Source organism: Mobula birostris, chromosome 1 (genome assembly GCF_030028105.1).
Source record: "Mobula birostris isolate sMobBir1 chromosome 1, sMobBir1.hap1, whole genome shotgun sequence".
Classification (NCBI taxonomy): Eukaryota; Metazoa; Chordata; class Chondrichthyes; order Myliobatiformes; family Myliobatidae; genus Mobula; species Mobula birostris.
The window spans coordinates 45,703,921-45,848,099 of record NC_092370.1 but is presented as its reverse complement, the minus strand read 5'-3'; the positions used below and the strand labels follow the sequence as shown (position 1 = coordinate 45,848,099).

General features: G+C 40.8%; 2 protein-coding genes and 1 long non-coding RNA gene across 3 annotated transcripts; 1 reads left to right on the top strand and 2 right to left on the bottom strand.

The window, feature by feature from the left end:
* Positions 1 to 43,991: 43,991 nt before the first annotated feature.
* Positions 43,992 to 78,019, bottom strand: sdr16c5b (short chain dehydrogenase/reductase family 16C, member 5b). The gene is made up of 6 exons (XM_072254731.1): positions 77,468 to 78,019; positions 61,351 to 61,482; positions 52,139 to 52,238; positions 48,140 to 48,284; positions 46,238 to 46,363; positions 43,992 to 44,650 (listed from the first exon to the last, which is right to left on the bottom strand). Exons 1-6 carry the CDS (start codon positions 77,786 to 77,788, stop codon positions 44,557 to 44,559), a joined length of 918 nt encoding a protein of 305 aa, XP_072110832.1. The 5' UTR covers positions 77,789 to 78,019; the 3' UTR covers positions 43,992 to 44,556.
* On the top strand, positions 77,483 to 141,715 carry LOC140196044 (uncharacterized). The gene is made up of 5 exons (XR_011885603.1): positions 77,483 to 77,892; positions 93,410 to 93,473; positions 103,977 to 104,058; positions 136,402 to 137,015; positions 141,019 to 141,715. It is a non-coding gene; the product is annotated as an uncharacterized lncRNA (long non-coding RNA).
* Positions 97,086 to 110,072, bottom strand: penkb (proenkephalin b). The gene is made up of 3 exons (XM_072254742.1): positions 110,037 to 110,072; positions 109,261 to 109,401; positions 97,086 to 97,932 (listed from the first exon to the last, which is right to left on the bottom strand). Exons 2-3 carry the CDS (start codon positions 109,396 to 109,398, stop codon positions 97,273 to 97,275), a joined length of 798 nt encoding a protein of 265 aa, XP_072110843.1. The 5' UTR covers positions 109,399 to 109,401; positions 110,037 to 110,072; the 3' UTR covers positions 97,086 to 97,272.
* Positions 141,716 to 144,179: the final 2,464 nt, after the last annotated feature.

Below are 144,179 nucleotides of genomic sequence, written 5' to 3'. Positions count from 1 at the left end.
ATTTGTAGGAACAAATGTATGCAGGTCAGACATTTGAATATAAATATATTATAGGAACTCAGTCTCAATCCTGCTCACCCAATCTGAAACATGTAGCGGTCAAATGTCATCCATTCCGCCAAGGGAGTTTTCCACCACCATTCTGGTAGTGGTGTACATTCTCCCAATAGCCAATGTCAGGCAGGCGCTGAAAGAACTGAGCACCATGATCAGCACTCACAAAACAGTGCACCTTGATGCCTTCCCTACCATTATAGGAGATTTCAAACAGGCCAGCTTGAAGAACTCTCTGAACAACTATCACCAAGATATCACCTGTGTAACCAGAGAAACTAACACATCTGTGCACTGTTATAGCACTATTAAGAACACTTACAGTGTCATCCCATGCCCGCACTTCGGAAAGTCCAACCACCTGGCTTTACTTCTGCTCCCAGTATACAGGCAGAGGAATTATAGGCCAGTTAGACTGACTTCAGTGATTGAGAAGATGTTGCAGTCCATTATTAAGAAAGGGAGTTTGTGATATTTGGAGACACATGACAAAAATAGGCCAACATCAGCATAGCTTCCTTAAACAGAGATCTTCCTTGATAAATCTATTGCAATTCTTTGAAGAAATAACAGGCAGGATAAACAAAGGAGAGTCAGTGGCTGATGTTTACTTGGATTCTCAGAAAGCCATTGAGGAGGTGCCTCACATGAGGCTGCTTTACAAGATAAGAGTCCATGGTATTGCAGGAAATACACTAGCATGGATAGAAGGTTAGCAGACTGGCTGGAGGCAAAGAGTGGGAATAAAAGGGGGCTTTTCTGGTTGGCTGTAGGTGCCTAGCAGTGATCCTCAGGGGTCATTACTGGTAAGTGCTATATGCCAAAATGATTTGAACGAAAGAATTGGTGGCTTTCTGGCCAAGTTTGCAGATGATATGAAGATGGGTTCAGGACCAAGTAGCGTTGAGCAAGCAGGGAGTCTGCAAAATTACTTTGATAGATTGGGAGAATAGGCAAAGAAGTAGCAGATGGAGTATACTGTAAGGAAGTGTATGGTCATTCACTTTGGTAGAAGGAATAAAAGTATAGACTATTTTCTAAATGAGGAGAAAATTTATAAAACAAAGGAGCAAAGGGACTTGGGAGTCATTGTGCAGGAATTCCCTAAGATTTAACTTGCAGATTGAGAGAGTGGTAAAGAAGGTAAATGGCATTCATTTTGAGAGGACTAGAATATAAGATTATAAGATCATAAGATAGAAGAGCAGAGTTATCCCATTTAGCCAATCGAGTCTGCTCTGCCATTCCATCATGTCTGATTTATTGTCCCTCCCTACCCCTTTCTCCTGCTTTCTCCCTGTAAAATTTGATTAATCAACAACCTATGAATCTCTGTCCTAAGTACACCCGATAACTGGGCCTGCAGAGTGGTCTGTGGCAATGAATTCCACTGATTCACTACCCACTGCCTAAAGAAAATTTTCCTTATCTCTTTTCTAAATGGATGTCACTCTATTCCAAGGCTATACCCATTAAGTCTGCTCCACCATTTCATCATGGCTGATCCAATTTTCCTCTCAGACTCAATCTCCTGCCTTCTCCCTGTATCCCGTCATGCCCTGACCAATCAAGGCTCTATCAATCTCTGCCTTAACTATACATAAAGACTTAGCCTCCTCGGCTGCCTCTGGCAAAGAATTCCACAGATTTGCCACTCTCTGGCTAAAGAAATTCCTCCTCATCTCCATTCTAAAAGGACACCCGTCTATTCTGAGACTGTGTCCTCTGGTTTTATATTTTCTCACCATAGGAAACATCCTCACCACATCCACTCTATCTAGGCCTTTCACCATCCAATAGGTTTTAATGAAGTCACCCCTTATTCTTCTGAGTTCTAGTAAATAGTCATCAGACACTCTTCAAATGACAAGCCATTCAATCCTGGAATCACTTTCATGAGCTTCCTTTGAACCCTCTCCAGTTTCAGCATATCCTTTCTAAGATAAGGGGCTCAAACCTGCTCATGGTACTCCAAGTGAGGCCTCACCGGTGCTTTATAAAGTCTCAACATTACATCTTGCTTTTATATTTTAGTCCTCTTGAAATGAATGCTAAAATTGGATTTGCCTTCCTCACCATAGACTCAACCTGCAAATTAACTTTTAGGAAATCCTGCACAAGGACTCCCAAATCACGTTGCACCTCAGTACTCTGTATTTTCTCTACGTTTAGAAAATAGTCAAATGTTTCATTTCTTCTCCCGAAGTGCATGACCATACACTTCCCAACACTGTATTCCATTTGCCATTTCTGTGTTATTCTCCTAATCTGTCATAGCCCTTCTGTGGCCTCTCTACTTTCTCAAAACTACCTGCCCCTCCACCTAGCTTCATATCGCCTTCAAACTTTTCGACAAAGCCATCAATTTTATCATCCAAGTCATTGACAGATAATGTAAGAAGAATTGGTTCCAACACAGACACCTACGGGACACTAATCACCAGCAGCCAGTCAGAAAAGCCTCCTTTACTTCCACTCTTTGCCTCCCAGTAGTCAGCCACTGCTCTGTCTATGCTAGAATCTTTCCTGTAATATCATGGGCTAGTAGCTTGTTAAGCAGCCTCATGTGTGGCACCTTGTCAAAGGCCTTCTAAAAATCCAAGTACACAACACCAGCCAGGTCTCTCTTGCCTGTTATTTCTTCAAGAATTCTAACAGATTTGTCAGGCAAGTGTGAAGTGGCATTTGTAATTGTCCAGTCTTCCAGAACCATTATAGAATCTAGTGATTCTTGAAAGATGATTACTAATGCATCCACAATCTCTTCAGCCACTTCTTTCAAAACTCTGGGATGTGTACACCATCCAGTCCAGGTGACTTATCTACCTTCAGACCTTTCAGTTTCCAAAAAACCTTCTCCCTAGTTATGGTAACTTCAAACATTTCATGTCCTCTGACACCTGGAATTTCCATCACACCACTAGTGTTCTCCACATCCTCTTTAATATTATTGGCTAGTTTACTTTCATGTTCCATTTTTACCTTCTTAATGACTTATTAGTTGGCTTCTGTTGGTATTTGAAAGCTTCCCAATCCTCTAACTTCCTACTAATTTTTGCCCTATTATATGCCCTCTCTTTGGCTTTCATGTTGGCATTAATCTCTCTTGTCAGCCACGGTTGTGTCATCCGGCCTTTAGAATACTTCTTCCTCTTTGGAATGTATATATCCTATGCCTTCTGAAATGCTTCCAGAAATTCCAGCCATTGCTGCTCTGCAGTTATCCCTGCTGGTGTTCTTTTCCAATCTATTCTGGCCATCTCCTTTCTCATGCCTCTGTAATTCCCTTTACTCCACTCTAATGCTGATGTATCTGACTTTAGCTTCTCCTTCTCAAATTTCAGGGTGAATTTGATCACATTATGATCACTTGCCCCTACATTCCTTCATCTTAAGGTCTCTAATCAATTCTGGTTCATTACACAACACCCAATCTAGAATAGCCGATCCTGTAGTAGGCTCAACCACGAGCTGCTCAAAAAAACCCATCTCGTAGGCACGCTAGACATTCCCCCTCCTGTAATCCAGCAATCATTTGGTTTTCCCAATCTACCTGCATATTGAAGTCCCCCATGACTATTGTAACATTGCCCTTTTGGCATGCATTTTCTGTCTCCCATTGTAATTTGTAGGCCACATCCTTACTACTGTTTGGAGTCTGTTTACAACTCCCATCAGGGTCTTTTTACCCTTGCAGTTCCTTAGCTCTATCCACAACACCTTCTGACCCTATGTCTCTTCTTTCTAATGATTTGATTTCATTTTTTACCAACATAACAATGCTGCCCCTCTGCCTTCCTGCCTGTCCTTTTGATACAATGTGTATCATTGGACTTTAAGCTCTCAGCTATAATCTTCCAGCCATGAATCAGTGATGCCTACAACATCATACCTGCCATTCTGCAGCTGTCCTGCATGTTTATCTACCTAATTCTGTATACTGCACACATTCAGATACAACACCTTCAGTCCCTTATTCACCCTTCTTGCATAGAAATTTTGGCAGCTTGGGACAGTAGTCACACCATGCTCAACCTTTTGATTCAGAACTTTGTCTGAGGTCTTACCAACATCTACCTCTACAACCTATCCACAAACTGTTCTGGCACTCTGGTTCCCATCCCCCTGCACTCTAGTTTAAACTCCACCATGCAGCTTTAACAAACTTTCCCACTAGGATAGTAGTCCCCCTCCAGTTCAGGTGCAAACCATCCCTTCTGTACAAGTCCCACCTTCGCTGGAAGGGAGCCTAATGATCCAAAAATCGTATGCCCTCCCTCCTACACCAACTCCTTAATCATGTATTAAACTGTATAATTTTCCTAGTTCTAGCCTCACTAGCACATGGCTCCTGAGATCACAACCCTGGAGGTCCTGCCCTTTAACTTAGCACCTAACTCCTTGAACTAATTGAATTAGTAACTGGGGAGTTTGGACTGCTTGAACAGTAAGCAGTGATCACTACCCAGTTTTGTGTGCAGTGGGTGAAAGAGTTGAAGTAAGACCAGGTGGCGGAACCCCAAAGTGGGTGTTTGAAAAAGCTGATTGGGGTAAGTTCCAGAAATTGAGTGAAGGGTTGACAAAGATTGATATTTCTGGAAATGTAGATGAATTAAACAGTCAGGTGACTTCAGCAATTATCATGGCAGCAGAAGGATCTATACCTAGGAGTAAAAATAGGATGAATAGAAAACTGGTACCATGGTGGACAGAGGAATGTTGTCAGGCTGTAAAAAACAGAAATAGAGCATTCAGGCTAGTTAAAAGAACCCATAATATGCAGCATTTGGTTCAATATAAGAAAGCACAGGCAGTGGTGAGAAGAACTATACATCAAGCTAAAAGGGCAAGTTGGAGGAGTTTTTGCAACAAGGTAGGAAGAACAACACCTGTGGGAGAGATATGGGGAATGATTAAGAGGATGGGAGGAGATAGAATGGAATGGGAATATCCAGTAATGATATCTGAGGAGGAAACTGCAGTCTCCAGTAGGGATAAGGCTGAGGTCATGGCCAAGTCATTTGTACTGATACACAGTTCAGAAAATTTGTCTGAAGAAGGGAGAAGAAGAAGGGAAAGAATAATGAGCCAACACCCAGGTGTGTTAAGCAGGAGGGAAGGAACAGATGATATAATTGATGATCCATTTACATTAGCAGAAATGGTGAGAGCAATAAAGAGATTGAGACCAACCTCCCCAGGGAAAGATCTGATATGCTCTGTGATGCTAAAAAATCTAGGAGAAGGAGCGCTCTTGAAGTTGCTGCATTTTTATAACAGAGTGTGGGAGGAGGGAAGATTACCAAGTGCATGGAAAGAAGCAGTAGTAATTCCAATAAGGAAGCCTGGCAAGGATCTGTCAAAACCCACTAGCTACAGACCAATTGCATTAACATCAAGTATATGTAAGATAATAGAAAGGATGATAACAGAAAGGTTATCATATGAGCTTGAGAAAAGGGGAATGCTGGCAAGTTATCAGAGTGATTTTAGAAAGGGAAGGAATTCCATGGACTCAGTGATTATGTTAGAGACTGAAATAAGGAAGGTCCAGGCAAATAGAGAGTCAGTAGTGGCCGTGTTCTTTGACATTGAAAAAGCCTATGATATGATGTGGAAGGAAGGATTATTAATTAAACTGCACAAGATGGGGGTTGGTGGGAGAGTTTTTAATTGGATTAAAGATTTTTTGTTTGGTGGAAAAATTCAAGTTCGGATTGGATCAGAATTATCAAAACAGTACATAGTGGAAAATGGCACACCTCAAGGTAGTGTGATTAGCCCGTTACTTTTCATCATTATGATCAATGATGTCTTCACAAAGGTACCAGTGGATATAGGTAGGTCACTGTTTGTGGATGATGGGGCCTGGTGGAAAAGAGGCAGGAACATGGACCATATAATCAGGAAACTACAAGAAGCAAGTGATGACGTGGTGGAGTGGGGTTATGATTGGGGATGTAGATTTTCAGTAGATAAAACTCAAACTGTATTTTTCACCAGGAAAAGGGTTGAGGTAGGGAAGAAGTTAAGGATGTATGGAGTTGAATTAGAAAGGGTTGCATCATTTAAATTTCTGGGAGTTATATTTGATTCACGATTAACATGGGCAGACCATATCAGGAAAGTTGAGGAGAAATGTAAAAAAGTAATAAATGTGATGAGATGTTTGACTGGTAGGGAATGGGGAGCAAGTTGTTCAGCTTTGAAGAGAATGTATTTGGCTTTAGTAAGATCTGTATTGGATTATGGAAATATAGTATATGGATCAGCAGCTAGGTCTCTCATAAGGAAACTGGATGTGATTCAGGCTCAGGCCTTGAGAGTGTGCAGTGGGGCTTTTAAAATGTCACCAGCGTCAGCCCTACAGGTAGAAATGGGAATAATACCTTTGGAACTAAGAAGGATGCAACTGATGGCAAACTACTGGGCTAACTTGCAGGGGCACAATGATTCTCACCCTACTAAAGGAGTGTTGCAGGAGTGCTGGGAAAATGGGAGGTTTCAGAGGGATACCTTTAGTCGGGTAGGGAATGATATTGCGAAAGAATGTGGAGTATTTGATCTGAGGATAAGTCCTTCAGTAGTTTATCCGGTTGTAGCTCCATGGAAGCTTGTATGGCCTGACATAGACTGGCATTTGTTAGAGGTAAAAAGGAAAGAAAGATATAAAACACATTTGGTAAATGCATTTAACTGTCATGTGATGGAAAAGTATAGTGATCATACTCACATTTATACGGATGGTGCGAAGGAACCTGAAACAGGAGTGACAGGGTTTGGGGTGGTAATACCAGCAAAAGAAATTGGAATCAGCAGAAGAACATCTAATAAGTTAGGGGTGTTTACAGTGGAGATGCTGGCAGTGTTGGTTGCGTTGCAATGGGTGCAGAAAGCCAGATAAGCCAAAGCATTGATATGTTCAGATTCATCCTCAGTTCTAGCAAGTTTAAGGTCTTTTCACACAAACAGTTGGCAAGATGTACTTTATGAAGTCCTTCAGTTAGTTACAAGAATTGCAAATCAGGGAGGTCAGGTAAAATTTCTATGGGTTCCAGCACATGTAGGGGTGAAGGGGAATGAGAGGGTGGATGAGTTGGCAAAGAGGGCGTTAAAGAAAGAAAATGTGGAAATGCACATTAGTATCAGTAAAGCAGAGGTTAAGTGTGTAATCTGGGAAAAAGTCAACCGAATATGGCAAGAAAGATGGGACAGGGAGGGGAAAGGAAGGCATTTATATCAAATACAAAAGAGTGTTGCAGTTACTAGGGTAGATAATGGAAACAGAAGAGAGGAAATTGTGTGGAATAGGTTAAGGCTGGGGCATTGTGCATTAAACAAAACATTGAAAATGATAGGGAAACACCAGACAGGATTGTGTGAGGAATGTCAGGAAGAGGAGTCAGTAGAACATGTAGTTTTGTGTTGCAGGAAGTATGGGATACAGAGAGAGATGATGAGAAATAAATTAAGGGAGTTGGGGATGCAGGAATTCACATTAAAAGGGTTGCTGGGCATGGGTGAGAGAGCATGTCCGGGTATTTTTAGCGTTTTTAAGGGTTTTTTATAGAATATGACGAATAAACAAGAATAGGATACTAGGATGGTCAAAGATGGGAGGGTGAAGTGTAGGTTTGTATATATATGTGTGTGTGTGTGTGTGTGTGTGTGTGCGCGCGCACGATTGGGTGAAGGGATTTAGAACGTTTGTCTAGTGCACATTCCGGAGCAGAGGGTGGCGGTAATGCACCATTAAGCTGGATGCCAACCGCCGTAAAACAAGATACAGACAGACAGATAGCTTTCAAAGCTAATTATAAAACTGTAATACAGTTCTAATGAAAGGTCATTAACTGGAAATATTAACAAAAAGTGGCTAACAGTTGAGTATTTTGATTAATCTCTGTTGTTTTTTTTTCAGATTTTCAATATCTAATCTGCTTTGTCTTTGATGTGTTAGTTTAGATTCTGAACTTTGGTGTGACCAGTTCTTCTTCTGAACTACTGGGGAGTTAAGCCTAAGCATGAAGTATTGTTTCATAGACTAATGATAATGCAACATCAAAGTCTCAAAGTACATTTCAATGTATATATGCAGTATACAACCAGGACATTCATCTTTCTGCAGGCAGCTATGAAGTACCATAGAACCTGTTCAAAGAAAACATGAAACACCCAACGTGCAAAAAAGAGAACAAATTGTGCAAGTGAAAAAAAGTGAGTGACTAGCACACAGAATATTAAACATCAAACCACAGTGTCCTTGAAACAGTCTAGGATTGTTCACTTTCGTTCAGTTAAGCTCAGTTTTGTGCCGTGTCATTCATTAGTTGCAGGCCACAAAACCAGTCCATGTCAAAATGCCCCAATCAAAATTGTGCAAAATAGCAATAAAAAAGAGTAACTTGAAATCAGAAATGTATTTGTAACATGAACCACAAAGTCCTTTAAAAAGCAGTCCAATCCACAAGTGACACTGATCAAACCTTGCCCAAGATCCAAGACTGCTGCACTTCCTTCTGGCAGTGGCAAGCGAGAAGGAGAGGGAGGGAGACCGGTCAAACGCAGGCAGACAACGCTGAATGCTCACTTACCTTTTGCTCTTGTCCTTGTCGATTTCAATCTTGCTTGATGCTTTAATCAGCGAGAAATGTGTTTGCGCTCCGACATGAGATTGCACACTTCATTCTCAACCGCACTGCACACCCCCGGAGACAGCAAAAACCCTAGACCACTCAGTTGGCTCAAAAACACATTTTCAAAATGTAAATTACAGCCTCCAATCAATGCAGATTAGTAGTAAAAGTCAGAATCAGGTTTAATATCACTGGCATATGTTGTGAAATTTGTTAACTTAACAGCAGCTGTACAATGAAATACTAAAAATATATCGATAGAGGAGTGGAGTTAATGACATTAATGATTGTATCCAATGTAATATGTTAGCCCGACTTTGTTTTAGTTTTGTTTAGTTTAGTCTAGTTTTGCTTAGCTTAATTTAGTATGGTTTTTTTCTTTCCTAGTTTAGGTTTTTTTTAATAAAATTTTTATTGAGTTTTCAAAAAGATTACATAGAAAGATAATATCTACCCTCCCCCCTCCCCTTAACCCTTCCCCCCGATATATACCCCTACCTGAAAAAAAAAGAAAAAAACAGAGAAGAAAAAGAAAGAAGAAAGAAGAACTGCCTGGATATTGGAAAGTTTCCACATGCTCCATGGGATTCAAAATAAATTTAGTATATTTATTTATTACTCTCCCCAAGGGACTAACATCTTTATCATCGGAGCAACTAAATATGCCATCCTATCTTTCGTAAATATGGGTGCCAAATATTCAAAAATGTATCATATTTATCACTTAAATTATAAGTAATTTTTTCGTGTGGAATACAACTAGAAATTTCATTATTCCAACGATCCATGCTTAAATACGAATCCGATTTCCAAGTAACTGCTATAGCCTTCTTTGCTACTGCCAATGCAATTTTTATAAGTTCTTTCTGATATTTATTCAGTTTAAGTTTCGGTTTTATCCCTTCAATATCACCTATTAGAAATAATATAGGGTTATGTGGAAGTTGAGTTCCAGTAATTTGTTTCAATAAAACTCTTAAATTTATCCAAAAAGGTTGAATTTTGGAGCAAGACCAAATAGAATGCAAGAAAGTACCAATTTCTTGATTACATCGAAAGCATTGATCAGTTAAGTTTGAACTTAATCTATTTATTTTTTGCCGTGTAATATATAATTGGTGTAAAAAATTATATTGTACTAATCTAAGTCGTACGTTTATTGCATTTATCATACTGTCAAGACATAGTCTTGACCAATTTGTTTCATCAATATTAATATTCAGATCTGTTTCCCATTTTTGTTTTGATTTGTGGATTCCTTGTTTAATTATCTGTTTTTGAATCAAATTATACATAAAAGAAATAAATTTTTAAATTTTTCCTTTTTGAATTAAAATTTCAATTTCATTGGGTTTTGGCAAAAACATTGTTTGACCCAGTTTGTCTTTTAAATAAGCCCTTAATTGAAGGTAACAAAAGAAAGTGTTATTTGATATTTTATATTTATTCATTAATTGTTCAAATGACATCAATATACCTCGTTCATAACAGTCTCCTATAGATCTAATCCCTTTTTGATACCAATTATGTAAAAGTTGATTATCTATTGTAAAAGGAATGTCTGTTTTGAATCAAAGGTCTCCTTGCTAATAAAGATTTCTTTATTTCATTATCAACGTTTATCTTATTCCATAGATCAATCAAATGTTTTAATATAGGAGATTCTTTCTTTTCCCGTATCCATTTAGATTCCCATTTATATATGACATCTTCAGGTCTATTTTCTCCTATCTTATCTAATTCTATTCTAATCCATGCCGGTTTTTGTTCGTCAAAGAAAGATGCAATAAATCTAAGTTGATTTGCTTTATAATAATTCTTAAAGTTTGGAAGTTGTAACCCTCCTAACTCAAATTTCCATGTCAATTTTTCCAATGATATTCTTGACATCTTACCTTTCCAAAGAAATTTTCTCACATATTTATTTAATTCTTGAAAAAATTTCTGTGGCACTTGTATTGGTAATGTTTGAAACAAATACTGTAACCTAGGAAATATATTCAGTTTTACAACATTGACTCTACCCACTAATGTTATTGGTAGTATCATCCATTTGTCAAGATCTTGAATTTTTTTCAATAGTGGTAAATAATTAAATTTATATAAATTCTTTACATCATTATCAAGTCTTATACCTAAATACTTAATACCATTTACCGGCCATCTAAATTGTGTTACTAGTCGACATTGGCTATAATCTCCTTTAGTAAGAGGTAAAATTTCACTTTTATCCCAATTTATTTTATACCCTGATACTTTCCCATATTCATCCAGTCTAGAAGATAATTTACGTAACAAGTGCTGTGGGTTTGTTAAATAAATCCAAACATCATCAGCAAATAGATTAATTTTATATTCCTCCTGATTAACTCTAAAACCCTTAATATCTGAATCAATTCTAATTAGTTCTGCTAATAGTTCTATCGCCAATACAAATAAAGCAGGTGATAATGGACAACCTTGTCTAGTTGACCTTTTTAACTGGAATGGTGTTGAAATTTGACCATTTGTCACTACTTTAGCATTAGGGTTAGTATTTAAAGTTTTAATCCAGTTTATAAACCCATATTTTTCTAATACTTTAAATAAAAAATCCCATTCCAATCTATCAAATGCTTTTTCTGCATCCAAGGCTACTACTATACTCATCTCCTTCCTTTTTTGTGCCAAATGAATTATACTGAGTAGCCCAGTTACATTATCTACCAATTGTCTATTTTTAATAAATCCTGTTTGATCCATATGTATTAATTTTGGTAAATATTTAGATAATGTATTTGATAAAATTTTTGTTATTATTTTATAATCCGTGTTCAACAAAGAAATAGGCCTATATGATGCTGGTTTTAAAGGATCTCATTTTTTTTGGCAATACTATTACAATCGCTGTTGAGAAAGATTCTGGGAGTTTATGTGTTTTTTCCGCTTGACGTATTAACTCCATAAAAGGAAGAAATAATAAATCTCTAAACTTTTTATAAAATTCAGCTGGAAAACCATCCTCTCCTGGAGATTTATTACTTTGAAGTGATCCTAAAGCTTCTTCAACCTCTTTTAATGTAAAAGGCATATCTAATCCCTTCTGTTCTTCCGAATTCAATTTTGGAAGAGTTACTTGTGATAAAAATCTTTTTCTCTCATTAACATCATTTTGTGATTCGGATTGATATAATTCAGAATAGAAACTTTTGAAGGTTTCATTAATTTCTAAAGGTTTGTAAGTAATTTTATTTGCACTTGTTCTAATTGCATTTATTGTTTTGGAAGCCTGTTCTATTTTCAACTGCCAAGCAAGAATCTTGTGTGCTCTCTCACCTAACTCATAATACCTTTGCTTAGTTCTCATGATTGCTTTTTCCATTCTATATGTCTGAAGCGTATTATATTGTAACCTCTTATTGACAAGTTGTCTTCGTTTTTCTTCTGTTGTATGTCTTTGAGGTTCTTTCTCTAATTTTGTAATTTCTTTTTCCAATTGATCTAGTTCTGCCATATATTCTTTCTTAATTTTAGACGTATAACTTATTATCTGACCCCTCAAATATGCTTTCATCGCATCCCATAGTATAAATTTATCATCCACTGAATGAGAGTTTGTATCCAAAAAAAATTGGATCTGATTTTTCATAAAATCACAAAAATCTTGATGTTTTAATAATGTTGAATTAAATCTCCATCTATAAGTCACTTCTTCCTTGTCAGTCATTATTATTGTCATTAATAAAGGAGAGTGATCTGACAATATTCTTGCTTTATATTCCATATTTTTCATTCTGTGTTGAATATTGATTGATAATAGGAAGAAATCTATCCTTGAGTAAGCTTTGTGTCTATTAGAATAGAACAAATAAACTCCTTCTTCTCCATATCAATCAAATTTAAATCTTTCATCAATGATAAAGTTAGTTTTACTACCTTTGATTTTGTAACAGCCTTAGTTGATCTATCTAAGACTGGGTCTAGGCAAAAATTAAAATCTCCTCCTATTAATATTTTTTCATGTGCATCCGCCAAATTCAAAAAAGCTTCTTGTATAAATTTTGCATCATTTTCATTTGGTGCATAAATATTCATGAGAGTCCATAATTCGGAAAAAAGTTGACAGTGTATAATCACATATTTCCCCGCAGAATCGATTATTACATTTTGTATTCTAATTGGTAACGTTTTAGTGATCAAAATTGCTACTCCCCTCGCTTTTGAATTAAATGAAGCTGCAACAACACTACCCACCCAATCTCTCTTTAATTTCTGATGTTCTGTTTCTGTTAAATGCATTTCCTGTAAGAAGGCTAAATCTACCTTCATTTTCTTAATACATGTTAAGATTCTTTTTCTTTTCACCAGTCCATTAAGCTCATTAACATTAGTTTGGGTTTTTTAAAAAGTTTTTTTTAAATTATATTTAGAGTTGGGGAGATCTAACATACTTGTACTATTAGCAATTTTATATTTGCAAATGTTAGCTATCAATAATGTAATCCCATTCTCTATTTATCATTATTATTGTTTTGTTTAAAATTTTGAAAATTAATAAAAAGACTGGAAAAGAAATACATGATAATATAGAAAATAAAGTAAGTCCATTACAGTAAGTATATTAAATAGTTAAATTAAAAATAATGCAAAAACAGAAGTAATAAAAGTGAGGTAGTGTTCATGGATTCAATGTCCATTTAGGTACTGTATGGCAGAGTTCCTGAATCACTGAGCTGTCCTTCCTTCCTGATGCTTACAATGAAGCAAGGGCCTGCCCTGGATGATGGAGGTCCTCAATGATTGATGCCACCTTTCTGAGGCACCGCTCCTTGAAGATGTCTTGGATACTGTGGAGGCTAGTACACAAGATGGAGCTGAATAATTTTCGACTTTCTGTAGTTTTTCTCGATCCTGTGCTATAGCACCCCCCCCCATACCAGACAGTGATGCACCTTGTCAGAATGCTCTCCACAGTACATCCATAGAAGTTTTATCATGTTTTAGTGACAAGCTAAATCTCTTCAAACTTCTAATACAATATAGCCACTGTCCTGCCTTCTTTATTGCTGCATCAATATGTTGGGTCCAGGTTAGATTCTCAGAGATCTTGACACCCAGGCATTTAAAATTGCTCACTCTCTCCACTTTTGATCCCTTTATGAAGAACGGTTCATGTTCCCTTGTCCTATACTTAAAAGAAAATGGAGAAGGAGAACTAGTTTTTGAACTGTCTGAGAGACGTTGCCATTCGTCGGTGGCACCATCTTGCTGTCATACATCCCGACGTAATCATTATCACAGAATTATATATATTTGTTAATGTTCCATATGTCATCAGCATAATCCTTGAGTGTGTTTTATTTTAGCAGCATTGTTGGCCTTTTATATTAACGGTGACAAGGAAAATATGTAGTGAAATCCAAAAGGTCTATACTGAGCAAGTTGTGGGGAGAAGATTCTGAGAGGCAGGATTTATGAGCATTTGGAGAGACCTAATCTGATTAGGGATAGTCACTATGGCTTTGTCAAGGGCAGGTCGTGCCTTACGAGCCTGATTGAATTCTTTGAGGATGTAACAAAGCACACGGATGAAGTAGAGCAGTGGATGTAGTGTATCTGGATTTCCGTAAGGCATTTGATTAGTTTCACCATGCAAGGCTCCTTCAGAAAGTAAGGAGGCATGGGATCCAAGGAGACTTTGCTTTGTGGATCCAGAATTGGCTTGCCCACTTAAAGCAAAGGGTGGTTGTAGATGGTTTGTATTCTGCATGGAGTGGACTGAAACACTTGAGCATAGAGACATTAAGAGAGATGGAACTTTTGAAAAGCATTAAGTTAGATAAGTCACTGGGACCCGAAGAGATATACTCCAGGCTACTGTGCAAAGCGAGGAAGGAGATTGCTGAGTCTCTTACAATGACCTTTGCATCATCAATATGGACCGGAGAAGTACCAAAGGACTGGAGGGTTGTAAATATTGTTCCCTTGTTCAAAAAAGGGAGTAGAGATAACCCAGGAAATTATAGGCCATTGACTCTTCAGTGATAGGCAAATTGTTGGAGAAGATCCTGAGAGGCAGGATTTATGAGCACTTGGAGAGACATAATCTTATTAGGGATAGTCCGCATAGCTTTGTCAAGTGCAAGTCTTGCCTTACAAGCCTGATTGAATTCTTTGAGGATGTAACAAAACACATTGTCGAAACTAGAGCAGTGGATGTAGTGTATATGGATTTCAGTAAGGCTCCCCATGCAAGGCTCCTTCAGAAAGTAAGGAGACATGGGATCCAAGGAGACCTTGTTTTGTGGATCCAGAATTGACTTGCCCACTTAAGGCAAAGGATGGTTGTAGATGGTTCGTATTCTGCATGGAGTTTGGTGACCAGTGGTGTTCTGCAGGTGTCTGTTCTGGGACCCCTCCTCTTTGTGATTTTTATAAATGACCTGGATGAAGAAGTAGAAGGATGGGTTAGTAAGTTTGCTGATGACTCAAAGGTTGGGGGTGTTGTAAATAGTCTGGAGGGTTGTCAGAGGTTACAGCAGGACATCGATAGGACGCAGAACTGGGCTGAGAAATGGCAGATGGAGTTCAAGCCAGATAATTTTGAAGTGGTTGATTTTGGTAGATCAAATTTGAACTCTTAGCAGTGTGAAGGATATGAGAGATCTTGGGGTCCATGTCCATCAGACACTCAAAGCTGCTGCGCAGGTTGTAAGTGTTGTTAAGAAGGCATATGGTGTGTTGGCATTCATCAACCGTGGGATTGAGTTCAAGAGCCGTGAGGTAATGTTATGGCTATATAAGACCTCGGTCAGACCCAACTTGTGTACTGTGTTCTGTTCTGGTCACTTCACTACAGGAAAGATATGGATACTATAGAGAGAGTGCAGAGGAGCTTTTCAAGGAATTTGCCTGGATTGGAGGGTGTACCTTATGAGAATAGGTTGAATGAACCTTGCCTTTTCTCCTTGGAGCGACGAAGGATGAGAGATGACCTGACAGCAGTGTATAAGATGATGAGAGGCATTGATAGTGTGGATAGCCAGAGGCTTTTTCCCAGGGCTGAAATGGCTAACACGAGGAGGCATAGTTTTAAGGTGCTTGGAAATAGGTATTGAGGGGATGTCAGAGGTATGTGGAGAGTGCATGGAATACACTGCCAGTGAAGGCGGAAGAGGCAGATATGAAAGGGTCTTTTAAGAGTCTCTTAGATAAGTACATGGAGCTTAGAAAAATAGAGGGCTATGCACTAGGCAGTTTCTAGAGTAGGTTACATGGTTGGCACAACATTGTGGGCCAAAGGGCCTATAATTTGCTGTAGATTTCTATGTTCTATGTTCTATGAAAACAGCTTATACTGAGATCAGTGACAAGTAAGGAAAGAATAAATTATTGACCTGTTGTGAGCGGCAATAATTGAGCAGCACAGAAGCTGGAACTAAGAATTATAGAAGTGTTTATTCGCACAATAAACCGCCAGGAGAATCCAGGGGAATATCACTGTCCTGAAATGATGGTTTATAGTTCTTCAACACAAAGATAACAATAAATGATTAGCTACAATTTCAATTGCCATAATTACTAACAAATTTTAACATTTGGAATATAGTCGGGCAAATTTACAGAGTTACATATTTACAATGGCGGCACATCCCAACTAGCAGAACCCCTTTGACTGTTCACTACTGGTGTCTGTTCTAAAAGCCAGGCAAATAGTATGAAATATTTACAACTGTCAAACTAGATTTTACTACTAAATGTAAATGCGTAACTGCCTAATTAATCCATAGGTAGCATGATTAAAATAACCTATAATGAAAGTGACAACATACATAATTACAAGGTACAGTGGAAAACTAAACTGGGTTATGGTGACTGAATATGTTTTATTTATTTATATTTATTTATTTTTTTGAGATGCAGAACAGAATTAACCCTTCCAGCCCTTCAAGCCGCACCGCCCAGCAATCCCCTATTCAACCCTCACCTAATCACGGGACGATTTACAATGGCCAATAAACCTAAAAAATGATTATGTGTTTGGACTGTGAGAGGAAACCAGAACACCTGAAGGAAACCCAGGCAGTCACGGGGAGAACGTACAAACTCCTTACAGACAGCGGGAGGTGTTGAACCCCGGTCGCTGGTACTGTAAAGTGTTGTGCTAACAACTAGGGTACCGTTTATTTACATTGTTTTATAATTCATAATTCAGTTGATGTTTTGCAGTTATGTTCTAAAATGTATTTAATCTTCTTGCAGTAAATGAAACCCCATGGTTTTACATAGGACAAAACAAAAAATAATATAGATATAAGGGAAAAGCCATGGACATGAACTAGTTATGACCAAATCTGCAACTGTACTCAATATACCATACTTCAATTATGAGAGTTGTTTTCAGTAATTGAGATACTTCTGCAGCACATGGTATGACTTTTGAAATATTGCTGTACTAGTGGCTACTTTTCAAGAACATAACATATAGGAATAGGAATAGTCCATCTGGCCCGTTGAGCCTGCTCTGCCATTCAATAAGATCATGACTGATCTGGCCATGGACTCATCTCTACCTCCCTGCCTTTTCCCCATAACCCTTAATTCCCCTACTATGCAAAAATTGATCCACCCTTGTCTTAAATATATTTACTAAGGTAGCCTCCACTGCTTCATTGGGCAGAAGATTCCACAGATTCACCACTCTCTGGGAAAAGCAATTTCTGTTCATCTGAATCCTAAATTTACTCCCCTGAATCTTGAGGCTATGTCCCCAAGATTCGGTGATATTTTGTGTTGGAAGTTGCATTTTTGTTACTTTCTTCAGTGAACATAAATTACATAAATGCTATGGTGTGTCTGGGATGTTGCTGCTTAAGGAAGCAACATGATCCTAATCAAACGTGAGGTCTCTAAATACTGAATTCACTGGACTTGATGGTTGTGTTGGTAATCAAGCACATGAAAAGATTCAGCTATTTATCCTGTACCCAGAGCAAGTGGAGAAGTTCTTGGGAGTGAGCAATATCATCAACAACCCAGGAGAACAGAACAATGTGGCAATGTGACAATACATGAAATGAGAAAGGCAGAGTGTTGGCTGGAGGTAGGTTTGATACTTATGAGAAGCCGGTCAGTTTACTTACAAATCATGGATGGGGTCTAATTCACGGACGTTGTAAAAAACTGGTAAGGGGATGTTAAATGAGTGCTTTCTGATATGTTTGAGACTTACAAGTTTGGAATGTGTAATGGAGACTGTAACAGAAGGTTAGTGAATACATGCAACACACACACAAAATGCTGGAGGAACTCAGCAGACCAGGCAGCATCTATGGAAAAGAGTAAGCAGTTGACGTTTCAGGCTGAAACTCTTCAGCAGGATTGGATAAAAACGATGAGAAATCAGAGTAAGAAGGTGGGGGGTAGGCAAGGATGAAATACAAGGTAACAGGTGATAGGTGAAACTGGGAGAGGGGGAGGGGTGAAGTAAAGAGCTAGGAAGTTGATTCGTGAAAGAGATAAAGGACCAATTCTGTATGGTTCAACTGACTTAACTATCTTCAGAGCTTTCAGTTTCCCAATCATCTTCCCCCTATTAATGGCAACTTCACTCTCTTCTGTCCCCTGACACTCTCAAACCAGGTGTAACCTGTCCTTTTTGCACAGGTTGTAACTTCCCCAGAAGAGATCCCGATGATCCAGATATCTGAACCCCTGTCCCCTGCACCAGTTCCTCAGCCACGCATTCATCTGCCAGATCATCCTATTCTTATTCTCACTGGTGTGTGGCACAGGCAACAATCCAGTGATTACTACCCTGGAGGCCTAGCTTTTCAGCTTTCTACCTAGCTCCCTAAATTCTCTCTCTGGGATCTTCTCACCCTGTCTACGTATGTTGTTGGTGCCAATATATACCAAGACTTCTGGCTGCTCACCCACCTCTTTTAGATCTTGTGAAGTCCCAGTGCAGCGACATCTGAAGGCATGAATCAGAGAAGGTCATAGGATACATCATCAGACAAACCAGAAATTCAGATCTCAATGAGATGTCCCAAACTGAAGGGCAGTCCTCTTTGAATCACCTGTACTTTGAGTATCCTTTGGAGAGTAATTTATTTTCTGAGTGACAAAAATGTGTCTGTTGAACGATGTTCCTGTACAATTGAAAGGTTAATACAGCTACTTTTTCATTTCAGAACACCATAACCAGCATGTGTATCAATAGTACAGCACAGTCTGTTGTGAAAAGCATCATCAATGTCAAATTCCTGGGTGTCAGTATCCCCGAGGGTCTATTCTGAATCCAACATATTGATGAAATGACAAGGACGGCATGACAACGGCTAAACTTCATTAGGAGTTTGAGGATAATTGGTGTGTCTACAGATTTCTATGGATGTACTGTGGAGAGCATTCTAACTGGTAGCATCACCATCTGGTATAGAGGTGCCACCTCCCAGGCTTGGAAAACGTGACAGAAAGTTGTAAACTCAGCCAGCTCCATCATGGATACTAGCCTCCCCAAAAAGTGATGTCTCAAAAAGGTGGCTTCCATCATTAAGGACCCTCATGCCCTTTTCTCATAGCTACAATCAAGGAAGAGATACAGGATCCTGAAGACACACAGTCAGGAGCACCTTCTGCCCCTCTGCCATCAGATTTCTGAATGGACAATAAACCCATGAACACTACCTCAGTTTTCCCCCTCTTTCTGCAGTACATCTACTTTAGTCATATACTTCTTGTTGTAATTTATAGTTTTTATTATTATTATGTATTGCAGTGTGCTGCTGCTGCAGAACAACAAATTGCACAACACATGCCAGCGATATTACCTGATTCTAATTCTGAAATACCTTAGTCTTTTGAGGCAAAGTGAAATGACTTTAGGCACCAATGTAGGAAGGCCTCTCCTATTTATTTGGAAATACATCTTCAAGGAGCAGTGCCTCAGGAAGGTGGCAGACATCATTAAGGACTCTCACCACTCAGGACATGCCCTCTTCTCAATGATACCATCAAGAAGGAGGTACAGAAGCCTGAAGGCACACAATCAGTGATTCAGGAACAGCTTTTTCCCCTCTGCAACCTGATTTCAAATTGGACATTGAACCCATGAACATTACCTCATTACTTTCTTGTTACTTATTTCTGTTTTCACACTATTTATTTTATCTTAACTATCTAATATACATATACGCATATACTTACTGCAATTCAGTAATTTTCTATATTTATCATGTATTGCATTGTATTGCTGCCGCAAAGTTTACAAATGTCACAACATATGCCAGTAATATTAAACCTGTTTAATAGCTGTATACATGTCTCTTGCCCTAGTAAATAGTAATAGAGAAGAACCACGGGAGTGATAGATAGAAGAGATTTTAAATTACGAAAAGTTGTGCTGATATTTGTACATTAGCCCATTGGATGGTAAGGTGGGTTCAGTCGAGCTGCTCATAGCATCTTCACTTCTGGATACTGGGTATTTTCTAATACTTTGAAGTTTATAAGGTTCATTTGTATTTTTTTCTGCTATGCTTTCTCCTACATTTGTTGGAAATAGTTCTGATCTGTACCTTTACCATCTTCTGGATATGTTTTTATGAGGTTCTGTTCATTCAGCCTGTGAGCAATGCCATGGAATTTGAACTAGACTAATTCAAAAGAGCAACGAGAATTTATATGCAACTGATAGTTATAATAAAATGTTTCATTGTCTTAACTTCAAAACACCATTCAACAAGGCTTTTGGTAGCATCTCAGACACTCCTATACATGGAATGCTTATGAGTTAGGGATTCCCAAAGTCAATGGGGATGTTGATTTCATTCATGGAGGTTTTCAGGACATTATTGACTCTTCTGTCGACCAGCTTCATCGTCTCCCATGACAGAGCTCCAAGATAGAGTCGCGAGAGTCTTGCAGATCAAAAACCTAAATACAGTTTAGTTGAGGAACCAATGGGTCAAGAAGCATCTGTAGAGGAAAAGGGGATGGTCAATATTCAGGATGAGACTTTGCATCAGGTCTTGACCTAAAATGTTGATTTTCCCTCATCCCGCACAGATCTACTTGACCTGTAGAGTTCCTCCAGCAGTTTGATATAGAGTGTTTTAGTGTTTGATGGTGGATCTCCATACAACATGACTTGGCTAAAGGAGTGGACTGAATGTTATTCATACCTCAGTGCCTGGGAAAGGTCTCTTATGTAGATTCAGTTATCCTTAAGTGAATTTACGATTTTTCACAATGCAGCATTGGTGTTATCTTTTCAGTGTCCTGTGGTGCCTGGTCTAGGTAGTATAAGTCTCAGGAACACACAGAAGAGTGTACAAAAGTGGTTAACCAAGAGTTGTATGCCATTTTTGAGTTCTTGATCTTCAAATACACTTTTCCTCAATAGACCAAAATACCTGTTGATGCACTGAAGAAATGGTGAATTTCAGTATTGAAATCTGCCTTCACTGAATGGTGTTTTTCAAGATATCAGAAATGGTTTAAATATTCCAGGAATTTACTACTTTATACTTTATACGTTATTGTCGCCAAACAATTGATACTAGAACGTACAATCATCACAGCGGTATTTAAGTCTGCGCTTCCCGCTCCCTGGAGTACAAATCGATAGTAAATATTACAATTTTAAATTATAAATCATAAATGGGAAATAGAAAATGGAAAGTAAGGTAGTGCAAAAAAGCCAAGAGGCAGGTCCAGATATTTGGAGGGTACAGCCCAGATCCGGGTCAGGATCCGCTCAGCAGTCTTATCACAGTTGGAAAGAAGCTGTTCCTAAATCTGGCTGTACGAGTCTTCAAGCTCATGAGCCTTCTCCCGGAGGGAAGAGGGACGAAAAGTGTGTTGGCTGGGTGGGTCGTGTCCTTGATTATCCTGGCAGCACTGCTCTGACAGCATGCGGTGTAAAGTGAGTCCAAGGACGGAAGATTAGTTTGTGTGATGTGTTGCACCGTGTTCACGATCTCCTGCAGCTTCTTCCGCTCTTGGACAGGACAACTTCCATACCAGGTTGTGATGCACCCTAGAAGAATGCTTTCTACGGTGCATCTATAAAAATTAGTGAGTGTTTTAGGGGACAGGCCAAATTTCTTTAGTTTTCTCAGGAAGGTGCTGGTGGGCCTTCTTGGCAGTGGACTCTGCTTGGTTGGTCCAAGTCAGAAACACAAAATAATCTGCAGATGCTGTTGTCAAAGGAACACTCACAATGCGCTGGAGGAACTCAGCAGGTCAGTCAGCATCAGTTGAAAAGATTAGTCAACGTTTCGGGCTGAAACCCTTTGTCAGGACTGAAGGAAGAACTTTGGGGAGGGTTTGAAGAATGCTGGTAGTTGAAAAAAACAGTAATTTGAAAGACAAAGGGGTGGGGGAGGGGAAGCAGGGAGGTGATTGGCAGGAGAACAATGCGCAGTAGTAGAACGAGGCAGAACTATGAGGGAGGTGATGTGAAATAGGGATAGAGGAAGGGAGGGGGAGGGAATTATCGGAAGTTGGAGAATTCTATGTTCATACCAAGGGGCTGGAGACTACCTAGACGGTATATGAGGTGTTGCTCCTCCAACTTGAGTTTAGCCTCATCATGGCAGTAGAGGAGGCCATGTATGGACATATCTGAATGGGAATGGGAAGCAGAGTTGAAGTAGGTGGCTACCGGGAGATCCTGTCTGTTGTGGCGGACAGAGCGGAGGTGTTCGACGAAGTGGTCCCCCATTCTGCGTCGGGTTTCACCAATGTAGAGGAGGCCGCACCGGATGCAATAGATGACCCCAACAGACTCACAAGTGAAGTTTTACCTCACCTGGAAGGACTGTTTGGGGCCCTGAATGGTGGCAAGAGAGGAGGTGTAGGGACAGGTGTAGCACTTATGCTTACAGGGATAAGTGCCAGGTGGGAGATCCGTGGGGATGGATGTGCGGATAAGTGAGTCGTGGAGGGATCGATCCCTGCGGAAAGCGGAGAGGGGTGGAGAGGGAAAGAGGTGCTTAGTGGTGGGGTCCTGTTGAAGGTGGCGGAAGTTGTGGAGGATAATGTACTGGATCCGGAGGCTGGTGGGGTGGAAGGTGAGGACAAGGGGAACTCTGTCCCTGTTGTAGTGGCGGGAAGATGGGGTGAGGGCCGTAGTGCGGGAAATGGAGGAGATGCGGGTGAGGGCATCATTGATCACCATAGAAGGGAAACCACTATCCTTAAAGAAAGAGGACATTTGAGATGTCCTGGAATGGAAAGCCTCATCCTGGGAGCAGATGCGGCGGAGACGGAGGAACTGGGAATAGGGAATGGCATTTTTGCATGTGGCGGGGTGGGAAGAGGTATAGTCGAGGTAGTTATGAGAGTCAGTGGGCTTGTAGAAGATGTCAGTGAACAGTCTGTCTCCAGAAATGGCGACTGAGACATCGAGAAAGGGGAGAGAAGTGTCAGAGATAGATCAAGTGAATTTGAGGGCTGGGTGGAAGTTTGAAGTAAAGTCGATGAAATTGACGAGCTCAGCATGGGCGCAGGAAGCAGCACCAATGTAGTCGTCAATGTAGCGAAGGAAAAGTTGGGGAGCAGTACCAGAATAGGTTTGGAGCACAGACTGTTCCACATAACCAACGAAGAGGCAGGCATAGCTGGGTCCCATGCAAGTTCTCATAGCTACACCCTTAGTCTGAAGAAAGTGGGAAGAGCCAAAAGAGAAGTTAGTAAGTGTGAGAACCAGTTCCGCCAATCGGAGGAGGGTAGTGGTGGTGGGGAACTGGTGAGGTCTATTATCCAGGAAGTAGCGGAGGGCTTTGAGATCTCCTTGATGGGGAATGGAGGTGTATAATGATTAGACATCCATAGTCAAAATGAAGCGGTTGGGACCGGGGAACTGGAAGTTATTGAAGAGGTGGTGGGCATGGGATGTATCCGGATGTAGGTGGGGAGAGACTGAACTATGGGTGACAAAATGGAGTCCAGGTAGGCAGATACAAGTTTGGTTGGACAGGAGCAGGCAGAAACTATGGGTCTACCGGGACAGTCAGGCTTGTGTAACTTTGGGATGAGGTAAAACCGAGCGGTATGGGGTGTGGGAATAATGAGTTTAGCGGCTGAGGATGGAAGGTCTCCGGAGTTGATAAAGGCGGTGATTGTGCGGGAGACAATGGTTTGATGTTTTTTGGTGGGGTCCTGTTCCAGGGGTAAGTAAGAGGAGGTGTCAGAGAGCTGCCGTTTGGCCTCAGTGAGGTAGAGGTCCGCCGCCAGACTACTACGGCACCACCTTTGTCAGCGGGTTTGATGGTGAGGATTGGATTAGTGCGGAGAGAGTGGAGGGCAGTGCATTCAGAGGGAGTGAGGTTGGAACAAGAGAGAGGAGTGGTGAAGTTGAGACGGTTGATGTCTTGGCAACAGTTGGAGATGAAGAGATCGAGTGCAGGTAGAAGGCCCGGGCGAGGTGTCCAGGAGGAGGATGAGGGTTGAAGACAGGAGAAGGGGTCATCAGTAGGGGGAGGGGAATCCTTGCCAAAGAAGTAGGCTCGGAGACATAGGCGACGGAAGAAGAGTTCAACATCATGGCGGGCACGGAACTCACTGACGTGTGGACGGAGGGGGACAAAAGTGAGGCCCTTGCTAAGGACAGAACGTTCTACCTCAGAGAGGGGAAGGTCAGAGGGGATGGTGAAGACACGGCAAGGTTTGGGGCTGGGGTTGGAGGAGGGTGAAGAGTGGGAGGTCTCAGGAGGGACAGGAGGGTTGGGATGTTCAGGGAGAGCCGGGTTAGGGGAGGATGAGGAATCGGAGGAATGGATGGACGATGAGGGGTAGAGGGATGTTTGGGAGTCGATGGGAGGAAAGAGGGTAGTGGAGGAATAGGATAGGCGGTGGGACCCAGCGGCAGTAAGAGCGGTTCCGGTTTGGAGAGTTTCGGGACCTCCGTAGCAGCTGGATCCTAAACTTGGCGTGGCGGAGACTGTATCCTGCAGGGCCCCAGAACTGAGGTCGGAGTCGGAAGCTAGTGAGTTCATGGCTTGCCGGGGGCTAGTTCCCCTTTTCAGGAGGCGGTGGTGAGTGTTCCTTTGACAACAGCATCTGCAGATTATTTTGTGTTTATGATTTGGTACTCCGCTGCGAAGTCTCTTCAAGGTATGCCTACCCTGAAGAAGTTTAAATCCTCTCTTCGACGGGAGTTCAGTGAGACCCTCTCTCACTGCTCCCCCTCTGTGATCTCTGCCTCTCTCTGACTCTTCGACCACATCCTGACTCAGACCCGCTACCACAGCCACGTCTCCTTCCTGGGAACGTGTCTCCGCCGCCATCTGTTACCGCAGGGATTCCAGCTCCGATTCCAGGCCTCCCAGTTTGGGCCCAGCGAGGATCCTAGGTACCTCCGTTTCATTGACCGCTGCTCACTCCGCTGCTCCCGTCAGATTCTCCGCGCCACGCTTGCTGCCATGCGAAGATACCTAAGAGCCCTGTCCCTCTCTCTGCCACCACTCCGGGCCTCGCTCTCCACTGTCTGCCATGGACCTCTCCTACATTTCATTCTCCGCCAGATTCACACCTCTAACCGCCGTTTCTTCTCCTTCCTCGCGTCCAAGGAGGACAACAAGCTCTCCCGCCTGGAACACACGACGACGACTGGCTCCAGCCTGGACCGATACCCCTCGGACCTCGACTTCTCAGGTCTTCAGCAGACCGGAGACCCATCCGCCTCTGATTCTGACCCCAACTGGAACCACCGCCTCCTGAAAAGGGGAACTAGCCCCCGGCAAGCCATGAACTCACCCGCTTCCGACTCCAACCTCAGTTCTGGTGCCCTGCAGGATACAGTCTCCGCCACGCCAAGTTTAGGATCCAGCTGCTACGGAGGTCCCGAAACTCTCCAAACTGGAACTGCTCTTACTGCCGCTGGGTCCCACCGCCTATCCTATTCCCCCACTACCCTCTTTCCTCCCATCGACTCTCAAACATCCCTCTACCCCTCATCGTCCATCCATTCCTCTGATCCCTCATCGTCCCCTAACCCCACTGTCCCTGACATCCCAACCCCCCTGTCCCTCCTGAGACCTCCCACTCTTCACCCTCCTCCGACCCCAGCCCCAACCCTTGCCGTGTCTTCATCATCCCCTCTGACCTTCCCCTCTCTGAGGCAGAACGTTCTGTCCTTAGCAAGGGCCTCTCTTTTGTCCCCTTCCGTCCACACCTCAGTGAATTCCGTGCCCGCCATGATGTTGAACTCTTCTTCTGTCGCCTATGTCTCCGAGCCTACTTCTTTAGCAAGGATTCTCCTCCCCCTACCGATGACCCCTTCTCCTGTCTTCAACCCTCCTCCTCCTCCTGGACACCTCGCCCGGGCCTTCTACCTGCACTCGATCTCTTCATCTCCAACTGTCGCCGAGACATCAACCGTCTCAACTTCACCACTCCTCTCTCTTGTTCCAACCTCACTCCCTCTGAACGCACTGCCCTCCACTCTCTCCGCACTAATCCCAACCTCACCATCAAACCTGCTGACAAAGGTGGTGCCGTAGTAGTCTGGCAGATGGACCTCTACCCCACTGAGGCCAAACAGCAGCTCTCTGACACCTCCCCTGGAACAGGACCCCACCAAAAAACATCAAACCATTGTCTCCCATACCATCACTGCCCTTATCAACTCCGGAGACCTTCCATCCTCAGCTGCTAAACTCATAATTCCCACACCCCGTACTGCTCGGTTTTACCTCCTCCCAAAGATACACAAGCCTGACTGTCCCGGTAGACCCATAGTTTCTGCCTGCTCCTGTCCAACCAAACTTGTATCTGCCTACCTGGACTCCATTTTGTCACCCATAGTTCAGTCCCTCCCCACCTATATCCGCAATACATCCCATGCCCTCCACCTCTTCAATAACTTCCAGTTCCTCGGTCCCAACTACTTCATTTTCACTATGGATGTCCAATCCTTATACACCTCCATTCCCCATCAAGAAGGCCTCAAAGCCTCCCGCTACTTCCTGGATAATAGACCTCACCACCACCACTACCCTCCTCTGGTTGGCGGAACTGGTTCTCACACTTACTAACTTCTCTTTTGGCTCTTCCCACTTTCTTCAGACTAAGGGTGTAGCTATGGGAACTTGCATGGGACCCAGCTACGCCTGCCTCCTCGTTGGTTATGTGGAACGGTCTGTGCTCCAAACCTATTCTGGTACTGCTCCCCAACTTTTCCTTCAGTACATTGACGACTACACTGGTGCTGCTTCCTGCATCCATGCTGAGCTCATCAATTTCATCAACTTTACTTCAAACTTCCACCCAGCCCTCAAATTCACTTGGTCTATCTCGGACACTTCTCTCCCCTTTCTCGATGTCTCAGTCTCCATCTCTGGAGACAGACTGTCCACTGACATCTTCTACAAGCCCACTGACTCTCATAATTACCTCTGTCACAAAGGCGGGGGCATTGGGAGCAAGGGTGGACCCAAATGCAAGACTCATCTTGTGAGGTTACTTCGATTTAGTTTATTGTTCGATACCAGGAGAGCAAGGCAGGAGCAGGAATAGCAAACTGGACAAGGACTCAGGACTACGACTAGGCTGGGATCAAAGTTCTGGGCTTAGGCTTGGAACCGGCTCCCAGAACTAGAGGAGATATGAAGAGGCTAGGGTATGGACTCCGAGCCTGAGACTGGGCAAGGACCCAGTACCTGGGTCTTGCCTCGGGCTCGGACCCCAGAACCAGGCAAGGACATGACATGGGCTAGGGAGAGGAGGAACATGGAAAACAGAGCCTCGGTCTCGGGGAGCAGGTACATGGAACCATGGACACATACACAGAGCACAGAGTTGGGACGCCTCCTTGGGTACAGGACATAGGGCTGGGACTCACACACAGAACAGAGAGCCGGGACCCCTCCTTTGCATACAGGACATAGGGCTGGGACTCACACACAGAACAGAGAGCCGGGACCCCTCCTTGCGTACAGGACATAGGGCCGGGACTCATGACCCTCCGCGGGGCAACGGCAAGATGGCCTGACTTACCCCATAGAGGCGAGGACAAGACAAGACAGAACATGACCCCTCAAGGGGCAGTGGCAAAATGGCCTGACGTACCCCACGGAGGTGAGGACAAGACACGATGAGACATGACCCCCTGCGGGGCAACGGCAAGACGGCCTGACTTACCCCACGGAGGCAAGGACAAGACCATAAGACAAAGGAGTAGAAGTCGGCCATTCGGCCCATTGAGTCTGCTCCGCCATTTTATCATGAGCTGATCCATTCTCCCATTTAGTCCCACTCCCCTGCCTTCTCACCATAACCTTTGATGCCCTGGCTACTCAGATATCTATCAATCTCTGCCTTAAATTCACCCAATGACTTGGCCTCCACTGCTGCCCATGGCAAAAAAATCCATAGATTCATCACCCTCTGACTAAAAAAATTTCTTCGCATTTCTGTTCTGAATGGGCGCCCTTCAATCCTTAAGTTATACCCTCTTGTACTGGACTCCCCCATCATGGAAAACAACTTTGCCACATCCACTCTGTCCATGCCTTTCAACATTAAAAGTCATCTAAGGTACGGTGAGAGACAAGACAAGACCAACACGAATGAACAGCAGACAGTACCTATCTAGCTCTGGCGATGGAACTAGACCGAAGTGCAGGCAGGGACTGCAGACGAGGGCTAGAGGTGAGAGGGGCAGAGAAGGGATTCAGACAAGGGGGTAGGAAAGGAATCACAGACCGCCAGGGCCAGGACGTGACTCAGAACTGGGAAGCCGCCAGGGCCAGGACTTGACTGGGTACTCGGATGTCGCCAGGGCGAGGACTTGACTCAGAACTGGGAAGCCGCCAGGACCAGGACTTGACTTGGTGCTAGAATGCTGCCAGAACCAGGACTTGACTTGGAGCCTCCGGGTAGTGGCGAGCTCTCGACTCGGCCCGGGAACAGTAGACAGCGTTTCTTGATTCCCTCCAGCGGGTTAACTGATGGACCCACCTCGGTGAGGAAACTTTGCAGGCTCGCTTTGGCGAGGTAACTGGACAGGGTTGCTCCGGTGAGGAAAAGGTGAATTACCGGCACTCGCTTCGGCAGAGACTAGGCTTGCTCCAGCCAGATGACATCGGCACACTGTACCTTAGATAACTTTGCAGATGCTCCCCGCCCCGAACGGCTGAAAGCCGGACACTATAAACTACCGGTTCAGCCGAGCATTAATTGCCTCTAATCACCAAAGTCGAGGGACACGGGAAAACAGGGAATCAACGGTCCGGATCGTAACATAAACAAGGTAAATTTAAAGGGACCCCAATCCGGACCATGACAACCTCGACTATACCTCTTCCCACCCCGCCACATGCAAAAATGCCATTCCCTATTCCCAGTTCCTCCGTCTCCGCCGCATCTGCTCCCAGGATGAGGCTTTCCGTTCCAGGACATCTCAAATGTCCTCTTTCTTTAAGGATAGTGGTTTCCCTTCTACGGTGATCAATGATGCCCTCACCTGCATCTCCTCCATTTCCCGCACTTCGGCCCTCACCCGATCTTCCCGCCACCACAACAGGGACAGAGGACATTTGTCCTCACCTACCACCCCACCAGCCTCTGGATCCAGCACATTATCCTCCACAACTTCCGCCACCTTCAACAGGAGCCCACCACTAAGCACATCTTTCCCTCTCAACCCCTCTCCGCTTTCTGCAGGGATTGATCCCTCCGCGACTCACTTATCCGCACGTCCATCCCCACGGATCTCTCACCCAGCACTTATCCCTGTAAGTGTAAGTGCTACACCTGTCCCTACACCTCCTCTCTTGCCACCATTCGGGGCCCCAAACAGTCCTTCCAGGTGAGGCAACACATCACTTGTGAGTCTGTTGGGGTCATCTATTGCATCCGGTGCTCCCAGTGCGGCCCCCTCTACATCGGTGAAACCCAACACAGTTTGGGAGACCTCTTCGTTGAGCACCTCCACTCCATCTGCCACAACAGACAGGATCTCCCGGTAGCCACCCACTTCAACTCTGCTTCCCATTCCCATTCAGATATGTCCATACATGGCCTCCTCTACTGCCATGATGAGGCTAAACTCAGGTTGGAGGAGCAACACCTCATATACTGTCTAGGTAGTCTCCAGCCTCTTGGTATGAACATAGAATTCTCCAACTTCCAGTAATTCCCTCCCCCTCCCTCCTCTATCCCTATTTCACATCACCTCCCTCATAGTTCTGCCTCGTTCTACTACTGCGCATTGTTCTCCTGCCAATCACCTCCCTACTTCCCCTCCCCCACCCCTTTGTCTTTCAAATTACTGTTTTTTTCAACTACCAGCATTCTTCAAACCCTCCCCAAAGTTCTTCCTTCAGTCCTGACGAAGGGTTTCGGCCCGAAACGTCAACTAATCTTTTCAACTGATGCTGACTGACCTGCTGAGTTTCTCCAGCATATTGTGAGTGTTTCTGGTCCAAGTCAGGTCATTTGTGATATTGACCCCGAGGAACTTAAAGCTTTTGACCTGTTCCACTTGCGCACCACCGATGTAAATTGGGTCGTGCGGTCTGCTGCTCCTTCTGAAGTCAACAACCAATTCCTTCATCTTGCTGACATTGAGGGATAGGTTATTGTCTTTGCACCATGCCACCGGGTTCTTAATTCCCTCTTTGTACTCAAACTCATCATTACCCGCGATATGGCCTTCAATTGTTGTGTCATCAGCAAACTTATATATGGAGTTCGATGGAAACTTGGCTACACAATCATGGGTGTACAGTGAGTACAGTAGTGAGCTGAGTACACAGCGCTGTGGGGCACCGGTGCTCAGAGTGATTGTAGAGGAGAACTTGTCCCCTATTTTTACAGCCTGGGTCCTGTCTGTGAGGAAGTTGAAGATCCAGCTGCAGATCTGAGTGCTAAGGCCCAGGTTCCGCAGCTTAGGAATCAGTTTATTTGGCATGATGGTATTAAAGGCAGAGCTGTAGTCAATGAAAAGGAGCCTTACGTATGCGTCTTTTTTCTCCAGGTGTTCTAAGGAGGAATGTAGGGCTATAATCTTTTATTGTCAGGTAACAGTGTTGTTTACTAGGGGAAAATTGTCAGAGAACCTTGGTCTAGTTATCATCATGGCTTGGCTTTGTGAACAAAGATTTAGGAAAGGGGCTGCCCACGTCTGCTGCAGGCTCACTGGTGGTTGACGAAGCCAATATGGGATAGGCAGGTCCAGCCACAGCGGCTGTAAGGGAAATTCTGTTCTAGTAGGTGTTAAATTAAGCTCCAGTTAAGGGTGGATTATGTCTTATTTGACACAGATCTTCACTGAAGTTAGATCTGTTATGGAGGCATGGGTTATATCCATGCTAAAGTATCATAGGGCCCAAGAACAGACAGCACCTGCAGCAGAGTTCTAAATCAAAGTTCTAAAACACTGATGTGTGGATCTCATGTGGTTCCCTCTAAACTGTGCACCAGAGTGTTAGAAAGTCTGCATGAAGGACATCTGGGGTCTCGCCCAGAACTATGTGTCATGCCAGGAATAGATAAACAGATGGAAAACTTGTCCAAAAGATGTTCGGGATACTAAAAAGTTCAAAATGCACCCCCAGAGGCACCGCTGCACCCATGGGGGGGACCATCTTAAGCTTGGCAAAGAGTACCTATTGACTTTGCCAAGCTATTCATGTTTCTGATTGCTGTGGACGCTCTTTCAAAGTGGCCGGAGTACATACCAATGAAGTCAACCACATCAGCAAAGACTGTCTCTGCTCTGAGGACAATCTTTGTCAGAAACGGCTAACGCGAACAAATTGTGAGCGACAACGGACTGCAGTACATGTCAGAATTCCGACCGTTCATGAAGAAAAATGGCATCAGACGCTTCAAGTCAGTTCCTCACCACCCAGCAATGAATGGGTAGCTGAAGGGTTTATCCAAACCTTTAAGAAGTCCATTAAAGTGATGGACAAGGAGGACTTTTTTCTACAGCACAAGGTGGACAATTTCCTTTTTGTGAATTGGAACTTTGTTCATGTGATGACAAAGCAAACACCTGCAATGCTGTTCATGAACACGAATCTGAGATCTTGCATAGACGTCCTGAAACCAGACCTCTAGAGGGAAGTGCAGAATAAACAGTTCAGCCAGTTGCCCAGTGATGCAGCAAAGGGCTTCAAGATTGGAAGTCCTAGGGCACGGTTACCGAGAAGACAAGTGGACACCCGGTAAGATAGCTCCAAGCACTGGACTGCTGATGTACACAGTGAATGTTGGAGATCAGACATGGAGACGCCATGTGGACCAGATACCGGATGCTCAACTGAAGAACTCACCTGAGTCGACTGCATCCCTCCAACAAGACGGACACATTCCAGTCACTGGATTTACCTCTCAATGATGAAGCTGGTTGAGTTTATAACTCTCTGCAGCTTTTACTGATCCTGTGCATTGGTGCTTCCATAGCAGACAGAATATATCTATAGAAATTTGCTAGTCTTTGGTGACAACCAAATCTCCTCACACTTACAGTGAAGTATAGCTGCTGGTGTGCCTTCTTCATAATTGCATCAATATGTTAGTCCCAGATAAATACTCTGAGATGTCGACAGAAGGCATTAAGTGACCATCTTCTGTATTAGCACAATGGTAAAATAGCAGTTGGCAGTTAAATTAAGAATAAGTTTTATTTCCTGAAAGTTGTACTTCTGCCACTTACTGTGCAAGTCAGGCCTATTTGGTCACTTAATTTTCTGGCTAGTTGTATATTCAGGGAGTCATCATTAACATTTAATAAAAGGGGTTACTTGGAGTTAGTACTTAGAACCTTTAAGAACAGACACCAGTATTGAATATTCAAAGGAGTTCTGCGAGTTAGGATATACAACTATAGTAAATATTCTATAGTGTTACCTGTCTATATTCTAAATGGTAAAGTGTTTATAGCTTTGAAACTGTAATATAACTGTTTTCTTTGTGTCTAAAAGATATGAAATATCATGTCGGGAGAGAGTGATTCTCTTGGATCCTCTTCTGCTCTCTCTTCAGAAGATCTGCTGTGTGAATATTTCTCAGTTTCAACTTCCATGTGGCTCAGTTTTAGTCAGTAATAACATACTTATCTCTCTGAGGAAGTGAGAACACTGCTTGTAATTGGCAAATACATTCCAAGAAGTTACAGTGAATTGTTCATGCCAGAATTTCAATCTTTGGTGGGAAACAGACACAGTCAATGTTCTAACCCAGGCTGGTGCAATGGTGTAGCACTGTCCTGGCACAGTTGCATCTTGTGGAATGACGTCTGCTCTGTAGCTGCATCTACTTTCAGTCAGGTGAAAGTAAACATTTCTTTCTTTTATTTAGTTATATTGAGATACAGCTTAGATTAGACCCTTCCAACCCTTCAAGCCATGCAATCCCCAGATTTAATCTGAGCCTAATCACAAGAATAATTTACAACGATCAATTAACCTACCAACTCGTGTATCTTTGGACTGTGGGAGTAAACTGGAGCACCCGGACAAAACCCACGTAGTCACGGGGAGACCGTACAATCTCCTTACAGGCAGTGGTGGGAAATGAACATGTAACTGTACCGTACTGTAAAACATTATGCTAACCAACCCACTACTATCTAGTCTTGTATGGAGGTGGCAGGTCAATTTGAAAACTGTGGCACTTAAATCGAAAAAATGCTGGAATAATTATTTCATAATCAACATGCCTTAAAATGGATAATTTAGATGGAATTTATTTTCCTGCTTTATGGCATCTTGCTATACACACATTTACAGCTACATTTCTTACAGAATGATACAGCTGAACAACATAGCAATGGGCCATTTCACCCTCAGCCGTGCTGGCTGTTACATTTACCTACACTAATTCCATTTGCGGTATCATGCCCATATCTCCCTGTACTATTCCTGTTGAGATACCTGTCCAAATGTTTTCAAGCAGTATAATTGTGTCTCTTCTAGCAGCTCATTCAAGATAATTACCTCCCCTCATGAGGAAACCCTATTCCTCAGATCTTCTTTAAGTTTCTCCCCCTCACCATAAATTTATGCCCTCCAGTTCCAGACTTCACTGCCCTGGGGAATAGACTCTAACGATATCTTGGCGCAGCATCCAGGTTTCAAAAATACAATTGACTAAAAAGTACTTTTGGGTATATACAGTAATTTATAGGATTGTACGCGAGTTTCAGGGGACTTATGCCAAATTAAAAGGGAAGAATTTGCACTTACTCCATAAGTTTCATTTATCTCAGCAAGTTTTTTATTGTAAATAAGTTACAGTACTTGGTAGTTTTGAATTACGGAACTGCTCTTTACATAGACTGTTGGTGTAGAGAGCTTAGCAGCCTGTAGGCGGGGCATTTGAGCTGCAAGGAACAAGCTTTATTTTCACTTCTGATATTCATTGCTGTGAGTTTGAATATATGGTGCAGCTTTGTAGAGAAATGGAATATAAAGCAAGGTGCATAAATTGACAAAGGTATGTACTTGGAATTATGCAGGTTTTGACCTGAAAAGTCAGTTGTCCATTTCCCACAGATTCTACCTGACCTACTAAATTCCTCCGACATTTTGTGTGCTGCAATCAGATCAAGGTCTGCCTTCATCTGAAGGAGACCAAGTGGTCCACAATTTCCAGTGGCTTTTGGAAGGCAGTCTTTTATGGAGGTGGCAGGTTAGGACATTTTTCATATGGATATTGAACGTTAGTTCAATCCCCTTGCATGCTTCAGTAAACAATCTGCACAATGACCCAGAGCTCAGACTCCAAACCTGTGCAGATTCAAGCTTGACTACCGAGGCTTCACTGACCTTGGTTCTATACTGTAGTTGCTTGGATTGAATAGTTCTCCATTAGTTCTACTCTTGAGGGAAATTTGTTGAAAGTGAATTGAAGCATTGAGAAAAGAAAGTCTGAGGAATTAACACAACTTTTTTGAGGTGGATCTTCACTTATATTGGCTCAGTTGCAGACCTGATAGTTAAGATCATGCTTTCTATGCTCAAATGTATCATAGAGACTGGTTTCTAAGGGCAGCCAAATTTGACATTCCCTTGCAGTTGATAGAGGTAAAGGCTTATGAGAGATTGATAAAGGCCATTTCTAGAGGCTGTTGCTGCTCCTTTAATTTTCCATGAGGTCAAGATTCAGTGAAGATCATGCCTAATGTGTATCTATTTGAAACTAACTCATATTGCCATTCTGGAAGAGACTCCAGTCACTGGAAGGAAGCAATTGAGGAGGGGCCTGCAGATAATTTCTTTTCTTGAAGGTGGTCATGTTTATGACATATTTGAGGTCCCTGATGTCCCTTTCTCCTCCCAGATATGGATGATGAAATTTTGGATTTTGACTGAAGCTCCTTGTCAGGGAGTATTCTGGAGTTTTGCAAATATAGCAGATATTTATTTATTCAAGCAAGAACCAGTCTTCAGTTTTTGTTGGAAATGACAAGCAGTAAACAGAACAGCCCACAGACTAACAGATATGGTTTGCAAAATGGTGATCATGAGATCTATGTATATGCATCAGCCAAAGGTTAAGACAATGGGATTCTGTTAGTTGAGTATGCATCAAAGCAGGCAACATGAGCTATGTTATTTGCACCATTGTGACTTGAGTTCAAACTGGCCAAACAGACTGACATAACTTAGCAATCAGTAGTTTTCTGTATACTTACGATATTTGTGCACTCAGAGATGGCCATGACAACATTAATTATGGATGTCTGCAATTTCTGGTCCCAGAAGTTTTTAGACTATTTGTGTGAATCACTTTATGATAAAGGTGTCTGAACATTCAGAGGTGTCTCCCACTGTAGAAATGTAATTCAAAGGAAGCATTGCCAAACCAAATTATTAAAGTAAACAATGGCAAAATTAAACTCCTCCAAGATGGTGCCAACCACCAATGTGACTAATTGCAAAGTCCTGCAGGCAGTTCACAAAACTATTTCTTCTCCTTCCTCTTTTAAGTATACCTTGACTATTAATCCGTGTGAAATTCAGTCCTGTAATTTATATCCTGATAATGTGTTTTGGGGCCAGCTGAGAGATCGGGGGCTTTTGCTGTGTCCGAAGGAAGTCAGCGTGGCTGAGAGTGAGGTTGCCAATGGAGTGTACCGAATGGTGGAGCATGAACCCATAATCAGATCCAGTTCTTGAGCAGAAGGCGAGCAGATGTTCAGCACCATCTGCCTGTGTTTGACCGGTCTCCCTCTCCCTTTCGCTTGCTTTGCTGCTATCGGAGGGAAGGTGCATGAGTCTTGGGACTTGGGCAAGGTTTGAGGATTGGACTCATTTTTAGAGGACTCTGCAATCCATATCATATGTGGCTCTGGTTTTCTGGTTACTTGTTTTTTTAATTGCTATTTTGAGTGATTTTGATCGGAGCGGATTGCCTCTGTGATCTACAAGTGACAAAGTGCTAAATTTAACTGAACTGAATTGAACAGCACATTCCTAGACTGTGTCAAGGAGTCTGTGATTTGATGTTTAATATTCTATGTGTTATTGCTCAGCTTTTGTTGTTTACACAATTTGTTCATTTTTTTGCATGTTGGGTGTTTAATGTTTTCTTTGAATGGGTTCCATGATGAATCTCAGGGTTAATAATAATAATAATAATAACTTTATTAATCCTGAATGGTAAATTATTTAATTACAGCAGCAACATTTAAAAACACACTTAGCAATAATAAATAATAATACATATGCTACTGCTAATAATATTCAAAGTACAGAATAATGTACACAATAATAATTTACAAATCTGCAATAATGTACAATACTGTGCAATAATGTACAAAATAATAAAACAGAAACTATTGTACTATGATGTGTTTTCTCCGGTCGCATAGAGATGAACTGTTGCATATGCTTATTGCGTTTGGTAGGAAAGATTTTCTGTAACGATCCTTATGACAATGGAGCTCAATGAGTGCGTTCGAAAGGGTGATCCACTGCTTATTCAGTAGATCATGGAGAGGATGTGCCAGGTTGTCCAAAATGGATAACAGTTTGCTTAGTGACCTCTCCACCAGAAACTCAAAAGAACCGAGGTTGTAGCCAAGGACGGATTGAGCCTTTTTGATGAGCTTATGTAGTCTTTTTGCATCACTAACACCGATGCTGCTGCCCCAACATAAAGCAGCAAAGAAGGCTGCACTTGCTACAGTAGACTGGTAAAAGATCTCCAGCATCTTGCTGCACACATTGAAGGATCTGTATACTGCATACATACTTTGATAATGAATGTACTTTGAATCATTGTAACAATTCAAATTGTATTGATTCACCTTTGATCTTAAGAATATAAAAATGTGATGCATTTTGGAGTTTGTGAGCCTCTACCGAGCGTGTCTCCTCGAGAATGTCTGCCAGTTGTGATGAATAAAGACATCTATATCATGAGACTCCATGTCTCTCCTGTGACTTTGATCAGTCACAACACTCTTCAGTCTGAATTTTAACTTTGGCTGGGATGCTCTCTGCTTCTGAAGCCTTTTATTTTCAGTTAAGATATTGCTTCATCAACTTCAGTGAGGTGTGACAGCAAGAGGACAGAGGCCAGGGAGCTCACATCAGAGACAGAATTACCAATAAGGTCTTTGAAGTCATCCTTTCCAATGATTATTGACTCCTTTTCTATCCTTGATAAGTTCTCCTGTGTTCTTGGCTGATAGACAAGGATTCCGGATGTTTGGGCTATAAAAAGCCAGGACAACACTGAAGAACCCACAAATGTAAATGAATTACTTGGCCTCCCGCTCTTTTAAACCATAATGTAAAGAGCTGAATAAGAACACCCAGAACAGATACATGGAAGACCTCAGTGGAAACCTAAGGGTTTCAAGAATGGAATTGTGGAAAAGGTTACACAGATCTGGACAGTGCTAACTTACTTAACACTATCAAAAAGAAAAGGGAAGTTGAGGATGGTATGATAATTTATAGTGACATCAGAGTAATGGTTGTATTTCTGATGGGGAGAGTACTACTTTACAATATCAGCTATAGGAATCCAAGAAATTGTCAATAATATTAGCATGTGTATTCCAACAATCCATCAGCATTGTGGTCTATTTAACACATTCTTGTTTCTAAATTATCAGTCTATTTGTCCAACATAGATTATTAGCAAAGCAGAAATTGTCCTCTAATTAATACTTTTTCAGAAGTGAAATCGGTGTTATTCATCACCTCTGTTCTCTAACCTGTGAGTATAACCCTCTCCTGGCATCTGTGTGAAAAGGACTGACGGATGAAAGATTAGTATTATATCTGATTTTTGACAACAGCTGTTGATTATAAGCAAGTGTCATCATTAAGAATACTTCCTTTTTTATTCCTATATCAACCTAGCTCAAATGTTGTTGAAACTTGTGCCCATATGTTTATTTTTCTAGACAAATCCCTGCTTGCCTCCCTCATTCCACCTTCTGTAAACTTGAGATCATATCAAGATCTTTTGTCTGTGTCTCAGTATTCACCCCATTACCCTTCAGTGACTTATATTGGCAAACCCTGTTTTAAAATCCCTAGGGTTACCCTCAGACTACACCATTATTTTGCCCCTCTCTATTTCCGTACTTTTTCCCAGTCAATAACCTTCTTAGGTATCTTACATTTCTAGTGTTTCAATTCAGCGACTACATCATTGTATTTTCAAGGCACTGAGCTCTGGAATATGCCCCACAGCCTGTTCATTTTATTTCTTGCCTGACATTTTGCAAAAATTCTCACAAAAAAGTACCTCTGCTCAAGCTTTTGGTTGTCTGGTCTAATATCTTCACACAAATGGCTTGATGTCAGAATTTATTTTGAAAATGTTTTTGTAATGTGCCTTGGGATGATGTACTATATCAAGAGTGCTGCATAAATAAAAATTGTAATAATCAGATGACATTTGATAGTGAATATGAACATTAGAGGGTTTTTTTGACATTTTTAAGAATTGAAAGAGTATAACAAAGTAGAGAGAAACACTTTTGTGGTGCAATGGGAATTGTGATAAGGTTGAAAGGTTCATTTTATTATCAAATTACTGTCTACAACTCAGAAATTCTTCAATTCTCTGGGTAGCCATGAAACCAGGAAAGAAAAGAAAAGCAGCATGATCATCACCCCCCAAATCCTCCTCCCCATAAAAAAAAACACAACCAAAAAATGGAGGCACAACAGCCCCCAAATCCCTCCTCCCACACAAAAAAGAAAAGTGAACTTGCAATCCACATCAGACTGCTTGGGAGAGAAACTTAATCTGGACAGACAGCAAAATATGTTGGACTAGCAGAGAAATTTTTTTTATAACGTACGTCAGTAAAGTTAGATCAATTAATGGTTTGAAACATAAAACCAATTAAACTCATGTTAGACTCTAGGCATAAGAGAATGGAAATGCTAGAAGATGGAGCAAAATAACGCTGCTGGTGGAATACAGCAGTATGAGCCGCATCGGAAACAGTGACCATCCCAATGAACACACACAAAAAGTGCTGGTGAACGCAGCAGGCCAGGCAGCATCTATAGGAAGAGGTACAGTCGACGTTGCGGGCTGAGACCCAATGTCATCCCAATGAGTTAGCTTGTTGTTCATATTGGACTGAGTTTGATATTGCCTTTCCTCTTAATACTTTAAAAGATATGGAACCATGGCAGGAAACTGAACCTGAGACACGTTCCTCTTGGGCATTAAAGTATAAATTAAAGTTAATAGAACATTGAACTTAAGATGTACAGTATAACAGAGGAACAGGTCCTTTGCCCACAATATTGTGCCTAATGAATTAAGCCAATGACATCAAATCCTTTCTCCCTGCATTTGGTCTATATCCCTCCATTCGTTGCATATTCATCTGCCTATCTATGATCCTTTGTTATAGCTGCTTTTACCATCACTAACCCTGGCAGCACATTTCAGGGACCCATCACTGTGCAGAAAATTTGCCCCCACAGTTCCTTTGAACTTTCCACCTCACCTTAAATACATGCCCTCTAGCATTAGATATTTCAACCCAAGTGAAAAAAACCTCACACACACACATACAGAGGCTATCTAGTCTATAACTCTCATAACTTTATAAATTTCTATCAAGGCTCCCTTCAGCTCCAACCAGTCCAGAGAAAACAACTCTTTGTTAATCTAAACTCTTTTTATATCAAATGCTCTCTATTCCAGACAGCATCCTGGTAAACCTCTTCTGAACCCTCGCCAGAACCTCCACATTCTCTGGGAAGTTGATTGGTGAAAGGGATACAGGGCTGGAGAAGGGGAAATCTGATATGAGAGGACAGAAGAGCACAGAAGAAAGAAAAGCAGGAGGAGCACCAGAGGGAGGAGATGATAGGCACGCGAGGAGATAAGATGACAGGAAAATGGTGAAGGAGGGCGAGGGGACACATTACTGAAGTTGCTGTTTTATAAGCTGCAACATAATTGTCTGATTCTTGGACTCAGTGCCTTGACTAACACAGCATGTCATACACCTTCCCTATCCCCACATCAACTTGTACAGTCACTTTTAGGGAGCTATGGAATTGCATAGCAAAATCACAAATGATCTCATCTTCTTCCCATTAGTACTGAAAAATATTCATTCATTGCATTTCAACTTGTACAGAGCCATTACAAGTAATGACCACCCTTCTAAAGGAATTGTGGAAGAACTGTAAAATATAAACACAGTGTGCAAATTATGTTTTTTTTTAAAATGATAGCTTTTGGGTTTGAAAGACAAGTTTAGGAGTCAATGGCATCAACAAAATATTTTTTTCATGTTCTTTGGAAGATGAATCAGGGTGTTCTGCAAGATCTGCAAGGTCACATTGTGAATCACAAATACAGTAAAATCAACTGCAAATAGTGGAAAGTTATTTCAGTTGCAAGGAGACATTGGGCCCTTAGGTGGGTGAGTGAGGAAAAGGTATGGGTGTTGGAACTCCTATGCAAATTACAGTGGAAAAAATATTACAATTCCAGGGTGCTGAGGAGCAAATTGCCTCTTTCAAATGTTGTAAAAGGGAAGGGATCAGGGAATAGGATTCACACTAGCATTATCAAGTCAAGTGACATTTATTGTCATTTAACTACATACATGTATATAGCATATATAATGTATATAGAAATGAGACGGTTCTTTGAACCAGGGTGTAAAATACTAACACTAACACATGATAACTTAAGGAGGTAAGGATAAAATCTACAGATGAATCATACATAAATAATAAACTAAAGTGCATTAATATTAAATATTGTAAGGTACAGAACAGATTAACCAGTGACACTTTCAATACGATGCAGCCAAGAGTTTAGAAACATAATGGCATGGGGAAAAGAACCTGTTTCTCATCCTGACCATTCTTGCTTTTATGCATCGTAGTCTCCTGCCTGACGGTAGAAACTCAGAGGTTGATGGATATGTGGGTAGGATCCTTAATAATACTAAGGGCCCAGCATATGCAGTTCTCCTGATAAATGTCCCCATTGGATATAGGGAGACCCCTATGATCTTCTCAGCTGCTCTCACAGTCCTCTGTAGGGATTCCAGTCCAATGTTTGACTGCTCCCATACCAGATGGAGAGGCAACTTATCAGATGCTCTTAATGGTGCTCCTGTAAAACGCAGTTAAGACCAAAAGCTATAGGAGCAGAATTAAGCTGTTTAGCCCATCAAGTCTGTTCATCATGGCTGATCCCGGATTCCACTCAACCCCATACGCCTGCCTTCTCACCATATCCTTTGGTGCCCCCAGCGATCAGGAAACAATCAACTTCCGGCTTAGATATAGCCACGGACTTGGCCTCCACCGCATTCCACAGATTCACTATTCTCTGGCTAAAAAAAAAAATCCCTCCTTACCTCCATTCTAAAAGATCGCCTCTCAGTTTTGAGGTTGTGCCCTCTGGTTCTGGATAACTCCATCATAGGAAACATCCTCTCCACATCCACCCTATCTAGTCCTTTCAACTTTCAGTAGGTTTCAATGCGAACTTCACACATTCTTCTAATGGTCAGCCATTCCCTTATCCATGCCAGTATCTTTCCGGTAACGCCATAGGATTTTATCTTGTTTAGCAGCCTCATGTGTGGCACCTTATCGGAAAATTCAAGTAAATGAATCCACTGCCTCTCCTCTGTCCACCCTGCTTGTTACTTCCTCAAAGAATTCCAACAGATTTCCCAGGCAAGATTTCCCTTTACAGAAACCATGCTGACTTTGACTTATTTTATCATTAATCTCCAAATACCCCCCAACCTCATCTTTAGCAATACTCTGACACTTTCCTAACCACTGAGGTTAGAATAACCAGCCTACAATTTCCCTTCTTTTGCCTTCCTCACTTCTTAAAGAGTGGAGTGACACTTGCAATCTTCCAGTCCTTTGGGACCATGCCAGAATCAAGTGATTCTTGAAAGATCATGACCAATATATCCATTATCTCCTAAGCAATCTCTCTCAGGACTCTGGGATGTAGTCCATCTGGTCCAGGTGACTTATCCACCTTAAATCCTTTCAGTTTGCTTAGCACTTTTTCCTTTGTAATAGCAATGGCATTCACTCCTGCTTCCTGACACTCATGGAGCTCTGGCACACTGCTAGTAGACTGATGCAAAGTACCTATTAAGTTCATCTGCCATTTCTTTGTCCCCCATTACTACCTCACCAGCATCATTTTTCGGTGGTCCAATATCAACTCTCACCTCTCTTTTTATATAGCTGAAAAAACCTTTAGTATCCTGCTTTATATTATTGGCTCATACTTCATATTTTCCCTTATAGCTTTTTTAGTTGCCTTTTGTTGGATTTTAAAAGTTTCCCAATCATCCAACTTCCCACTCACTTTTGCTACCTTATATGCCCTTTCCTTGGCTTTTATGCAGCCGTTAACTTCCCTTGTCAGCCATGGTTGCCTACCCCTGTGATTTGAGAACTTCTTCCTCTATGGCACATCTATCCTGTGCCTTGTGAACTATTCCCAGAAACTTCAGCCATCTCTGCTCTGCCGTCATCCCCTCCAGTATCCTCCTCCAGTCTCATTTCTCTGTAATTCCCTTTATTCCAATGCGATACTGATACATTTGACTTGTGCTTGTCCCAAGACTCCCAAAATGGGGGTTGGGAGCCTTGCTTGCCTCAATTCTCTTAGGAAGTGGAGGCGCTGCTGTGTCTTCCTTGTTCAGGGAGATAATATTAAGTGACCAGGTGAGGTCATCCGTGATGTGAACTCCTAGGAACTTGGTGCACTTAACTCACTAGTCAGAGCAGCCATGTATTCGCAGAGGGGACGGTTTGCACCTTCCTGAAAGCCACAATGATTTCCTTTGCCTTCTCCAGGGATGAGAGAAGTTACTGCTCACAGACTGACTGTGGCCTTACTGTTAAGAAGTCCAGCATCCAATTGCAGAGGGAGGTGTTGAGACCCAGTGAGGACAGTTTCCCCACTAGTTTGTGGGGTATGATGGTGTTGAACTAACTGAAGTCTATAAACAGCAGTCTGGCATATGAGACCCCATTTTCCAGGAGGGACAGGATAGAGTGGATGGCAGAGGCTATTGCATCGTTAGTGAATTGATTTGAGCGATAAGTGAACTGGGAAAGGTCAGGATGGTGTGATATTCAAAATGCAGAGATGGACCACAGAAAGCAACAGAACAGTGACAATAAGAAGCAAAATTGATGAAATTTTCCTGTAGGGTAGGTAACATGATTAACATAGTCATCGATGTACAAGAGATGAAGGAGAGAGACTGGGGATCAAAGAAGAAATTGTGTACTGAAAACACTTCACTGTCAAAACATTCATTTCCAGATTTTTTCATTATCACTTCTGGAAAGTACCTGTCTTCAATATTACGCATATGCTCACCTGCATTCTGCAAAACTCTATGCCATTCCTCCAGTTTCTATCTCTATTGGATACATTCCAATAATGGCCCATTCAATAACTGCTTGTCCTTTTTTTCCTTCAATCCCTTGTCCAAGTCAGAATTCTGTTTACTTGATCACATCATTCTTGCATCTATTAAAAGGAGTATCACTGCACTAGTGTTCGGATCTGGGAATTATAGAGAATTGGTGCATCCTAAAGCCAATCATACATTTGTTTCAATGTAAGCACTTGCACAAGCATTCAACTTCAATTAATTTACATCTCTCAAGAGAAATGTTTCCACAATCTTTGTGCGGTACAAGAGTTTACATATAAAATGCTCCTAAACATAAATTTACTGCTCTGATTAAAATTCCAGTGAGCACAGCAAATTTGACAATGAGTTTTTCTATCATGACTGCAGCCTTGGTATTCATGGATTGCCTGATATGCTGTGCTGACATCAACAATCAGACATTGCATTCACGAATTTTTATTCAAAATACATGTTTTTTTGGCCAGCCATTTTAACTACTGGGGCAAAATAGTTTTATACAATAGAACGTCATGCCTTTTGAAGGAAAGGGAGTTCAATCTCAAATTCCCTTCCTCTGCATAGTAATTAACAAGTAACTCCATCTGAATTTTTCATTCATTTAACATTTTATTATTTTGTGCTTATATTCCAGTTTTCTGCTGATTTTAAACTGTTATCATTGTTAAAATGAAACTATTTCAGCTTAACAAAGCACAAAAAGCTACAGAAATACAGCCAAGTTACAGATTTTCTCAATGTGTTACTTCTTTAAGATTTACTTATAAAATGAGACTTCATTGCCTAATATTCTGTAATAAGATTATTGTTTTCCCACAAACTTGAAATTATCTGTAAACATTGATTTTGAATTGCAATTAATATTTTAAGCTGGAATTACATTAAAATAGCATGGAAAAATTTATATTGCAATGATATTTTACTGCACAATTTCCTTCCAAACATAAAGCAGTTACTTTTAGCTTACTGCTGACGATCACATCAATCTTTCTTAACGCGTCCCTTAAAATCATCCATGACTTCAAAAATGCCAAAGTACCGTCCAAAAAGAGTTCCAACTTTCATTGGAAGAAGGCTATTTAAAAAAAAAAGCAAAGAAAAAAGTTAACTTTTCTTCTCACAACGTTAAAGCAGTCATGAACTTGAAATAAAAACTATATGCTGGAAATACATCACAGGCCAGAAAACATCTGAGTAGAGAGAAGAGTTGATTTTCAAGCTGAAGACTTCTCAGAGTTTGGAACAGTTCGAGATGACACAAGTTTTAAGCCAAAATGTAGAGGAGAGAAGAAAATGGAAAATCTGTGATAGGATGGAGGCAAGGAAGAAAAGAACTGACAAAAATGATATTGCAACTGGCTGTGTTAAAGACCTTAAATAACAGAAGGTACTTTCAGGGGTGGTGCAAGTAGGCAATGAATGAAATCTGGAATTTCAAGAGAGGAATAGTTGAATGTTTACAAATGTCTCCAACATTCAAAATCAATTAAAATCTCCTATAAAATGTTTTAAAAAACTTGTAACAGCAATACTGAACTTTAGAAAACACATTTTGTAAACTTGATTAACTCAAAACAGGACCTGAAATTACTTCTCTCTCTTGTAGCTGTTCCTTTCCATTCTAACAAATTGCAGACTCATATGTCCTAATATAGCAAATTAGAAAAAGTTAACACTCTGTCATTAAGGGTCGGTCCAATGATTGAGCACACTTGAAAATCTTCTGGTTAACAACTTTGAAGTTTAGGACTTCCTAATGGCTATGATTGTCTTGATTTTCTTAGTTTTATTGTCAGTGAAATTGTCTTGATGTGCCAGTTGAAATAAATGTAACTTCATTCACTTTGCAATCAAATACACATTAAAACTCATTTTGAGACACAAACTTACAGGGTAAAACCCCAGTCAGAAATGAAGGGATATTTAGAATGCTATCCTCACATAAACTACTGATCTACTTTAAGTGGATGCTGAACCTCAGGTCAATTTGTATTTTATAGAATGTATATTTATTTGTAGTGTTTGACAAATATACTAAATTCAATGCAAGTTTTACTTATTTTCTTTCTAAATGGAAATTGGGCATTCTTGGTGAGCTTGTATGCGTTGTTCATGGTTGTTAAGCGTCATTTGCTCAAGATCTTAAATGTTAAACTGGCTTCTGCAAAAGAATAAGTTTAATGACAGCAAAATTCTTTCTTTGATTCTGCTTTAAATCTTGTAATTAATCTGATAGCATTAATTTTGTAATTTGCTGACTTTGCATGTCAGGCATATTAAACAAATGTTTTTTCATCTGTGCCAACAAGGTTTAACAATTACGGGGCAACATTATATGGTGCTATAGTTTGCATTATAGTAATAAGCCAATTAACTAACTTTCTCCAACTGCACAGATGCATTTAGCTTCACAGCAAATGATGTAATTACATAGTTTAACTATTTAATTATGCACAAACTCCATATACAGGGATTACATCAGCTACTCAAAATTTTGGAATTTGTTACACATTGACTGAGTGCTGTATTCATATACTACTATGCAACAGATATTACTTGAAATCTTTATCCAAAATGAAAAGAATTCAGTACATAAAAATATTCACATTCAAGAGTTAAGACTATTTGCATTAAAAAAGTGCTGAGATAAAATTATATTTACTTTTTAATAGCAAGCATGAAAACCAGGCTCCGTGGCATCACAAGGTATACTTGTTCCCGTAAAATAGCATCTGTAATCCTCTTGGCAACATAGTTTTCATTCAAAACAGGAATAAAATTTGGCCACCTTTACAGAAAGAGGGATGTAAATTTAAATTAGAATTCAAAGGCACTACTTAATTGTTCAAAATTAACTGTAATAAAAAATTGTCAAGTAACCAATCAAAATAATTCATCATAAATTCTTCAAGCATGTATTAAAATGCATTTTTGTCTAAGATCTACTTGCAGAAAACTAATTATTTTCCTGCCTGTGGTATATATATGTGAGTATAGTAATATATCTGTGATATTAATGGAAGGTGTGCAAAAAGGACTTGAGGATTTGGTTCGAATAAGCAGATGAACAAATGGGCAATATTAAAGTGTCATCACCGCAAAAAATGTAAAGCCTCTCAGAAAGTCATCAACAGACAACATTTCTTATTGGCTGAGATAAGTAATCATTCAAATCTAGGCATAAAGCTAGATGATATCCTAAATTTGACATGATTATTATTCAGAAAAAATTCTCCTTATTGGGATTTCCTGGTTTTCAATTTTTCTGCCTCTTCAGGTATTACATAGTCAAGAAGGACGGGAGGTACAGACTAAGAATGATGTTCTCACCATCATCAGCAGGATTGATACCCAGCTGTGCTTTTCCTGCCCCAAGAACAAGACATTTAATATTTTTATATGTTAACAGTCTAGTCACCTTTCCAGCTCCAAGCTTTGTCACAGAATCATAGAGCACTACAACATAGCAACAGGAGGTTCAGTCCACCTACTCTCTGCCAACCTATTAATCTAGTTCCATCTACCTTCAACCTTGGACAGAGCCCTCCACACCCATCTCCTCCAACTGCAATCGAACCCGGATCCAGCAGCTCCTTCCACACTTGCACCACCCTGAGAGTGAAATTCCCTCTCAGGTTCCCCTTAAATATTCCATCTTTCATCCTGAACCCTATGACCTCATTTAGTCTCATCCAACCTCAGGGCGGAAATTCAGCTTGTATGTGACCTTCAATTATATATACCTCTATCAAATCTCCCCCCCGTTCTCCTATGTGCTAGGGAATGAAGTTCTAACCTATTCAACCTTTCCCTGAGTCCTGAATGCTCAAAATGTGACAATTTCTCTGCGTAAGTAGAGGGAGTATGTACTGTGTATATTTTCTTTAGGATACTTCATAAACAGTAGCCTGATCTAGCATGCTGCTTGAGTATCCCAACAGTGCATGATAAAGACTGTCCTCAGGTTTATTTATTTATTTATTTAGTTTAAAAACACAAATAAAAATGTCATCAAGGACACCTGTAATACCTTGGTTGTCTTGAAAGAGACCATAAACCCATTAAAAAAAAACAAATTTTAACAATTCCTTTTGAGTTTCTTTTTCCCCCCATAGAAAAAAAATTGACATAGTGAATTGTCAAATTTTATCACTGAAATCCAACTCTCATTCTCCTATCTTCCATAGTTTATTCTCATCCTTAATTAAACCAGCAATTGCCAACAATCCAATCATTTTTTTAAAAAAAAAATCACTCATTGATACTACTTTATCTTTGCTTTGCATTCCTGCCTTTTCTTCTACCTAACGGAAAACTCTGTTTGCATCTATCAGTTTAAAACTCTAACATGTAAAATTATCCTTTGAATTTTGTGTCTCAGCACTTTTATTTGAGATAATTCAAATTTAGTATGCGTGAAATATTTATTAGAAATTACAAAGTTAATTTTCAATGTTTCAGGACTGTATAATTTGAATAACTCATTCCATAATTTAGATACACTCTACATACTTAGCTTGGCCCCATATTTAATGAATAAACATAGTTACTTAAATAAACCTACTTGGTTTTACATCCATCAAACATGCCAGTGTTTATGAAGAATGGACAAACAATGGTCGTTTTGATTCCATTTTTTCCTGAAGCAAGCAATTCTAGTGCAATAGATTCAGCAAAACCAATTGCTGCAAACTTGCTTGAACAATAATCTGCAAGAGAAGAAAGGAACAGTTTACTAACACTACTGAATACTTTCCAATGTTTAATAACTTTGAAGTCAATATTACGATTCTAGTAACTTCATATTGAGGAGATGTATTTAGGAATTCTTCAAAGTTTATTTTATACCTTCAAGATAAAAAAAAGTACAAGAGTTTACAACAGCAGGGGTGATTGATAAGTTCGTGACCTAAGGTAGAAGGAGATGAATTATTAACTTCAAACTTTCTTCATAATCACTCAAAGAGTTGACCTGCACGTGCATGTAACGAGAGCTGAATAGCTCATCTCCTTCTACCCTAGGCCACGAACTTACCAATCACCCATCTGTGGACACTTTCAGGAGGTCCAAGATCCATATGCTCCACGACCGCTGGACTAAGTGTGTAAATGTAGGAGGGGACTATGTTGAAAAATAAATGTGCTAGGTTTTCTAAAATTGACTCCTTCTACCTTAGGCCACAAACCTATCAATCACGCCTCGTAAAACTTTGAGAAACCTCCATCATTACATCCTGGTGAGTAAATTGACTGGTTGCATCACTTGGAAACATCAATATCCTTGAATGAAAAAGCCACAAAAAGTGGTGGATACTACCCAGTCCATCTCAGGTAAAGTCCTCCTCACCATTGAGCACATTTATAAGGAACACTGTCACAGGAAAGAAGCACCATCCTTGCTTGCTCTCTTCTCGCTGCTGCCATCAGGAAGGCACTGGAGGAGCCTCAGGTCCCACACCATCAGGTTGAGGCACAGTTATTACTACCCAACCATCAGGCTCTTGCACCGGAGAGGATAACTTCACTCGTCCCATCACTCCACTGTACCCACAACCTATGGACTCACCTGCAAGGACTCTTCATTTCATGTTCTTGATATTTATTTTTTATTTCCTTTTTGTATTTGCGCAATTTATTGGCTTTTGCACACTGGTTGTTTGTCCATCTTTGTTGTGCTTTTTATTGATTCTATTTATTTCTTTGTATTTACTGCAAATGCCCACAAGAAAATAAATCTCAAGGTAGTATATGATGACATACATGTAATTTGACAATAAATTTACTTTGAACATATATACATGTTGCAATAGGTATTTTGCAGCATATATTTTTAATAAGAGTTTATATATACACTCAACTGCACATTTTGTATCCAGGTGGTGTACCTCATGAACAGCCATTTTTTAATGATGTTATGGATCATTTTGTGTTGAAATTTCTAGGAAATTAAATCATTAGCAAAAAGATCAAACATGCAGGTGAAGAATTGTAAACTGAAATCTGGGATGAATGCTGCATTGTCTCTCTTGTGGGGGCTTTTCTATCGCTTGCTTAGTGGGTCATAGTTGCTGATGTGGGGAAGGGGGACGGGGCAGGTTGATGCTTGTGTGTGGGAAGGGGGCTTTGGGGTTCTAATGTTCTAAAGTCATTCATTCTTTGAGGAACTCTTCTGTTTTCACAGATGTCTGCAAGGAGCACGTAGTATATTGTGTACAATCTCTGATATTACATTGAACTATTGTCCAATAGCCGAAAGGATCTTCACCTCAATGCTCTGCTGCATTTGTGTGATAAGCTTATGCAATACTTGGATTTGTTACAGCATACAAACATACAAAGTCAGATTTAGCCACTAAAAGCTGTGGCATTGCGAGTAAGTATTCTTTAATGATTGCTTACGAGCAGGATGAAATGCAAGTGCCGTCTCTCCTTTAATTTGGAGTACAAATACAATCTGGTTTGAAAATAAAAAGGTATTCCCTGCTTAAATATCATGCTTCCTTTTCCACTAAAATCAGCAAGAGCAGATGGAGATGGATGGAGGTGCCCATGATATTCTGTTCTGAGACTACTTCTATTCACCATCTACATCAACATTCAGAACTACCGGTCAGCGGGACAGTGGGATTGACATTTAAGGGAAAAAATGTCCTCATGTAAGGGTGCTCACCAGCAAGACTGTCATTTACTTGTCAAACCTAGCTAGGAAGCTGTGATGAACTGCACTATTAAAACACTGCAGCTCGTGTAGAGAAGATACTTCCAAAAATGCAGATAAGAAATTCCATTATTTTCAACAAGCACAAGGAAAGAACATCAGTCCCATGTCAGTAGGTTTTATGACTTAGAGGGTTTTTTTTTTTCCAGGGGGACTTGTATATGATGTTTTCATGCACATACTATTTCTGCTTTTTGGTGGCATTCTCACAACTATGGAATATGCTACTAAAGTCTTGGCATGTTGCTGCAGTGGATTCTATAGACGATTCAGACTCCACTAAATGTCCACCAGAAATTGAAGGACTTGATATTTAAACCAGTGATGGTGTGTCAACTGCTTTGTAGATTTAGGTACCGAGACCAGTTTAGTTTCTGAAAAAATAATGACAATGGTAATATCACTATATATAGTTGAGATTCTCTTCTATTGGAGGAGCTCACCAGCTTCTGCATGGTGTAAGGGTACTTCCAACCCAAACCTGTATGTTACTTACACCGTGCTGCATGCAGGCACAAACTGCCTTATTCCTGAGGAACTGCGTATGGAAATGTAGCTCGTAGTAGTGGGAAGCACGCCATAGGATGCAGTGCTGAGAAGTTACTCTCTGCAATCCTAGGTTGAGTTAATTGGTGTTCAAGATTCTTTTATATTATCAAAGAAAGTATAAATTATATGACCATAAGATTTGCTTGCTCACAGGCAGCCACAAAGCATGGAACACAAAAGAATCCAGTTAAAGAAAAAGAAAGAATAAAAATTAAAGCAAAAGACAAACATTCGATACACAAGAAAAAAAAATCATGCAAACAATTGCAGCGAACAAAGAACCCCAGTTACTTATTTTGGTGCCAGGCATAATTTCAGCTACTGCAAATTAAACCCACTCCTCTTACAATGGTTTTAGAACTGAGAAAAAAGATCCAGATATAATATTTATAAATTAATTATTTTTATAGTTGGGTTTGGTAACTTTGCCCATCTGGAAACAAATTCCCTTTGTCTCAGGCTTCAATTGTCTAGAACACAGATCATTTCAACCCAATTCCTGTGATAGTGTAAAACAAAAGCCATTTGTTGGCATTGGAGCTGCTCTCACTTAAAGTTGTACTTACATTAGTAGAGTTAGGAGGACTATGTAGGTCCACCTTAGCATACATTACTTGAGGAAAGCATGCAAAAAGGAAGCTTGAAGCGGTGCTATTTTTGAACTCTGAGGGGATTACCCACCGTTGAAGCAAAGTACATATATTATTTATGGGTTTCAATCATACTTTTAATATCTCAAGTACTTAAAAGGCTTGCAATTATATATCTAGAATAGTCCAGCCTTTAAATGGCAATTAAATGGGTTTAAATTTGTTGTCCAGCTTCATAATAAAGTAATACTCCAAAGTCTATGTCGATGTTAATGTTACTCAACATTCTAATGATGCAAATCTGACATCAATTTCTGGAGTGTGCTCGGGCAGTTCAACATGCTTATATTAGAGAAACCCTGCTGCTACATAGACTGTCCCACTGCAGTATCCATTAATGGATAAAGTATTAATACAGATTCTTTGACATAACCTTGCTGTACTTGCTAACTGGTTATGCAATAAACCAGATTGGAGTCACTGCAATAAAGTGATTGTTTTTACATATAGAATAGTGTTCATGATTATAAAAAAAAGAGCAGCATCGCACTTCCATTTAGGAAAAGCAGCAGGAATTTCACTTTGGGAAATGTATGAACAGACCACAGCATAGAAACCAACAACAAACTTACTCTGCCTCAGAGTTCACATATTTCTCTAAACATAATGATAAAGGAACATCATCAGTAACTGAAGTGATTCTTACCTGCCAATCCATTTACTGGAAAGTAGCCTGCTGAACTGGCAATGCTAACCAGATGGCCATGGTTACTGGCAATCATTGCAGGCAGGAATGCTTTGTAGGTCTAAAAATATATAACCTCAGAATTACAAAAGGAACTATAACTGACTGATAAATTTATAAAATTTATTAAGAGGATAATGAGAAGATTAGCACATTTGAAAATTGTGTGGACAATCACTTATCTGAATATTGACATTAATTACCATTAAATGAGGGAAATTGAAGTGTAAACTGTCAAATACAGAATGGGTTAGTGCATTATAGGAATCCAGTAATTAAAATATACAGACCAAGTGGAAATATAAATCTACATTATTTGCATTTGAGAGATGCAGATATTGAACATATTAAACATCTCATTCTTCAGACCCAACTCTATCATTGTTATTCTTTTTGTCTAAGCTTTTAACAAATACTATTTGTTATGTACATTTATTTATCCAAAGGTACACTTGCAGCTAAAACAGGCAACAAAACCAACATTAATTCCTAAGCAACACACATCAAAGTTGCTGGTGAACGCAGCAGGCCAGGCAGCATCTGTAGGAAGAGGTGCAGTCGACGTTTCAGGCCGAGACCCTTCGTCAGGACTAACTGAAGGAAGAGTGAGTAAGGGATTTGAAAGTTGGAGGGGGAGGGGGAGATCCAAAATGACAGGAGAAGACAGGAGGGGGAGGGATAGAGCCAAGAGCTGGACAGGTGATTGGCAAAAGGGGATACGAGAGGATCATGGGACAGGAGGTCCGGGAAGAAAGACGGGGGGGGGGGGGGACCCAGAGGATGGGCAAGAGGTATATTCAGAGGGACAGAGGGACAAAAAGGAGAGTGTGAGAAAGAATGTGTGCATAAAAATGAGTAACAGATCGGATACAAGGGCCCTAGCTATGCTTGCTTTTTGTTGGGTTTGTGGAACAATCTATGTTCCGTGCCTATTCTGGTATCTGTCCCCCACTTTTCCTTCGCTACATCGATGACTGCATTGGCGCTGCTTCCTGCACGCATGCAGAACTCGTTGACTTTATTAACTTTGCCTCCAACTTCCACCCTGCCCTCAAGTTTACCTGGTCCATTTCCGACACCTCCCTCCCCTTTCTAGATCTTTCTGCCTCTGTCTCTGGAGACAGCTTATCCACTGATGTCTACTATAAGCCTACTGACTCTCACAGCTATCTGGACTATTCCTCTTCTCACCCTGTCTCTTGCAAAAACGCCATCCCCTTCTCGCAATTCCTCCGTCTCCGCTGCATCTGCTCTCAGGATGAGGCTTTTCATTCTAGGACGAGGGAGATGTCTTCCTTTTTTAAAGAAAGGGGCTTCCCTTCCTCCACTATCAACTCTGCTCTTAAACACATCTCCCCCATTTCACGTACATCTGCTCTCACTCCATCCTCTCGCCACCCCACTAGGAATAGGGTTCCCCTGGTCCTCACCTACCACCCCACCAGCCTCCGGGTCCAACATATTATTCTCCGTAACTTCCGCCACCTCCAACGGGATCCCGCCACTAAGCACATCTTTCCCTCCCCTGCTCTCTCTGCATTCCGCAGGGATCGCTCCCTACACAACTCCCTTGTCCATTCGTCCCCCCCATCCCTCCCCACTCATCTCCCTCCTGGCACTTATCCGTGTAAGCGGAACAAGTGCTACACATGCCCTTACACTTCCTCCCTTACCACCATTCAGGGCCCCAAACAGTCCTTCCAGGTGAGGCAACACTTCACCTGTGAGTCGACTGGGGTGATATACTGCGTCCGGTGCTCCCGATGTAGCCTTTTATATATTGGCGAGACCCGACGCAGACTGGGAGACCGCTTTGCTGAACATCTATGCTCTGTCCGCCAGATAAAGCAGGATCTCCCAGTGGCCACACATTTTAATTCCACATCCCATTCCCATTCTGACATGTCCATCCACGGCCTCCTCTACTGTAAAGATGAAGCCACACTCAGGTTGGAGGAACAACACCTTATATTCCATCTGGGTAGCCTCCAACCTGATGGCATGAACATCGACTTCTCTAACTTCCGCTAAGGCCCCACCTCCCCCTCGTATCCCATCTGTTACTCATTTTTATGCACACATTCTTTCTCTCACTCTCCTTTTTCTCCCTCTGTCCCCCTGAATATACCTCTTGCCCATCCTCTGGGTCCCCCCCCCCACCCCCCCCCCCACCCCCCCCCATCTTTCTTCCCGGACCTCCTGTCCCATGATCCTCTCGTATCCCTTTTGCCTATCACCTGTCCAGCTCTTGGCTCTATCACTCCCCCTCCTGTCTTCTCCTATCATTTTGGATCTCCCCGTCCCCCTCCAATTTTCAAATCCCTAACTCACTCTTCCTTCAGTTAGTCCTGACGAAGGGTCTCGGCCTGAAACGTCGACTGCACCTCTTCCTACAGATGCTGCCTGGCCTGCTGCGTTCACCAGCAACTTTGATGTGTGTTCCTCACTCCTACATTTGTTTAGAAGTCAGAGAACACCACAGTACAGAAACAGGTCTGTTGGCCCATCTAGTCTATGCTGAACCATTAATCTGCCTAATCCCATCGACCTGCACGTGAAGCATTCCCATCTCATCCATGCACCTATCTAAATTTCTCTTAAATGTTGAAATCAATCCCGCATTCACCACTTACACTGGCAGTTCACTCCATACTCTCATCACTCTCCGCGTAAAGAACTTTGTCTTCATATTCCCCTTAAACATTTCTCGTTTCATTCCTAACCCATGATAACTAGCTGAGCCTCACCCAATCTCAGTGGAAAAAGTTTCTTGCATTTACCCGATCTATGCCCTTAAAACTTTGCATATCTCTATCGAATCTCCCATCAATCTTCTACATTCAAAGGAATAAAGCTCTAACCAGATTAACCTTTCCCTCTAACTCAGGTCCTAAAGTCCTGGCAACATCCTAGTAAATTTTCTCTGCACTCTTATTTAAATCTTCCTGTAGGCAGCTGACCAAAATTGTGCACAATTCTCCAAATTAGGCTCCATGAACATCTTATATAATTTCAACATAACATTCCAACTCCTGTACTCAATACTTAGATTTATGAAGGCCAATGTACCAAAAGCTCTCTTTATGACCCTATCTAAATGAGACTCCATTTTCAAGGAATTATGGATCAATATTTTCAGATCTCTCCGTTCTACCAAACTCCTCAGTGCCCCACCACTCATCATGTAAGATCTATGCCAGTTGGGCTCCCCAAGTGCAACACATCACACTTGTCTTCATTGAAACTACAGCCGCCATTTTTCAGCCCATTTTTCCAGCCGGTCTAGACTTCATTGCAAGCTTCAAAAGTCTTCCTCACTGTCCACTACACCCCCAATCTTGGTGTCATCAGCAAATTTGCTGATCCAGTTCACCACATTATCATCTAGATTGTTAATATAAATGAGAAAGAACAATGGACCTAGCACCAATCCCTGCAGTACACCAGTACTCAAAGGACTCCAGTCAGAGAGGCAACCTTTTTTTTAAAAATGTCTCTATCTCTCTTTATTTAAACATCCCTCAACAAAAATAACCAAGTCACTAAGAGAATATCTTTAAAATAACAATGCTAGACCATTGAATATTCCCAAGAAAGAAACAGGAAAAATAATATTTAGAGAAGTTATACTAAATAATTCCACGAATGAAACCAGTATTAATTTCAGTACCAGGCCCTTAAAATTTCAGAATATTAATACATTATAACAAGTTAACAAATTAACACAATATATCTTTCATTCATGCATGAATCACAAAAGCTTGAAGGCAAATGGGATGTTGGCCTTCATTCCCAGAGGGATTGAATTTAAGAGCAGTGAGGTTATGCTGCAACGGTACAGGGTACTGGTGAAGCCCCACCTACAGTACTGCATGCAGTTCGGGTCTCCTTACTTGAGGAAGGATATACTGGCTTTGGAGGTGGTGTAAAGGAGGTTCACCAGGTTGATTCCAGAGATGAGGAGTTTAGACTATGAGGAGAGATTGATTCCCCTGGGACTGTACTCACCGGAATTCAGAAGAATGAGACATCTTATAGAAACGTATAAAATTATGAAAGGGATAGACAGGATAGAGGCAGGAAAGTTGTTTCCACTGGTAGGTGAGACTAGAACTAGGGTACATAGCCTCAAGATTCAGGGGAGAAGATTTAGAATGGAGATAGGGAGGAACTGCTTTTCCCCACAGATTGGTAAATAGAACATAGAACAGAGGAATCCTTCACTATAGGAAGGATGTGGAAGCATTGGAAAGGGTACAGAGGAGATTTACCAGGATGCTGCCTGGTTTAGAGAATATGCATTATGATCAGACATTAAGGGAGATAGGGTTTTCCTCTTTGGAGAAAAGGAGGATGAGAGGAGACATGATAGAGGTGTACAAGATAATAAGAGGAATAGATAGAGTGGATAGCCAGCGCCTCTTCCCCAGGGCACCACTGCTCAATACAGGAGGACATGGCTTTAAGGTAAGGGGTGGGGAGTTCAAGGGGGATATTAGAGGAAGGTTTTTTACTCAGAGAGTGGTTGGTGTGTGGAATGTACTGCCTGAGTCAGTGGTGGAGGCAGATACACTAGTGAAGTTTAAGAGACTACTAGACAGGTATATGGAGGAATTTAAGGTGGGAGTTATATGGGAGGCAGGGTTTGAGGGTCGGCACCACATTGTGGGCCGAAGGGCCTGTAATGTGCTGTACTATTCTATGTTCTATGATCTTATTGAATGGCGGAGCGGGCTCGACGGGCCAGAGGGGCTACCCCGCTCCTGTTTTTTATGTTCTTATGACAATTATTTTCAATTAAGCACTCCAAGCAAATTAATCTTGGATGTGAATGAGGAAGTCTACAGTTTTTAATAGTTTTATTTATAATATCATATTTGAGGTAAAGCCATATTTGAACTGTTACATATTTATATTTCAGTAATATGAGTAATATTATAAATATATTGATTAAACACTGTTGTTTACATAATGCATTGCAGGTTATCTGTAAAACCTGGTAAATGACATATGCCAGTATGCTATCACATGATAACTGCATGCTTCACTAAAAGTAAAAATGAAGTACACATTTATCTTCTGGCTCCTTGTTTCACTTTCAATTAATTTATGCTTTGGAGTTACAAAACATCACAGTGGCAACAAGGAGATTTTAAGTGAACCCAAGACGACTGCCTACCTGTTGAAGCACAGAGAGAGGTCAGAGTTTTAAAAAAAAGTAGTGAGATGGTCAAATTTTTAAAAAAAGTGAGCAGTGGTTGAGTTAAAAAAACAGCACAGCATGAGCTTCTTCAGGAATGGACAGAACTGTTGATTAAAAAAAAAGTGGAAGAATTCATGGGTTCCTAAACATGAGTATCAGGTCATAATAATCATAAATAAAAGAAAGTGGAAATGGCTGACAACATTCGAAAAATAGATGCACTTAATTACATAATGGATAACTGGCTCATTTATACTGAGCTAATTGAATATTTTGAAGAAAATGAAATAGGCAATGAGAAATGAGTGCCAGTTTTGCTGAGTGCATTGGGTTTAAAGGCATACAGTTTGCTTAGAAATTTAACTGGTCCAACCAAACCAGCCAAAGTGAGCTTTGCTGATATCATGAAAGCCATGCAGAAACATTTAGAACCGAAACCATTATTGATTGCAAAATGCTTTGGGTTTCAAAAGCAGAATCATTAGAGGTTTTTAAGAGACATTAGGATAGGCACATGGATGTAATGAAGATGGAGGTATAGGGACATAAGGCATAAAATATAGGAGCAGAATTAGACCATTTGGCCCATCGAGTCTGCCCTGCTATTTCATCATAGCTGATTCATTTTTTCCTCTCAGCTCCAATCTCCTGCCTCTCCCTGTATCCTTTCATGCCCTGAGCAATCAAGAATATATTAACCTCTGCCTTAAATATATAGTACATAAAGACTTGGACTCCATGGCTTTCTGTGACAATGAATTCCACAGGCACACCATTCCCTGGCTAAGGAAATTCCTCCTCATTTCAGTTCTAAAAAGACACCCCGCTATTCTGAGGCAGACTCTTCCATTATAGGATACATCCTTCCCACATCCACTCTATCAAGGCCTTCCATAATTCGATAGGTTTCAATTAGGACACACTGCAGTCTTCTGAATACAGGCCCAGAGTCATTAAACGCGCTTCATATGACAAGCTGTTCAATCCAGGAATAATTTTCGTGAACCTCCTTTGAATCCTACCAGTGTCAGCATTTTGTTTCTAAGTTAAGGGACACAAACTTGCTCACAATACTCCATGTGAGGCCTCACCAGTGCTTTATAAAGTTTCAACATTATATCCTTGCTTTTATATTCTAGTCCTCTTAAAGTGAATGCTAACATCGCATTTGCCTTCCTCACCACAGACTCAATCTGCAAATTAACCTTTAGTGAATCCTGTATAAGGACTCCCAAGTATCTTTGTGCCTCAGGTTTCTGAATTTCTCTCCATTTAGAAAACAGTCACTCCTTTCATTTCTTTTACCAAAGTGCATGACCACACACTTGACACTATATTCCATCTGGTACTTCTTTGTCCTTTCTGCTAACCCAAGGCTTCTCTACTTCCTTAAAACTACCTGGCCCTCCACCTATCTTTGTATCGTCTGCAAACTTTGCAACAAAGCCATCAATTCCATCATCCAAATCATTGACATTTAATGTAAAAAGCTGTCCCAACACAGACTCCTGTGGATCTTCACTAGTCATCAGCAGCCAATCAAAAATGGTTCCCTTTATTCCCATTCTTTGCCTCCTGCCAATCAGCCACTGCTTCAGCTATGCTAGGATCTTTCCTGTAATACTGTAGGCTGTTAACTTATTAAGTAGTCTCATGTGTGGTATCTTGTCAAAGGCCTTCTGAAAATCCAATTACATAACATCAACCGATTCTCCTTTGTCTATCCTGCTTATTATTTCTTCAAAGAGCTCCAACAGATATGGCAGGCAAGATTTTCCATGAAGAAACCATGCTGACTTCTGGTCTATTTTATCATGTGCCCTCAAGTACCCCGAAACCACATCCTTAATAACAATCGACTCCAAGATCTTCCCAACTACGGAGGTCAGGCTAACTGGACTATAATTTCCTTTCTTCTGCCTCTCTCCCTTTTTGAAGAGTGGAATGACATTTGACATTTTAAGTTTTCCGGAAGCAAGTGATTCCTGAAAGATAATTAATAATAGATTATCCATAATCTCTTCAGCCACCTCTTTCAGAACACTGGGGTGCACACCATCTGGTCCAGGTGACTTATCTACCTTCAGACTTTTCAGTTTCTCAAGTACTTCTCCTGAAAGAAGTACTTGGCAACTTTACACACTTCTGTCCCTTGATGCTTTGGAACTTCCATCATACTGCTCATGTCTTCCAAAGTGAAGACTGATACAAGATACTTATTCAGTTTATCTGTTATTTCCTTATCTCCCATTGTGGTGTAGGTAGCAGGGTTTAGTGTCTGGGTGTTTTTCATTTGCTTTTTAGTTGGTCTGGCACAACAGTGTGAGCCAAATGACCTGCTCCTGTGCTGTACTATGAATCAAAAGGAAGGAGAGTCCATTTCAATGTATATAGCTGAATTGAAGAGATTAACTGTGCATTGCCAGTTCAATGATGAGCTTAATGATGCACTGAGAGAGCTTCTAATACGTTAATCAGGCTGTTACTTGCAAAATGTAGCTTGTTTTTAAGCTGGAAAAGAGCTCAAAGATCTTCAGGAAAGTTGCAAGTATTCAGCTTTTGTATAAAGAACCAGAATATCTCTGTGTGCATTAGGGTTATTACATGAACTTCAAGTGGGAAACAAAAAGCTGCCTGTAAAAGTAGATGTAAAGACCAAAACCAAGCTGGATGAATGGAAGGCCAAGAAGAAAGGAGTCAATGGAGATACGAAAACAGAGGATTTGTCAGATGATATTTTGGATGAGGAAACAAGAGGAGAGATCAGATTGTAAAGGTAGCAATAGAAAGATTAATTAAGAGAATACTTAAGTGAACTTAAATGCATCTTCCCAGGATCAAGATGTACATCCTAGAAAGAAAAAGAAAGACAAAGGCATGAAAGAGAGAAGGAACATGAGAAAGAAAGAAAAACGAGAGCATGAGCAGGATCGGAACCGTAATAGGAATTGTGAGAGAAGGAACAAAGTACACCTAGAGAGAAAAACCAAGAAAAGGAGAAGGGCTGTCAGGACCACTTCATGCGGTCTCAGAGCCAACTCCTACAACCACCTTGAGAAGGGCCTAAAACCAGAGATTGGTTTCACAGCCACAAATATCACCTGCCAGGCAGAGTGACACCCTTGTCAAGAAAGATGTTATCCCACAAGAAAGCCGTCACAGTGATTAAAACTTTAGGCCTGAATGGGACAATTTAAAATTGACTATGCTGTGGATGTCTATATAGTAGTTGTATTATATACTGTATATAGATTGAGATGCATTCTATATTGAGTTGGAGTTTATAGCCAAGAAGGGAGAAGTGTTGTGCACTTATTATTTCAGTATTATTTGAGCAATACTGTAACCATATTGTTTGATTAGGAATTCTTCGTTGTTTACATAATGCATTGACTTAAAAAATAATATGATTGTATGAAATATGTTTTTTGATTAGTGTATAATTCTTAATGGAAGAGGTTACCCATTTAAATTTGGAAGATTTAAGGGAAATTAGAGACAGAACATTTTAAAGAATGTAAAAGTTTTTGGAATCTTGAAACTGGTCTACAGAAAGATTAGCAATGGTTCAGCATGGTACTATGATTTTTAAAGACAGCTGATAGCAATGTAATTTGCATGATAGCAATTTAACTCAGAATGCTTATACAGTGTAATTAGAACCTTAGTTAACCAGGTACAGAGATCTATCCCATAGGTATACTGTAAATGCAGGATTTTCCCCTCTAGTCCACAGGCATGAAAAGGTTTAATGCAAGAGGCTCCTTTGGGTTACCCATAATGAAATGTGGAGGTCATATCCTTCCTCATTAATATTAAATAAATAAAAGTTATCCTAGAATTGAGCTAGCCAAAAGGTTAAAATTAAAATTAAATTAATTTTAATTTAACCTTTTGACTAACTCATTATTCTTGGACAACTTTTACTGTAGGTCAGTCAACGTTCGTATTTCCATTAAATATTGCTTACCCAAAAGTGTGCAAGTGTATTCACTGCCATGGTTTTTTCCAATAAGTCATCTGGTGAATCAAGGAATTTCCTTCCAGTAACAATGCCTGCATTGTTTATCAGAATACTAACATCTCCAACTTCCCGCTTCACCTGTGGAAAATAAATAAATATTAGCAAAAGTACTAACTTGGAGGTTTGAAGATTTCAATGTTCGCACAAAAGTGCAAGTTGTTCTGTGCTTTGAAAATTAACTTGGTAGGCTTAACTCATTTGTGATTTCTGAAGTGGTTAATACATGAAATATATTTTTCAGCTAATCATTATCTACCTTATTTGAAATCAGTAAGCTAAAATATGAAAACCAAAACAAACTAACATTTTTTCTCCAGATCATTATGTTATGTGCAAGATACTAAACGAATCATTAGAAAAAGCAACAGATACACATTTGAAATCTGTAAAATGAGATCATTGATTACTTAAGACTTTGAGACAGAGGAGCAGAATTAGGCCTTTCAGCCCATTGAGTCTGCTCTGCCATTCAATCATGGCTGATTTACTTTCCCTTTCAACCCCATTCTCCTACCTTCTTTCTGTAACCTTGGACACCCTGATCCATCAAGAACTTACCAACTTTTACTTTAAATGTATTCAATGACTCGGCCTCCACAGCCATCCGTGGCAATGAATTCCACTGATCCACCACCCTTTGGCTAAAAGAATTCCTCACCTCTGTTCTAAATGGACACCCCTCTATACTGAGGCTCTGCCCTATGGTCCTAGATTCACCAGTATAGGAAACATCCTCTTCAAACTCACTATCTAAACCTTTAAATATTTGATAGGTTTCAATGAGATCCCCCGTCATTCTTCTAAACTCCTGTGAGTACGGGCCCAAAGCCATCAAACACTCCTCATATATTAACCCTTTCATTCCTGAAATCATTCTCGTGACCATCCTCTGGACTACTTTCCGATGGCAGCAGATCTTTTGTCTGATAGTTCAGCAGTTTTTGTGATGCTATTACAGCTACGGAGTGTAGGAGTTTGGAGTTCAATCCCGGTGTCCTCTGTAAGGAGCCTCTCTGTACATCCTCCCTGTGGAATCCCCTGAAGCTTTTCTCAGAGTCCTCCAGTTTCCTCCCACAGTCCAAGACGTACAAAGTAGGCTAAATGATTCTTGTAAATTGTCCCGTGATAAGATTACAGTTAAATCGGATTAGTCGAGGGTAGCAGGGCCGTGATGCTCGAAGGGCCAGAAGGACCTATTCTGCATCTCTAAATAAAATAAAAATCTCTTCTTGGATTTTAGTGGGATTGTATTACAGACCACCCAATAGTCAACCAGACTTGGAAGAGCAAATCTGCAGAGAGATAGCAGGCAACTGCAGGAAACATAAAGTTGTGGTGGTAGGGGATTTTAATTTTCCATACATTGATTGGGACTCCCATACTGCTAGGGGTCTAGATGGTTTAGAGTTTGTAAAACGTGTTCAGGAAAGTTTTCTAAATCAATATATAGAGGGACCAACTAGAGGGGATGCAATATTGGATCTCCTGTTAGGTAACGAATTAGGGCAAGTGACGGAAGTCTGTGTAGGGGAGCACTTTGGTTCCAGTGATCATAACACCATTAGTTTCAATTTGATCATGGACAAGGATAGATCTGGTCCTAGGGTTGAGGTTCTGAACTAGAAGGCGGCCAAATTTGAAGAAATGAGAAAGGATCTAAAAAGCGTGGATTGGAACAGGTTGTTCTCTGGCAAAGATCTGATTGGTAGGTGGGAAGCCTTCAAACGGGAAATTTTGAGAGTGCAGAGTTTGCATGTTCCTGTCAGGATTAAAGGCAAATTGAATAGGAATAAGGAACCTTGGTTCTCAAGGGATATTGCAACTCTGATAAAGAAGAAGAGGGAGTTGTATGAAATGTATAGGAAACAGGGGGTAAATCAGATGCTTGAGGAGTATAAGAAGTGCAAGAAAATACTTAAGAAAGAAATCAGGAGGGCTAAAAGAAGACATGAGGTTGCCTTGGCAGTCAAAGTGAAGGATAATCCAAAGAGCTTTTACAAGTATATTAAGAGCAAAAGGATCGTAAGGGATAAAATTGGTCCTCTTGAAGATCAGAGTGGTCGGCTTTGTGCGGAACCAAAGGAAATGGGGGAGATCTTAAATAGGTTTTTTGCGTCTGTATTTACTAAGGAAGCTGGCATGAAATCTATGGAATTGAGGGAATCAAGTAGTGAGACCATGGAAACTGTACAGATTAAAAAGGAAGAGGTGCTTGCTGTCTTGAGGAAAATTAAAGTGGATAAATCCCTGGGACCTGACAGAGTGTTCCCTCGGACCTTGAAGGAGACTAGTGTTGAAATTGCGGGGGCCCTGGCAGAAATATTTAAAATGTCGCTGTCTACGGGTGAAGTGCCGGAGGATTGGAGAGTGGCTCAATGTTGTCCATTGTTTAAAAAAGGATCGAAAAGTAATCCGGGAAATTATAGGCCGGTGAGTTTAACGTCAGTAGTAGCTAAGTTATTGGAGGGAGTACTAAGAGACAGAATCTACAAGCATTTGGATAGACAGGGGCTTATTAGGGAGAGTCAACATGGCTTTGTGCGTGGTAGGTCATGTTTGACCAATCTGTTGGGAGTTTTTCGAGGAGGTTACCAGGAAAGTGGATGAAGGGAAGGCAGTGGATATTGTCTACATGGACTTCAGTAAGGCCTTTGACAAGGTCCCGCATGGGAGGTTAGTTAGGAAAATTCAGTCGCTAGGTATACATGGAGAGGTGGTAAATTGGATGGTAAAGAGGTGGACATTGGCTCGATGGAAGAAGCCAGAGAGTGGTGGTAGAGAATTGCTTCTCTGAGTGGAGGCCTGTGACTAGTGGTGTGCCACAGGGATCAGTGCTGGGTCCATTGTTATTTGTCATCTATATCAATGATCTGGATGATAATGTGGTAAATTGGAACAGCAAGTTTGCTGATGATACAAAGATTGGAGGTGTAGTAGACAGTGAGGAAGGTTTTCAGAGCCTGCAGAGGGACTTGGACCAGCTGGAAAAATGGGCTGAAAAATGGCAGATGGAGTTTAATACTGACAAGTGTGAGGTATTGCACGTTGGAAGGACAAACCAAGGTAGAACATACAGGGTTAATGGTAAGGCACTGACGAGTGCAGTGGAACAGAGGGATCTGGGAATACAGATACAAAATTCCCTAAAAGTGTCGTCACAGGTAGATAGGCTCGTAAAGAGAGCTTTTGGTACATTGGCCCTTATTAATCAAAGTATTGAGTATAGAGCTGGAATGTTATGATGAGGTTGTATAAGGCATTGGTGAGGCCGAATCTGGAGTATTGTGTTCAGTTTTGGTCACCAAATTACAGGAAGAATATAAATAAGGTTGAAAGAGTGCAGAGAAGGTTTACAAGGATGTTGCCGGGACTTGAGAAACTCAGTTACAGAGAAAGGTTGAATAGGTTAGGACTTTATTCCCTGGAGTGTAGAAGAATGAGGGGAGATTTGATAGAGGTATATAAAATTATGATGGGTATAGATAGAGTGAATGCAAGCAGGCTTTTTCCACTGAGGCAAGGGGAGAAAAAAACCAGAGGACATGGGTTAAGGGTGAGGGGGGAAAAGTTTAAAGGGAACATTAGTGGGGGGCTTCTTCACACAGAGAGTGGTGGGAGTATGGAATGAGCTGCCAGATGAGGTGGTAAATGCGAGTTCTTTTGTAACATTTAAGAATAAATTGGACAGATACATGGATAGGAGGTGTATGGAGGGATATGGTCCGTGTGCAGGTCAGTGGGAGTAGGCAGAAAATGGTTCGGCACAGCCAAGAAGGGCCAAAAGGCCTGTTTCTGTGCTGTAGTTTCTATGGTTTCATAGTTTCTATGGTTTCTAGATAAGGAGCACAAAACTGCTCACAATAATCCAAGTGCAGTCTGAGCAATGCCTTATAAACCCTCACCATTACATCTTGCTCTTATATTCTAGTTCTCTCAAAATGAACACTTGCACTTGCCTTTCTTACCACTGACTCAATCTGCAAGTTAACTCGTAAGGAATCCTGCACAAGGGTTCCAAAGGCCCTTTGCACCTCAGATTTTTGAATTTTCTCCCCATATAGAAAATAATCTATGCCTTTATTCTTTCTATCAACATGTATGGCAATACATTTCTTCACATACTCTCCCAATCTGTCTTAGTGTTGAGGCAGCAGGGAGCCTGCAGAAGGACTAAGTGCCCCAGCACCTGTTGTCCACAAAACCATTAATTTCATCACCCATACAGTATGATTGTCATACAATTTGAAAAGAAGTGGTCCCAATACCGACCCCTGCGGAACAGCACTAGTCCCCGGCAGCCAACAAGCAAAAACTCACTTTATTCTCACTCTTTGCCACATGCCAGTCAGCCAATTGTCATCCATGCCAGTATTTTTCCTGTCATTTAACTTGTTAAGCAGCCTCAAATATGGCACTTGGTCAAAGGCCTTGCGAAAATCCAAGTAAACAACCCACTATCATTTGTCTACCTTGCCTGCTATTTCCCCAAAGAATTCCAAACAGACGTGCCAGGTAAAATTCTCCCTTAGCCATGGTGACTTTAACCTATTTTATCATGTGCCTCCAATTACCCTGAAACCTCAATCTTAATAATAAAATCATTCTAACCACTGAGGTCTGGCTAACTGGCTGTAGCTTACTTTTTTTCTGCTTCCCTCCCTTCTTAAAGAATGGAGTGACATTTGTAATGTTTTACTGATTCTTGAAAGATCATCCCTAATGCCTCCACAATCTCTTCAGCTATCTTTTTCAGAATCCTAGGGTGTAGTCCATCTGGTCCAGGTAACTTATCAAACTTCAGACCTTTCAGCTTCCCAAGCACCTTCTCCTTAGTAATAGCAACGGCACTCACTTCTGCTCCCTGACTTTCTCAAATTTCTAGCATAATGTTAGTCTTCCTCAGTGAAAACTGTCACAAAATGCTTACTAATTTGTCCACTATTTCTTTGTTCCCCATAACTACCTCTTCAGCATCATTTGCCAGCAGTCTGATATCCACTTTCATCCCTCTTTTACTTCTTATGCACCTGAAGAAATATTTGGTATCTTTTTTATGTTATTGTCTAACTTAATTTCATGTTTCAATCTTTTCTCTGCTTTTTGCTTTTAAGTTGCCTTCTGTTGATTTTTAAAAGCTTCCCAACTCCAACTTTCCATTAATCTTTTCTACATTATATGCCCTCTTTTTTCCTTTTATGCCATCTTTGACAATTTGTCAGCCACGGTTGCCTCATCCTCCCTGTAGAATATTTCTTCAACTTTGGGGTGTATCCATCCTGTACCTTCTGAATCGACCCCAGAAACTCCAGCCATTGCTGTTCTGCCATCATTCCCGTGAGTATCTCAGACATGACTCAGTGATGCCCACAATGTAATACCTGCAAATCTCTAACTGCGCTACAAGATCATCTATCTTATTCCACATACTGCATGCATTCAAATACAAAACCTTTAGTCCTATATTCATAACCCTTTTCACTTTTGCCTCATCCCACTGACTGCAATTTTGCCTCATCACCTTCTTATCCTTCCTCAGTCTCACTGCACATGTACACAAAATGCCCATCTTCAGCCCTATCACTCCAGTTCCCATCCCCCCAACAAATTATTTTAAATCCTTTCCAAATCCGAACAGCTCTAGCAAACCTGCCTGCAAGAAGATTGGTTCCTTTAGGTTCAGGTGTAACCCATCCTTTTTGTACAGGTCATACCTTCCCCAGAAGAGACCCCAGTGATCCAGAAATATGGAGGTCTTGCTCTTCAGCCTCTTCCCTAACTTCCGAAACTCACTGCGCAGGAGCTGTTCCCCATCTCTAGTCCTGCCATTGGTACCGATGTGCACCATTACCTCTGGCTGCTCACCCTCTCGAGAATATCTTGCAGCCACTCTGAGACATCCTTTACTCTAGCACCTGAGAAGCAACACCCTGGTGTCTTTTCTGTGGCCACAGAATCTGTTGTCTGTTTCCTTAACTATTGAATCTCCTATCATTATCAATGACATTTATGAGACTGGAATAATACCAGAAGAGATGAAAAAAAAAATCAGTATTTATCACTCTTCCTAAGAAACCTGGAGCAATAGAATGTGAATTACATAGGACCATAAGTTTAATAAGTCATATCACCAAGATACTTCTAAGAATTTTTATGACATGAACTAAAAGTAAGATACAAGCTGAAATAGGTAACGAACAATGTGGTTTTGTGAAAGACAAAGGTACAAGAAACACAATATTGATGTTAAGGATACTATCAGAAGGAGCTATTCAAGTGCAAAAAGATTTGTTTGTTTTATCGACAACACAAAAGCATTTGATAAAGTGAAGCACAATAAGTTATTTGAAATATTACAGAAAACTCTAGATCTAGTTTCGGAAGACCTCCACCTAATCAGAAATCTGTACTGGGAACAAACTGCCGCTGTAAGGATAGATGGAGAAGTGAGTCAGTTTACGAAAATCAAGAGAGGCGTTAGACAAGGGTGTGTTTTCTCCCGATTTATTTAATGTGTACAGTGAAACAATATTATAAAATATAAGAGACACCTTGGGAATCAAAGTTGGCAGTGAAAACATCAATAATTTCAGATATGCAGATGAGACTGTGTTAATTGCAAGTATGGAGGAAGAACTACAAAACTTAATTGATATAATTGTTGAAAGTGCAAAAATGGTTCTATCTATCAAATGCAAAAAGACAGAATGTATGGTGATATCCAAAAAGAAGGAGAATCCTATCTGCAGGCTGAGAACAAATGGGGAAGACATAAAACAAGTACAGAACTTTTGCTACTTAGGAAGCTGGATGACATCAGATGGCAGGTGCGACATGGACATCAAAAGAAGAATAGGGATGGCAAAAGACACCTTTACGAGAATGAAGAATATACTGACCAATACTAAATTGAGCATGACAATCCGCCTCAGAGTACTGAAATGTTACATTTATCCAGTTATGTTATATGGCTCAGAATGTTGGACAATATCTATTAACATGAGGAAACGAATTGAAGCAGCAGAGATGAGGTTTTTGAGGAGGATGCAAACAATATTATGGACGAAACGAATATCTAATGAGGATGTCATGAACACAGCAAGCACAAAAAGAGAAATAATGTATGAGATCATAAAAAGGCAACGTAACTTCATTGGACATGTGATTAGTAAAGAGTTGCTAGACTGCATGGTAATTATGGGAAAGATTGAAGGGAAGAAAGCAAGAGGAAGGCGAAGACAAATGATGATGGAGACAGCAGCTAAAGAACTGGAAATGAATACCAATGAATTGATCCACTTGACCCGAAACGAGAGTGTGTGGGCCATGGCAGTCAAAGCTCAACCTGGGCATGGCACCTGATGATGATGATGATCATTATCACAGCACCTGACTTTACACTTCCATGCACCAGCCCCAGCAGTACCCAAAGGGGTAAACTTGATGCTGAGGAGAATGGCCTAAGAACTCTGCACTAACTGCTTACTTCATTTACCTCTCCTGGTGGTCACCCATCTATTACTTGAAGCCTACACTCTGCATGTGACCACCTCAGTATAATTCTCATCTATGAAGTTTTCAGTTTCTCGGATGGTCCTGAGTACATCCAGCTCCAGTTCCTTGGCATTGTCAGTCATGAGCTGAAGTTTGTGCACTTCCTGCAGATATCATCATCAGGGAGATTGTTAGGTACCCTACAATCCTCTATCTTAGAGAAGTATTCCATTGCCTTAGCTACCATCCTGCCTACATTTGTTATACCTTTCACTCTTAACTTCTTAAGCTCAAGTTCTACAATCAACTAAGTGACTCCAAAAGACTCAGCACCTTTCGCCTATGCCTAAGCCTGGTCACTCCAACATACAATTGAATTATTTTATAAGACTTGAGTTTACAAATGGCTCCCACCCTGCAAGATGTTGCTCTCTCACTCACTACTTGTAACAAGTATGGCATCTTCTAGTCCAATCTGATTAAAAATGGCAAGTAGGGAAGCAAACATGAGGCAAAGTGTCACAACATTTAGAATTGACAGTATTTGTGAAATGAGATTTTCCAGTATGAATGTAGCAAAAATAGTACTTTTTGATTGAATGCAACTGCCAAGAATCTCAAAATCTCAGATGGCAACGAGACAGTATACATGAATGAGACACAAAAACCTTGCAATGTCAGCAACACTAAAGATTTGATTGTGGACTTCAGGAAAGGGAAAGTCAGGAGAACAAGCACTAGTCCTCATTGAGAGGTCAGGGTGGAGACCGTGAGCAGCTTTACGTTCCTGCTGGGTAATGTCATCAAGGATCTCTCCTGAGCTCAACATATTGATGGTACATGGGCAGCCCTACATTGCTAGGAGTTTAAGGAGATTTGGTAATTTGTTAATTTCTACAGATGTATGATGCAGAGCATTCTGACTGGTATGGAAACTCCAATACACAGGATTACAAAAGGCTGCAAAGGGTTGTAGACTCAGCTAGTTCTATCTCAGGCACCATCTTTCCCACCATCAAAGACAGATGGTGTCTCAAGACAACAGCATGCATCATTATGGAGTGTCACCATTCTGGACAAACCCTCTTCTTGTTACTACTTTCAGAGAGGAGGTACAGGAAAGAGAAGACCTATAATAATTCAATAATTCAGGAATAACCTCTTGGCCTTCATCATCAGATTTCTGAAAGGTCCATGAATGCTACCCCATTACGCCTTTTTTTTTTTGCATTATTTATTTTATAATTTATTTATTGTTTTGCACTGTACTGCTCCTATGAAAACCTGGAAATTGCTGTCGAAGACCCCTCTTGCTCCAAGAAAAGTAGCATTTTGCAACCTACTCCAGGTAGGAAACTTTGTCACATGGTGTGAGCAGAATTATCTGCAGCTTAATGTGAAAAAGACTAAGGAGCTGGTGGTAGACCTGAGGAGAGCTAAGGCACCGGTGAACCCTGTTTCCATCCAGGGGGTCAGTGTGGACATGGTGGAGGATTACAAATACCTGGGGATACGAATTGACAATAAACTGGACTGGTCAAAGAACACTGAGGCTGTCTACAAGAAGGGTCAGAGCCATCTCTATTTCCTCAGGAGACTGAGGTCCTTTAACATCTGTCAGACGATGCTGAGGATGTTCTACGAGTCTGTAGTGGCCAGTGCGATCATGTTTGCTGTTGTATGCTGGGGCAGCAGGCTGAGGGTAGCAGACACCAACAGAATCAACAAACTCATTCGTAAGGCCAGTGATGTTGTGGGGATGGAACTGGACTCTCTGATGGTGGTGTCTGAAAAGAGGATGCTGTCCAAGTTGCATGCCATCTTGGACAATGTCTCCCATCCACTACATAATGGACTGGTTGGATACAGGAGTACGTTCAGCCAGAGACTCATTACATCCAGATGCAACACGGAGCGTCATAGGAAGTCATTCCTGCCTGTGGCCATCAAACTTTACAACTCCTCCCTTGGAGGGTCAGACACCCTGAGCCAATTGGCTGGTCCTGGACTTATTTCCTGGCATAATTTACATATTACTATTTAACTATTTATGGTTTTATTACTATTTAATTATTTATGGTGCAACTGTAACGAAAACCAATTCCCCCCCGGATCAATAAAGTATGACTACGACTATATAATCTTCAGAAATCAACACTTTCCCAATGCATTTACTATTTTTGCTATTTAGGAACCCTGAAGAGCCTTTGACATGCAATGAATTTTCAGTTGGTTACTAATCCACATTTATTGCTTTACACCTCCCTAGTTACCAAAGATCAATTGTGTATGGATTATCAAGCTCTTGGCTAGATTTTTGAAAGTTCAAATTTCAATGATACTTTATTTTTAAGCTGATATTTTTCAATTGAGTCATGGTCATTGAATCATACAGCATAGAAAATGGCCAACAAGTTCACACTGACCAGAGTAATAATCTTATTTTCTAGCACTTGATAATAGCTTTATATGCCTTGAAACTCAAGGGCTCGCCTAAAGAAAATTGAAATGTTGTCAAAGTGCCTGCCTTCTCGGGCAATGTATTCCAAATTCCAATCACCCTGTAGGCAAGAAAATTTTTCATCAGATCTTTCCAAGTCTCTTATCCTTTTCCTAAACTTATGCCCTCCATTTTTATGCATCTTAGTCAATTAGGTCTATACTCACTGTAATTCAGAAGGATAAGAGGGGATCTGATAGAAACTTTAGAAAATTATGAAAGGAATAAGTAAGGTAGAGGCAGGAGAGCTAGTTCCACGGGTAAGTGAGTAGAACTAGGTCATAGCCCCTAGATTTAAGACAGAGATGAGATGTAACTGCTTTTCTCAGAAACTAGTGTGTCTGTAGAATTCTCTGCTCAAGGAAGCAGTAGAGTCTACCTCAAATATATTTAAAACACAGTTAGATAAGTTTTTGTACAGTAGGAGAATTAATAGTTATAGGGAAAAGGCAGATAGGTGGAGCTTTTTGAATGGAATAGCAGGCTCAATGGGCCAGAAAGCTGACTCCTGATTTTATTTCTTACCTTCCTACTCTCTTACACATGTCTGGAGATGTACCCACTCTAAATCCATCAAGGCATTTACTGTTTCCTTCCTTTTACAGGTAACATCCCCATTCCCAAATTCCCCATTTACAATATCTTTCTTCTTAGAGATGAAAATTACTTGTTTAGAACCTCACCTAAACCCCTTGGTTGTACAAAGAGATTGCTCTTTAATCTGTTATGGACCCTACTCTTTCCTTGGTTATCCTCAAGCTCCTAACGTAAAAATGCATTAGAATTTTCCTTAATCATGTCATACAGACCCCAGGATCCCACTTGTTTATTGTCTCTTGCAACATGAGCACCCATGTAGTAAAAGGGCTCCTATTTAGATTGGAGTAAGCAGTTTTAACACAGACCTGGTAAAACACTGCCAATAGGATCACAGTTTTTGACCACATGTAATAATTCAGATGGAAAGTTGTTAAGTCAAGACATTGATGCTATGTAACCATGGGTTCCTGAGAAATTGATAATTTTCTTTGCTGTTTGCATAGTAATGAGAAGTCAAATACGGGACATTCCCCCTCCCCATTGTGAGCAGAATACTCGGACACCCGTACAAATGAATTCTATTATTAAGTTCAAAAATCCGACATACATACTCTTATGAATGGCAGAAATATTTCCATTCAAGAACAGTTACTACCCCCCAGCTTTCAGGTTCTTGAACAATAGGGGCTAACTACATTCACTCTATTTCTGGTGTTCGTACAACAAATGGTGCCACGTTAAGGTCTCTTTATCTTGTTACTTATCTATACCTGTACTTGCATTTGCACAGTTTGTTGTTCATTGATCCCGTTTCTGTCCTGTAGCTTTGCCAAGTATGCCCACAAGAAAAAGAATCTCAGGGTTGTATGTGTACTCTGATAATAAATCTTACTTTGAACTTTGAATTTCTGTGTCTCTCTTTAACAATTGTTCGTCTTCATCAGCCTTACGTGTTTTAATATTGTGTGTGTATGTGTATAGGATATATACAGGTTTCCCCCGCCATCCGAAGGTAGAGCGTTCCTATGAAACGGTTCGTAAGTCGGAATGTCGTAAAGCGAAGAAGCAATTACCATTTATATGGGAAAAATTTGTGAGCGTTCGCAGATCCAAAAATAACCTACCAAATCATGCCAAATAACACATAAAACCTAAAATAACAGTAACATATAGTAAAAGCAGGAATGATATGATCAACACACAGCCTATATAAAGTAGAAATACTTTTCCACAATAATTGCCTGCACTGTTCTCCATAGCGAAAATCTCAAGCAAGCGCTCTCGGCAAAAACACGGCGCAAGAGTTCTCCAGTGACCTTTAAGCTATGAAGCTGCCAAATCATACCAAATAACACGTAAAAATACACAGCCTATATAAAGTAGAAATAATGTATGTACAGTGGAGTATCACTTACGGGAATCGGGAAGACAGCGAGCACACTGACGATGGTGTGTTAGGCTGAGTCATCGCAGGTTGGGGTGGTGCAGTGGCCCCCACCCTCCGGGCAGCGACCCAGGGTTTGGGGTGGTGGACACTGGGGTGTCATCCCGTCATCTGTTTTCATGAGGGTAGGCAGGTCATCTTCTTCTATGTCTGCCTGCCTCGATGTTGAAGGTCGAGGTTCGTCGTCTGCTGTGGCTGATGTGGAAGGCTTGCTTGACTGCCTAGCCTCACGCATTTTTAGATCATACATTTCTTTGTAAGCATTCAAATCATCTTGCGAATATGCCCTAAACCGACGTACCCTTTCAAAATTAAAGCCGTACTTTATCACTGCAGCGAAAATCTCATGTAGTTGCCTCATGTTCAGTTCCTGGTCGACTTCACTTTCGCTACTGCATTTGGTTTTGATTGTTATCCTTTCCTCTTGCAATTGCATCAGCTCTTCATCTATCAGTTCTTGGTCATGGGATGCCAAAACCTCTTCAACATCATCTTCGTCAACTTCCACAAGCCAAACTCACTTTGTCCTTACTTGGTTCACCACGATCGAAACGCTTAATTATGTCTAGTTTTACGCTAAGTGTAACACCCTTACGAGCTCTTTTAGGCTTTTCCGATACCGTAGAACTCATCTTGCTAACGGCTGCTCACAGGCACGTGTTTAAGCAATGCCAGCAAGAATGCCGTCCCAAATCCAGGGGAGAGCGGCTGCTCGGGGCCCGCGCTGCCTTTTATCGCGCACTGATTTTTTTCGTAACAGTGAAAACACCTTCTGTTAGCAAAAACAGGGAACTAATGTAGGTCTTTCGTAACAGTGAGGTTTCGTGAAGCGAACGTTTGAAAAGCAGGGGACACCTGTATATATTATAATAAATGTTATGTGTATATGTTTTTTTCCTGTTTTTACATGTAGAGTGGTTATTATCTGGAACTCACTGACAGAAGAGGTGGCAGAATCAATCTGTATATACAGTATATTTAAAAAAAATTAAACAAGCACTTCACTTCACTGCATGGAAGGACATGGTCCTAGCGGGCAAATGGGATTAGTGCAGTGGTCAGCATGGATGTGACGGGTTTGAAGACTTATTTACAACTCTATAAATCTAATGTAGGATTGTTCTGGAAAAGCATATTCATTGTGCAGAGTAACTTAAAATCTGGAAAACCAAAAAAAAATCAATAATATTGAATTAAACTGACTGAGCTGAAATCCTGACCATTTCTCAGGTACCCATGAATTCGACAGGCGAAAACATTGCTCTCGATATCATTCAATGTTGAGTTGCCCATACTCACAAGTGACCCGTGTTTACTCTTCCAAAATTTTGAAATCCTATATTAGATTAACTCCTCTCTGCCTTCTCTTTTAATTGGTAATACATTTCACTAAATTAACGTATCTCTTTTTGCTTGATTTCTCTATTGAATGTAGCAACTCAACAACTTTCTGAAAGAGAACAATATTCTTGAAAATTTGCAGTCAGGTTTTATAGCAAACTACAGACAGCATGGAGACAGCCCTTACCAAAATTGTCAGTGACCCCAGGCTCAGCACGGATGCCAATAGGGCCTCAGCTCTAATTTTCCAAGATCAAAATTCTTCCTTTGACACAATTGACACATATTCTCCTAGATCGCCATGAGAACTGGGTTGGTCTCTGTAGTAGTGTCCTTAGTTGATTTCGCTCATATCTCAGAAAGAAATTTTTTTTGTCTGTCATGGAGATAATTTTTTCTTAGAGATATGATGTACCTTTTGCATTGCTCAAGAAAGCTGTCTTGGTCTCCTACTCTTCTCCTTACACATGTTCTATGTATATGGGAGGCAGGGTTTAAGGGTCGGCACAACATTGTGGGCCGAAGGGCCTGTACTGTGCTGTACTATTCTATGTACATGCTACCCTTAGGAGACATCATTAGAGAGCATCAACTTGATTTCCAGTTATGACACATAACTATACGTCTTGGTTGAGCCTAACGATGATACCGTCCTATCTCCTCCAACTTCAGGTATTGCTGTAATAAACAAATGGATGAGCAATAATTTTGTAAAATTAAATTAAAATAAAACTGAAATACTTTTACTTGGACCCCAAGCCAAAAGACCAAATTCTTGATAAAACTTGAGAACTTGGCTGCCCTTGCGAAAATCATAGTACAAGCCTGGGTGTGAAATTTGATTCAGATTTGAATTGTAAATTCCACATAAAGTGATCACAGCAGCATTTCTACACTTAAGAAATATTGCAAAGGTATATCTATTTCTGTCACATAATGATGCTGAAAAACTAATTCATGTCTTTATATCAAATAGACTAGATTACTGCAATGCACTCTGTAACTGGCCTTCCAAAGCAATCTATTGACAACTTATTCAGAATGCCACGGTTAGATTTTTAACAAAATCCAGGATGAAGGAGCATATCACTCACATCACAGCTACTCTGCAATGGCTTCCTGTATCCTTCAGAATCGACTTTTACTTGTTTTTAAAGCTCTGTATAGTCTGGGTCCAGAATATATAACAGAATCGCTTTTGTTTTATGATTCTACTCAAGCTCTCAGGTCTTCTTCCACCTGTATCCTAAATTTAAACAATCTTCCTTAATTGAAGACTGGCAGGTCAGCTTTGTTTCTAAAAAAAAACTACGCTCCTAAACTGTGGAACTTAATAAACAAGGGATGCAGACTCAGTTGACACTTATAAACGCCAGCTCAAAACCTATTTACTTAACCTTGCTTTTAACTAACATCATTTTGTCACTTTTTACTGTTTCTACTTTATCCTCTTATAAAACACTTTGAACTCCATTGTTTGTATGAAAAGTGCTCTATAAATAAGTTATTATTGTTCTTGGCTTTGCCTATTGCTTGGCAGCTGGGGCTGGGGTCAAAGTGCTCGGCAGAGATGGTGCTCGGTGTCGGAGGGCTGGTCAAAGGCTCGAAGTTTTCGGACGGACTCAGACCGGACTGTGGTCGGGTGCTGCCAGGGTGCTGCATTGGCAAGTTTGCGGCGCTGGAGATTCATGGCAGGTAGAATTTTCTTCCTTCTACTGTCTGCGTGAGATGATGGGACTTTCGAGAGACTTTGGGACTTTTTTTTTTTTTACTGTGCCCGTGGTCTGTCCTTTATCAAATTACGGTATTGCTTTGCACTGTGGTAACTATGTGTTATAATTATGTGGTTTTTATCAGTTTTTCAGTCTTGGTCTGTCTTGTGTTTCTGTGATATCATACTGGAGAAACATTGTATCATTTCTTAATGCATGCATTACTAAATGACAATAAAAGAGGACTGCGTGTCCTCATAATCTAATCCATGGCAACCCTGGCATCACTCTCTCAGAGAAATTTTCCTAATTCTATTTGTCACACCCCCACCCATCCACAACAGAAAATGAATTTGTTTTCACACTTTTCCAGTTCGCATTAAGGATGTTCGACCTGGAACATTAACTATGTCTCTTTCCACACACATTGACTGACTTGTTGAATATTTCCAGTATTTTGTATTTATTTTATGTTTCTTGTGTACTGTATCTTCTCCAGTACCTCTCCGGTTTATAAAACACAAACCACAAAGCCTAGCAAGGGTTCATTACAAGCCTACCATAACTTATCCATTTTTCAAATACTCTCTAAAATAAACTATTGTTATGCATGGCATTTTTTGAAAAGAAAAAGAAACAAGGCATTAGCTTCACCATCTTCGCAATAGAGAGAAGCTGTCCCTTCTTCATGTCACACGTGACAACACTGAAAGTTTTGCAGAAAGAGAAGCAATAATCTTCCAGGCCCAGGACTGTTCAGTCGGATTTTCATACAGAGTTGAAACATTAAACACCGTTTTCTCTAATTACATATTCTAACCGACATGCTAATTGTTTCCAACATTTTCTTTGTTGTTCAGTAAACATTTATTCATATTACCACCCCACCTACCCAGTGTCAATTTTCTTCAGAGATTCATTGTATGAAAGGCCTAACTTACATTACATTCTCTACCAATGCACAAAAAAAAACACACTCCGGGAAACAAGACAAATGTTCATTCTTGGTTCTCGGAGGGGATGCATTTTCCTGACCTTGGCAGCTACATCGTACACGGATGTCCTCTTGCTGCAGTCACACAGATAGGTATGGACCCTGGAGGCGCCTTGCTCTCGGGCCAACCGCGCCGTTTCCTGGTTGCTCTCCGCGTCGATGTCCCAGAGGACGAGCACAGTTTGCAGCCGGGCGAACTCGAGGGTCAGAAGGCGTCCGATACCGCCGCCCGCGCCCGTGATCAGCACAATCTCCCCGCTCACATTCTTCTTCCGTGCCGGCAAAACAAGCTTCACCAGAGCTTCTAGACTGAAATACAGCCAGAGCACTAGTGTACAGAGCGTCTCCAGGAAGAAGTTCATTCTGCTCAGTCGTAGACACACAACTAATTCAGCCCTGGCTTCTCCACACGGAATACCCTGACCGGGCTTGTTGTTAGAAAACAAGCGACCTTTGACCAAAACAGGTAAGCACTTACTAATTATATGCGCTTCAAATGCATTGCCGGTTTTGCAAGCCACTGCTTGTTGCGCTTCTGTTTCTGGAATCTGCAATTACAGTTCTTGTTTGTATACTGTATATATTTCCCCTTTCAGTAATCAAGTACTGTAATGCCATCTACAGGTTTCGGAGATGCAGTTTGCTGCTTCATGCTGCTGTCGTGAAAAGAGAACTCTTACGTTAGCTTTCAAAATTGCATCTGTGGAGCTAGTTGCATGATCATTTCTTTACTTTATAAACGATAAAGTGACTTTGCCAATTTTTTTTTAACATGGACTCAAATCAAAATGCCTTTTCTTTGGTATGAGTTGTAAAGCAGGACACAGAATTCAAAAGACTTACACAAAAATCGCAGCTGAACGTCTACTTATGTGTCGGTCCATTGGCAGGTTGGAGAAGCAACATCTACGTTATATCTGGGTAGCCTCCAACCTGAGGGCATGATATCAGTTCTTTAACATCTGGAAGTTCCTCCCCCTCCTCTACTCTACTCCCCTCCCCATAGTGGCTCTCCTGTTACTGCTTCTCTGCTCGCCATCTCTTTCTGGCCCACCCCTTCCCTTTCTCCCATGGTCCACTCTCTTATCAGGGTGCCACAGTGGCTTAGCATTCCATAATTTGGAGTTCATTGCAGAACTGTTCTGTAGGGAGTCTCATGGAGTGTGTGGGTTTCCCGTGGGTGCTCTGGTTTCCTCCCACAGCCCAGGGACCTACCAGGTAGGTTAATTGGTCATTGTAAATTGTCTCTTGATTAGGTCAGGGTTTATTGGAGTTGTAGGGTTGCTGGGGCAGTGAGGCTTCAAGGGCCTACTCCATGCTGTATCTCTAAATAAATAATCGGATTCCTTCTTCTTTAGTCTTTTACCTCTTCCACCCATCACCTCCTAGCTTCTCGCTTCATCCCCTCTTCCCCAGCCACCCATCTTCCATTTCATCTGGTTTCATCTATCCAATGCTAGTTTATACTCCTTGCCTTCCTCCTACCTTCTTATTTTGGCTTCATTCCAGCCCCGATGAAGGGCCTCGGCCCAAAATGTCGACCGTTTACTTGTTTCTATAGATGCTGCCAGGCCCGCTGAGTTCTTCCAGCATTTTGTATGTGTAACTTTGTCTCCAGCCCTGCAGATTTGCTCTTATTTTTAATTGTGAGCAATCCTGGTGAATCTTGAATTTCTCAGTATTTCAAGACATCCACTAGAACTGCTGCATTACCTCTTTAATTACCTCTTAGTAAAAGTGTTGTATAATCAGAGATTCTGGCAAAATTAAACATTTATGAACCACTTCTTCCAAGTGAGACACTTATGTGTCCCATACTCAATACAAAACTCAACAAACCCAAACAAGCAAGATTGGCAACCTTTCCTGTTTTTATTTCAGATTTCAAAGTTGCCACAAGTCCATTCCTTTGATAATTTAATTGGCTAGAATAGTATTGCAACTGGTTGTGCTTTTACCTTATAGCCTAAGTTGATCCTGTGTTTAGAATCTGTATTGAGCTTGTAGGTGCTTCCTGTGACACCATAAAGACGTGTTAGTAGATTATTTGATTATTGTAATTGTTTTGGTGTAGGTGGGTGACAGGTAATCAGCAGGGAATTGATGGGCACACACATAATAGGTTACAGAGAACAAGTGGAGGCATGGCACTAAGAGTCATTGTAGTCTGAACATGCTGAATGACCATTTTCTAAGTCTTAAGAAAACATGAGAAATGTTATGATTCTGCTTGAAGAGCAATAAGCTGCAGATGCTTGAAAACTGAGATAAAAAGGAAATTGTTGGGATTACTCAGGGCAGACAGCAGCCAGATGAAAAAGAGTTAACATCTTAGATGAGTGATCCATTGTCAGAGCTGGAGAAGTGATGAAATAAGCTTGCTTAAAAGTGCAGAAAGTTCAGTTCAGAGGCTGGAGAGAATAAGTCCAAAGATCCATGAATGTGGCAGCTGATAGATAAGGTTATTAAGGAGACAAATAGGATAGTGGCCTTCATTAATCAGAGGACTGAATATAAGATCAAGAAAGTTATGCTTCAGCTCATTGCTCTTGTAACCCTCGGTTGGGCTAGCGGCTTAATCTAGGGAAAGACAGCCCTCGGCCCAGCCAGACTTAAAAAACCTTGTTTGGGTGGATGCTGCGCGATGTGTCCCGTTACAAATCAGTACCACGAAATAACAAACAGTACACAATATGCGATTAAATGATTGAGCTTTATAATTCTTAATTTGACTATATGGTTAGTAAAGGAACAAAAAAAAGGGCCCATTCTTATGAAACAGTCTAATGCGCAACGTTGGAGCTCACAGTTCAGTCCACTAGTTCCCCGTTGAGCTCCTCTGAGCGTAGCCGACCCTCGCTGCAAGTCCACTCTATCCAGCGGTCTACCAACTCTCTCTATTCATGTCTTCTCTCCTCATCTCTCCCTGGCAAAAGACTGCAAAATCCCTGCTCCCAGACCCACAAGAAAGAACAACATCCCTCTCATAGGATAGCCCACATTCCAAAGCCCCGTTATCTCTAGTCATAACCCAAATATTGCTGCTACAGAGAAACCATTACATTAGCAGTGAAACCTTACAGTGTGTTACACTTTTATAATTTATTTGAGTTGGAAAAATATATCCAAGAGAGAAAAAAAACTAGTTTAGTGATATACCAAGGAGGTGCAAAAGATGATAAAAGGCATGTATCGAGTGGATTTTTCCAAGGCAGAAATGGCTAATACAAAGGGGCATAATTTTAAGATGATTGGAGGAAAGTATTAGGGTGCATATTAAGGATAAGTTTTTTTTTTTTTTACACAGGGTGGTGGAATGCCCTGCCAGGGGTGGTGGTAGAGGCAAATGCATTAGGAACATTTAAGAAACTCTTAGAAGGCACAGGGATAATAGAAAAATGGAAGGCTATGTAGGTGGGAAGGGTTAAATGGATTTTAGAGTGGATTAAAAAGTCAGCATAACGTCATGGGCCAAAGGTCCTATGTTCTAAATTCGAGAGCACATAAAAAGTCTCCAGCTTCTGAGCAGCAATGTTACCTGATTCTCAATATCTCTTCTGCACAGAAACCCAAGTATACATCAGAAGTTGTTCTGCAAGAATAAAGCGATCTTATATACTTGTTTGTGTATATATCTCCTGTTTGTGATTTGAATCCTATATATTTATGGCATAACACTGGTTTAATACTGTATGATTCCAGTCATTATACAAGGAAATTGTTTTATTGTAGTATTAGTGACAAGAAGAGTTAATACCATCCAACAAAACTGATTTTACAACCTTTCTGCTATTCTTGGCAACAGCTGATATAAGAGTCACCAGTAACCCTTGACACTACTGAGTTACAACTACAGTTTGAAGGCAAAGTCTGTCCAATCAGTCCAGGAAACTGTTCTCAAAGAAGAATGAAACAATGCTTTCACATCCTATCTCCTGTTTCAACTCTCTGGTAACAGCAAATATAGGTGTGTATTCTCTGTTTTTATAGTTCTTAGCACCATATCCAACTCTGCCCCAAAGAAGTTCTCTCCATTAAAATATTTTATACACATGATTAAACAACTTCCTGTCACATGCTGTTCACAACATTAACCATTACTAGACCAAAGGTTTTTTTTTTAACAATGTCGCTGCACGTGTCACAAATTTTTGATAGACTATGTAGAATGTATAGTATCTCTATTCTAAACTGATTCTAAAGATCTTTCTGTTATCTGCATCTTACTACAATACCGTATTTGTTACTGCTGCTTTATAGAGAGTGCTGAAAATGCCTAAAGGCATTTATTCAATTTTAAGAAATAATATTCCATGTTTTAGAATATTCTTTTGACATAAACAGTTCTCATTTTTATCAACTATTTAAAGACCATTCAGTTCTGACAACTATGACCCACTTACTGAATTCACCTATCAAATATTGAAAGGCCTAGATAAGGTGGATGTGGAGAAGATTTTTCCTATAGTGGTGGTCTCTAGGACCAGAGGGCACAACTGCAGAATAAAATGATATACATTTAGAACAGGGATGAGGAAGAATTTCTTTAGCCAAAAGGTATTGAATCTGGAATTCATTGCCACAGACAGTTGTGGAGGTCAACTGTGACAGGTTTTTGATTAGTCAGGGTGTCAAAGATAATGAGAGAAGGCTGGAAAATGGGTTGAGAGGGTTAGTTAACCATAATGGAATGGTGGAGCAGGCTCGATGGGTCGAATGGCCTAAATCTGCTCTATGTCTTGTGGTCTTAGATGGCAGAGGCTCAAGATTCCTGAGTGCAAGTGTAAGTCCAGCATCCCTTACAGCCCAATGCTGATGTTAGAGCACCTGTGCTGCCCTAGTGACCAGTGAGGAAAGGCAATGATCCTCAAAGGTTCCCTACCGTTAGTCTGCTGAACATTTACCAGATTGATTACGTTGTAAGTCTTGTAGGCCTATTGACATTGAAGAGATAGAACGGCTGTGGAGTAAATGGTAAAATAAACATTTGTTTTTTTAAAATTTAGTTTAATTTGAATAATTTAAATAATGTCATTGTTTTTAAGCATGTGTAGATGTTTTAGTGTTCTAATATTAAAAAAACTTCTAAATAACTTTAATTTTTTTGTTGCCAATAATTTTTGTACATGGGTACCAAAGTCAATGACTGACATTCAGTGTAAACAACATGATAAAAACCAAAGGGGATGGTGGAAGATTGTTGTTTCTTGGACTGGAGAACCACAACTGGTAGCATCACAGGTGATCGCTGGATCAAACTGTTGTTTGTCATCTGTATCAGTAATCTATTTAAGAAATACAAGGCATGGTTAGTAAGTTTAGTAGATGACTCTAAAACTGTAGTATCATGAACAATGAAGGATATTATCAAATATTACAATCTTGTTCTTGACTAGTTTCAGGAACAATTATACCTCAACCATCAGGCTCTTAAAGCAGAGGGGATAACTTCACTCACCCCATTGCTGAACTGTTTTCACTACCTATGGATCATTTTCAAGGGCATTTCATTTTATGTTCTTGATATTTATTGCTTTTTCTCTCTCTTTTGTATTTGCATAGTTCATTGTCCTTTGCACATTAGTTGTCTATCTGTCCTATTGTCTATCTGTCTTTCATTGATTTTATTCTGTTTCTTGGATTTACTGTGTATGCCCACAAATAAACAAATCTCAGGGTTGTATGTACTTTGATAATAAATTTATTTTGAACTTTGATCAGCTGGGTAGGTGGGATGAGGGAAATGATGTTTAATTCAGGTAAGCATGAGGTGTTGCATTTTGGAAGGTCAAATCCAGGTAGGACTATGTTAGTAAAGGGCAGAGCACCGGGCCGTATTGTAGAAGAGATAGACCTTGGAGTAGAAGCACATGGTTCACAAAAACTGGAGTCCCAGGTAGACAGGATAGTGTAGAGGGCTATCGGCATGCTGGCCTTCCTAAGTCAGGACATTGAGTTTAATAGTTGAGAGGTCATGGTGTGGTTATACAGGATGCTGGTGAGGCCACACTTGGAGTGCTGTGTTCAGCTTTGTTCACCTCTCTATAGGAAAGACATTAGTAAACTGAAAAGAGTGCAGAAAAGATTTACAAGGATGTTGCCACCAGACTTGAGGAACTGAATTATAGGAGGAAATTGGACAGGAAACCTGGTTGAGTGGTGCCACAACAATGACCTCTCACTCAACATCAACCAAAGAGCTGATTGTTCATTACAGGAGGAAGAATTTTGAAGTCCATGAGTCAGTGTTGATTTGGGGATTGGAAGTGGAGAGGGTTAACTTCAACTTTAAATTCCTGGGTGTTTTCATATCAGAAGAATCTGTCCTGGGATCAGCACATAAGTGCCATTTCAAAGAAGGCACGCCGACTCCTCTACTTTCTAAGAAGCTTGCACAGATTGGCATATCACCTAAAACTCTGACAAACTTCCATAGTTGTATAGAGGAGAGTATCCTGACTGGTTGCGTCATGGCTGGTATGGAAACACTATTGGGCCAAGAAAGGAAAAGCCTACAAAAAGTGATGGATACAGCCCAGTTCATCACAAGAAAAGCTCTCCCCACTGTTGAGCACATCTATATAGAGTACTATCACAAGAAAGCAACATCCATCATCAAGGATCCCACCATCCAGGCCATGCTCCATTTTCACTGCTATCATCAGGAAGAAGGTACAGGAGCCTTAGGTCCCATACCACCAGGTTCAGGAACAGCTATTACCCTTCAATAATCAGACTCCTGAACCAGGGTTGACAACTTCACGCACCACAACATAGAACTAATCTCTGAAATCAACCTATGGATTCACTTTCAAGGACTCTGCAAACTCATGTTCTTGGCATTATTTATTTTGTATTTGCAGTTTGTCTTCTTTTGCATATTGGCTACTTTGTTGTCTTTATATGTAGTTTTTCATTGATTCCATTGTATTTCTTTGTTTTACTGCATATTCCTGAAAGAAGATAAATCTCAGGTGGGCATTTGGTGACATATACGTAATTTGGTAATAAATTTACATTGAATGTGGAGGCTGGGACTTTAAATCACCAAAGACTTTGGGGCTTTAGATAGTAATTGAGTGATCAATAGGAAGAGTAAGGAGAATAAGCAGTCAGTGCAAGCTTCCCCTGTGGCCATTATCCTTTGGATACTGCAGACGGGGTGGGGGGGGGGGCGCACAGCAGCAGCGGCCAGGCCATTGGCACTGTGGCCAGATCTGAGACTCATCAAGGGAGGTTAACAACAGGCAGAGTGATAGTGAGGAGAACTTAATAGTTAGGAGAACAGACAGAAAATTCTCTGGCTGGGGAAGCGAAGCCAGGTGCTCAGGTGCAGGATGTCTCAGAGCAGCTGTTGAATATTGTCAAGGGGGGAGGGTGAGCAGCGACGGGTTGTGTTGCACATTGACACCAATAGTATAGGTAGAAAGGGGGAAGAGGTCCTGTTCTTGTGCAGTTCTGTTCTGTGTACTATGTCCTATTTGAGTGCAGGACACTAAGAAGTGACCTTATAGATGTGTATAAAGCCATTTGGGGCATAGATAGAGTGAATGCATTCAGAATCTTTCCCCAGAGTTGGAAAATCAAGAATTAGAGAGCACAGGTTTAAGGTAAGAAGAAAAACATTTAAGAGAAACTTGAGGGATGATTTTTTTTCCCCCACACAAAAGTGGTATCTATGTGGAATCAGCTAAAGTGATTGAAGCAGGTACTATAATAATTTTTAAAAGACTATTGGACAGGTACATGGATTGGAAATGTTTGAGCCAAACACTGGTAACTAGGGCTTGATTAGATGGGGCATCTTGGCCGGCATGGGTCAGTTGGGCTGCAGGGTGTGTTTACGTGCTGTGTGACTCTATAACAGCTTTTGCAGCTGATGAGTCTGAGGATGGTCTCTTAGCTTACAACTCAGAGCATGATTTCCCTACTTACCTACTTTCTCTTTCTCACTACCACTCCCAAGAGGCATCAGTAGCATTATTGTTATTCATCTTCTCTGAAATAGAAACAGTCTTACTGAAAGTTTAGATTAGAAAATCTGGTGCAAGAGGAAGTGTGCCAACTTTAAACCTGCTCTTGCTGTTACAGACATTGATATTAACTGATGGAAACTCAGGACAAGCTGTTACTCAGCATGCTGACCTTCATGCTAAATTCTCTTATTCAAGCCCAAATTAGATGTCACAGTAAGTGAAAAATCTTATAATTTAGGAGATAACATTTATTTTACAGCATTACATTGATCTGCAGTGATGTTTTAGTAGTTCATCCTTGACAGTCTTTTTCACATTTTTTTTTTGTTCAAGGGGAGGATAACAACATAGACCTGTAATTTTGTTTATTCTGAGTGAGACTAGGCCACGATATGGCATTATCTATTTGGTTCACAATCCTGGTAGGTCCATCAGGTAATATATATGTACTTCAGTAATAAATTAACATTGAACTTTCCTTTAAAAATATTAATCAAAATCAGAATCAGGTTTATTATCACCAGCATGTGACGTGAAATGTCTTAACAGGACGTTTGGGATAAATTTGTCCCAGTGAGGAAGATAAAGAATGGTAGGGTGAAGGAACTGTGGGTGACAAGTGAGGTGGAAAATCTAGTCAGGTGGAAGAAGGCAGCATACATGAGGTTTAGGATGCAAGGATCAGATGGGTCTATTGAGGAATATAGGGAAGCAAGAAAGGAGCTAAAGAAGGGGCTGAGAAGAGCAAGAAGGTGGCATGAGAAGGCCTTGGCAAGTAGGGTAAAGGAAAATCCCAAGGCATTCTTCAATTATGTGAAGAAAAAAAAGGATGACAGCAGTGAAGGTAGGGCCGATTAGAGATAAAGGTGGGAAGATGTGTCTGGAGGCTTCGGAAGTGAGCGAAGTCCTCAATGAATACTTCTCTTCGGTATTCACCAATGAGAGGGAACTTGATGATGAGGACAATATGAGTGAGGTTGATGTTCTGGAGCATGTTGATATTATGGGAGAGGAGGTGTTGGAGTTGTTAAAATACATTAGGACAGATAAGTCCCCAGGGCCTGATGGAATATTCCCCAGGCTGCTCCACGGGGTGAGGGAAGAGATTGCTGAGGCTCTGGCTAGGATCTTTATGACCTCATTGTCTACGGGGATGGTACCGGAGGATTGGAGGGAGGCGAATGTTGTTTCCTTGTTCAAAAAAGGTAGTAGGGATAGTTCGGGTAATTATAGAGCAGTGAGCCTTACATCTGTGGTGGGAAAGCTGTTGGAAAAGATTCTTAGAGATAGGATCTCTGGGCATTTAGAGAATCATGGTCTGATCAGGGACAGTCAGCATGGCTTTGTGAAGGGCAGATCGTGTCTAACAAGCCTGATAGAGTTCTTTGAGGTGACCAGGCATATAGATGAGGGTAGGGCAGTGGATGTGATCTATATGGATTTTAGTAAGGCATTTGACAAGGTTCCACATAGTAGGCTTATTCAGAAAGTCAGAAGGCATGGGATCCAGGAAAGTTTGGCCAGGTGGATTCAGAATTGGCTTGCCTGCAGAAGGCAGAGGGTCGTGGTAGAGGGAGTACATTCAGATTGGAGGATTGTGACTAGTGGTGTCCCACAAGGATCAGTTCTGAGACCTCTACTTTTTGTGATTTTTATTAATGACCTAGATGTGGGGGTAGAAGGGTGAGTTGGCAAGTTTGCAGACGATACAAAGGTTGGTGTTGTTGTAGATAGTGTAGAGGATTGTCAAAGACTGCAGAGAGACATTGATAGGATGCAGAAGTGGGCTGAGAAGTGGCAGATGGAGTTCAACCCGGAGAAGTGTGAGGTGGTACACTTTGGAAGGACAAACTCCAAGGCAGAGTACAAAGTAAATGGCAGGATACTTGGTAGTGTGGAGGAGCAGAGGGATCTCGGGGTACATGTCCACAGATCCCTGAAAGTTGCCTCACAGGTGGATAGGGTAGTTAAGAAAGCTTATGGGGTGTTAGCTTTCATAAGTCGAGGGATAGAGTTTAAGAGTTGCAATGTAATGATGCAGCTCTATAAAACTCTGGTTAGGCCACACTTGGAGTATTGTGTCCAGTTCTGGTCACCTCACTATAGGAAGGATGTGGAAGCATTGGAAAGGGTAGAGAGGAGATTTACCAGGATGCTGCCTGGTTTAGAGAGTATGCATTATGATCAGAGATTAAGGGAGCTGGGGCTTTACTCTTTGGAGAGAAGGAGAATGAGAGGAGACATGATAGAGGAATAGATAGAGTGGATAGCCAGCACCTCTTCCCCAGGGCACCTCTGCTCAATACAAGTGTCACAATGGCTGGGCATTGGGAGCAAGGGTGGACCCAAATGCAAGACACATCTCGTGAGGTTACTTAGATTTTTTTTATTGTTCGATATCAGGAGAGCAAGGCACGAGCAGGAAATAGCGAACTGGACAAGGACTCAGGACTATGACTAGGCAGGGACCAAGGGTCTGGGCTTGGACTCTGAAGTACTTGGGTCTTGCCTCGGGCTCGGACCCCAGAACCAGGCAAGGACATGACATGGGTTAGGCAGAGGCGGAACATGGGAACACAGAGCCTCGGTCTCAGGGAGCAGGTACATGGAACCATGGACACGTACACAGAACACAGAGTCGGGACCCCTCCTTGGGTACAGGACATAGGACCTGGACTCACACACCAAACAGAGAGCCGGGACCCCTCCTTGAGTACAGGACATAGGGCCAGAACTCGCACATAGAACAGAGAGCCAGGACCCCTCCTTGGGTACAGGACATAGGGCCGGGATTTATGACCCTCTGCGGGGCAACGGCAAGATGGCCTGACTTACCCCACGGAGGCAAGGACAAGACAAGACCAACATGAATGAACACCAGACAGTACCTATCTAGCTCCGGTGATGGAACTAGACTGAAGTGCAGGCAGGGGCTGCAGATGAGGGCTAGAGGCAAGAGGGGCAGAGAAGGGATTCAGACAAGGGGGTAGGACAGGAATCACAGACCACCAGGGCCAGGACTTGACTCAGTACTTGGAAGCTGCCAGGGCTAGGACTTGACTTGGAGCCTCTGGGTAGTGGCGAGCTCTTGACTCAGCCCGGGAACAGTAGACAGTGGTTCTTGATTCCCTCCAGTGGGTTAACTGACAGACCCACCTCAGTGAGGAAACTTTACAGCCTCGCTTTGGTGAGGTAACTGGACAGGGTTGCTCCGGTGATGAAGGGCGAATTACCGGCACTCGCTTTGGCAGAGACTGGGCTTGCTCTGGCCAGATGACATTGGCACACCGTACCTTAGATGACTTTGCAGACGCTCCCACGCCAAACAGCTGAAAGCCGGAGACTATAAGCTACTGGTTCAGCTGAGTGTTAATTGCCTCTAATCACCGAAGTTGAGGGACACGGGAAAACAGAATCAACAGTCCGGATCATAACATAAACAAGGTAAATTCAAAGGGACCCCAATCCGGACCATGATAACAAGAGGACATGGCTTTAAAGTAAGGGGTGGGAAGTTGAAGCAGGATATTAGAGGAAGGTTTTTTTTTTAAAAATACTCAGAGTGGTTGGTGCATGGAATGTACTGCCTGAGTCAGTGGTGGAGGCAGATACACTAGTGAAGTTTAAGAGACTACTAGACAGGTACATGGAGGAATTTAAGGTGGGTGCTTATATAGGAGGCAGGGTTGGAGGGTCGGCACAACATTGTGGGCCGAAGGGCTTGTACTGTGCTGTACTTTTCTATGTTCTATTAACTTAGTAGCAGTAGTTCAATGAAATACATAATATAGAAGAAAATAAATAATAATGTCACAATGGGGTGCTGGGAACAGACCCAAATGCAAGACACAGACACTGAAGTACAAGGGATAGGACCTAACTAGAGTAGGGACGTGACAGGATTCAGACCAGGAGCAGGGACAAGAATGCAGACTTGGGCTAAGGAAAGCAGACCAGGACTAGAAAGCATGGACTAGGAGACAAGGCTTCGACTCCGAGCCCGAGACCGGACAAGGACCCAGAACCTGGGTCTTGCCTCAGGCTCGGACCCCAAAACTAGGCAAAGACATGGCTTGGCTGCAGACTGGGGTCTCGGGTCTTGGGTCTAGGGCTTGGCTGCAGGATCCTCGAGGCTTGGGTTCCTGGAGCTTGGCCGCGGGGTCCTCAATGCTTGGGTTCCTGGAGCTTGGCCGCAGGGTTCTCAAGGCTTGGGTTCCTGGAGCTCAGAGACAAACTGGGAACCGAACATCAACATACAGCCAGGACTTATCCCTCAACAAGCCGGGACTCATCTTCATCTCCACACCAAGGTGGGACAGGTCTCTCCATCAGGTAACAGCAGAACAGCCATACTTACCCAACAGAGGCAAGGACAAAACAAGACAGGTCCCCCTGCAGGGCACCAGCAAAACAGCCTGACTCACCCCACAGAGGCAAGGACAAGACAAGACAGGACCGGACCCTCTGCAGGGCAACAGCAAAACAGCCTGGCTTATCCCACAGAGGTGAGGACAAGAAGAGACAAACACCAAAGAACAACAGACAGTTCCATCTCTGCTTCGGGGTTGCTCCAAGTCACAGTTACAGCCAGCAACCTTCACTGGCTACAGAAACAGCCAGATCTCTTTTTAGCTCAGAGTGGCTGACAGCCACTCAGCTGGTCTGGGAAACAGCCAAATCCATACCACAAAGACTATTCCAACAAGTGGCAACAAGGCTCCATAAAGTGGTGGTCCTCCAACCAGGCCTAGAGGTCACAAATGGTTTCACTAACCTTCCATCAGCAGGTTGCTCCAAGGGGGACTGACAAGACAAACCAGCCACCCATACTCATCCCCAAGGCTACTTATATTCCAAGCCTCAAGATGGGAATCAGGTGCTTATGATTAACTCAAACAAGGGACAGCTGGAAGACCCGGAGACCTGAGTCCACGGACCGGACCGTGAACCGGAATGCGAACTTCAAGGACCGGACCATAACAAATAATAAATAAATCAATCAATCAATCAATCAATCATATTCAGTATACTTTATACAGTATATGTATATTGAATAGATTAAAAATCATGCAAAAACTGAAATACAATATGTCAAAAAAAAGTGAGGTAGTGTGCAAGGTTTCAATGTCCATTTAGGAATTGGATGGCAGAGGGGAAGAAGCTGTTCCTGAATCTCTGAGTGTGTGCCTTCAGGCTTTTGTACCTCCTACTTGATGGTAACAGTGAGAAAAGGGCATACCCTGGGTGCTGGAGGATGCTGTCTTTCTGAGACACCACTCCCTGAAGAAGTCCTGGGTACTTTGTAAGTTAGTACTCAAGATGGAAGTGACTAGATTTACAACCTTCTGCAGCTTCTTTCGGTCCTGTGCAGTAGCCCCTCCATACCAGACAGTGATGCAGCCTGTCAGAATGCTCTCCACGGTACAACTATAGAAGTTTTTGAGTGTATTTGTTGAGATGTCAAATCTCTTCAAACTCCTAATAAAGTATCGCCACTGTCTTGCCTTCTTTATAACTGTATCAATATGTTGGGACCAGGTTAGATCCTCAGAGATCTTGACACCCAGGAACTTGAAACTACTCACTCTCTCCACTTCTGATCCCTCTATGAGAATTGGTATGTGTTCCTTTGTCTTACCCTTCCGGAAATCCACAATCAGCTCTTTTGTCTTACTGACGTTGAGTGTAAGGTTGTTACTGCTGCACCACTCCACTTGTTGGCATATCTTGCTCCTGTACGCCCTCTCGTCACCACTTGAGATTTCACCAACAATGGTTGTATCGTCAGCAAATTTATAGATGGTATTTGAGCTATGCTGAGCCACACAGTCATGTGTATATAGAGAGTGGAACAGTGGGCTAAGCACACACCCCTGAGGTGCACCAGTGTTGATCGGCAACGAGGAGGAGACGTTATCAGATTTGTGGTCTTCTGGTTAGGAAGTCGAGGATTCAGTTGCAGAGGGAGGTACAGAGGCCCAGGCTCTGCAGCTTCTCAATCAGGATTGTGGGAATGATGGTACTAAATGCTGAGCTATAGTCAATGAACAGCATCCTGGCATAGGTGTTTGTGTTGTCCAAGTGGTCTAAAGCCACTTGGAGAGCCATTGAGATTGCGTCTGCCATTGACCTATTGTGACAATAGGCAAATTACGATGGCTCCAGGTCCTTGCTGAGGCAGGAGTTTAGTCTAGTGATGACCAACCTCTCAAAGCATTTCATCACTGTAGATGTGAGTGCTACCGGGTGATAGTCATCAATGCAGCTCACGTTATTCTTCTTAGTCACTGGCATAATTGTTGCATTTTTGAAGCAAGTGGGAACTTTCGACCGTAGCAGTGAGAGGTTGAAAATCAATAGAATGTATCCAGGTTAACACTTACTGTGCATTCTTAATGGTCTCTGAACTTGCGAGGATATTTCAGATAACATTTAAAAGTAAATTTCATAGCCTTAGAACTGGTATCACATATGGAGTGGACAAGGCTAAAATGGCAGATTTTAGTCCCTGAAGAAAACTAATGGAGCCGATAGGATTTTATGACAATTCAGAATTATGACAGCAGAACACTGTTCAGGGTTCTGTGTACTGGTCCAGTGTCTTAACTATTCTGCCACTGTTCTCCAAAACAATTATCATTTTACAGTGGTCTGATGGAAGAGTGTGAATATGTGTGAAAGGGCCCTGTTTGAGATTATCGAGATGGTGAAAGTCTTTCAAATTATCATTCCCCATTCCCTGGAAGCATCTGGCTAGTGTGAAGCAGTTCTTCGCAACACTGAACCAATGTTGGTTACTGCTGAATAAATGCATAAAACACTGCTACAGCCACACAGGAGTACTGCATCCATTTCTGGTTACCTAGCTTTAGGAAGGATGTGAAAGTTCCCAAAATGGACATGAGAAAAGTTTTTCTACATGAGTTCCCAGGATTTTAGCCATCACATTACATTAAAAAACTGACATAGTTCTCCATGGAACAAAGAAGATGGAGAGGTGTACATGATCATGATTGGTTTAAGTAAGCAGAGGTGAGCTATTCTGTCAGTGAACGCATCTAAGACCAGGAGACATGATTTTATTTGGGAAAAATGGTACAAGCAGGTTGTGACAAAAATCATTTCTAAACAGAGCTGTCACGATCTGAAATTCAATATCATTAAGGATGGTAGAGAAAATCAAGAGGGCTTACATAAAGGAGTTGAATTAGTGCTTAAACAGTATAATTGGTAGGGCAGTGGTACTGGTGGTACTGCTCTACCAGGAGATGATGTAGATATTGGGTTGAATAGTCTCTGTGTTGTAATTATTGTATAGTTTGGTCAGATGTTTAATGCCTAGCTGTAGTGTATTTAATAGTTGACTAATATTGTAAATATGTGGGCACGTGGCCAAGTGGTTAAGGCATTCAACTAGCGACCTGAAGGTCGTGAGTTCGAGCCCCGGCCGAGGCGGTGTGTTGTGTCCTTGAGCAAGGTGCTCTGCGATGACACTGGTGCCAAGCTGTATCGGCCCTTGTCCTTCCCTTGGACAACATCGGTGTCGTGGAGAGGGGAGACTTGCAGCATGGGCAACTGCCGGTCTTCCATACAACCTTGCCCAGGCCTGCGCCCCAGAGAATGACGACTTTCCAGGCGCAGGTCCATGGTCTCGCAAGACTAACGGTAGCCTTATATAATATTGTCAATATATTGTTTGATTAAGCACTCTTTGGTTGCTTACATAATTCACTGCGGGTTATATATAGGAAGTAGGTGAATGGTATACGTTATTACGCCACCACGTTATACGTGCATGCCTCACTAAAATAAAAAATAATTATGCATACATTCCCAGCACTTGTGTTTTTAATTTGATTATTTTCTGGAGTTACAAAACAATAGTTTTAAAATGAACCCAAGGCAACTACCTACCTGTTGAAGCGCAGCATATTTTTTTCTTCAGAAGAGGAGAGAGAGAGAGAGATGCTATGTTTTTTTTTTAACTCAAATATGTTTCTTCGGAAGGGGAGAATGACATTCAAGCTAAAGAAAAGGTAGAAAACGGACGAAATTCATGGGAAGATAAGCAGTGAGTACCGAGCGATAATAATAATAAATTAAAACAAAGAAATATCTGGCTACATTGGAAAGATAGTAAAATTAATTGCACAATAGTTAACTGGATGATGTATGCTGAATGAATTGAGCAGTAGTTTGAAGCAAATGAAATGGCCAATGAGAAATGACTATTAGTGTTGCTGTGTGCAATAGGTGGAAACGCATACAGTTTGCTTAGAAGCTTAACTGCTCCAACCAACTAGCCAAAGTGAGCTTTGCTGATATCTTGAATGTAATACAGGAACATTTAGAAACAAAACATTATTGATTACAGCTTGGGTTTCTTAAGCGGAATCCAAAGGGGAGTCCATTTCAGCTTATATGGCTGAACTGAAGAAATTGTCTGAACATTGTCAGTTCATGCATTGTTCCTTTCTGCATCTTGTGGTGCATTGGGTGGCAACTTTGCTGTTTCTGTAGCATTTTTGTCTGTTTTTTTTATGAGGGTGAGTTGTTAGCTCAATGCTCAACCCAGCATGGATGGAAAGTGCTCAGGGAGCTGGCCTGGTTCGTTGTCAGTTCGGTAATGGGATGAATGATGTACTGAGATATCATTTAGTTTGTGGATTCTTACAAGTATTCAAAAATGGCTCCAAACTGAGGCACAACTCACATTTAGAATAACAGTTGGAATTACCATGGAAATAGCAGCCAGAGATACAACTGAGTTGCAGTCTGGAATGAAATTGAACATGAACAAAATTGCAACGTTGAAACAGAAAGCTGCCTGGCCCAACACAAAAATAAATGGACTGCACATGGAAGAGATAAAGATAAAAAGTCAAGTTGTAGTTTCAAGAAGAGCACTAATGTGCATGCTGTTGATGAAAAATCTGATAATGAGGAGAGTGATAAAGGACCATGTAGCCTTGAAATATACAATGTGAAAACTAACAGGAGACAAGCAATATGTCTTACACCAGAAGTGAATGGCAAATTAATTAAAATGGAATTGGACACTGGCTCAGCTGTTTCTGTTATTCCACAAAACGAGTTTGGAAGGTACTTCAACGGCACTGAAGCCTGCAGATATCCAACTAAGAACTTATACTGGAGAAGAGATAGTCATTCCCACAGACATTTTCATAACAATGAAATACAACAGCCAGCAAGTTACATTGGGCTGGTACGTGGTGAAAACAGGAGGGCTAGCATGTGGGGTCATGATTGCCTGAGACAACTACAACCTGAATGAAGATTCATCTACCATTTGCATGCCACTTCACTGCTATAGGATCAACTGAAAGCGAAGTAAGAAATGTACTGGATGATACCACAGTAATGTTCAAACATACCAAGGGTAAAATTGTGTTAAATGAAAATGACACACCGAAGTTTTACGAAACCTGTCCATTTCCTTATACTATCCATGATAAAGTAGCCAGTGAGCTGAGTCGCATGGAGGCTGAAGGAATTCTTTCCAAGATTGAGTGAAGCCCATGTGCAATACCAGTGGTCCCAGTAGTCAAGAAGGAAGGGTCTGTCAGGATCTGTGGTGATTTTAAGTCACCATCAACACAGTGTTGAAAGTAGATTAATACCCTCTGCCCAGAATAGAGGATATTTTGAAAATCTTTCAGGAGGAAAACACTTCCTACAAATGGAAAAGGAAGAAGAGTCCAAAGTCTCTCCCACTATAAACATTCACAAAGAGCTGTGTTACTATTATAGGCTCATTTTTGGAGTAGCATCTGCACCCGCATTCTGGCTGAAAGCTGTGTACCATGTGCTACAAGGCTACCTGGGCATTCAGTGTTACCTGGATGACATCACTGTTACCAGTGTGGATTACAAGGAAAACCTCCAAAATCTCAAGACATTGTTTAAAAAAATTAGGAGATTATGGCTGAGAGCATAATGTAACAAGTGTGAATTCTTTAAACCAGGGATCATTTACTGTGGTCACACCATTGATACACAAAGATTACACAAATGTGCTGAGAAAATTTAACCAGTGGTAGATGTCCCAAGATGAAAGAATATGTTACGGTTGCAGTCTTTTTTGGGATTTGTCAATTACTATATCAGATTCCTACCAAGCTCAGCTACTGTGCTCCACCTCTTGAACTCATTACTACAGATTAGGAAGAAATGGCAATGGACAAAGCAATATGAGGTGGCTTTCCAAAAGATAAAGAAAACGATGACATCAGACACTATACTCACACGTTATGATCCACATCTTCCAGTGAAACTTCCCTGTGAAGCCTTGCCTTATGACTTGGAAGCAGTCATATCACATGAGATGAGTGATGGAAGTGAACACCCCAAACCTTTTGCATTGTTTTCCCTGACTTACAGACTGACAGATCTTGAGTCTGGTTTGGGGTGTAAGATATTTCAGTTAGTACTTGGGTGAGAGTTTACTCTTATTACTAATTATCAACCACTAATGCCCATTTTCCATCTGCAGAGGAGTGTTCCATTAGCAGCACAAATGCAGAGATGTGCTATGCTTCTTGGAGGACACAATTACAAGATTGAATTCAAGAGGACAAATAATTATGGAAAGGCTGATGTATTGGCTTGTTTTCTTTTTCCGTGGAAAAGGAAATACCTGAAAAACTTACAAAAGAAATAATTCCTCTTGATGTATTCTCCCTAATGCAAATTGAAAGTCTCTCTATTATGGTGGAGATGATCCAAAGTGAAACCACAAAATACCCCACCCTGTCTCAGGTCTACATGGTTGGAATGTGCAGCAGATATCCAGTTCCCCCATTTTTACCAGTGCTGGGATGAAAGTTTTGGCTCAAAGCTTTGTCTGATGGCCTGGGATAGATGAGCAGATTAAGCTGCTTGCCATGCATCGTTCAGGATGCCAACACGTCCAGAAGAAAGGTGTCAGAACCACTTCCAGCAGAACCCAAGATTGTTTCACAACCACAAGTCTTACCTGCCAGGCAGAGTGACCCCTTGTCGAGAACGACATTATGCCACAAGAGTAATAAATTGTCCAGAGCGAATAAATCTTTAGGCCTGAATGGGACAACTTAAAATTTACTATGCTGTGACTGTCTATGTAGTAGTTGTATTATAGTGAGTGTGTGTGTGAGACTAGAGAGCAACTTGTTACATATTTGAGTTGAGATGGGTTTTATATTGAGTTGGAGTTTACAGCTAAGCGGGGGAGTGTAGAGTATTTAATATTTCAGTAATATTGTAAATATATTGCTTGACCTTAAGTATTTTTGTTTACATAATTCTTTATAGTTTATATTTTAATAGTATGTGAATGGCATACATCATTATGCCACCACATCATATGTGTCCGCCTCACTAAAGTAACAATTAAGTACACATGCAATCCTGGTTCCCATGTTTTTCTTTCAATTAACTCCTGGAGTTACTAAACACAACTGCAGAAATAAATGAGAGTTTGAAAAATAGAAATGACAACAAAATTTAAAATATATTTTCTATTGAGTTAAAGAAGAAATATAACAATGCACAATGAATTTAAATATTTTGCAGTTAGATTTATTTTAGTATATACAACTACACAGTTGAGATTTTTCTTTGTTTTGCATTTAATGAAAATTAGACAACATTTAACAAATTACAATTAGAGAAGAAGTGCACAAAGAAGGCATACAATTATATTTGACAACCTCACCTTAACCAAAGATAACACAGATCTGCACACAACATGTTAAGTTGCAGGTCTCCTGTTTCTGGTAAACTAAGTTAAAAAAAACAAACACCTGTACATTCTAAGCAACACAGTACACTTAAATCTGAGAACAGGGACAGTCTTTCTGATTGAGTTTCTAATTCCTCATAAATCCACCATATCTCTTTTCAAATTCAGGGACTTCTTTGGAATATATTTCACCATCTTCATCGGAAGGGACGAGAGCATCATTCCAACGTTTCATAAAACCACCATACCTTTTCTGGTAATCTGGTTTCCCAAACCTTCTCATGAAGCCTCCATATCTCTTTTGCAACTCAGGCCAATTGTCTAATTCTTGGTTTTGTTTGAATGCATTCATGAATCCCCCATACCTCTTCATGATGTCACTGCGGCTATCAGAGTCACTCTGGTCCAAGTAATGCTTCTGATCATTGAGCTCACTCAGGTTCAGCAATTCTTTGAGAATGTCAGAAGAATCTACTGAAGAAGCACTCTCAACATCCTTCTTCATGAACCCCCCATACCTTTTATTCAGTATCTCCCTCCCCCTATTTTCATCGTGAACGTCGGCAAAGTAGGTGTCACTGGGGTCTCCTTTTTTCATAAATCCACCATAGCGCTTCATGAAGCCACCATATCGCTTGTTCAGAAGCTGACGTTGTTCTTCCTTTTCCTTGTCATTTTCAGGAGCACTTTGACTGTCCTCGTGGAGTTTATTAATTTCCTCCAGCTCCTTGCACATCCCCCATGCCTTTCCTGATGGCGTCTTACCTTCACACTCCAATGTGCAACTCTGGAATAAAATAATATTTATGTATCAAAGAAAGCATAGCTCTTTCCAAAAGGCAGCATGGTAGTCAAATAAACCATGGGCTGGTTCTTAAACCCATATTTTGGTGCTTTAAAATCTATTTTGCTCCCTTTTAATATGTGCTGCAGTGAAGAGAATTTGACTTCAATTTGCATGCAGTGGATATGTTAACAAAATTTTTACATGATTTTGCAAATAACTTTTACTTTATTATTCAGTTCAGCTCATTTGACAGCAGGTACTCAACTTAATAAGTAGTTTTATTTCTGGAATTTCATGGGCTCCAAGAGCACTATTGCATTGAAAGCCCCATCACCTGTAGTGTTTCAAAGAGAAGGCCCATTGCCAAGTATCAGAACAACTGGGGATGATAGGTAAAATCATCCTATTAGAATTTCACTTGAGGATCTTTGAATTCTGCTCAGTCTGTGGTAGTGGCTGAATATTTTTCATTTTTATTCAGATGGAATTTAAAAACTATATTCACATGTAGGAAATTATAAAACCAGAAATTAATTACCAGTTAACCCCGAAAAAGTAGGCTTTACTAGCCACTGCCAGAATCTTCCGCTTGTATAATCCAACCAGATATGTTTTAGACCATAAGATATAGGAGCAAAGTAGGCCAATCGGTCCATCGACCCCGCTCCGCCATTCAATCATTGTCACAATGGCAGGGGCATTGGGAGAAAGGGTGGATCCAAATGCAAGACACATCTTGTGAGGTTACTTAGATTTAGTTTATTGTTCGATACCAGGAGAGCAAGGCAGGAGTAGGAATAGCGAACTGGACAAGGACTGAGGACTACGACTAGGCTGGGACCAAGGGTCTGGGCTAGGACTCAGAATCGGCTCCCAGAGCTAGAGGAGACATGAAGAGGCTAGGGTATGGACTCTGAGCCAGAGACTGGGCAAGGACCCAGTACCTGGGTCTTGCCTCGGGCTCGGACCCCAGAACCAGGCATGGACATGACATGGGCTAGGGAGAGGAGGAACCAGGGAACACAGAGCCTCGGTCTTGGGGAGCAGGTACATGGAACTATGGACACATACACAGAACACAGAGCTGGGACCCCTCCTTGGGTACAGGACATAGGGCCGGGACTCACACACAGAACAGAGAGCTGGGACCCCTCCTTGGGTACGGGACATAGGGCCGGGACTCACACACAGAACAGAGAGCTGGGACCCCTCCTTGGGTACAGGACATAGGGCTGGGACTCATGACCCTCTGCAGGGCAACGGCAAGACTGCCTGACTTACCCCACGGAGGCGAGGACAAGACACGACAAGACATGACCCCCCATGGGGCAATGGCAAGACGGCCTGACTTACCCCACGGAGGCGAGGACAAGACAAGACAAGACATGACTCCCTGTGGGGCAACGGCAAGACGGCCAGACTTACCCCCACAGAGGCGAGGACCAGACAAGACAAGACATGACCTCCCGTGGAGCAATGGCAAGACGGCCTGACTTACCCCACGGAGGCGAGGACAAGACCAACACGAATGAACACCAGACAGTACCTACCTAGCTCCGGTGATGGAACTAGACCGAAGTGCAGGCGGGGGCTGCAGACGAGGGCTAGAGGCAAGAGGGGCAGAGAAGGGATTCAGACAAGGGGGTAGGACAGGAATCACAGACCGCCAGGACCAGGACTTGACTCAGAACTGGGAAGCCACCAGGGGCAGGAGTTGACTTGGTGCTTGAATGCCGCCAGGACCAGGACTTGACTTGGTGCTTGATTGCCGCCAGGGTCAGGACTTGACTTGGTGCTTGAATGCCACCGGATCCAGGACTTCACTTGGAGCCTCTGGGTAGTGGCGAGCTCTCAACTCGACCCGGGAACAGTAGATAGCGGTTCTTGATTCCCTCCGGCGGGTTAACTGACGGACCCACCTTGATGAGGAAACTTTGCAGGCTCGCTTCGGCGAGGTAACTGGACTGGGTTGCTCTGGTGAGGAACGGCGAATTACCGGCTCTCGCTTCGGCAGAGACTAGGCTTGCTCCGGCCAGATGACATTGGCACGCCGTGACTTTGCAGATGCTCCTGCACTGAACGGCTGAAAGCCCGAGACTATAAACTACCGGTTCAGCTGAGTGTTAATTGCCTCTAATCACCAAAGTCGAGGGACACGGGAAAACAGGGAATCAACGGTCCAGATCATAACATAAACAAGCTAAATTTAAAGGGACCCCGATCTGGACCATGACAATCATGGGCTGACCCAATTCTTCCAGTCATCCCCACTCCCCTGCCTTTACCCCATACCCTTCAATGCCCTGGCTAATCTCTGCCTTAAAAACACCCAATGACTTGGCCTCCATACCTGCTCATGGCAACAAATTCCACAGATTTACCACCCTCTGACTAAAGTAATTTCTCCACACCTCAGTTCTAAATGGACACCCTTCAATCCTGAAGTCGTGCCCTTTTGTCCAAGAATCTCCTACCATGGGAAATAACTTTGCCATATCTAATCTGTTCAGGCCTTTTAACATTTGGAATGTTTCTATGAGATCCCCCCTCATTCTCCTGAACTCCAGGGAATACAGCCCAAGAGTTGCCAGACGTTTCTGATACGGTAACCCTTCCATTCCTGGAATCATTCTTGTGAATCTTCTCTGATCCCACTCCAATGTCAGTATATCCTTTCTTAAATAAGGAGCCCAAAATGGTTGAGTGAACTTGGCCTTTTCTCCTTGGAGTGACAGAGGATGAGTGGTGACCTGATAGAGGTGTATAAGTTGATGAGATGCATTGATCGTGTGGACAGTCAGAGGCTTTTTTCCCAAGGCTGAAATGGCGAGCACGAGAGGGCAGAGTTTTAAGCTGCTTGGAAGCAGGTACAGAGGAGATGTCGGGTAAGTTTTTTTTTTTACGCAGAGAGTGGTGAGTGTGTGGAATGGGCTGCTGGCAATGGTGGTGGAGGCGGATATGCTAGGGTCTTTTAAGAGACTCCTGGACAGGTACATGGAGCTCAGAAAAAATAGAGGGCTATGGGTAACCCTAGGTAATTTCTAAGGTAAGGACATGTTTGGCACAGCTTTGTGGGCCGAAGGGCCTGTATTGCGCTGTAGGTTTTCTATGTTTCTATGTTTCTAAAACTGCACACAATACTCCAAGTGTGGTCTCACGAGTGCCTCAACGTCACATCCCTGCTCTTATATTCTATATCTCTAGAAATGAATGCCAACATTGCACTCACCTTCTTCACAACCGACTCAACCTGGAGATTAACCTTCAGGGTATCTTGCACAAGGACTCCCATATGATTTCTTTATAATTACACTAGTGCTGTTTCCCAGAAATCTGATCGTCTATTTGCAGGATTCCAAATGTAAATTAAAAGTCATTACAACTTCTACACTGTTTTCCATGGTATATGATCAAGATCCAACTTCACACTCAACATCCAACAAAGGCAGTATACAAGCTGAACAAGCTTTACACTGAAAATAGGAAACAGTCGGTACAATTGTGTTCTGGAATTCTGCTGTGTAGAAGTGTGTATACTGTTCAGCTATGGTATTAGTATAGAAGGGTGGTGGATTCTTGAGGAAATCATGTCTTTTAGTTAGCATATTTTTATCCATTATAGTACTGTCAATTATACCTAAGTGTCCATATTTTTAAATTATGAATATATCCCTTAGTTGAAGCAGTGTATAGTTTTAAAATTATATGACATTTCTGCCAATTAACCTCTAGGTATTATGTTTATCTAATACCAACAGCTAACCACTGTTGAAAGGTATTCATGCCCAAAGAAATAAACTAGACTTTTAATAACTAACAGAAAATGGGGAAATTCTTGTGTACAATTTTCCATGCATTGTTAAGGAGAATGGTTATCAGCCTTTCTTCAGCAAGTGTCATAAGTCAGCAATCTAGCTCTCAATCCTGTTTACCACCTGCGCAGCGTAAGTTCAAATCTAATATGGGAGAAAACAGAATTTGCTTTGAAATTGCGCCTACATAACCTTAGAACAAATTGGTTTATCATTCAAGTCTCAGTCTAAAACATCAATTGTTTATTTCCCACCATAGATGCTGCCTGACTTGCTGAGTTCCTCCCACATATCATGTATGTTACTCAATTTTCCCTGCATCTACAGAATCTTGTGTTTTTGTGATCAACTAGGCATCTTGCAGCTTTCTAGATTAAACAATTTAAAATAATGAGTCTATTATTCCCCTTTTCCTGTACAGTTGGATGTCCAATGCTCCACTACCTGGTAAAAAAGTAAAGGCATCCGTTAGTCTTGCGAAACCATGGATCTGCGCCTTCACTCTCCAGGGCGCAGGCCTGGGCAAGATTGTATGGAAGACCAGCAGTTGCCCATGCTGCAAGTCTCCCCTCTCCATGACACCAATGTTGTCCAAGGGAAGGGCATTAGGACCCATACAGCTTGGCACCAGTGTCGTCACAGAGCAATGTGTGATTAAGTGCCTTGCTCAAGGACACAACACGTTCCCTCGCCTGGTACGAGGCAAACATTTATGTCAACTAAACCAACCCTCCTAAATCTGGGCTCATCACACTAAAATTGTGTGGCCACCCCTCAGAAACTAACTGCAGCAGTTATGACTGTGTGGCTAAGCAAAGCTCCAATGCCATATTTGTTTGCTGATGATACCACTGTCCATAGGCTGAATAAAAGATGGTGATGAATCAGCATAAAGGAGAGAGATTGAAAATCTGGCTGAGTGGTGCATAGCGACAACTTCTCACTCAGTGTTAGCAAGACCAAAGAACTGACTATAGACTTCAGTAGAAGGAAAACAGAGGCCCATGAGCCAGTCCTCCTTGCAGGACTAGCAGTGAAGAGGGTTAACAATTTTAAATTCCTAGGTGTAACTGTTTTGGAGGACCTGTTTCGGGCCTAACACATAAGAGCAATTACAAAGAAAGCACAGCAGTGCCTCTTCCTTAGGAGTTTATGCAGATTTTGGCATGGCATCTAAAACTTTGACCAACTTCTATAGATGAGTAGTGGAGAATATATTGACTGGCTGTACCACAGCCTGATATGGAAACACCAATGCCCTTGAATGGAAAATCCTACAAAAGGTAGTGGATATGGCCTTCCCATCTACATGAAATGTTGTTACAGGAAAGCAGTGTGCATCATTAGAGACCCCCACCACCCAGGATATGCTCTCTTCTCGCTGCTGCCATCAGGAAGAAGGTACAGGAGCCTCAGGACTCGCACCACCTGGTTCAGGAACTGTTACTATTCTCAGCCATCAAGCTCTTGAACCAAAGGGGCTAGCCTCATTCAACTTCACTTGCCCCATCAATTGAAATGTTCCCACAACCAATAATCTCACTTTCAAGGACTCTCCATCTCATGTTCTTGTTGTCTTTTGCACTCTGGTAGAACACTGTATTTGGAAGGACTTTTTATTGATTCTGTAATAGTTATTATTGTATAGATTTGTCATGAATACCCACAAGAAAATTAATCTAAAGTAACCCAACTGGTTTCATACTGCTTCAACACCTGAAGCAACGCAACTGTAGCCAGTCCTACCAAAGGGTCTCAGCCCGAAATGTAAACTGTACTTTTTTCCGTAGATACTGCCTGGCCTGCTGAGTTCCTCCAGCATTTGTGTGTGTTGCTAGCGCAGAGTGGGAGAGGAGCAACTTCCAAGATGTCCCACAGTCATAGGGATCTTGGGGGGCTCATGACACAATTGTCATACGTATCTGCTAGACCCACCTTTTCACACCGTTGACATCATCACATCCATGCTTTCACTCTGTTGGCATCATTCATTATGTCATTCGGTCTCACCATCTTTCCATCCTATTACAAGTCTTTTCAACCATCCTTAGATTCAATTGCATCTTAAAAACCTGTTCACTTGTTTTTTTTTTCCACATTCTCCGTCCGGCCTGCTGAGTGTTCAATCACTTTCTTTTTGTATCACATTCTGAGTATTTTGCTTTACAGGATATTATAGCAAACTGCTGTACTCAGAGAAATTAATCCATATATTTTATTCACTGTGCATAGCTGAAACTAATCACAAAGCTGAAAACCTTTCTTCTGGGCTGCCTGCAAGATGTGTGAGACAGCAGAAGACAAAAAATGAGAGGTAAGTGGTATTAGGGCACAAAATCCCCACGTATCATCCAGTGTTTGAACCTACTACCTGCAATCCAATCAGTAAAAACTACAATCAAAGAATTATATTTCCCTATTTACAAAAAATAGTGCTCACTTTGGGAAAATATATGCTGGTCATCAGCTGTTTAGCATATTTATTGATGAATCTGATGAAATGATTGGAAAGCAAATTTTAAACTGAACAATAAAGTATTGGCTGTATAGAAAGAAGTGGAGCCAAGAACATTAATAACAGTCAAACTGGAACACCACCTGAAGGTTTCTCTTCAAGTCACACATTAATCTAGCTAGAAGAAATATCCTTTGTCATTAACTCTTAACCGCTGGAACATTCTCCCATCAACATTGTGGGAGTATCATCACTGGAGGACTGCAGCAGTTTAGTACCTCCTGCAGGCAGTTAAGGATGTGCTTGCCTTTGAATGAATACAAATTTAGATTGAGTGAGCAGGCAGAGTTTTGACAGTTAGATTTCAGTGTAGATAACATGAGTTGAAACATTTTGGAGTAAAGAATGTTGGAATGTTATTTAAAAGGTGAAACTAAATCAGTCTTCTGCAGTTCCCTTTAAGCACTTCAATCCCTGGCTTCTAATTCTCAACTAGCAACTAACTGAAACCCAACCAGGCTGTTTGTGGCTAAGATTCTGAGGTTTATTAAAAGGTGGTTGTGATGAGGATGATTCATCCTGTGGGAGGATCTAAAACGGACTTCTATAAAAATGAACATTGCCTATTTAATATGGAGATGATTCCAGGGGATTCCAATCATCTCTGAAATGGTGATAAAAGCACTCTTGGGAGATTTTGATGGAGGATGCACATGGATTCTTGATAAACGAAGCGATGAAAGATTACTATGAATTGATCGTAATGTAAAAACAAGGTTCCAGTCAGATGCATCATCTATCAAGGAGCAAAGAAGCCTACTCGTCCTCCTGATGTATAGGTTTGTGGACTCATATGATCCACGTGAAGTCTAAATGCCCAGTGCAGCAGCCAGGGCTGCATTTTTTCCAAGAACATTACTATCCTTTGGGGGAGAGACATAGATTCTCGTATTCCCCTTTCTGACATGTATTTATAGAATCCTTTTAAAAAATTATAACCCTTGTAAAGAGATATTGCTAGCTAAGATATTCCAACTTGTTATTCCACTTCTTGTCCGTTGCTCCAAGGTCAGCCTTTATAATACACATTACACCAATGTACAGCATAAGCAATAAACTTGAAACTTAAAAGCTTTAAAATGAAATCATACACAGCAGATATAGGGGCAGTAGCATGTTAACAAATTATTATTCACAGTATTTCGTGATTTGCTGAAATACTTCCACCGTGTCCGAATAATGTTGAATGAAATTTCCCACTCCAAAGACATAAGCACTAAAGACTAGCTGACATTTCAACTCAGAACTAAAGAAGTGCTACACTTTCGAATTTGTTTGATGATATACAAAATTTATACAAAATTGAGGGCTAGCCCAAGAGTACCAAGTAGACTTTGATCACAAGCAGATTAATGTTCTTTCTGAGACTTTCAGATGTGCAAATTGATTGTTCCATTTTCTACATCAAAAAGGAATCAATTGGTTATTAAGTACTTATCCTGGGGCCATGAAAAGCCTTATGTATTAGCACTGATTTATGTAACATAGCAGCTTTTTATGATTTGATTTCTACTGAAAATGCCTCCCAGTGTGTTTGAGAGTTATCCCAGCTTGTGTTGTGTTCACAGCTCTGAAAAAAGATGCAACATGATCCAACTGGCGGCATGTAGACAAACCTTCAGTACCACCATCACCTGGTTATTATTTATTGGGTCAGTGCCTCGCCTCATAAGATAATAACTTGTGTGTTAACAACACTCCCAAAACTATTTCTTGAAAAATGCCATCTTCCCAATAGAAGCAGTTGGTGAAAATTACTGCTTTCATTTGGCTTATCCAGATTTACATTTAGAACATAGAACATAGAAAATCTAGAGCACATTACAGGCCATTGGCCCACAATGTTTTGCCGACCATGTAACCTACTATAGAAGCTGCCTAAAATTTCCCTACTGCATAGCCCTCTATTTTTCTAAGCTCCATGTACCTAAAAGTCTCTTAAAAGACCCTATTGTATCCGCCTCTACCACCGTCGCTGGCAGTGCATTCCACGCACCCACCACTCTCTGTGTGCAAAACTTACCTCTGACATTCCCCTTGTACCTACTTCCAAGCACCTTTAAACTAACCCCCTTCATGTTAGTCATTTCAGCCCTGGGAAAAAGCCTCTGGTTATCAACACAATCAATGCCTCTCATCATCTTATACACTTCTAACAGGTCACCTCTCATCCTCCGTCGCTCCAAGGAGAAAAGCTGACAACCTATTTTCATAAGGCACACTCTCCAATCCAGCCGACATCCTTGTAAATCTCCTTTGCACTCTCTCTATAGCATCCACATCCTTCCTGTAGTGAGGTGACCAGAAGCAGAATGGTGGTCTGCTGGAGGCTTCTGCAGAAAATACTACACACCATCTAGATGAACAATCTGATGTTTCGGGTATACTGTACTTAGTGCAGGATATTGAAATCTTGGCTGTTTCAAGGCTGCCGTTGGCAAAGTCCATTCTTTTTAAAGATCATTCACATTATGGCCATTTCATGCTTCTTTAAACTAGTGGGCCGTTTAACATCCCGAACTTTGCAACGTCAGCGATCCGCCCCATTTTGAATCTGCGGCGTGCGCGTTTGTCACTAATGATAAACCCGTTTGCTTGTAATTTACACCTACTCATAACGTTAATATTTGATTTCAGTAGCATTTTTCCTTAATGGAGGGAGCTAGCCTTTTCAAACTAAACCTTCATTATTTATTTAGTCTATCTGCTAATTTAACTCTTCTATAGGACTCACATTGGCCTACGTAGGTTGCACAGGACATTCCAATCAGCCCATGAAGAACTGTGCTCTTGCCCTTGGAAAGAGCTTCACCCAATGCATAGCGTCTCGGGCGTTGAATTCCCGGATTTGTTTCTACGCCGTGGTTGGGTGGGGTAGGGTGGTAGAGGGCGGGGAAACAAAACGGCAGGATTCCCTTTACTGTTAATCTTTTTCATGGCATTGCAGAATTTAAACTATTATCGTCAAAGGTCATGAAACTACAACTTCTGCACTTTCCTTCTCTACGAATGCTGAAGACCTGCTGTTTCCCCTGGAAGTAGTTTCTATTTTTATTTAAGAATTCCAGCATCTGCATTTTGTGTATTTTTTTTCTGCTACAATTGTCGGACTCTGGTTCGTCATCTAATTAAATTTGACCATTATATTCCACATAGTACTTTTAAATACATCCCTCTTTAAACTAAGCCTGAAGTTGTTCAAGGCAGAGTTTACAGTCATAGAATCATACAAAGTGAAAACTCGCCCTTCTACCTACCATGCCCCTGCTCGTCACTGGGTTGCTAAGGGTCTCCGCTGGAACCATCGACTGTTTATTCCTTTCCATTGATGCTGCCGGACCTGCTGAGTTCCCCCGGCATTTTGTGCATATGATCTATCATCAATTTCCATTTTCCAGCAGGTCTGCTGAGTTTGATGACATGGCCTTTCAGATGCTGCTCTAAACACTTGGAAAACGTTGTGAGATTGCCTGTCTCCCAACCTCAGGGCCTCCCAACCATTTGTGCTGCCGTGGACGTCTACCATTACCGCAGAGTCCCTGGACCCCAGGTTGGGAAACCCCTGCATTTGGCGGTGCGTTCCGGTTCCCAAACACCCTCAGGCTCCCCTTTATATCTCCTACACCCTGTTTCAAACCTACACCATCTGATTATAGACAATTTTGCTGAGGAGAAATTATCTAACCACATCTTCTCTATTGGTGCTGCTAGTAACCACATCAATTTACGCATTCTCTGAGCATTCTCCTCTTCAAAGCTAACCCTGCCTAACCATTCTCTCTTACAAGCGGAAAGTTACATCGCAGACAATACCTCGTTCAATCTCCTCTGAAGCCGCACAGTCCAAACACATCCTTTCTATAGTTTGACATCAAGAACTACACACTGTACTCCGTCTATGCTTTCAACCTTACACCGACCACGCCCCCGCCATTACTTTGAGCCCTGCCTAATGATATCACGTTTCGGGATTCTTGGATAGGGAGACCCACGTTCCTGTTTTCCGCAGTAGTTTCCAGGGTTCTATCAAACCTCATATTTCGTGATAAACAGTAAAATTAGAGTTGCGTCCCATTGGAAGTAAAACTGAATTTACATTAACATCTTGGAAAGAACTATTTGAATTCGGGATTAACGGGAGAGTGGGAGTGAAATAAGTGTGATTTGTTGATCATTTTTGTACTTGGTGCACTTGGCTGATCGCCATCTATGTCCGGAAATATAAAGATTTGAACAGATAGCCCTGAGCTGTTGTTGTCGCGATATAACTTCTAAGTGAGTTCTTTGTATCGTTCCGTCGGGGCGAGAATGCCGGGGAGTGTAGGGGAGAGGTGAATAGTCTTTACCCGAAGCTGCTCTCCGCGGGTTGCTCGCTGCGGCACATCACAACCCGCGATCGTTGGTGTTCATGATATTTAAGGAACGACCCGCTCCGGCTTATTTTTCCTACTTTTGGAATAAAGGACTGAAAGTTGTTGGTTGATGGGCAAACCTTGGTGTTGCGGGAGAGTAATTCTGAGCACAACCAGCCCCGTAGCTTTAAAATCGCATAATGCTGCTTCTGTCTCTCTCTCACACACACAAATCTTCCCTTGCTGTCAGTCAGTTCCCTCCCCTCCACTTTATCACCCCGAAATCTATCGCTCTATTGAACGTTTTGTTTTGCGCTCGCTTCACGCGCGTACTAAACTGGAAAACAAATGATGCAGATCAATAATTAAAATGGATGATAAAATATTTATCTTCCTAAGAACCCTTAAGCATATCGGAACGCTCGCAATTCCACGAGCTTGTCTCCATCCCGATGGAAATCAATCATACGCTTGCAGCACGGACAGTTCGGTCAGTGACCCTACTCAAAAATGCAAGTGACATCCCGCAGCTGCCGTAAACTTTTCATTGACGTTCGGGTTTTACACGAGTTTGTCAAAACTGTTCTTTCATCTGTATGTGTGTACAATCAATGTTTATGTTAAAGTGTGAGAGGTCGTTTAAACTCACCAGCGAGTTGAACTCCGTGGCATGGCCGGCTAAATGGTAGGCACAGTAGGCACATTCTTGGTCACAATCTGCCCCGACCCCTACGAAGGAAGCACACAACACCGCCAGCAGGCAATGGCACTTCCACGGTAACGCCATTAGCTGAAAGAGAACAAAGCATACAGCTGAATGATCGCTTTCTCGTTTAAACTTTTCATTTTCTGCATCGGTTAACAAGGTGCACCTTCACACCATTCTGCACTGCAGGAACCGATCAAAGTAATCGCGGCTTTGGGTCATCCTTCGGTAGTTCAAAGGTTTGTTCACATATCATGATTATAGCAACAAAATACATTTTGAGGAAGGTTCAAGTTGAAATTTATTGTCATAGGCATAAAAAACACAGGACATATTTCTACTGTTAATTGGGCATATCAGCTCTGTCAAAGAATAGCTACAGCTACTTTTAATGGAACAAGAAACCGGACGGCAATCTGATTGCAGTAAGTAGAACTACCGTTGCCTTGAGAGATCAGTCAATGATGATTATCACCTCGGTCTGGAAGGTGAATTTACGTATAAACTCACTGCATCTCCGAGTATCATTGCATTGCTATGCTAAAGAGCGTAAGCATGAGTGGACTCACTTTGATAGTAAAAAGAAAACGGCTCGCTTGTTAAAATTGCCGAGAATCGTAGTTCCGGTGATTTCAGAAAGTTTTACTTAAATGCGCCCGTTCATTAAGGACCATGTAGACAAGTAGCGCCCTACGTCCATTAAGCTGTTTTGCACCTACCTTTGTCGCAGGCTTTCTGAGAATGAAACCTTTCTGATGCCGGGTGAAGGTTTCCAGCTCTTGCAGACGGTGCCTGGTATTTATAGAGGAATGTGCCGGTCTCCGGAAATAACCTGGAAAATAGACAAATGATCCGTAGTTATAGTAGTCAGTTTGCCTGTCTACTGATTTCTTTACCGTCTCGCCTCGCGCCTTTAAGTAAGGGCGGGTCGCAGTGGGCAACTGTCAATCGCTACCCAACCTGTCAAGCTGTTAATATTTACTGCTCCTGAAATGGAAGCGATTCAGAGTAACGATCACAAGAGGAGAATAGTTGCCTGGAGGTCCCAGGATGCAGAACTCACAGACTTTATTCTTCTGCGGCGTGTGACAGATTGCCGCCTACGGGACAGAACACTTTAGGATCTAATTGGCAGCTTAAAATGTGTTTGTAGATAAGACCATAAGACATAGGAGCAGAATTAGGCCACTCGGCCCATCGAGTCTGCTCCGCCGTTCCATCGTGGCTGGTTTATTATTGCCCTCAACCTATTCTCCTGCCTTCTCGCCATAGCCTTTTACGCCCCGACTAATCAAGAACCTATCATCTTCTGTTTTAAATATGCTCAATGAGTTAGCCTCCACATCCATCCACGGCAATGAATTCCACGGATTCACCACCCTCTAGCTAAAGAAATTCCCCCTCATCTCTGTCCTAAATGGACGTCCCTCTTATCTGAGGCAGTATCCTCTGGTTCCAGACTCACCCACTATAGGAAGCAACAGCCTCCACATCCACTCTATCGAGACCTTTCAATATTCGATGTGTTTCATTAAGCGCCCCCCCCCGATTCTTCTAATCTCCAACGAGTACAGACCCAGAACCATCAAACGCTACTCATACATTAACCCTTTCATTTCCGATATCATTCTCGTGAAAGTCCTCTGGACCCTCTCCAATCTTTTATTAGATAATGGACCCAAATCTGCTCACAATACTCCAGTTTCGGTCTGACCAGTGCTTTATAAAGCCTCAGCATCACATCCTTGCTGTTATATTCTAGTCCTCTCGAAACGAATGCTAACATTGCATTTGCCTTCCTTAACACTGGCACAAGCTGCAAGTTACCCTTTGGGGCATCGTGCACGAGGACTCCCAAGTCCCTTTGCGCCTCTGATTTTTGAATTTTCTCTCCGTTTAGAAAATAGTCTGTAAATTTATTCGTTCTACCAATGTGCATGACCATACACTTCTCCCACACTATATTCCATCTGCTACTTCTTTGCCTATTCCCCCAATCTGTCAATCTTTCTGCAGAATCCCTTTTTCCTCAACACAACCTTACCCCTTCACCTAACTTCATATCGTCTTTAAAACCTGTCACAAAGCTATCAATTCCGTCATCCAAATCTTTAACCTGTAATGTAAAAAAGTGATCAAAGTACCGACGCCTGTGGCAGCCAACCAGAACTGGCCCCCTTTATTCCCACTCTTTGCCTCCTGCAAGTCTGCCATTCTTATATATATGCAAGTAGCATCGTTTAATATCATGGACTCTAATCTTGTTAGGTAGCCTCATATATATGTGGTGGCTTGTCAAAGGCCTTCTGAAAATCTAACTAAACAACACCTACTGACTATCATTTGTGTATCCTGGCTGTCATTTCCTCAAAGAATTCCAATAAATTTGCCAAGCAAGATTTCCCCTTAATAAACCATGCTGACTTTGGCCTACTTTTATCATCTTCCGCTGAAAACTCAGCCTTAATAAGGAACAACAACATCTTCCCACCCACTGAAGATAGGCTAACACACCTATAATTTCTGTTCCTTTGCCTCCTATTCTTAAAGAGTGGGGTGACATTTGCAATTTTCCAGTCGTCTAAAACCATTCCAGAATCCAGTGAGTTTTTGAAAGGTCAGTACCAATGTACTCTTTCAGATGCCTGAGGTGTAGTCCTTCAGACCTTCCAGTTTTCCAAGCACCTTCTCCTTAGTAATAACAATTACACTCACTTCTGCCCCCAAGACACTCACAAATATCTGGCATACTGCTAGTGACTTCTACAGTGACACAAAAAGGTTTGTCTGCCACATCTTGTCCCCCCATTACTACCTGTCCAGCATTATTTCCAGTGGTCTAATAACCACTCTTGCCTGCCTTTTACTCTTTGTACAGTATATCTGAAAAAAGGGTTTGGTATCCTCTTTTATATTTATTGGCTAGCTTTCTTTCATCTTTTCTTTCCTTGGCTTCTTTAGTTGCTTTTCATTGTTTTTAAATGTTTTCCAATCCTCTAACCTCCCACTAATTAAAAATATTATATGCCCTCTCTTTTTCTTTTACGCTTTGACTTCCCTTGTCAGCCATAGTTGCCTCATCTTCCCTTGAGAATACTTCTTCATCATTGGGATTTATCGGTCCTGTGCATCCTGAATTGCCCCAGAAACAACAGCCATTGCTGTTCTTTCATCAACATTGATAGTGTCCCCTTCCAATCAAAGTTGGCCCACTCTTCTCTCATGTCTCTGTAATCCCCTTTACTCCACTGTAATACTGGTACATCTGACTTTATCTTCTTTCTCTTAAACAACAGAGTAAATTCTATTGTATTATGATCACTGCCCACTAAGGGTTCCTTTACCTTAAGCTCCCTAATCAAATCTGGTTCATTACACAACACCCAATCCTAGAGGGCTCAACTGCAAGCTGCTCATTTTGTAAGCATTCTACAAATTCCCTCTCTTGGGGTCCAGTATCAACCTGATTTTCCCAATCTACCTGCATATTGAAATCCCCCATGACTATCATAATATTGACCTTCATGCCTTTAATATCTCCTGCTGTTACTTCTATCCCATATCCTTGCTACTGTTCTGTAGCCTGTATATAACTCCCATCAGGGTCTTTTTGCCCTTGCAGTTTCTTAAATCTACCCACAAGTACTCTACTTCTTCTGATCCTATATCGCCTCTTTCCAAGGATTGATTTCATTTTTTCTAAGAGACATCCCAACCCCTCTGCCTGTCTGCCTGCCCTTTCGATACAAGGCGTGTCTTTGGATGTTAAGCTCCCACTATAATCTTTTTAGAGCCACGACTCAATGATGCCCACGTCATTAATGCCAGTCTCTAACTGCGGTACAAGATCACTTATTTTATTCCGTGCTTTCAAATATAACATCCTGTCTCACAGCCTCACTACACAACCCTTCGACTTGTATACCATTTGTCCCACCCGGAGCCTTATCTCTCCGGTTTCTATCCCCTTGTCAAATTAATTTAAACTAAGGGGGAGGGGCGTTTGGTGCCACAGTCTTTTTTCAAAGGGTCTATCGGGCAAGATTGTACAAAACATTCATATTCTGATACAAATCTCGCGCATCGCTACTTTTAAGGAGTGCGGAAACCCACAAGCGTGTAATCTTTCAAAACATGTTAACAATTGCGGTAAAGTCAAATTTAGACACTGTTTGGCATTCTTCGGGCATATTTAAAAGATAGCGAAAAGCAAGTTAAAAGTAAATGCCAAATCGATTAAGCTCTTTTTTCAGTAGAGTGTAATGCCACGTCTCGTAATACCACACGCCTCTAAGCAAGACTGCACAGAGGTTGATGTGGGCAGCAATCTATTTCCAATATGTCAACCGCCCAGAGAGCAGACTATAGAATTACAAACAATAAAAGGACGCATTCCAGATCAAACGAATTCCATTCGATTTAAATCGATTTATCACTGTTTTCTAATTAACAATTCCTGAAGTTACAGCCCATCCCCAAGGTCCATAAAGTGCAATTTGCCTTCCTTGATAATTTTAACTGTATTTCGAATCGTGCGTACTTGCTATCGTGCGCCGGTAACTAACGAGAGTAGTAAATATGGGCAAGAAAACAGAACAATAACAAGCCTGGTCTAAGCTTAGTGGCGCAATCTGGCGTTAATGGAAGCAGTCGCGGCGAATGCTCAATTTCTCGGCGGGATCTTATTTTGTTCAAATTTTACATTTTGTCGTTGAAATTCAGAGGAAGCCAAGCCATTTCGTCACTGAAGTAGCCTTTCACTAGAACTGTTTGTGTTGCCAGTAGTAACATACATGTTAAACGCGTTCATATATTTGACTGATGTATTGTGCTTCACACCAGGATTGCCACAGAGTCGCTTCTATGCCTTGGGAAAATATAAGTAAGAAAGCTTTCCCGCTCTATAATGTTACTGTGTAGATATAGAGGGCATTTATCTATCGGCAATGAAGCTGCTTAGACAGTCGGTTATCTACCAGATCTTCAGCGCTGTTCGCTCGGTGCAGGAGTGGCGAAAGAACGGAAAGCTCTGGCATGGACGAATTCGACGCCCCTTTGGGAGGGACCCTAGTCGGAGTATTTCCTACTTCGTTTTGCCGCCTTTCAAGTATTTCATTGTATTCTTGCTGTGCGCAAGTCTCCTGTAAGTGGGGATGCATCAAGTTCATATAAATTCAGTGGAACACAATCTAAAAGGCGCTTTTTTCCCTCCTCCCCTTTTGTTAACTCCTCTAAATCTGGACAGCAGTCAGTTGCTTGGCCCAGCCAGGTTTCAACATTATCTTCCCCTAGCAAAATAAAGAAATTGCCAGTGCATTTCAGGTAAGAATACCAGCGGCGAAAAAAAAAGCAGCTGTACATTGGTTATGTAGAAAGTTGCGAACACAAGAGGTTTTGCAGATGCTGGTAACACAGAGCATCACACACACGGCGCTGGAGGAACTCAGCAGGTCAGGCAGCATCTATTGCGAGGAATAAAACAGTCACCATTTTGTGTCACGACCCTTCTTCGGGACTGAAAGCAAGGAGGAAGATACCAGAATAACAAAATGGGAGAGGGGAATGAGTTCAAAAGATCAGGTGAAAGTTGAGCCCAGGTGAGGGGTAAGGAACAGTAGGTGGGTGGGTGGAGGAGGGGGGGATGAAGTGAGTGGCTGGGAAATGAAGGGCTGAAGACGTAGGAATCTTGGAGAAAGAGAAGAGTGGAACTGGAAAAAAGGGAAGGAGGAGGGATAGTTGACGAGACGGGGTAAGAGAGGCGCAGAATCGGGATGGAAAAAGAGAGCAGGAGAGGAGGAGAAATGACTGGAAGTTAGTTAAATCGAAGTTCAGGCCTTTAGTTTGGATGTTCCCCAGACGGAAGGTGTTGCTACGCCAACCTGAGAGTGGCCTCATTGTGACCGTAGAGGACGCCATGGACCGACATGTTTGAATGGGAATTTGAAGTAGAATAAAATGGCTAACCGCCGGGAAATTACGCATTTTGTTGCCAACCTAGTGAAGGTGCTTGACAAAGCGATCTCCTAATCACTGTCTCACTGATGTAGAGAAGGCGGCAACGGGAGTAGCGGATACCGGATACGATAGATGACCCTGACAGATCACAAGTGAGGTGTCGCCTCACCTGGAAGGACTGTATGGGGCCCTAAATGTGGCGACGGAGGTGATGTCAAACGTGCAAGAATAAATTCCAGGACGAGATCAGTGCGGAGGAACGAGTGGACAACTTGATCTTTCTTCTTGGCACTTAGCAAGCGGGACAAGAGCTATACCTGCCTGTTCATCTCCTCCCATACCACCAATCATGACCCCAACCAATCCTTCCAGGTGAAGCGACACCTCAGTTGCGATATGTCAGGGTCTTATCCGCTGCTCCCGGTGCGGCTTCCTCCATATTGGGGAGACCCAACATAGATTCGTCAAGCACCTTCGCCTCCTCCGCCGCAGAAGGCTGCATTTCCCGGTGGCCACCCGTTTTAAATCTCCCCATTTCTATTCCGACATGTCAGTCCATGGCGTCCTACGATGAGGCCACTAGCAGGATGGACAAGCAGCACTTCATATTCCGTTTGATAGGATGAAGATCGATTTATCTAATTTTCGGCAATTTCTATCATGTCCCCCTTCACTTTTTTTTCAATTCCTCATTCTAGCTCCCCTCTTACCCTTTCACTTTTCCTCACCTGCCTATCACCTCACTTGGGTGCATCTCCTCCTTCTCTTTCTTCCATTCCTTCTACTTCGGTCCTTTATCTTTTCCACCTATTACCTCCCACTCCCTCCCCCATCGACCTAACTTCCCCTCATCTGTATTACTTATTACCTGCCATCTTGTACTCCCTCTCCTCCCCACCTCCCTATTCGGACTTCTTCCCCTTTCCATATTCCAGTCCTGGTGATGAGACTGGGACTGAAATGTCGACTGTTTATTCCTCTCCATAGATGCTGCCTGACCTGTGGAGTTCCCCTAGCATTTTGTGGATGCAGAAAAAAGTGTTTCTTTTATAGTTTCATCAATGCAAAGAATGGTTACAAATAGGTTGGCAGCTAGGGGCATTATTTATTTACCATATGAGAAGAAATTCTGTACTCTCCTATACTTCTGGTGTTTAGAAACAAGTGCCAGTATTTGCCTGGAGCTTAGCCAATTTAGCATTAGTGATGGGAGCGAATGCTTAGCCCCCTTTTTCCTTTTGTTCTAAGCTCCAAATAACAATCAAGCACTAAAGTTACATCACAAAATTTCAAAAATGAAAATCATGCCATTGATAAATGTTAAACTAGCCTCTGGAGACTAGCTCTCAATTCCAAATCTTCTTGTCCATTCTTTTCTAAAATAAGTAAAGTAAGATATATGTTTAAATGAAGGATGAATTGCCTATTTTATGATTACTTACAAGTTCTTGATTATTGACATTGTTATACACTTGGTAGCCTCTTCATTAGGCACACCTGCTTGATAATGCAACTATCTAAACAGCCAATCATGTGGTAGCAACTCAGTGCATAAAAGTATGCACACATGGTCAAGAGTTTCAGTTGCTGTTCAAACCAAGCATCAGAATGTGGAAGAAATACGAACTAAGTGACTTTGACCGTGGAATGATTGTTGGTGGCAGAAGGGATGGTTTGAGTTTCTCTGAGCCTGCTGAAGTCCTGGGATTTTCATGCACAACAGTCTGTAGAGTTTACAGAGAATGATGTGAAAACAGACAAAAAAAGAATCCAATAAGTGACAGTTTTGTGGGCGAAATGCCTTGTTAATGGAAGAGCTCAGAGGAGAATGACCAGACTGCTTCAAGCTAATGGGAAGATGACAGTAACTCAAATAACCATGTGTGTGTAGATTAGCATTTCTCAACGCACAACATGTAGAACCTTGAAGTGCATGGACTACAGCTGCAAAGGACTATAAACGTGTACCTCCTGTACCTAATAAAGTGGCCACTGAGTGTACATTGATATTTTATGACCTGTCAAATTTGATAATACACATTTAGGTTTTTGATAGTGTTGTAGAAGGATTCAATTTTGGGGAGCTGTACATTTGAAATTCATCTGACTCATCTGAGTCATTGGTAGTGGGAGTTGCATTTGTGTCTCCGTGGCTTAAAGGGACAGAAGTTTCGAAGTTTTGAAAGTTTAATGGAAGCAAATAATCCCTTTGAGGCCACACTTTTCATTCTGATATGAGCCAGTAAAGTGATTCTTATGTTTGTGACATGTTAAAATCTAGCATAGACATATCCCAATTGGAGATGTGAAGTTTCATTAGAACTTTGGATTTGAAAGTTTCCATTTCTATATGCCATGAATAAATAGCATAGATTTTTTTAAAAAAAGAATAAGAATGAAAAGAACTTTGAATTATCTTTCTTAAACAGTTCTCAAGGTGCAGAATTCCTTTGACTATAGTTCTAAGGAGAGTAATAAGTTCTGGGCAGAAACTATAGTCTGTCACAGATGGGACAGATGGAGCATGACAGCATAATCAATTGACAAGGCAGAACTCAGAGTAGAGTCTTTGGTGTCAGGTATGTGAATGATGTAGTGCACACACTGAAGTTAGACAAGCATGTTCAGAGCCTTGACATTTAGTTTGTCTGCAATAGATGATGAAGATTTTATGGAGATGGTATTGATGGCACTTCTCTAGCACTTTGAGATTCCTGCTGTAAGTTGTTCACATCATTGCTGTATACAGGAGAGTGGAGAAGGTTATTACTCAATAGGTATTAGTTTAATACAACGATTGAGGTCTTGGAATCAGCATTGGTATTTGCCCTCACCAAGAGGTATACAAATGATCTACATTGACCAGTGTTCCATGGTAAATGCTGATAAACAATATGTGGTCAGATTGGTGAAGGACCTTCTATATTTTCAGTGTAAGGCCCAACATATTGCATTCTCCAAGGAAGAATTCTACAATAGTTTGTAAATGTACACATCCTCAAATGTCGCTCGTTCACTGTATTTTCTTTGATGGTTGAAATTCTTCTGATCTTTGATCTGGAGAGAAGGTGGACAATTACAGTGGATAAAGTTTGGACAATTCCTTATTTATTCTATAGGTGGGGTGATTTTTGGAGGTGATCATAAGCATTTCAGTGAGGAAGAACAAGAAGTATTTTGTTATATTTGCACAGCCGTGCAGAATCCCAGTCTGTCTAGGACTGAGATTCTGATAGATGAAGATTATGTCTTGCATGGAGCGTATTGAGGATGATCCTAAATTTTTGGAGGCAGGCAAATTTGAGGACGATCCTTCAGAATCTCTCTAGGTTAGTGAGACTGTAACCGAAGTATAATTACTTTAATAGAGTGAAACATTCCAAGGCATTTCACACAGGTGAAGTCAGCCCAACGTTGACATACTTACTATTCTAAATCAGGCACAGTAGTTTGCCTTTGTGGCTAGAGGAAGCACAAACACTGAATCAAGGAAACACCACTATTTTCAAATTCCTCTTCAAGTTATGAAACATGCTGATACAGAAATATATTAGTTCCTTCATTGTATTCCAGAAGGACAAGAAGGCAGTTCTCAAAACCCACTCAGGAAAATTATGGATGAACGTTAAATAAATTTGTTTCTTCTTATAAATTCTATTCTTATAGAAATATCAATTTATTCCAATTCTTAATTTTTTGCAGTCTTCTTCATATCAATACTAACATACACTCAGTGGTCACTTCATTAGGTACACCTGTACATCAGCTCGTTAGTGCAAATATCTAATCAGTAAATCATGTGGCAGCAACTCAATACATAAAAGCATGCAGACATGGTCCAGAGGTTCAGTTGTTGTTCAGACTAAAATCAGAATGGAGTAGAAATGAGATCTATGTGACTTTGAATGTGGAAAGATTGTTCGTGCCAGACAGGTGCTTTGAGTATCTCAGAAACTGCTGATCTCCTGGGATTTTCACGCAAAACAGTTTCTGGAGTGTACAGAGAATGGTGTGTAAAAAAAAAATCCATGGAGCAGCAGTTCTGTTGGCAAAAATATCATGTTAATGAGGGAGGTCAGAGGAAAATGTCTAGACTGGTTCAAGCTGACAGGAAGGTGACAAATAATCATACGTTACATCAGTGGTGTGCAGAAGAGCATCTTTGAATGCACAATATGTCAAACCTTGAGTGAATGGACTATAGCAGCAGAAGACCATGCTGAGTTCCACTCCTGTGCCTAATAAAATAGCCACTGAGTGCAGGTTAAGAATGAATTCTAGTCATTTAGGTTTGGGATGAACCAGTGGAAGCTAGATTAAATATGGGCTAGCCATGGGAACTGGAGGATTGAATACATCCCCTTTGATCAAGTATATACACAAGAGATTCAATAAATGCTCGAAATCAGGAGCAAAAAGCACAAAATACTAGAGAACTCCGCAGGTCAGGCAGCATTTAAGGAAATAAATAGATAATTAACATTTTGGGCTGGGACCCTTCATCAGTACTGGAAAGGAAGAGAGAAGCAACCAGAATAAGAAGTTGGAGAAGGGAAAGGAGTACAAGCTAGCAGATGATGGATAAAACCAGGTGAGGGTGGAGTTGGCTGGGTGGGTTAGGAGGATTAGGTGAGAAGCAGGGAGGTGATAGGTGTAAGAGTAAAGGGCTGAAGAGTGAGGACTCTCATTGGAGAGGACAATGAGACATGTGAGAAAGGGAAGGATGATGGGCACCTGAGAAAGGTGATGAACAGCTGAGGAGAAAGGAAGAGTTAAGAGGGGTGCCAGAATGTAGAATAGAAAAAGAAAGAACAGGGAGTCAGGAGAAGTTACCAGAATTTGGAGAAATCGATGTTCATGCTATCAAGTTGGAGGCTACCCAGACAGAGTATGAAGTGTTGCTTCTCTAACCTGAGAGTAGCCTCATCGTGGCAGTAGTGGAGGCCACAGACTGACTTGTTGGAATGGGAATTGGCAGTTGAATTGAAATGGCTGTTTATTCTTCTCCATAAGTGCTGTGGCTGACTTGCTGATTTCCTCCAGTTGTTAGTGTGTTTTGCCATCAGATCCACTTCTGTTTTTTATCAGTTCAGACCTTGATGGTTGCTCATCCTTCTGATAATCTCTAGTCTAAACATACAGTTAAATTTACTTAGTAATCTTAATTCTCAAATAGTTCATTTAGATTTACCTTTAACTAAGCTTTCCTTAACAAGGATTTTTGGGAGAATTAGCTACAGTGTACGTTTGTTATACTGTATACCCGAACTCCAGAATACGCCTTCGCAGTAACAAAGTTAAAGTTCAATAAAGCTCATTGACACACAGGAACCAGTATCAGCAAGGAAAGATAAATTATCTGATATTATTTGTTATTACAATATATTTTTCACTGTTTAATACAGATTATGAATGTAAATAGTATTGGTCTAGAAAATGTGGACAGTTATGCACTATAATTATTAGGATACATTAATTTGCAGAAAGGAGTTCCTCATGAAATTAGGAACTGTTACCACCTTACTGTGGGCACAGACAGTGCAACCCTCACTCCAATCCAAGGGCTGAAAAATTAAGCAAAGGTAAATTTGGAATGATTTTTGTTATGTTGAGTGAACCAAGAGTTCTGTTCTGCATCCTTAAAACATGGGCAGTTGTGAACCTCCACATATCAGATCCATCTCAATTATGATGATGATATATTAATGGCGGCGTGTATTGTATTGTCTGTCTGGAGGAATTGCGGTCAGTTGTCTCAGTGAAAATGAGATGAAGGTCTCAAGGCTTCGAATGTCAATGTGCACCTTGTTAGTGCATTATGTCATTCCATTGTTTAAAAATCCATATCATCCTGCTTATTTTTAATAGATAATGAGCTGCAAGATTGCAGCTGATGATATGCACAGCCAGAAAAAAATGTTGTATATCCATGGAGTTCAAAATTGTTTGTATTTCACTGATATTGCTCTGGCCACACTTCCTCATGTTCCTTTCATGTACAAAGTCTGACTGGATGGCAACCACCGCAGCAACTATTACTTACATTTGTATAGCACCTTTAACATAGTAAAACATCCCAAGAAGCCTTCACAAGTAATTTTGGTTCTGAGCCACATCTATAAATATTATAAGTGAAGTACAACAATTTATTAGGATTAAAATCAGGTTTAATATCACTGGAATTCCTGTCCCCGTTCTTTTTCCACATAGGATCCATCTTCCTCGTAAATTAATTATGGAGTCAATGTTGATCTAACTCATCATTCTAGCTTAGGACCCAGGTGTGAGGGGATCTAGGAGTACCCCTATTAACTGTTTGGAGAGAGGCATTTATCATTGATGGTTTGTTTGGAAAGGAGAGAGAGACAGAGTTATTTACCACTGATATGTTGCTTTTGAAAAGAGAGAGAGAGAGAGACGAAGATTAACAGTTGGACTGTCACTTTAAGGCATTGGAGGTAACTTTGGATTTTTACTGAGTTTGGAGTTGGAGACAGCACCGAGCAGCTCGAAAGTTGCTATGGTGACCGAAGGCAGTGTTACTTAATGGACACTCGATGTTATGATTTTCAACACATTGTTGATATTTCTTCAAGGACTTGTTGCCTGCTTGTACTCCTTTATAGACAAAGGAGGGAGGGACTCTTTGAATGACGAGTGATGCTCAGCACAGAGAAATAAATAGGAGGTCAGATGATACAGACCTAAGGGCACATGATCTGGACACTGAATGAGCATTGTTGTGCTCGCAGAGAAAGTGGGTTTTGGAGGATCAATCAGGCGGATTGATCCAAATTTCTATTCCAGTTTGAGGAGAAGAGGTTGACTGGTGGGGAGTTCTCTATGTGCCCACCCTCGCCTGGGTGATAGCTCCACCACAGGAAGACCGGTCCCCCTGATTAAAGTCACAGTCGGTGACTTGTAAAGGATTTTGGAGGACGACGAGAAGATCGACGGCATTAGCTCACCTGGAGACTCAACTCTCAACTCTCATCTCTCTCTCTCTCTCTCTCTCTCTCTCTCTCTCTCTCTCTCTCTCTCTCTCTATCTCTCTCTCTCTCTCTCTCTCTCTCTCTCCATCACTACTCAACTAAATACCACGAACTGAACTGAACTGAACTCAACATCGTAAGACTGTATCTTTTTACCCCTAGACTTAAAGAAGCTTGGTTTTCATACATATATATTCCACACTTACTTTTATATATAATCATTGCTAACCTGTTTGATTTATCTACATTTATATTACTGTATTGCGTAGTTACTAATAAATATTAGTAGTTTACAGCAATACGAGACTCCAAAGTGGTTTCTATTTCTGCTGGTTCTTTATCCCCTTCACGGGGTACGTGACATAAATTGGGGGCTCATCTGGGATATGAACAAATTGGTCGGGAGGCTGGTTTGAATTGATTGGGGAAAATCCCTTTTGAATTTGGACTTTTGATTTGGTTCTGTGGAAAAACAGCAGAAATGGGTGTTAGAGACTTTCTGGAATCACCAGACCTGGTGACTTTGAAGTTTGCTAAAAAGTATGAGTTGCGGGACATTGCTAAAGAATTGACAATTGAGGTAAATAAGGGTGTGAGTAAGGTAGAAATTCAAAGGAAAATAGTTGAATATTATATAGATAAGGGAACATTTGATGATGAGGTATTAGATTTGTTCGTGGAAGGTGAACCTACGGAGGATGAGCTTCAGCTTCTGTTGGAAATAGTAAACAGGGAGCATGAATTGAGATTAGAACAGCTCAGGAGGGAGGCCAGAGAGGCAGAGAAACGGAGAGCAGAGGCAGCAAGACAGAGAGAAGAGGCAGAAAGACAGAGACAGCTCGAGAGGGAGAAATGGCAATGTGAAGGTCACGTGGCAGAAAGGCAGAGACAGTTTAAAAGGGAGAGGTTGCAGCAAAGAGGTTTAGTATTGGACCCTGATGATTTTTACAGCTCAGAAGGGCTTGTTTTGTGTGTTGAATTTAAAAGTTGTGTTCCTGATGAGGTAAGGGCATATCCAGTGGCAGAGGATGCCCCTACCCTGCAGGGGTCTGTTGAGAAAGCAGACGAAGAAGTTTTAACCCGCGAGGTTGAGTTAACTCCAGATGAGAGTTGGCCAGAGAGTAGCTGGGAAGTTCGAGATGACCTCGAATTTGAAACTGGGAGAAGTGATGACAGCCCAGAAGAAGCAGTTGTCCCGATTGAATGTGTTCAGGTTGTTGAAGTACCTGTGAGTTCACAGGACTCTGAACCTTGTGTTGAGACTCAGTTAAGGTCTGAGGTAACTGACTTGGTTGAAAGGGATTGCAGTTTTTGTGTGTCAGATGATCTTGGTTCAGTGAGTAAGGGGTTAACCTTGGTACCAGTGGAATGTGAGGATTCGCAGTCATTTGTAGTAGACCGTGTTTTAGAACCTGTTGAGGTCAATGTTGCTGGAGGTAATGGGAAAAGTGCTGTTCCTGGACTTTTGGATAAAGTGATGGAAAAGGTTGGATTGGTTGCACGACCTTTGAGCCTGCTTGCAGGACAAAGGCCTGCTGAGACAGGATGCGCTAGTTTGTTGAATTTTGTTTGGACATTTGGAAGTATGCATCTGCAAGGTCATGCTGTTATTCCGTGTGATATTATGGAGAGGAGGAAAAATTGTTGTGGTTTTGGAGTGAAAGTTGCCATGGATACAAGTCGAAGTATAGGTCGTAATCAGATGGGTAGTTTATTTGATCTCTTTCATAATGTATACGTAATTCTGATCAGCCTAATGATGGTACTGAGTTTAATAAACAATGGAGGCATGTTGACAGTTCTCCAAGATAAGAGTGTTTCAGCAATTCAGCTGATGAGCAAAGTTGCTATTGGGACCTGCAATAGCAAGACCAGAGGTTTAAATTATTATGAGGTGTCAGAGACTTTTCAACCTTCCAGATTTCAGCAGGACTTAGAGGGTAGTACAGCTGATAAGAGTAAGGTGTATAAGAAAGGTTTGTCTTTGTTGAGAAAGGAATGTATCGAGGAACAGAAGCGAGATTCTGGAATGGTGGCTTTAAGAGAGATGGCTCTCACAGGAGAGGAGGTTCAGAGAGAGTCAGTGGGATGTTGTCTTAAAGATGGGGTGTTGATGAGGAAGTGGAGACCAGCCACTGTGCCTGCAAGTCACGTGGTGGTTCTGGAAGGTTACAAGGCTGAAATTTTAAACGTGGCTTACAGTATGCCTTTAGGTGGACATCATTGTGTGAGAAATGAGGAAAGTGGGAACAAGGGGGTTCCCCTCTTCTTGTTTAGTATTGGAGATTCAATTCAGAAGGCAGTGAAGAGTGATTTGTTGGAACCTGTGTTCAGTTACAGGCCAAAAGGACCTTTGACCCAACTCAGAGAACTTTGGAGGGGATTTAGTAAGCTTTGTGACTTTGCCAAGGAAAGTTTACAAAACGATCGAGTCAAAATAAGACACTTGTTTACTGAATTTGCAGCTGGGAAAATTGTCGTAGAACAAAATGGAATCGTGAAATCTGATAATGGAATGGAAAAACATGTTTTCTCACTGAATCTAGACTCACCAAAATGTCAGAATTCCATTGTTTTGAAAAATATTACTGATAAGGTCCACCAGTTGGACCCAAAACCGAAAAAACAAGTAAAAGGACTAATTGATGTTTTGAAATGGTATCTTCACAGAGTGAACTTTGAGAAAAGTAAAATAGTTGAAGAAGGAATTAGAAACAAGAAAGAACAAATAAAGAGAATGGATGACGGTATTGATAGAGTGGGGAAGGCTAAATACCTTACTAAGATTGACTTGTTAAAAGGATACTGGGGTGTTCCTTTAACAGAGAGGGTTAAAGAGATATCAACATTTGTGACACCGTTTAGACTGTATGAATACAATGTTTTACACTTCAGGATGAAGAATGCTCTAGAAACATTTCAAAGAATAATCAATTCTGTGATTGGAGGATTAGAAAGCACAGGGGTTCATATCAATGACTGCAATGACACTTGGGAAGAACATATTGCAGTTGTAGAGAAACGGTTTGACAGACCTTCCAAGGCCAATCTTACTGTGAACCTCGCTAAAAGTGAGTTTGGCCATGCCATAGTTACACATCTGGGTTATGTGGTGGGCCAAGGCCAAATGGCTCCTGTACAGGCCAAGGCTCAAGCTATTGCTGAAGTTCCTGTTCTGACTGACAAGAAAGCTTTAAGAAGGGTTTTAAGAATGGTTAAGTATTATAGAAAATTATGGAAGAACTTTGCTGACATCGCTCTCCCCCTAACAAAGCTCCTAGGGAAGAGTGAAAGGTTTGAATGGAGTGATCTTTGCCAGGAGGCATTTGAACATTTGAAAACCATCCTGTGTTATCATCCTGTGCTCAAAGCACCTGATTTTTCAAAGCCATTTTCTATAACAACCAGTGTTAGTGAGGAAGCTGCTGGGGCAGTACTGTTACAGAAGGGAGTGGATGATATTGAACATCCAGTAGCTTATTTCTCAAAGACCTTTAATGTACACCAGAAGAATTATTCAACTGTTGAAGAGGAATTACTAGCACTAATTCTGGCTTTACAACGTTTTGAGGCCTATAATCAGAGACTTCAAAACCTTTCTGTTGCTCAGAGACCACTTGGGGTTTACATGGGTTATAATCTGTTGATGTTTTTAAATAAAATGAAGGATAAGAATAGAAGGTTGTTAAATTGGAGTCTAGTATTGCAGGAAGGTGACTTAAAAATCAAACATGTGAAAGGTACTGACAATGTTATAGCTGATTAGTTATCCAGATGTTACGTTGAAACCTGTAACCATTTTTGCTTTATCATCTGATGTTCTTTCCCTGTATTGTTTAAAACCCTGTGATGGGTGTTTAAAAAAAAATCGTCTTCAACAATTTTTTTTTTCTCTGAGGAAGGGGAGTGTGAGGGGATCCTGGAGTGCCCCTATTAACTGTTTGGAGAGAGGCATTTATCATTGATGGTTTGTTTGGAAAGGAGAGAGAGACAGAGTTATTTACCACTGATAATGTTGCTTTTGAAAAGAGAGAGAGAGAGAGAGACGAAGATTAACGGTTGGACTGTAACTTTAAGGCATTGGAAGTAACTTTGGATTTTTACTGAGTTTGGAGTTGGAGACCGCACCGAGCAGCTCGAAAATTGCTATGGTGACCGAAGGCAGTGTTAATTAATGGACACTCGATGTTATGATTTTCAACACATTGTTGATATTTCTTCAAGGACTTGTTGCCTGCTTGTACTCCTTTACAGACAAAGGAGGGAGGGACTCTTTGAATGACAGGTGATGCTCAGCACAGAGAAATAAATGGGAGGTCAGATGATACAGACCTAAGGACACATGATCTGGACACTGAATGAGCATTGTTGTGCCCGCAGAGAAAGTGAGTTTTGGAGGATCAATCAGGTGGATTGATCCAAATTGCTATTCCAGTTTGAGGAGAAGAGGTTGACTGGTGGGGAGTTGTCTATGTGTCCACCCTCACCTGGGTGATAGCTCCACCACAGGAAGACCGGTCCCCCTGGTTAAAGTCACAGTCGGTGACTTGTAAAGGATTTCGGAGGACGACGAGAAGATCGACGGCATCAGCTCACCTGAAGACTCAACTCACTCTCTTCCTCTCTCTCTCTCTCCATCACTACTCAGCTAAATACCACGAACTGAACTGAACTGCACTTTACTCAACATCGTAAGACTGTATCTTTTTACCCCTAGACTTAAAGAAGCTTGGTTTTCATACATATATATTCCACACTTACTTTTATATATAATCATTGCTAACCTGTTTGATTTATCTACATTTATATTACTGTATTGCGTGGTTACTAATAAATATTAGTAGTTTATAGCAATACGAGACTCCAAAGTGGTTTCTATTTCTGCTGGTTCTTTATCCCCGTCACGGGGTACGTGACAGAGAATAGTGAACAGAATCAAAAAGGCTTGAAATCAGCTACTTTTTCCCTCTCCCAGTCTTGTAAAGATGAGGCTAATTGTAGAACTCCAGTAACTCCCAGAAATCACTGAGGAGCGGAAATGCGGTTCTGGTGACAGATATTTTTTCTCAGCATGAGAACACTAAAACTGCAGGATTAAAATGTCCCACAGTCAGAACCATGGGTATGAGTCAATAGAGAAAATTTGAAACAAATTTCATGGTTGAGTGGGTGGTCACCAGGAAATCCTAGCATCTTTGGACACATTCCACATACCTATATGAATATCTCTCTGCCTTTGGGGTTATATCTTTCTCACCTGCTACTGAAAGGAAGGCAGTGAGACTGATGCACCTAAATTGATTTGAACATTTAAGCTCCTGCCTGTTCAGTTGGCAGATTATAAATGGCACTATTAACTTGGGATAGGGATTTACCAGCAGCAAGGTAAAATTGCAAGTTCAGTTGTCCAAAGCTTACTGCAGACAAAGCACAATGCTATTTGCTGGAGTGCACGATATCTGAACCAACTATTTTTTTTGGTCATGTGTTAACATTGTTACTCTCTAGTGAGTTTGAATGAGCTAGTAGTCCTCTGTTGGAAGTTTGAATTGCATTACAGTAATCTACAGTATATACCTGCTGATTCCTTTCTAAAACAAAATATTTTCCCTTAATAAATTCATTCTTTTTCAGATAACTAAAATTTCACTGATTTTGAAGCTGTTTAGTGAACTTTGCAACATTTTAGTTTGTAAGACATAGGATCAGAATTAGGCCATTTGGCCCATGAAGCCTGATCCGCTCATGGCTTATTTATTATTCCTCTCAACCCCATTCTCCTGCCTTAGTTTTTATAGGAAAAGGAGAGTAGCAGCTAGTCATAGACCTGCCAAACATACAACTTACATAACATTTCTCAACATAAGAAGATAAGAAATGGGAACATGGCAGGCAACTCACCCCTCGAGTATGCTTCACCATTCAATATGAACATTAAAATCGTATTATTGGCCTCAATTCTATTTTCCTCTCTGATTCTCCAAAACTTTTGTTCCTCTGCAGTCTAAAATCTATTTCAACCTTGAATTTACTTAATAGCTCAGCATCCACTGCATTCCGGGTAGAGAAATGCAAAGATTCACAAACTTTTGAAAGAATAAATTCCTCCTTCTGTCAATATTAGGTGGGTATCTGGTTGTCTAGGGATGATTTCCCTCAAGATCTACAGTAGATTCATCCATAAAGTGAACTAGTCTCTCACTGGGGGGAATACCCTGCCAAGCTACCTCAAAATCTTATATATTTCAGTGATAGCTCTTGTCGTTCTTCCAAGGTCCAGAGAATATGCATTCAATCAATTAAACCTCGACTCATAAGACAATCCTTTCATCCCTTGTATCAATTGAATGTATTCTGATGGATTACAAATAATAAAAAAATGAAGGCACAAGAGACAGGCAATGCTGGAATCTGGAACAACATATAATCTGCTGGAGGAACTCAGTAGGTTGAGCAGCATCTGTGGGAAGAAAGGAATTGTCAATGTTATAGTCTGAAATCTTGACGCAGGACCTTGACCTGAAACATTGACAATTCCTTTCCTTGCTGGATGACCCACTGAGTTCTTCCAGCAGATTGTCTGCGAATAAAAAAAATGGATCTGTGACATTGTTGATGTAAAGGAAAACAAGAGTGCGGTAATATACTGTCCTTGGCCCATGTGAGAAAGTATGACTTTTCACAAGGAAACAATTCATGTGGCTATTTGTATCTAACAACTCATCTCTCTGATTCATAATGCTACAGATACACTTGTAGTATTATCTTAGTGTAATACAAAACAAAAGTACAAGCTCTCTATTTCCCTGCAGTACATAAAGGAGGTACAATGCATAATATAAATCTTATTGTGTCAAGACTTATACCCAGGGGAAAAAAAATTATTATAAAACTAAAGGCACCCTGAAAAATGAACTCTTTATTTCAACAGATGTTGAGTGTTTCCTGCAATTTCTGTTTTAGGTAAAGCAAACTTTACATTGAGTAAAAGGCAATGTTGTCAGTTGATTCAGAATTTCAATGGTGCCATGATAAATTTCACTGAAAATCCAAATAAATTAGTACATTTTGATTTCACTATTATTGTTTTAATAATTCCACACATTCATTGTATGAAATGGGTAGTGAATTCTTGAAAGAGGAAATCAAGAAGTAAATATTTTTCAGTTGCCATAAGCATGAATAATTTAAGCCCTTTTCAATGGAAACTAAATAACCAATAATTGTATTTAATTGCATTTGACATTTAAGATAAATACAATATTTAACTTTTCCTCTGGCTTGTAATTCACTGTTCACTGAGCTCTCAATAAATCTGATATGGGCGAACAAAATTCCACTTAGCATTCTGATTCCCCAGCCAGACTCCTTTGATTCTTCTGACCTTGTCAATGAGTTCTTCCTGAATAACATGTAGAATGGCATCACAGATCGAAAACCTCTCATTCTTCTCTTCATAAGTTGTCGACTTAGTGCTGCATATTTTTCATTCATTGTTCCTTTCCCATGAAAGGCAACAGTTACATTTTCATCTGAGTTCATGATTATTGCAAGATGTGTCAAAAGGAGAAACATGCCTGATTGAAGTAAAATTAATTGCAATTATAAACAAGTTTAACCATGAATATAGGGATATTTTACATTTTCTGATACTGATGATTGGTTTATATAATGACACATTCTCTTGATTCTGTAAACTTACGTCTCCCATTGAAAGTCCTGAAATAAATTCTACTTACGTGCAGCTATCAATTACATCCATAAGTTTTCATTCTGTATTCAAGAACTTGATTGAATACACTCTGCAGAACATCACCACCACCCTTTCAGGTCAAAGTGCCATGCCCTAAGCAAAATACAAAATTATATGAGATATTTACTTCATAATGAACCTTGTACAAGTTGAATAACTGTGAAAATAAATGAAATATATAATAAAAAGAAGCCTTTTTTGAAACTGGATTAACTTTATCCAAGAAGATTTAAAAAAAATTGTTTTGCAAACTCACAATATTTAGATTATTGAACTGAGTGTAAAATGTGAAATATTAATTCTTACAAAAAATTAAGTTCTGCAGAATCAGTAGCAGCAGAATAATGGTTCAGCCTTTAGTTCAAAGTCTTCGTTAAATAAGGGTATCTGCAAGAATTAGGTTGCCTGGTTTTTTACATGGGTAAATTTGGCTTGCTTCAAGTGATAACCCAAATTCTTTGTAAGGCAATTTGATCTTGAGAGTTGTTGCATTTCAACTAATCTCTGGAACTTCATGGAAGTTATATTCATTATTCGTTTTTTTCACCAGTCTCCTTAATGGAACTCGGTCTGTGGCAACCATGAAAGGTAACTCTCAGTAGAAACTATTTAGTTATAATTAATGTGAATAATAGTTTTCTAAGAATTTCTTTACATTGGTATTTATGCTTAAGTTGGAAAGGTAATGACTGTTAGTGGTTTATCATGCTGATCCTATTTGTGTTGACCTTCAGAATCTTAACCTTCTTTTGAATCAGATGTTTAAAATAAAGCTGTATCTGCTCTCTCGGGTAAACATAGGAGATAATATGGTGATATTTCAAAGAGATTAAGAAAGTCAATCTAAAACTTATTTCTCATTCAACAACACTACAAAATTGTTTACTAGTGGTAACCATATTTTTTATGGGAATTGTATGGAAGGTGTCTTCCATGCTTCATGTATAAATATTATTCCTTTTCAAAAAGAGACTTTGTTGACTGTGGAAGGTGTGTCAAGAATGAGTCTTTTTCTTTTGTTTTTAAATTCTGTTGCATCCAGTATCTGTGTATTGATTTACCTCCACATCATACTGAGTAACTGAATGATATTTCCTCTTCATGTTAGAAGTTATTTGCTATTTTTTGAAAGTTCTGATATTCAAGATCAGTCAACCTCCAATTGCCCACAGGGAGTTAAGTCTCTATGTTGCTTAACATAAAATAAAGTAGATATAAAGCATCTTTTTTTAGGCATTGTGCCATCATATCCACTAGAGATACTGATTTGATTTTCAGGATTCTCACAAGCAAGACATCTACACTAGCAGTTCAGTCTACTTCATTTAGAGCCTATTGTGTGCATCCATGAAGTAATCAGGAGCACATCATGACAGCTTTCATCAGTACTACACAGATGCCATTAGCAGAGGCTTCCACTTTAGTACTTCTCAACAGCTGTGTCATCTCATCCATATAATTCGCCCGATTAGATTCACTTAGAATGAATGCACCTGGCCAATGAGTGTGGTACCTGCTGAGTTGGAGAGATGTTTATACCACCTACTTGTTTCTAGCCCCTCTTGTGCCAACTTCTTACTATTGAAAAATACTTTACAAAATGAAATGTCTTAGAGCCATTGATTATGCAACATATGATCAACATAATGATATGCCCCACACTGGTACATTATTCACAAATTGAACATTATGTGCTGTTTCAAATATATGAGGTCATCTGAAGTGAATCTACAAAACTCTTATCCTTCCCTTCAATGGCATCTATCCTAATCATTTATGCAACTTATTCCCTATAGAGGCTGAGTTATCACAGATTGTTTCCCTGGTGCTGACTATGCATTGACCTCCTTTGAATAAATAGCTAAATAGTGTTTTTTTTTTGATCAATGAGAGTTAACATAAGGGGTTCTCTGAAATAACTCACATTCTGCATGATGTGGTGGGTAGGTAGAATGTGTATATTGTTTAGGCTATCAGACCATGCACAGTGAGAAAACACTCCAAAGTTATACAAGGAAGTTAGACTACCCGTTAAAGGCTTTAAAACAGTGTGAAAGAAATGGGCAAAGAATGCAATGCTCTGATGATCAGCCACTCTCTGTCATTCTTAAGCCATACCGGTTCAGTTGAGAAGTTTATTATTTGTCCCTAAAATTGTCACTTCCTTCAAGGCCACTCCTTCTTTCAAATCATACAAGATCTGTACACAAACTCAAAATTAAATTAGTTCATAGACCCAAAATGCTAACTGCTTCTCTTTCCACAGATGCTGCCAGACTTGCAGAATTCTTCCAACACTTTCTTCTTTTGCTTCTGTTCACAAAATATGGGTTTCCTATTGCTTGCACATTATCTTTGTGATTCTTTAGTACCCATGCACACTATATACATGCAGAAAGCTTATTAAGATCTGACCTAGTAGAACCTAACAGGGCAATCAGATTGGGTTACTTGGGTTCAGACTGAATTGGCCTTTTATGTCATGCATACCATTGACAGATAATTCCCCATTGCTACCAATGAGAAGTCCCACTCTGGCTGATTGAGTGAAATATGTGCATTCTTTCTCATTTGTTCTCCAGTCCTAATGAAGTGTCTTGGCCCAAAATGTCAACTGTTTACTCTTTTCCATGGATGCTGCCTGGCCTGCTGAGTTCCTCCAGCATTTTGTATGTTGGTCATTTGTTCACAATTCCTTTGCGATTTTGCTCTGAACTCTGATAAACAATGAACAATCTGAAATATTGATGTACTTTCTAAAGAGTTTAAAGAAGTTCAACTTGTCACTGAACACTCTTAACAAACTTGTACAGATGTTCTGTTGAAAGTATTGACTGATTGCATCTTGGTTTGGTATGGCAATTTGAATGCACAGGGATGTAAGAATCTGCAGAGAGTAGTAGACCCTGCCTAAAACATCCCTCCCTGCCATTGGTAGTATCTACAGAAGGCACCACCTCAAGAAGGAACCATCCATGGTCATCCCTTCTTCTTGCAGCTACAATTGGGCAGGAGGTACAGAAGCTTTAACTCCCACAACATCAACTTCAAGAACAATTACTTCCTTCACCCAATCGGCTCTTGACCAGCCAGGCAAATCCTAATAACTACAGTTTAGTTACACCTTCAGCACTTTGATCACTTTGCATTAAAATTAACATTTATTGTATTAAATATGTTCTTTCTTGTAAAATTTGTGCATAGTTTCTGTTTAATTTATGCTTTTCTTGTGCCTACTGCTTACCTGATGCAATGTGCCTGAGATACTGCTGCAGGTTTTACACTGCACCTATGCACGCATACTCTTGTGTATGTGACAATAAATTCAACTTTAACATAATGTGCTCTCTTTTTGTTTGTCTCTCTGTATCTCCTCTTTCTCTCTGTGCTGAATATTCCCATGATTTTTCTGTTTTCACATTTCACCTCTGATTATCTTCTATCACTGTATTTGTGTTCGATCACTTCAAAAAAAGCACCAGGAAGTCATGGAACACAAGATTCTGTATTATTCTTTCCCTGTACTTGTTATTCAGTGAATGAAAGTCACTGGCACTCTCTTTACCTTGGTCTTGTGGGACTTTAAATTCTAAAGCAACATATTGTTTCCAAAACTTACAAACATTCTCACTAGTTAAACATTCCCTTGCTCCATCAAGGAACCAACCACCTGGTGAACACCAGAATCTTTTATTCCACCTGGGAAACCTATTTGGAAGGCTAATTTAACATAGAGCAATTTGAGAATTAGCTTATCCAAAAGTCAAATAGTATTTCTTATCTGAAATGTGAACTAGCATTCCTCATCCAAAATGAAAAAAAACGCACTGAATAATCAATTGATATCTAATGTACAAAATGGAAATCCACCATGATGTGGTTGATGTAGTAAATCATCAATAAATTAGCCATGATGGAATGGTAGAGCATTCACAATGTGCTAAGTGGCCTAGTTCTGCTCCTATGTGTTATATTTTTATATAATATCAAAAGTCATTTTCTTGGTCTTATCCAAGAAGAGGATCCTTCAGTTCAGATCACAAACAAAAAAAAAATCTGCAGATGCTGGAAATGTGAGCAACACACACACAAAATGCTGGAGGAACTCAGCAGGCCAGGCAGCATCTAGAAAAAAGTGTGTAGTCGACGTTTCAGGCCGAGACCCTTGCAGGACTGGTGGTGCACCCTTCAGTTCAGATGGTGACCTCACAATGAATGTTTCCAATTTTAATTTTGCTTTATTTTGTCAAATTGTATCCGACCATAAGATTGGAACCCTGGCAATATTTAGTAGTTCAACAGATCAATAGTTCCATTTAATATAAGAGAATGTATGCAATATACAACCTGAAATTCTTGTTCTTCACTGACATCCATGAAAACAGAGGAGCGCCCCAAAGCATGAGTGATTTAAACTAAACAATTAAAATTACAGAAGCTGATCTTAAACTTCAGATCCAGTGTTCCAAGTGATTAAATTTCCAAGTGAATATGCTGTGATTTATTTATTTATTATTATTATTATTTTTCATCTATATTATGTATTGCATTCAACTGCTGCTGCTAAGTTAACAAATTTCACAACACATTCCGATGATAATAAGCCTGATTCTGACTCAGATTCCAATCATCTGAAATAATATTGATAGAAGATCTGTGGAAGCCCTTGAGAAATTATTGAAACATTAAGTCTGATGATCTTGAGTACATTTGTGGAAATTCAGCCCTTTAATGTTCAACATAAAGTTTTAACTATACAATTATAGAATTTCTTCTTCACTTTATTGAACTTATGGAAGATAAAAATAATTAGGAATATGAAAGTGTTATTATAACCTGAACTCTTGGTTTGTATGTAAGTAGTTTATATTCCTGTCATATATCTTTGAAATATTGGTAAAATCTTTCTGAATATTTATTGTTCTCTGCTTACATCTGCAGTGTGTGGTGTTGCTTTATAAACTTACTTACTTACTGCCCGTTTAGCCACTGGTGTTGAGGGCAGTAATGAAGGTCCTCCATCTCTGTCTGTCCTTGGCCAACTTCTCTATTGTGCCCCAGGTATGGTTCAGGGTCAGCCGTGCAAGTCCCGGGTGGAGACTCAGGAATACTGTCATTCACAGATATAGAAGGATTCTTCATTGCTGTTTCCAGAACAGTTTTTTTTGACCAGTCTTGGTTGTTAGCCCTAAGCTGAACCCCGAACCTGAAGGACCGATGAACCACTCTGAGTCTGACTTCCACCCTTTGACCTGTTTGGCATGGATGACCCCACCAAGTATCAAAGCACAAGTCCATGACTCCAGCCAACATAGCTCTCCATTGGAGCACGCAAGGTTGAGGCCCTTTTGAAGGTTACTTTTATAAAGATGTGTAATAAATATATTGGGAATATTTTGTTAATTGCATACTGAACAAACTAATGGATCTTTATTTGGAAAGCTGCAAAGACCTTTTTGTGAAAATCAAACTATGAAAAATCATTTGTTTCACTACCAGGCTCAGGTTTTGATGCTTTAAATGGAAACTGAGAATGAATATTGTGCCTGGCACGATTCTTATTCAAAACAATCATCGGATAGAATTTGAAGAGTTTTGACGTCTTTTGTTCAGTAGGATACATGGAAGCAGATCTTAAATGCACCTGCACAGCTAAAGTACATTTAGTTTGAAAACACCTGGTACAGTGTTGTATGAATATCTTCTTGCAATTGCACTGTAGTTATACATTGTAATTCCTTCTGGCTTATAAGATCTTCCTGCTTGCTGGTATAGCTCTCTGTTGCCTTATGTATATAACTGATGACACACAGAATCTATTCCTGCCACTTAGTTTAACATCATCACAAAGAAGTTTTTATTATTCCAATTCCAACAAGCAAACTGGACACTAGTTACTTTGTTGATTTATGTCAAGCAGATTGCAAGATCCTCGAGCTGTCTGTACTAGTACTCAAGCAAAATTAGAATAAGATGACAGTGAATTTACAGGAAATGGTAATGTTTTTTTCAACAATAAAAGTAGACAAAAAATGGACTATTTTCTGGATGATGCAATTATCACCCACCATTTAACATAGGAACCTCAGGCTGCAGAGACAGTACTGTCAATCCATGGCCTCCTCTACTGTCGAGATGAAGCCACACTCAGGTTGGAGGAACAACACCTTATATTCCGTTTGGGTAGCCTCCAACCTGATGGCACGAACATTGATTTCTCTAACTTCCATTAATGTCCCTCCTCCCCTTCTTACCCTATCCCTAATTTATTATTTATTTATTTATTTAATTCTCTCTCTCTCTCTCTCCCCCCCCCCCCATAATAACTCCTTGCCTGTTCTCCATCTTCCTCTGGTGCTCCCCTCCCCCTTTCTCTCTTCCAAGGCCTTCCATCTCATGATACTCCCTCTTCTCCAGCCTTGTATCCGTTTTGCCAATCAACTTCCCTGCTCATGGCTTCATCCCTCCCCCTCCTGTCTTCTCCTATCATTTCGGGTCTCCCCTCCCACTTCAAATCTCTTACTATCTCTTTTTTCCATTAGTCATGACAAAGGTTCTTGACCTGAAATGTTGATTCTTCCCATAGATACTGCCTGGCCTGCTGCGTTCCACCAGCATTTTGTGTGTGTTGCTTGAATTTCCAGCTTCTGCAGATTTTCTCGTGTTTGCTGTAATTTCTATGATAATTGTGTTTCTTCCTGCAACTTCAGTCCAATTCTAGAGCATCTTTCTCCATGTTCCCCTTCCACTGCACCCACATCTTGCAAATCTCTCCTGCTGCATCCCTCTCTCATGAACTGCCCTCCTGCAAACTCCCTCCTGCTCACTGCCTTGTGACCTGCTCATTTGCACTTCCCTCCTTTGCATTTCCTTCTTCGGGATCCCTGTTCTTTGCAGCCCTCTCATTACCCCTCAACCACCAGGCGCTTGAACCAGGATGGATGACTTCATTCATTTCAATGCTGTACCGATTCCTCAACCTGTGGACTCACTATCAGGTACTCTACAACTCATGTTCTCAGTAACATCTATCTATTTATTGTTTTTTTTATCTATACAGTTCATCTTGTTTTGCACATTGGTTGTTTGTCACTCTTAGTGTGTAGTTTTCCATTGACTCTGTTGTATTTCTTTGTTCATCTATGAATCACAGGGTAGTATATGGTGAAATATATGTAGTTTGATAATTAATTTATCTTAAACTTTGAATTTATGTAGCTCTGCATTTTTCTCTTTTGCAGCTCCATCCTTTATACTTCTCTCCTCTGCAGTCTCCTCTTACCTAGCTCCCTCCCGTATAATTCACTCCTTTGTCCCAGCCCCCCCCCCCCATGTACCTCCCTCAGGTTCTGATGCCATGACAACAAACTGTCATTGTCATGGATTATCATTGCTATTGCCTTCTTGTGTTCTGTAAAACACATTCAGCATATCACCTTCTGAATGTTGTCAGTGTGATGGTCGCAAAAGCTTGAACAATCAGCAAAATCCTGAGATGTTAATTTATTAATATGTGACATCTTATTCAGATAGGGTAATTATTCATGTGAAATGTATCTTACACGTGTGTTTCGTCATCAGGTTTGCAAGTTCAGGAAGTTTTGTGTTAGCAATGTTCAGTTTAATATCAGAGAATGTACAGTGCCTATAAAAGGTATTCATCACCTCCTTGGAGGATTTCATGTTTTATTGTTTTACAACATTGAATCACAGTGGATTTAATTTGTTTTTTTGACACTGATCAACTGAAAAATACTTTTCTGTATCAAAGCGAAAACAGATCTCTACGAAGAGACCTAAATTAATTACAAATATAAAAACATTATAATTAATTGCATAAGTATTCACTCCCTTCAAGTCAGTATTTAGTAGATGCACCGTTGGCGGCAATTATAACCTTGAGTCTGTGTAGATAGGTCTCTAACAGCTTTGCACATCTGGACACTGCCATTTTTTCCCCATTCTTCTTTACAAAACTGCTTAAATTCTGTCAGATTGCAGGGGGATCGTGAGTGAACATGCCTTTCAAGTCCAGCCACAAATTCTCAATTGGATTGAGGTCTGGACTCTAACTTGGCCACTCCAGGACATTAACTTTGTTGTTTTTAAGCCATTCCTGTGTAGTTTTGGCTTTATGCTCGGGTTCATTGTCTTGCTGGAAATCCTCTCCCAAGTCGCGGTTCATTTGTAGACTGCATTAAATTTCCCTCCAGCATTTCCCTATATTTTGCTGCATTCATTTAACCCTCTACCTTCACAAGTTTTCCAGAACATGCTACAGTGAAGCACCCCCATAGCATGATGCAGCCATCAGAACTTTAAATTCCTTGGTGATATCATATCAGAGGATCTCTCCAGGGATCAGCACGTAAGTGCCATTTCAAAGAAAGCAATGCAGTGTCTCTACTTTCTTAGAGGTTTACACAGATTCAGCAGGTCATCTAAAACTTTGACAAGTTTCTGTAGATGCACAATAGAAAGTATCTTGATTGATTGCACCAGGGTCTGGCATTGAAGCACCAATGCCCAAGAACAGAAAAGACTAGGAAATGTGGTGGATACAGCCCAGTCCATCAAAGGAAAAGCCTTTCCACCACTTAGCACAATGACAAAGAGTGCTGCCACAAGAAAGCAGCAGCATCCATCATCAAGGACCCCCACCATCCAGGCCACGCTCTCTTCTTGCTGCTACCATTGGGAAGAAGGTACAGAAGTCTTAGGACCCATAACACCAGGTTCAAGAATAGTTATTAACTTTCAACCATCAACCTCCTGAACCAGTGTGGACAACTTCACTCATCACCACTGTATGGGTGCATGGCTGCGCAGTAAATGCAATGCTCACGAGCACATAGCCTTTTGTTACCATGCTGCTAGAATTTTCTTTTATGTAATGCTAATATAATTCTGAAATTATCCTAATATAATTTTGAAATCTATATTAATGTAATTGTGAAATACCCTGTAATTAATTCTGTTAATGAATATAATCCATAAATTTTCTAAATTGCAACAATAAACACAGAATAGAAGGCAATAGCTGATTGTTTATAAACCACTGGCCTGCTGAACACCGACACTGTCTAGTCAAAACATTTTACTTTTGTCATTGTGCCTGTCAGTTGCTTTGACTGTCTGACATCATTCACTTGTGTTGCGAGTTACTGTTTGTGTTTGTCTAATGTAAAAACTCTACATCCTGACTTCTTTGTTAATTAATCTTTCAAAAAACTCATCTAACAAGAACCATTTAGTTAAAAAATTATTAGAAGGTAAACATTAATTTCTATAAATTGCTTGCATGACTGGTTATTTTATTGAAATTATATATCTTTCAAATTTCTTTGTAAAATTTTTCAAATAATAATAGTTATTAGTATTCTCAAATAATATTATTTTTAGTATCTCAAGAATGTTGAAAAGAAAAACAAAAGCATTTGAATTTGTTGAGTGCATCTGCTTTGAGCTTCAGAAACAAATAATGGAAGAATTACAACTTGTAGAAACTGAACCACTGACCTCACATCAAAAACACAAGAATAAAAATTGAGAATATTTTTACATATCAAGACACTGGCAATGTTGTCTGCATAATTTGTGCAGAAATTAAAGTTGAGGGTGAGTTCAATAGTGGAAAAAAATGTGAAGAATGGCAAGTTAATTAAAAGACATCTTAACTGCATCATATAGATGCAGTTACCCAGAGAAATGTGGAAGTTTCTGTATGTTGAATGAAACTCCAAAAGAGCATAAAGCAAGAGTGAAGCAAGACTAACTTTAATATGGCCAAAGTGCTAATTGATAACATTATCTTATTAATTAGAACTAATGCTTCTATGCATTCCATGCAAGAAATTCATGCTCATGTGGCTGAATATGTAAATATACCAGAGAGTTAGCACAACAAGACCTATGCATTTGAATTTGTTGACTGCATCAGCTTTTGAGCTTCAGAAACAGATAATGGAAGAATTGCAGAAATCTGCCTTTGGAAAGCAGATTTGGAAAAGAGAATGTTGTTGACTGACATAAAATACTCAGCTACTATTACAAACTACGACAAAAGCATTGCCTCAAAAATATAGCAGCAATACTGTCACTTCTGTGAAAGTTAAGACTGGTTCAATTAAGATTTTCACTGATATGTTGCTGATGAAAGTACATTCATTTCTGTACAGAAAATGTTAATTTTATATTTTAAGATTCAACCAGAAATTGAAACCTCCGACAAAACTGTGTTTGTGGGTATTTTGAAACTGACTAAATGTGCTTGTATCACTATTGTTGAAGCAATAAAAAATGTATATTTTCAACAATCTTAATATTCAAAAGTTGGTGATGTTTGTTACATCAGAAGCAGCAAATATTATGTTTAAAAAGAAAAATGATGAGGCAGCAATTCTTCGAAAAGAAGTAAAGTATCTGTCTGAACCACATTGCATTTCACACAAAGACCTGGGATTAGACGACGACACATGGGAAGAAAGTATCAATTATGTAGGATATGGAAACACTGCTATGAACAATGTATACCAGGCATTGGCAACCTCTTTGCCTCTGTGGGCTGGATCGCGTGTTAATGAGCAGATGGTGGGCCAGATAAATGCCATAAAAAACTTGAAATATGGAATTATCAATTTAAATACATCTCATTATGTTTTGCATCAAATAATGAATAATGCGTGCTAGAAAATCATTTGTGCTTAAGGTTGCCTACCCCTGGTGTATACAATGTTCAGCAGGTTGTCAGTTAAAAAGGAAAGCTAGAAAAATTAGCTAATGTTACAGAATGTGACGTTGTGAAATTCAGCTCAGTAAGCAAAGTAAGATGGCTGTCAAGACATTTTACCTTTACTGCTTTAATGAGGAGTTATGCAGTTTTCATGCTGTTTTACAAAGAGCAAGTTAATAAATGTAACGATCCAAACAGCCACTAATGCCTGAAGATTTTGACTAATCCACTATATCAAGTAGCATTAACCATTTTTAATTATGTTTTAGAAGATCTAGAAACTCTTTGCGAATTCCTTCATGGATACTGTTGGAATGCAACTGAAGCACAGCAATATGCAAAAGCAAAAATGATCAAGGTATGGTCACAGTATCTTGGCGGTACTGTTTATGGAGTGATAGTGAAAGATCTGCTTGCATCTATCATCTTAGACATCAACACTGCACTTCTTATATGATTCAATCAATGTGTGTGTAACCACTCGGATAATAGGTTTCCTGACGATGAGTTAAGAGAATAGCAAGCTTTTGATCCTGTTGCTATTGCAAACACATCCAATTTTGAATTTGGAAAAGAGAATGTTGTACGACCGACAAAAAAATACTCAGCTACTATTACAAACTGACAAAAGCATTGCCTTAAAAATATTGCAGCAATACTGTCATTTCTGTGAAAGTTAAAACTGGTTCAATTAAGACGTTCACTGATATGTTGAACTAGGTGCTTAGAAACAAAGAATTTGAAGAGCTGTCAATTTCTGTTGACAGTGTTGGAACATTTCAGTCTCTTAGTGCTGATGGTGAACATGAATTCACTCTTATGAACTCAATCAAATGGTAATCCAGAAGCACACTAGAAGTGCAACATTTGGATAATTTAATGAGGATCAAGACGTGTCCCTCATCTGAATGTGAAAATAATCTGGACAGTGTTTATAGACAATGGATTTGTAATAATGACAGATGAGAAAAAGTTTATGAAACATGAAAGATTTTCTTTGTTGTATTTCATTATACTCTTCAATTAAAAAGCAAAATCAAAACTATGTGATTTTTTTTTCAATTTTCATTCTAAGTATTCATAGCATGCATATTATAAAAAAAGACATTTAAAGGTGCTGCACAGTTATCTGGCCATGTAAACATTTCCAGCTCAGATCAATGATATGGTTGGTCTGTGCAGCCATAAAAAAAAAATTAGAGGGGATGTTGTGAGTCACCACAAAACTGAACTGATACTGAACACAATCTATGGACTCACTTTCAAGGACACTACATCTCATGTTCTCATTATTATTTATCTATTTATTTATTTATATATTTGTACAGCTTGCATATTGTTTCCATGCAGTCTTCGTGTTAGTTTTAATTGATATTATTGTACTTCTTTAATTTACAGTGATTGCAAGAAAATGAATCTCAGTGTAGTATTTAGTGACATACATACTTTGATAATAAAATTACTTTGAGCTTTGGATACCTGAGTCTATTTCAAATCAGTAAATGTGCATTCAACATTTTGTTGCAGTTTGCTAAACAATTGCATAGAAATTCATCTGCAGAATGAATGAGATTGACTGTTAGATGTAAGACAACCCACTCATAGGATATATTTCTAGATAAATTATTCTAAGTACCAATGTTTCCTCTAAGCTGTGCGCAAGCACACATCTTTTGCTACTAGTGCACAAAGGAATTTAAACTGCACACAGAAGGTTGGCACTGTCCGCCTCATTGGCATGTTAAGTATATTTAATGATCGTACACAATCACATTTCTTTTTCTGTTTTCTGAGGTGCTTGGTGTTGACAATGTGGAGTTTGCAAAGACTTGTCCGCAGATTTTAGAACTGGCTTACTTATAATGTTTTTAGAGAATAAATTACTCTGCAAACACATGTTGTCACTGGGTAAAAATATTGCACAGCACAAGATTATTGTGCACACTGGTTATTACAAGGTCAAGGGAACATTGGTAAGCATCAATTTGACCCCAAAACCACTGTTGTTGGGATTAAAGCTTCTCATAAAGGGCTGGACTTTCAACGTAATTGCTCATTGCTATCACCCAGTGGTAAAATCATGCAACTGCTAAATTAGAAATATTACACTTAAGGGATTCTGCAGATCATAAACATGAGAAAATCCACAGTTGCTGGAAATCCAAAGCAACACACGCAAGTGCTGGAGCAACTCTGCAGGTCAGGCAGCATCTATGGAAATGAATAAACAGTTAAATTTTCAGGCTGAGACCATTTTTCAGGATTGGAAAAGGAGGGGGAAGATGCCAGAATTAGAAGGTGGGTGCAGGGGAAGAAGGATAGCTAGAAGGTGATGTGGTGATATCATGTGTCACGTAAGAACGTGATTGGACAGAGTTCAGAGCATGCGCAGAAATGACAGAATGATCTAGAAACTGTATGGCGAAAATGTGGTTGCTGTTTGCTGTTGTAAATGAAAGTTCTAGTTTTAATTCTTCCAGAATATGGTTTGTACTTAGCAACCCACAGTACGTATAAAGAACACAACATGGTGTCAGAAGTCAGTCTGGGAGAATAATACATTTCACTAACACAGGAGAAGCAAAAATAATTGAAAAAAAGAGCGCGAACTTTTTCATTGTTTACTAACAGCTTTAAAAATGGAAGTTTTGCAATCCCCATCGATGCTTCAGCTGACTGGAAACGTAGCTGAAAACTGGAAAAGATTTAAACAGCATTTTGAAATTTATTTATCGGTGACCAGAGCAGATAATAAAATGGAAAAAACAAAAGCTGCAATTCTACTCCATGTAATAGGGGATGATACAATTGAGGTATATAACCATTTTACTTTTGAAAATGGAGATCATTTGAATCTAAAAGCGATAATCGACAAATTTGATGCATTTTGTATAGGGAAGTGTGATGTATGAGCACTATAAATTTTTCAAATGTCGGCAGAGACCTTGTCAAACGATTGATCAATTTGTTATGGAGTTGAGAAACCATGGTAAAAGATGCGTGTTTGCAGAGCTTACAGACTGTGTCATTAAAGACAGAATTGTTTGTGGCATTCTGGATAATGGTCTGAGAGAAAGACTGTTAGAGCAAGATTTGAATTTGGATAAAGCTGTGACACTCTGCAAAGCTTCTGAGACCGTGATGTCACAGGCTAAAGAGCTTTTTATTGAGAAAGCTGTGTAGGCGCTGTAAAGCATGAACATATTAGAAAAAGTAATGTAGCGACAATGAAACTGACAGTAAGACGTCATCTGAGAGAAAAAAAAACTTTGTGATCGCCATGGGCGGCAACATCATCTAAAAAAGTGTCCAGCGTATCAGAAAATGTGCAACACCTGCGGTAAGAGTAAACATTTTTCACGCTGTTGCAGAAGTAGAAAGGAAATAAAACACGTAAATGCAGTGCGTGAAAATGAACGCAAGGAGTTTT

Excerpts from the sequence above, each read along its gene's own strand:
- penkb (XM_072254742.1), bottom strand. The coding sequence starts at position 109,398 with ATGGCGTTACCGTGGAAGTGCCATTGCCTGCTGGCGGTGTTGTGTGCT. Across the intron at positions 97,933-109,260 it reads CCACGGAGTTCAACTCGCTG|AGTTGCACATTGGAGTGTGA; the intron begins GTGAGTTTAAAC and ends ATTTTATTCCAG.
- sdr16c5b (XM_072254731.1), bottom strand. The coding sequence starts at position 77,788 with ATGAACTTCTTCCTGGAGACGCTCTGTACACTAGTGCTCTGGCTGTAT. Across the intron at positions 48,285-52,138 it reads TCCAGTAAATGGATTGGCAG|ATTATTGTTCAAGCAAGTTT; the intron begins GTAAGAATCACT and ends CTTCTCTTGCAG. Across the intron at positions 44,651-46,237 it reads TTCATGCTTGCTATTAAAAA|CCTTCTTCCAATGAAAGTTG; the intron begins GTAAATATAATT and ends TTTTTTAAATAG.